Here is a 144,179-nt window from a genome sequence, read left to right on the forward strand (position 1 = left end):
ATTGCTGCTCCTTGTCAGGAAGAGTGGTGGGAGAGATCATCTGTTTGCCAGGCTTGTCCAAATATGACACAACAGAGGTAGTTAAGGTAAAACAATAGATTGTGGAATATACAGAAAGATGGGATATGGACTATAGAACCCAGTATTGGGGGAAAGAGTTCTGATGCTGGGTTGATGCTGAGGCTGGTGGAAATAAAGAAGGAAGGGCAGGCCCTGCCATCTATTGAAGAACTTGGGTAGAACACTGGCATGGTACCAGGACAGGAAGTAAATATGGAAAGACAAAAAAAAAGGCACCAGAGGTTGTGTGATTGACTACCCATCTGCCTTTAAAAACAAGTAAATGGGACAAATCCCATTATTGTTCTTGGTACAGTTGGATTTATACTGGTTCAATACTGCTCATTGAACTAGTTTGAAATAAATGTGGGTCAGTGGAAAGGTCTGGCACATGAGGATGATTCACGTGTACACAGGGTGATCTTTGTTATACAGTGATAATCTTTACTGATTGAGAAAATATTTGTCATGTTTTTATTTTATAAAATATATTTTATTGCTTATGCTATGACAGCTGTCCCAATTTTTTGCCCTTTGACCCCCTCCACCTGGTACCTCCCATTTCCTCCAGCAATCCCCCTTGCTTAATTCATGTCCATGGGTCATGCATCTAAGTTCTTTGGGCACTCCTATACTGTTTGGGCAGTTCCTATACTGTTCTTAACACCCCCTATCTATTTAGTACCTACCAATTTGTACTTCTTAATCCCTACAACCTTCCCCTCTTTCTCCAACCCCCCCCACTGATAACCCTCCAAATGATCTCCAAATCTATGATTCTGTTCCTGTTCTGCTTGTTTGCTTAGTTTATTATTTGGATTCAGTTGTTGGTAGTTGTAAATTTCTTGCCATTTTAATGTTCATAGTTTTGATCTTCTTTTTCTTAAATAAGTCCCTTTGATATTTTATATAATAATGGTTTGGTGATGATGAACTCCTTTAGCTTCACCTTGTCTGGGAAACACTTTATCTGCCCTTGCATTCTAAGTGATAGCCTTGCTGGATAGAGTAATCTAGGTTGTAGGTGTTTGCTTTTCATCACTTTGACTTCTTCTTGCCAGTCCCTTCTAGCCTGCAAAGTTTCTTTTAAAAAATCAGCTGACAGTTTTATGGGAACTCTGTTGTAGGTAACTATCTGTTTTTCTCTTGCTGATTTTAAAATTCTCTCTTTATCTTTAACCTAAGCATTTTAATTATGATGTGTCTTGGTGTGTTCCTCTTGGGTCCATCTTTTTTTGAACTTTCTGTGCTTTCTGGACTTATATATCTATTTCCTTCACCAAATTAGGGAAGTTTTCTTTCATTATTTCTTCAAATAAGTTTTCAATTTCTTGCTGTTTCCCTTTTCCTCCCAGCACCCCTATAATTCAAATGTTGGTACATTTGAAGATGTCCCAGGAAATCCTTAGTCTATCCTCTTTTCTTTAAATTATTTTTTCTTCTTGCTGTTCTGGTTGAATGTTTTTTGCTTTCTTATGTTCCAAATCATTGATTTGATTTTTGGCTTCATCCACTCCACTGTTAGTCCCTTGTACATTTTTCTTTATTTCAATTAGTGTAACCTTCATTTTTACCTGGGTCATTTTTATGCTGTTGAAGTAACTAATGAGTTCCTTAAGTATCCTAATAACCAGTGTTTTGAATTCTGCATCTGATAGATGGGTTATCTCCATTTTGTTTCCACTGCATCATTGGAAGAGTGAAAAAGTGGTTCACTCTTCCTTCGCATCACTTGAAGGATTAAAGAGATATTTAATTTATACTTTATAGTCTTACTTATTAAGATCTCCTTGAAAATTTCTAAATCTTTCTCTCTTCATCAAGACTTCCTCTAGCATTCAGGACACTCTGTTTTTCTGTCTTCTTCATTTCCTGAGAACTTCAGTGTATTTTAGGCATACAGATTGAGGACTTTTGTCTTACTTTGTTTTCCTACCCCATGGACTATTTTCCTGGGTTTTATGCAACATAGGAAAGGCAAGGAACTGACAGAGTGGGTAAGTTTACATCCACAAGTGGTCTGAAAATTTAGGATCTTTGAACCCATTTCACTAGATAAGCCATGAGGAAGGTAACACACCAGAAATATTGCCTTGATTCAGTGCTTTTTGGTAACTTTATATGTCAGAAATTTGTACAAGGGCCTTAAAAGTGGATTTTCTGGCTTTGTCTGAATCATTTGGCAAAAGTAATATGTCTTATGCTGGTGGAATAGGGAAGGGGAGCCAAATTTGGTAACTTATCCAGGTCAAGGCAAAAGGAAAGGTACTTTGCTTTATTTTATTTACTTAGTTTGAACACAAGAGCCTAATATAAAGAATTATTCATTTTTGTAGAGGATTGGAACAATGAGAGATTAGCTAATAAGATGTAAAAAGAACCTAAAGAAGACAGGCACAGCGATACAAGGAGCAGTTATCACCCTTGTTCTAAGACTGAGATAGAGTGCCTGAGAAAGAGTGCCCCTGCCCCCAAACACCTTACCTTTCTGCCCCAGGACTAAGTTCAACATCCTGGGGCTCAGTGGATGGCAGAGTGCTTGCTGAGAGGCTGTGCCATGGAGCGTGTTGGGAATCTTCCTTTGGAATGCAGGGAAAAGGGTCTAGGAAGGAACAGCAACTCAGAGGGGGTGCTGGGGAACCTGCAGGCCTGAGCACTGGAGAAGCCATGTGTGCCGCCCCTCATTTTATCTTTCCACCACAAAAGTACTCTAGGTATGAACTCAGTGGTGTGCAAGTCTCAATTTTTCCCTTGTCAAAGAATCAAGCAGCTACTTTCTGCCAGGTAACTGTGGAGAAATAGCCAAAAGCCACTGCAAACTGTCTTCATAGGTTCATAGCCATAAGAGTTTCCCTTCAGCATGAGGTTTTGTACTCTGTTAAAATGCAAATATCCTATAGAAGAAATGGCATTTTAAAGCTGTTATCAATCATTTATACCTTAGTGTACATGAAGGTACTGTGTCCTATCCACATACAGGGTTTGATGAGATAGCTGGAGATGGGAGGGAAATGAGATGATGCCAGGCAGCTAAGGACTTTGGAAATGGATGCTCCCAGCCTGACAGGCATGGAGAACAGGACCCAAGGGTCCCAGCCATGACCCAGCCTACTTCACAGTTTCTGGGAGTTCTGTCTTGCCTGAGTTCCATCAAAACATCAAATGCAAAATCCACTTTCTTTGTAGAACATTTCCCTTCTGTTTCTTCTCTTTTCTTACTTGCTTCGGGGAGGTTTATGGTTTGAAAAATTAAAGTGCGGATCTATTTTCATTACCAAAGGATTTGCAAAACTGAGCTGGGCCTGTCTGAGCTCACATTTGCATTTGCCATCCCTTAAGCTGATTTTCAATGCTGAACAGCTATTTTAAATATTTTCAAGAGCCTTCTTTTTAACTCTTTTTCTTACTTGTGTTATCTATTTCTGCAGTTAAAAAAATTCCATTGCTGATTCCTGTTGGAAAGTCTCTTTGCCACAAGCCAGGTACAATCATGTGTAAGAGTGTTTGCTCGGGGAGTGACCAGCAGTCAGAACAAATATCCAAGGGGTGGCTCACCCCCAAAAATGGGCTGGTAGGGGGCAGTGGCAGCAGACCTGGAGCCTCAGAGGATTTAGATGACTTCAAAGTTTCTTTATGGGTGGAGCACTGGCCCAGAGTTGGTACTCAAACAATATTTGTTGAATACATGAATGGGCTAAAGGAAAAAAATGCTGGGCAACTGAGGCAACAATCCATTGTTCAATAATGCTAGGTGAATGGCTTATTGGCTACCCATTTCCTACAAGATAGACTATGCAGGCCTTCAGGTGACATGATCCTTCATAATGTGGAACTTGCTTGCCTATTCAGCTGGATCCCCCTCTTTCCCATTCTTCACATTTTGAACTTTGACCTGGAATGCTGCTGAGGCTTTTTTGTGAGGCTTCTCCTGACTCTTCTAGAGCATGGCTCTTCAGCAATCCCACTGTACCTTATACAACCCCCATGAAAATAATGGCTACCTTGTTTTTGTATACTATAATGCAATTAGTTTGCTTATCTATCTTCCTACTAGGCTAAAAATTTGATGCTACCAGGTATCATGTCTTAATATTTGAGCCCTTCATTAAGAGTGAGTAAACTAGTAACTATAGACTCAAAGTAGAGTAGCAGAGGTGTTTCTAAGTAGCCAGAAGTACTCATGGTTTTTGAGTTGGCTCCTGTGGCAGTTAGTGGTGAACCCTGGTACTGGCTGCTAAACAGCCACTGAAGCAGGATGATATACCAGAAGGTCAGCCCAGTGCTGATCTCAGGACCAATCGTTAGCTCCAATCTAAGTGTTTGCAAGAAAAAGATGGTTGTGGTTGACTTTTGTATTTTATTTGTGCACTATTTTACTTGTGTAAGTTTACTTCTGTTTCAAACTTATTTTTTTTCTTTTTGGGTAGTAGCTTTTACATGAACTTGTACTTGAAAATCCAACCCTAAGAGAGAGAACGTGGAGAGTCTCTGGCAGAGAGTTGGGAACCCCCAAACCTCATCCCCCTTCAATTCTGTCGATGGTAGACCCTCAGACTCCAACGAGCACAATTTGAATACCACTGATTTGGATTAAGGAATAAAGTGAACACATGAGAATAAATATTTTCCTGATATATTAAGTAGAAACCCTTTGGCAACCAGGTAGTATATTTACCAAGCCTTTCGTATGACTTGAAACTGTAATTCCAAGTTAGTTTTTACAGCTTAAAAATTGGTATTGAAATAGTTACTTTGCTTTAATTTTAGACAACTCAGGTCAATCAATATGTATGACTTTTAAGTTTAATCCTTCCTGTGGGGATCATGGAAGCTCCTTCCGGCTCCAGCGCTCTTTGATTTTCTGATTGTGAAGGGCGAGGTGGGGAAGAAATAAACACGGTGACTTGGTTTCAAGGGCTAGCTTTCTTGGCATGAATGAGTAATTGGGAAGCCAGCATAATCAAAGTAATTTCATCCATCATGTACAGAAAGGGAAATGGAATTCAGGTTATTAAGGTTGCATGAAACTACTTTTTGAATGTATGTACATATTTCTTCCTAGGGGCCAGATAACATTTCCCATTTTTATTTCTATGCAGAGTTATGGAAAAAGACAACTGAAAATAAAACAGAAACTGTGGTCTCAGAGCAAAATTAGAATAATTCATTCAAGAAAAGAAAAGGGTTTTAGGTTTCCCTTTTAAAAGAAGAAGCTTGAAAAGCAGAAAACACATTTTCAGTCCCTGAAGGGCCCCCAGGCCATGAGTCAGCAAGTCTTTCCTGGCTCCTGCCCAGCTCAGGGCCAGCCCGAAGAGGTCAGCAAGAATCTTAGTTCTTAGCTCCTCAGACTGCCCTTCTTCCCTGGAGGAAGAAATCATATAGCTACTTTTGGGTTTCCTAATTGTGTAGGTATGTGACCTTTTGGAGTTTGGGGAAAACAAACAATGGGGGAATTGAGGAAAAGAGAACCTGTTACTCAGGTAAGAGGGATGGAAAAAGAGTCTAGGAAGGCTAGGTGCATAAAGCAGAAAAGAATTACATGGTTAACTAGATAGACAAGGAGGGGGGCTCTGAAGAGGAGCCAGCAGAAATAGGGTACATGTCTAGACTCACTGTCTGAAAGCTGAATTTTCCCTGTGGGATAGATAAAAAAAATCTAGGTTGACTTTCATTACTAGAGCCCAGGTATATTCAGCTTTGTTTACCTCATTTTTTAAAAAAGTCCTAAGATGGAGAATATTTTCCATTGACACAAACACTCCAAACTTGTAAGGAATTTATCAATTTGTTTGCAGCTGTGTCCCTAGCACCTAAAGCAGTAGTAGGTATGTAATAAAAGTTTTTAGAGTAAACGAAGGAATAAAATGACCTTTATTTCCTTATTTTCCACTCTTTTAATTTTTATTTCTTTTTAAAAAATATGTTGGAATAAGTAAAGAAAATGTACCCCTGGGAGCTATGATGCATTCTGCAGTTATTAGGGATGCATGGATAGAGAGTATGGTTGCATTTCCCCAGTATTGAATAGGTCCAGATTGCTGAGCCTTCAGTGTTCTGCCTCGTTCATCATTATTAGTAGGTACCGCTCTCTGTTACTAGCTTGTTTTAAGTACACAGCCTCCCCACTTTCCTCCTACTATTTCAAATTTGGTCCTCCCTGAAATCCAGGAAGAAATGAAGATTGTCTAAAGAATAAGAACACCAAATGTATTACATTGTCAACCTCCTTTTTTATACTTTTCTAAGTCATGGCCAAAGGCAAAAGTGCTCCTCTTTTATTAATAAAAAATAAAAGGAGAGGAAAAGGAAGCCATAAAGGTCATTTTACCAACATGAAATTCTGTGCATGGTGTTGATTCTTTTCCTTGCATATTCACCTAAGACTAGTTCTGGTAGCATCCTTCAAAGCCCCAGTGTGTGAATTCTATGAAGTCTTTCCCAATTATTCTGATTTTAATTTTCTTCCTCTGAACAGCTATGATATCAATTTATTACTTAATCATGAATTATGGCATACAATTCCCTCATTGATGTTTGTGGATTTTTTCCCAGCTATATTTTAATTTCCTTGAGGATAGAAGCCTTGCTCTTATAGTATTAAAATACCCATCTCCTGCAGCTCTTAACACAGTGATATGTGTGTAGAGGGTATATGTTAGTTCACCAACTTGTTCCTCACACCAAGCACCCAGGAAGATCTTACACTGAGCAAGGACAGTCTAGATTCTCTAGCCTACCGAAAACCAGAATGTACTCCTCCATCACCATAGCTTCCTAAATCTGTAGGTCTTTCAATTTGTTCTTGAAAAGAAAGGAGGGTAGGGGAGACTTTTTTTGAGAAAGGCAAAACCATGTGTGGACTCAGCTGATTCCAGCTTGGAAGTTAGCATTTGGTCCTAAGTCAAGCAACATTTGCCTCACTTAACTTGTTCTTGGAGTTATCCAAACAACAGTTACTTAGCATTAAAAAACCCACAAAACTCTGAGATCCAAGAAGACCTTGGATTAATGTTATTTAACCATTGTTATTAATACTCATAACTGTATCTTTGCACCTGTCCCCTGAGGGTTGAAATAAACCCTAGACATCTTAATTACATGTAATGTCACTCTCTATAACATATGACATTCCACAGGGACCCTAAACCCTATTTAATAATACTATTTCTGGCTTCAATGTCTTTCTTCTTTCATCCTCACATTATATCTGGGTTTGCAAAAGCAAAAAAACTTCAACAGCATGAAGGAATAGGGATAGAGACTTGGCATTATTTCTAAAGACTAACAAGCTTTGTTTGATATACTGGTTTTACAACAAAAGTTTCAGGTTTCCTGCGACTTGGTTATTAATACAAGGTTCATGCAAGACGCCATAAAGATGATGTAGCCAAAATATAATTGTGTTTGAATTTTTTTTAGCTTAGTTCCTCAATTTTAATCTGTAGACTTCAAAATTATGAAAAATACCATCAATTGAATTTCTCTTGTTAATGATTTTTCTCTTCATATACAAGATTAAATTTTAATATAAAAAATTTGGGGTTTTCTTTTCATTGAATTAGGACTTTATTATTTATGGGAAAATTATTTTTTACTTTATTTGATGTAAGATACAGGGGAAATGATGGAATTTTATAGTTATAAGCGGTTCTGTTTGGCTGTTAGCATCACCTGGGGAGGTTTTTAAAAATATGGATATGCCCTGACTGGTGTAGCTCAGTGGATTGAGCACCAGTCTCTGAACAAAAGAGTTGCTGGTTCGATTCCCAGTCAGGGCACATGCCTGGGTTGCAGTCCAGGTGCCCAATTCAGGGTGATGAGAGGCAACCACACATTGATGTTTCTCTCCCTCTCTTTCTCCCTACCTTTCCCTCTCTCTGAAAATAAGTAAATAAAATGTTTAGAAAATAAATAAAGTAGGCTTAAAAAATATGGATACCATTCTTCTTTCTTTTCTTCCAACAGAAGTCATCATTCCACTGTAGATAAAACAGACCTGATTTGGCCAATCGAAGAAGTGTGAATTGCTCAGGTTTCCCAAGAATCTTGATATTTTAATAAATGTTCTCTCCCAGAGCTCTCCAGAGGACACCTTGCAGGGAGTGAATCTCTCTAAATCGCTGACCTTCCTGGATAAATGAGGGTCACTCAAAGCTGACACCATCTTATTATGGCTTTGCGCCTGGCACACTGCCTGGCACCAAGCTGACCCTCAAAATGCCTTTTAAAGGCAGGATCAAGCCACAGTCTCCTCATGTTGTTATTGTATATTATGGATGTCTTTGCCTTTTTAGACTATTTCAAATAGTATAACTTCTTTTCATGATGGTATAGGCCATCACGCTGAGCACTAGTGCACTCAGGGGTCTCTTGTAGTGTATAAGATGCTTTTGTTCTTCCCTAAATGATCCTAAACTGCTGTGATTTTTATTTCTTTTTTTTGCTTTCTGTAGTTATTTTCCCATTTCCATCCTTGCTGTAAGGCCATCAGCTGTCACTCGTTATTGTTATTGATGTACCTCTTCTAGTTTTCTTCTTTTAATTTGCTGCTCTTATTGGGCCATTCATTTAGAAACTGTATCACCAAGCCTGCTGGAATCTCTGAAGAGGAAGACTAGGCCCTGAGTAAGGACTTAATAAAATCTGTTTGGTAAAGTTCATTAACGAGGGCAGTCTCTGTGGTGTGGATATTTTGGCTGCTCAGAGGTCTCTTTTGTTTGTTTCTTGGTTCTCAGCTATTTTCCAATAAGGTAAATACCAAGTAAAAAAAAGTGACACTGTGTCTTTAAAGAGAAGCGGCGCTTCCTTCTTCTGCATTCCAATTTCTTGTACTTCTTGGCAATTAGAGTCGGTCAGCCATATTTTTCTCTCCATGCTCCTCTGTTCAGAGAGGAATTAGCTTGAAGTAATGAGGAACCTGGCAAAGCAGATCAGGGCTAGTTTGGGGTCCTAACTAAGGTAGAGGTCCAGTATCCCCAGGATGAAGGAGGCAAAAAGGGTCGGCCCCTACACGTTCAAGCCTTTATGAAGCAGGGTGGAAAGGAGAGTGAGAATGTTTAACCTTGTGAGGAAAGAAGGCAAGTCTTTTACTCTCATGTATGACTCTCATTTTACAGGGAGGAAAGTAAACATTGGCTACGAACTGTGACTCAACGTTAAACTTCTGCTAACATTAGATTTCACTCATCTTAAGTTGCCTTACCTCATGGGCGTTCTCAGCCCCCCTTTTGTGTGTTGGCTTTCAAGACCGGTGAGCACGTCTCCTGGAAACTTCTCCTTTCCTGGGTTTTACAGAAAAACCTGCCTCTCCTGAGTCTCCTCCTCTCAGGCTTCTTGTTAGTCTCAAGGCGAAACCTCCTCATCCTGTCATCTGGACACGGATTTTGGAGCCTCCTCTGCAGCCTTCTCCTATTCTTTCTCCTCCATTTTCCCTTGTGATCGCGTCCTAACCTTGGACCTGCTTGATTTCATTTGTTCTTAAAAATAACAACCACAACAGCAACAACAACACAGAAAACCTACTGGAACAGTAATGTAAGCAAGTGGGGTTGCCATGAGACCTTTCCAAGGTGTAAATATGATCAAATTATTATCCAGCTCAATTCTTCAAAGATTTGCAAATAAATAAATAAATAAATAAATAAATAAAAACAAATAAAAACCTAGGGTAAAACAAATTCTTTTATGTAGCACACGAGGCTCCTTGTTATCAAACTCTCATTACTTTCAGTCTCAGTTCTTTCTTCTCCCTCCCAACAACAATACTGTGCTTGAGCAAGCGAACATGCATTTTCCTGTACACAGTACTTTTTGAATTCTTCTAAACCTTTGAATTGGCCTTTCCTCCCCTTTCTTGCTATTCCATCCTGTAACACACACAATGATGGTCTGACTAATAAAGTGCCACTCATCTTCTAAATCTTATCTTCTCAATGATGCAGTACAGGCTCCACTGCTTTTTTTTCTGGGCTCCAGCTGCACTTCTTACACATCTCCACTGGTGTGTCCCTTCTGCAGCTGAAGGAACATGTCTGTGAGACCCCAGGGAAATATGGTGGCATTGAGGATAAGAAACCTCCTTGGGGAAAAAAAGTCACACTGACCTCTCTTAATATTCAGGCAGGTCTTATGAATTCTGTACACCCAGCAGGGTGGCCTGGCTCAAGGATTTTTCAAGGATGTCAAGGAGTCTTTCAGGAGACTTGGATTTGTCTCCTGACCAAACTCACACTAGCTTCAGTCTGATAGGTCCAAATCCTATGGGAGTGTCAGGAAAGGCTGCAAATGCTTCTTCATTAAAATTCTGTAAACTTTCATTAGGACCTGCAACATGGTAAAACACATATAGGGTTGTATCCTCCTAGTCTGCAATAGACTATGGAGTGGACCAGGGAAGATTCTGGATGAGGGAAAAGTAGTGAGCGTAACAGAGGTGTGGGGGAGCCTTGTGCCTTACCACGGCCTCAGAAGCAGCTCTGGCTTCTGCGTGCTGCAGGGGAGACTCTGGTTCTCAGAACCAGAGTGGGTGTTAGCATTGTGCCTGATAGGAGAGGAATTGCCTGGAGCCTCCACAAACTAATTAAAGGAGTCTGTGCAGCCTCTGTGATGATGCACACAGATAGTCAAAGGGAAATTTTAGTTACATACCAATTCTCATTTTGAATGGTAATTGTTATCGGGTTTGCCTCTTCACTAGACAGTATACATTTTGAAGACAGACCCTGAACTCCCACTGCTTGGCATACCTAAAATTTAGTAAATACTGGAATGAGTGGGTGAATGAGTTAAGGAATGACTCTTTTCACCACATGGGACTGAGCTTTTTTCACTTTTAGGAGCAGCGTACTATGTGTTAAACTTTGAAAACAGATTGGACATGGGTATTTATGTGGTCTTAGGTAAAAAGCCTTTGGGAGGTCTACTGGGTTGTTTATTGCAAAATTTAAAAATTGTTATCCAAAAGTACGTATTCATGCATTTCTGATAGGAAATAATCATTTATGTTTGGTTCACAGATGCTTAACATCACTTGACTGGCAGCTTAGCCAATAAAGACTTCCTTTCCCCTCATTTCCTACAGAGTGCGCATGAGGCCACTGGAGGTTAGAAGAGCAGACAATGTGGACAGTAGTTTCAAAGTGGTTCTAGTCGATTTGAAAACCACTGGCACAGATAATCTCCAGGGCCCCCTTTCTGCTTCATATGTCCCTAGCAGCTGCATCAAATTGATCCTATTTGACCATGAAACTTGGAAACTCCAGCCTCTTCTATTCCTACCCAGAAGGGAAAAAACAAATAGGAGAAAAGATTCTTCTTATTGGACTCGAAGTTTGGCAAGGTTAGAGATGTGAGCAGGAGCTTGGGACTGGATGTGCAGAGACATTGTTCGGGAAAATCGTACATGATTAGATGTCTGGTTCCAGCGTAATTCCATTTGTCTCATTTTTTTTTGTAGAAACAATTAGAAAATTCAAATGCTGTATTCATAAATTGCATTTGGGACTTAATGGTGGTCTTTGCTCCCCAACTGGAATGCCTCTGTGAGTTGCCCTCTAATTCCCATTTATTTTTCCTTTAAGCTTCAGCCTAATTCACATGTGGATCAGAATAAAAGCATTTTGTGCACTCTCCTAACTGTTAAGTTTGCCATCCGTGGAGATCCTGGGGTCCTCACAGAATGTCACTCTTTTGACTGCTCATGTCAGGGAAAGGAGCTCCCAGGCACTGTGGCAAAACGGCTAACATCTGAACGTGGCTGTTCTTTAAAAATGAATGTATTTCGATGATAGTCATCTTGCTGTTGACCTATCTATTTATTTATTTTGAATGAAATCATCCAGTGGTTGTCGTGAAACAAATAATGGTATTTCTTATGCATGCTTATATTAGAACAGCATTACTTTCTAAATTACACGAATTAGATACAAAGGCACAGGGAAATTTATTTTCAAAACACGAGATGCCATTGGGGGTTTGAATGCAGAATCATGTGCCCCTTGTCCTTTTGATACAACTGCCCCTTGTACAGTTGATAAATATTCTTTTGTTAGCTGCATTATTTGAAACTCTCTGTACTTAAGAGAGGTTACTTTTACTTTATTTATTTTTGCCACATTTCTTTGTCAGAAGAATTGAGTTGCGGTAGATAATTATGAGGTACTCGAATTCATTTCAGGAATAGGTTCTTATATTTGTGTTCACCTTGAGTTGGTCCATGTGAACTTGGGTTGGCTGAATTCTTTTGATCCAAGCAGGGAAACTTGCCAGTATTTGGGTCCATCCAGGGTCAACATCATTGAATTGACTAAGAGAGAGTAGTAGGTAATGCCTACATGATTAAGACTAACACTTAGTTGTCAATTATATATCTATAAAAGAAGACAGCAGTGAATAAGTATTTATTGGGAATTCACAATATGTCAGGTACTGAGGGTTCACACACTCTCCTCCTTTAGGAATCTGAAATATGCCAAAATTTGCATTCATTTTCACATCAGTGAAAAGAATATGACCCTTGGAATTAAACAAACAGGGATTTAGCTATTTATTATGAGTTATTTTTAAGTCATTTAATCAACATGAGACTCTTTCCTTATCTGCATTATATAATGAGGACAATCGATACCTTCCTGGTTGTTGTAAAAATGAGAGATAATGTGTATAAAGCACCTTGTATAGGGTCTGACCTGTATGGAAACTGAACTGATTATACTATATAAATATGTTTAAAGTGGGATTTCACCATTTTAAACAGGTTGAGAACACGGGTCTACATCGTTTATGGTAGCTGATACCATCAAAGCTATTGTTCCAATGACACATCTTAATAAAAACTTACGGTCAATTTTCTTACAGAAAAACAGCCCCACCCCAGCTACCCAGGCAAGTCCTCCTTAGACAATCTCCATGCCTTGAAAGATGAGCAGCTGTAGCTCCTTGAGGTGCCAAACATTAATTTATGTTTTCTTTGGGAACTTGTGCTGTGTATAACCAGAAATCTCTGCGTCCCAGCCTTGCTGAGGAGAAACCTGTGTGGCTGTTCTCCGGGAGGGTGGGCCGGCCCAATCTCACTGAAGGCACATCTCTCTTGGGAAGGAGCAGAGGACGTTTTCCCAATCCTTTTTGTCAACACAGTGGGAGTTATCTGAATTTCATTTGGGCATTAACTGCTGTGTGAGTTGGGTTTCTCTCTGTTAGAGGAGCTGCTGTTATTGGATTAAAACCCACTGTCGTTGGGAAGCACTTAAGATTCTGTGGGGGATTTTCCTACCAAGAGCAGGGTCAGGGCTTTATTTTTTCTCACTGCTAGTAACCCCACTCACCAACGATTTCGGTTTTTGTTTTTAGGTAACCATACCACTTAGCTGAAGACCAAGGAGAAGCAGAATTTCTTTCTTATTTTTTCTTTTAAAGAAATTCTTGTTTATTCTATCACAGTTGTCCCACTTTTGTCCCCTTTGCCCTCCTCCGTCCTGCTTACCCCGCCCCCACAGTCGGTCCCCACAACCTTGTCTATGTCCATGGGCTATTCATACATGTTCTTTGACTAATCCCTTTCCCTTTTTTACACCAAGAATTTCTTTCTTATTACCAAGGTGCCAGACTAGTCAGCTTGGACATCATCCAAAGTTTGATTTGGCTCTCGGCTGCAGGCCTGGAACCACAGCCCGTGTGGGGATGCAGAATTCAGCTGCAGGAAGAATTTCATGAGCAACAAACTCCAGATAAAGCCACACATTCTTACATATGGTCAAAAGGCTCTCCTATGAATATTAACTCACTCTCAGATTCTCTTGTGGCTTAGAGTCACTGTAGATTTTATCTTCTTGTACAGTCCCTGGTGGCCTTGGCATGTCCCCCCAGTGATATTCTGCCTTAGGTGAAAACTAGAGGCCACTGCTGGAACCGCTGGAATGTGCAGGTTGGCGTCCATGGGCCTACTGGCTGGAAAAACCAAAAGCCTGGGTTCTAACCCTAAACCTCGTCTGCCAGCGCTCAGCCAACAAATTTACCCAGTAAAGAAAAATACATTCGGATGCCTTGAAAGTTTAGCATCTGCTTCTCGTTGGCTCATGCTGCTTTAGAAAAACATTCGGAAGTTTCCATTGGATTTGGATGAGACGGAGATGGCATATTTTCTGCGTCTCTGGAAGCCTACACCACCCCATTTGGGGAGCTTCATTTGCATGCACGTCGGATGCCGGCTGACTGCCTCGGACTGCACCTTTGAGCAGATCCGGTGGGATCCCCACATGCATGTAAATGAAGCTCCCTTAGCCGGAGCCTCGCTCCAAAGAGGCAGAGAGCAGGCTTTTCTTGAAACTTGTTACCTCGACAATCTCAAGCCAGACACCACAATAAGGAATTTCTTTTTCCTAGCTCGTGTGTGTGCCAGGAGGACGCCACGTAACTTGGTTTTCCAGGCCGAGGTAATTTATTTAGATGTGGAGTATTTGAAAAATGGGAAGGGATACAGGGCTTGATTTTAATCCCTGCTAACACAGAGAAAAGAATGCTCGTGTCACAACTCAGTGAGTGTAAAAATTAAAAAATGCTGAGACTATTGTTTGAAAACAGGCAAAATAATTAAAATTATTATGGAATAATCACATATCACACAACAACCTCCCACTCTTAGGAGCAACAATCCAAAACAGCTCCTCCAAAGCGGGCCCAAGGGCAGAGGTTCTGTATATCATTCAAAGACCATCTGTCGTGCAATTCCTGTAGCGCCTTTGCCCTATTCTGAGGGCAGGCTGAAATTTAGTCCTGGCAGTTCTCTTTCCATTTGCTAACAAACAGCAGTGATGGCAGATAAATATGGCAAACAATAGGCGTTTGTAATGAACTGGAAAGGGATGGGGAGTTTTGGAACCAGCACCAAAATTGGAAGTTGTTGGTCCTCTGCTGGGCTCCCGAGACCCCCAGGGCCAGTTCTTGCCATGTGGCAGCTCAGGCAGACATCTGCAGTTCGAGCGAGGCTTCGGCACACCCAGCCAACCCACGGAAAGCCTGATTTAACTAAAGTTCTTTTTTCTTAAAAAAAATCACAAAAACTCAAGGCTAGTACATATGTAAGTATGTATGTATGTAGTAATTACCTATTTATTTTTGCTTCAGGCAAGTCAAACATTGCAAATAGTTCCAAAAGCTGACTTTTTAGTTTTTAATCTTGTCCCTCCATAACTGCCCCCACTTGTGTGTTCTTGTATGCTATCTCATTTTATGGTTTTATGGGGCCTGTTAAAGCATAGTCTTGATGGTTAGGCTCAATGTGATGTTTATTTTCATTGCTTTAGAAGTATAAATTTGAGATCCGATTGTTTGATGTTGATTCAGGGAGGCCAAGATATAATTACATTAATAATAATAGTGTTAATTTAGTGTTAATTCACACTAAATTAATAATTTAATAATTATTACATTATAATTATTTAATTATAGTGGTAATTCACGAATTACTAATACCTGAGGATCTCTAGATTAAGGCTGTTGTTTTGAACACTCATAGCAATGTAGAATTCTGACCCAAATTTTCTTGTAAATCATTTGTTGATCACTCTTTTGTGATCTATATTTATATACATACATATATATATATATATACACAGGCTCATAGACTCACATACCAAGCTATCCCTACTTTATTTATACCTTCTTTCCTTCCTCATCTATAAGTCTCTCTCTTTTCCTCCTTCCCTCCCTCCCTCTCCCTCTCTATCCTTTCTCTTTCTCTCTCTGTCTTTACACGCACACGCACACATACACACATACACACACAGAGAATTCATTAGTCAAAAGTGTCCGTAAGGCATCATGGCAGGTTCAAGAAGGGATCACAAGAATGGATCACGAGTAGAACCGTGTTATTTTCATTAGGCACAGAACGGAATCTTTAGTAATTTTAAATTTCTGGTTGGAGTAATAAAATGGTCATTCCAGCGCATCCTGTAAAATGAGCACTTCATGCTAAGGAGGACACTGGTCTGAGTTGGTGGACCTTCAATAGCAAGGCCATCCTGCATGTTATGTGAACTCTGGGGACAGGTGGCATTGGTGTAGTTTGCAGTTCAGGCCATTAACAGGAACTGCAGTGGGGTAAGTGTAGAGAAGTTCAAGGCAAATTTCAGTCCTCCATTCCTAAAATTATTAAAAAGCAAGGAGCGGATATGGGTGCTCTTCCCGTACCACCTCCAACTCTGCTTCTCACGACACTTCTGCCGGAGGGGTGTGCTCTGCTCCAGTGTTGAAGCCCCACTGGAACCCAAGCGTGTTATGTTTCCACTAGTACTTCACAGCAAGCATAGTTTTAAAGTCAAAACAACTGAAATAATTTTTAAAAATTCCACTTAAAAGCTTAGCATTGTAGAGCTGCAAGGGGTTTTAGAGGATTATTTAATTTATAGATGAGGCCAACTGAAACTTTGGCAAGTTACGTGATTTTTCCTATATCATTCAATAGAGGAATGAGAACTGTATACATTTGGGGCTTTCCAATCCTGTGTCAGTGCTTTTTGTCACACCACACTGTCCCTTCAGGTCTCAGTAGCACAGGTCACTGAATCCTGCTGTTGGTAATTTAATGTGGTGCTCTAGCGAAGGTCGTGCTATCATGGGACTGCAAGTCTGAAACCCCCACCTTTAGACCAGTGTATGCTAACATTACAGTAGTGCAACAGACAACTGAGACTTCTCCTCGGTCTTTGAGAATGATTGCCAAGTCTCAGTATGTCTCCAGTTACTCTGACAGTTTAGTTCGTTCTGCAGGTTACTGATTTATCCACCTATTCAGCTGTTGGCAAATACTACAATTCATGTCATCTGATTTCTAGAACAGTTGCTTTCCCCCCACCACTCCAACATGTTTTTTCCCTCAAAGGGCGGGGACAATCCTCTCAGTTCATACGGGATAATTTTGCCCCATGTAATTTCTTCCCCATCTAGCAGCATGATGGTGCTGGCCTGTAGCAGCTCATTGAGAGCTAGTTATTGTTAGGAATTTTGCATGTCAGTCATTGAATTGCTGAAAGCTTTAAATTGACCACATTGGAGTATTGACACCAAACAAATTTGCAAATCTTGCAAGTCTGGGTACCCCCTCTCCAGAGACCTGTTTGTTCAAAATTTACCAGCGCATGACTGCTTCTCTCCTTACCTTCCTGTAGTTGCTGAGATCAAGAGGTGACTTAAAAGAAAGGTTATAGTTCAGTACTTTTACTGCTGGGAAATGCCCAGTGAGACTAAAATAAACAACTTATAGCAAACCAATGCTAACCAAATAATAGTCTGAGAGCACTATCTTTTTTTATTACTGTATTAGTAGTAATGATGACAAAGTTGGAGATGCATAGAAATACTTATGTTTAGATCTTTCTAAAAGTGTCTCACTACTAATATAGACAATATTTCACAATACCTGAATTGTATCTATGTATGCTACCAGAAAGGAAGTCATTCAAACTACTGAATAAATTCATCGTATATCTACAGTATGTCTGTGGGTTCTTACTCTTTCCTCTCAGATGAAGAAAGGAAGGCCCCTGGTTATGTTAGCTCTTGTGAAGAGTAGTATCTCAACCTAACATGTCATTAAAATTAAAGCAATTTAAAACATACTTAGGGAGGACCTATCCTATGGCTGGACAATAAGAGCCCAACCATGTTAACAATAGTGGGAATAGCCCCATGTCCTCTAATTCTTTTTTTTTCAAATTCAAAACCATTTCATGTGCATTTATTTCCTCTACAATGAAGGCTGAGCATGTTGGTTCTCCATTCACAAGCTCTCCGTTACATTATCTCCTTTTCTCCCTCCTTTTCAGAGTCTTTACAACAAATGAGAAAGGAAAAGTTCTACGCTCTTAGGCCAAAATTCTGAGAGGATTAAACAGCAGTGGGTGGCAGCTGGTCAGTTTATCAGACAGCTCTAATGTGGAGATGTTCCTAAAAAGAGAGTGGAGATTTTCCATTCTGCCCTGGGAGCTGGCCCATGATTCCAGGGCAAGTGCAGGCTTGGTTTCTGCCAGGCACAAGTAAAACTGGAATGCGCACTGGAAGCAGATGCTGTTAAAAATCAAACAGGGATCTGGGCTCCTCCAGAACCTCATGGGGAGTGAAGGCAGGACATTGAATAGAGGGTTTAAAACCCAACAGCTGGGTCAACTACAAAGTCACCAAACCTGGTTAGTAAATTTGCTGTTCCTTAAAAACCTATGTGTACACCAATGTGTACATTGCTGAGTCATATTTTATCTCATGGTGCTTCCTCTCCTACCCTCCTGTTTCAACTTGAGTGATGGGGAATGGGCTATCTGAGCACCACTTTTCTTAAAGATATAAAAACAGTAGAAATCCTAACCGCCGGCATTGTTTTGCCCTGGTAAGCATACGGCTAGAATAGAGGAGACTTGAATGTTTGTTCTACTTCTGTTATGGTTGGGCCAGCCCTGTGACACTCGAACAAAGACCTAATCACCTAAAGCCTCAGTCAACTCACCTTTAAATGGGATTAAAACTAGATGGCGTGCATCAATGATAGGCTGGTAATTCTTTAGTACAAACATTTGGAATCCCTCTTCTTTTCTCCCGACCACCTATATTTTCTCCACATAACTTGTTTACTTTTACTTCTCCCACATCTCTTGTAACGTTCTAAGTAAAGTGCTCTTTCTTTATAGCCATCGTTCTCAAAGAGTGCTCTCCAGGCCAGTAACACGAACATCACCCAGGAGCTCGGAAATGCAGCTGTCAGGCTTGATCCTGGATCTGCTGACTCAGAAGCTTCCCAGGTGGGGCCCAGCAGTCGGGGTTGTGATCCTGATGGACTGTTTCAGAGAGTCAGATTGAGGAGTGAACGTGAGGAGGAGAATGGTAAGTGTGAGGAGCAGTTTTTCTGAAATCCCTTTGGCTATCAAGTCCCAAGTTCTTAGTAGCTGAAGCATAATAACATGAATAGTGCTTTTTACATTTCAGTATTTTTACTTTAAGTTCTCACGTGAGACTTGGAGCTGGCAGCTAGAATAGCGATGAGGAGCGGCTGTGATACTCTGAGTAGGGACCTGGCAACAGAACACGCTGATTTCCGTTCGAGGAGAAATGTGGCCCCTGGTCCAAAGCCACCTTGTCTGGGGTGTGGTGATGGGCAGAGTCCCGCCAGCGCCACACATGGGCTCTGCTCCTCTCTGATTTGGATCAACAATCTTCTCTGAAAAACTGTTGATCCGGCAGACTAATAATCACACGTCTCAACCAATGACAGGTACCACAACAAGGGAAATGATTTTCAAATTTAAGTCACCCAAGTCCATGACCAAATAAGTTACAAGTGTAGATGGAAAAACTCTTGTTTCTGTAGCTCATGGGTAAGAGGAGCCTGCTGACTGGGAATGACTTACGCCCAAAGTCAGAAGGGGCTGCACAATAGTACGACGTATGGCCCTCGGGCCTCTCACTCCTGTGATTGGCAGGTCACACTCTCTGGTTTTTTGACTAAGGCCTGTCACAGTTGAAAAGACAGCTAGTGAAATGGTTTTCACTCCACTGAGGGCTATGCCACAGGTCACCCAGTGCTGCCACCCTAACAGTGAAATGCTGCAACGTGTCTGTGTTATGGACAGTGCTGAGAGTGGTTTTTGCTCGGCTTTGTGTTGCTGCTAGATGAAGTGGTTGCCAAATGGACTAATGGAAAGAAGAGGAACTATTATAATCTATACATATCTGCTAAAGCTGACAGGATGATATTTTATTTATTAATAGGCTTATATGGAAGCTAGAGTCACAACTTAGTAAACTAAGAAATGAGTGTATTCAGAATAGCTTGTTTTGGACAAGAATTAAGATACGAATAAGAAAAATACCTCATTAACATACTGATTAAGTAGGAAATTTATAAGGAAGGTCTAGAGGATCAAGAGTGTCTTTCGGGGCATAGATTTGATAGAATCTGAGGTACCTTTGGCAGCAAGCCTCGGCAGACTTTCTCTGGCTGGTACATAAGAGTGTGTATTCATATTAATGCAAATACATATTTAATTATCCTTGAAATGAAATGATATAGCATTTAGAAATGAACAAATGCATACAATTTGGAATTGTTTATTGTGACATCTCTCACTGTGTGTGTAAGAGAAAGAGGAGGAGAGAGAGAGGCCACTTTCATGGGTGACTGTGTTCTAGGCTTCAAGAGAAGGACATGGATTATCGTGGCAGATTATTCAACATCACTACTCGATAGAAGTTGAATGGCAGGGAGCCACGTCTCTGTGTGTTTTTCTTAAGCAACATTTCCCTTCCCCCTTTCTGATTTTTCTTTTCTTTCCTTTCTTTATTAAAAGAATTTCATCTTAAATTGGTATTAAGATTTGTTTGGGGACATGATTTGAAAAACAGAAAATGATGTCAAATCTGATAACACCGGCAAAACATACCTTTAAAGGGATTTTAAAAAATCTAAACCACATAAATATAGGTATCTCGCTTTAAAATCTTCATTTCCTCCTATTTCAGAGGGCACGTTGATTTTTGAGTGTCGTCCTTGGTGCAGCTGTAGAGATCAGGAGATACTGCAGTTTGTTGTCATAGGAAGAGAGTGTGGGGGACGGCTGAGGGGCAAACTGCACTGAGAAAGCTGTGTGTCCGGCCAAAGTAAAATAATTCTGTGAAAATGGGCATCTCTCTCTTCATCTCACTTTGTTTACTTTGTTTTTAAGTTTTCAACACTTTCTATTATTTTTATTTCTCACAATTACAACAAAAAGTAAGCTTTGACTTCAATGTTTTTAACTTTCTGGGTGATGTATAATGTACATATTTTAATTAAAGATCAAACACTGGCAAATGTCCGCCTGGTAAAAGCCAGTTGGCAAGTTACTAAAACAGAGTGCTTTTTATTCTATATAACCAAAGCTAGTTATTTCTGCTTTTATTATTTCCAATGAAAACAATTCATCCGAATTTTCACAAATAGGTTTAAATTTCATCCTTATTGTAGTTCATAGCAGATACCCAGCCTCAATTAGTATTTTTAGTATTTTCTTACAATGAGACTTTTTTTCTTCAAGTAGCAAATGATCACCCTTCATATTAAAAGTTTTAAACAAATCCGCTATTTGTGAATGGCTGTCCCCTGACATGCATGTTAGTATCTAGTGGTTGTTTGATGATGTCTACTTGTTTATAGACTTTATCACCATCTAATTTGGTCAGATAGGCAGTCTTTGTTCAGGAAGTCCTCTGCTTGCTGTCTACCCACCTGGTCTCTTAGTAGCTGTTTTCCCTGGTGTTCATTCTTAGCTACACTTTCTTAGGCATTTTGCTCTTGGCTGTGTACACGTGAAGTCAAATGACAAAAAAGTTAAAAATCCTCCCATCAAGTAAGTAAATGTTCCACCTGAGTACCTTTGTCTTCTTCAAGGGACTGAATTCTATCAGATTAGTTGTGCATGTGGGTATAGCCTGACTACATGATTTTGGAGGGAAGAGGTGTCTATATTACTAAGGGGGGAGATATCTCACCTTGGTCTTGAGCTCCATAATTATTCAAGTTGTGACTTTCTCTGTCCTTCTACCCTGAAACTATCTGTGTTCCAAAAGTGGACAGACTGGAGTGGGTGGAGAATTCCATCACCTGCCCTTTTGGTTTTCATTCAATTGGCAACAAGGCCACTTATGCCCATTTCTACTGTAGAGTTTACAGGCAAGATTAGACATTTACTTTGAAGGGTCTTAGGAAGTTGTGTACATGACACTCTAGTTCTTTCATACTCCCAGGACATATTTAGTTCTGGATTTTTAAGTAAATTGGAATAAGTTGTATAGCTTTGTCCTAGTGCATAGAGTTAGATGAAAATTATTAGCAATTCCTGGCCTATATTGATTTCAAGTACTAAAAATTCTGTGAGTTTTTAGTTTCTAGTTATACCTAACCATTTTATTTTAATTTTTACGGTGAATACTATGCTAGTCTTCCAGATTATGACCTATTTCCTAAGATAGCTAATGTCTTTTTTCCCCTTTGAAAGACCTTTTTAAAGAACAGTATACAAATATGCATCTTAAAATATTTTTCTTACTATGGAATTAAAGTTTATTGTAGAAAATGTAGATTAGCAAAAAAATACAATAAAAACCGCCTTTAACCTCACTGTCTGCAGATAAGCATGCTTAATATTTTGAGGGATTTACTTCTAGACATTTTTCCTTATGCATACAAAAAAGTACTGTTTCCTCCTTATTGGGGCTGAAGGGGTTAACAAGGAAAGAGAGGATTATTTTACTTCTTGCTTACATTTTCAGCTCCCTCAAGGTCCCCTCTTTAACAAACTGTCTCTGGAGTGATTCAGGATGCTGAAGCAGTTGATCACTGAATAAATCTTCCCTGACTCTGAAAATGTTACAGTATTATGCAGCGCACACAACGCAGGTTGCAGCTGAGCTGCTCTGTGGCCAGAGATGATCTCTGGGTAAAGAAACTGCCTGGAATTACCCAGGGGAGATTGCATTTCAGTAGCGAAATTGTGAGCGCAGAAATGGAATTGAGTGACTTGCTCAAGATTTGGGCCATATAAACACTAAGCACGGGCCCGGGAAGTGTAAGATAAAAGAAACCTCAGTATCTTTGGATGCAAGGAAGAGAAGGGCACCTTATAAACGTCACTCATTAGAGACCCCTAGAAATGGGCCATTTCAAATACATCACCAAACTGCTGGCAGGGTGGAATGTCCCGGAAACCCCATTTTTCTCGGAGCCACCGTGAATGAGAAAGCCATATAGCATGAGGTAACGTCTGCTTCAGAGTGTTGAAGACCTTCGGATGTCAGCCTGTCTTTGTGTTGATATTGGGATGTGAGAGATGGGGAAGGAATACTTCAAAATAAATTCACCTAGAGATCAATTTCCACAGCATCTGGGCAGTAAGAAATCAGTTTTTACACTTGGATTTAAAAGAATATTTTCATGCCATTCTGACCATCTGAATCATTTTGAAACATATCCCTCCAAAGTATGAGCTACTTGTCTTATTCAGTTTTGTGTTTCCAGTGCTGAAGCAAGTGCTTGGAACATATTAGGTGCCCAACAAACAGGTACTGAATGAAGAAATGAGTGGCTGTATATGTAATAGTTAACAGTGATGTAGGATTAGCTATAATTTGTGAAGCGCATGGCCGTAGGTGGCAGAAAATACTTTGTGTACCATTTCTGCTTCATGTATCAACAGAAGTGAACCCTTAAGATGCGTGCAGTATGGTGTAGTCCGCAGAGATTCCAAACTGCCAGCCTGCATTCAGTACACAGTTGTGTTTTCCAGGGGGTGAGGTAGGAGACACTACCATTCCATTCCAAGGAATGGCAGAGGCAGCTCGCAGTGTTAGGAATATTCTCAGTGTAAATGCCTTTGGATGGAATATTTATTTTCTGTACACACTTCTGTTAAAAGACATTGTCCTATACACAAATCGACTTGCCTTGCTTGTGAGGTATTTGAACTTGAGGCCCTTGGTGTGGCTCAAAGCTTCCCATATACCAAGTGTACTGAATCTGACTCTCCTGGGGAGAGGAGATTAGGAATTTATAATTTTTTGAAAAAAGTTCTTCAGGTGATTTGAGTACAGGTGGTCTGAACAGAGGCATTTGGTATGGAGAAAGGTATGTGACTTTTCCCTTTTTCTATAATTTATGTGAACCATTTAGTCTTAATGTCCAATTACTATGCAGTGTTGTAGCAATTACCACATGTATGTTGTTAAGTGTGTGCCTGATTAACTTTATTACAGGTTATATTGGAAATAGCAGTAACTGTACTTACGTGGGGTCTCAGTCTTCAGAGATTTTATGAGCAGAATATTAGAAGCATTAAAGGGAGCACAATTTAGGGCCAAACTTCAACATAATGGCTTTCATATGTGGAAAGTTAAGCTATAAATTGTCATTATTTAAAAAATCTGGTGGAATATTTTTAATCTGGTGGAATATTGTTATCTCTTTCTTGATGTTTGGATTTTCATTTCCTTTGTGATAAACGTGGGGGAAAGGAAAAAGATGATCTACAAGTGTGCAGAATGAGCACAATGCTGTTGTGTTGGCAGTCTCTTCTTTTCTAAAAGGTTGATCTAAAATCAGGGCACATTCCAGTGCCTGCCAGTCTCCCAGGTGATTATTGGGCATGGCCATGAAGGCTTGACCCAGAAGCCATATTGAATTCAAAGATTCATTCCAAGGAAAGGAAGGGCATTTTGTTTAGAATAGACTCTAGAAATGACCGATGCACCCATTGCTCTACCACACGCCTTTACTACACTAGCAATTGCTGGGCACCACTTGTTTATGGCACAGACCATGCCAAATAGGACCCTTTCTGACAGTGGTCTTGAAGTCAAATTTTAGCATTCCAGTAAGAAAAGAGAAAAAAGAGGTGAGCTGAAAGAATAGTATGGATAAAATAATTATACCACAAAACAAAATTCTGAAGAGAATTATTTTACATAACTACGGAGGATGGTGAATGGACAGAGAGGCACTGTCCTGAGTGCCAAAGGAAATACAACTATGACTGCTCTCACCTTCAGGAATTCACAATTTGTCAGCCTTTTCCTGGGTCTGGCTATCATGGGGTAACAGCAGAACACGCTCTTCCTGAATAAGTCAGCCACTCACTGACACTAAGCCTCCTGGGTTTAGTAAAGAGCTGGCACTCCAACAAAAAAAGAATGTGTCCTGCTCTAGCTTCCTTTTCACCTTGAGTGATCCTCAGGGAAGCAGTGATGCTTGTGCAAAGCTCGGACTTGGGCAGTCAAGCCCACCTGACTTCCCATTCCAGTCTTGATAACTTCCAGTGTGAACCCGAGCCTGTTATTGCAACCCTAAGGGGTTTTGCTTCTCCAGGTGATAAACAAAGATGGTGATATCTGCCTTACAATGTTTCTCTGAGGGTTGAGTTGGTGTATGTACAGTGCCTGCCCTGTGGTCAGGTATCACTATGGCTATTTCCCTTTGCTAGGGGCTGTGGAGGTGGCTCATGGTTACCCTGACCCCAGAGTGGTGGTCCAGATCCTGTGCCTCTGGGACCGGCTCAACTTTCCAGGGCAGCTGATCCTTTGCAAATCAACTCTCTCCTCCTATTTCCAAAAGTAACTGGACAATTCTCCATAACTAGAGACACTGTTTTGGATCTGGGACTACGTACATCTTACTAGAAACATACTACTAGTCTTCTCAGTTCTATGCCCCGTTAAGAGAGGCATGGTGCAAAATCCGCTGCTTTCTTGGGCAAGCAGAGGGAGAAGGAGAGTCATGAGTGCCAGGAACTGCTAGGGTTCAAGGTTAGGAGGTGATTATCAGTTCTTTTAAGTACCAGCAGTTGTTAACAGCAGGGAATTTAAAGGGAAAGTATTAGTCAAAGATATTTTACTGCAGCTTCCCTGAAGGATGTCTCATGTTGCCTTCTACCCACATCTGGTCTTGTCTTTGGCTGATGCTGACAGTTTGCCCTTCCAGTGATCTGCTGTGATTCTTTGCACTGTCTGTTACCTATTTCACATGTTACTTCTTGTTTCCTCTAAGAGACTGTAAGCTTCTGGAGGGCAGGGAAAAATTTTTCCATTTCTTAGGCCATCAGGGGCCTTTCGGATCTCATAAGGGGCCCTGTGCATGCTGGTAAGTGTGGTAATAAATACCAGCTGAAAGAACAAGTGCTCAAGTTTCTAAAAGGCTGTTTGTTGGGTGCAGTCAGTGAGCTCTTATTATAAGAAAGACTTAAAAGGACTGGAATTTATTGGGAGAACAATGCTTGCTTTATTAACTTTCCTGGTCACCTGAATTTAATGCATAGTATTCAACACAGATAAATCTTTACTTGCTAGTTTAGGAAGGGATGCCTGCAATGGTAGGGAGACAACCAGACCAGAAGTCATCCCCGGTTTTGCTTCTAAGAAGAGGTGTAATTTTTTAGACAATTCACTTCTGGACTCTCACCTTTGGCTTTCTCATCTATGAAATGGAGTTGCTACAGTACATAATGTCTAAGTCTCTGAGACTGAATTTTTATTATCTTTCAGTGTTCTGAGGTCTCTGTTATGACATAAATGCTCATTATGCAGTCCCATAGCTGTCTGGAAAGGTGTAGAAGTTGAATTATTTATCCTTTTAAAAATCACCTTTCTAGTAAATAATTTTTATTGTTGCTGCTTATTTTTAATAGAATTATAGAAATATTACCTGATAAATTTAGTATTTGGGTCAATGAAGATTTTAGCTAACTTGAGGATTCAAAAGTTACTTTTACAAAAATGCCTTTCTGGTATTTTTTATGAAGAATAATTTATAGCATTTTATAATTATGTTTTTAAATTATGCCTTTAATAAAAAAACCCTCAATGCTGTAAACTCAAGCTGTAAAAGGTAGAGAGATTAAAAAGAAATCTAATATCTAGAATAAATATATTTTTTCCTGGTAAAATTATAGACAGTATTATGAGTGTTCTGCCTGATTAACTTCCGATTACAACATTCTAATTGGAAAAGTCCTTCAGGTAAAATAGGGCAAGATGCAGAATAATAGCCTGAGAGGCATGGCTTCCTGGGCATAGTCAGGCTTCAGGTATTTCTGCTTGCTCCTGGCGCATCAACCTCTAGACTGGAAGTTCATAGGGAAACAATAAAAGTTCAGTAGATTCTGTCCTCAGAGCTCTTATATTTTTATGTGGGACTTGTAATTCCTACACAGTATAATATCTATGTATATGTTTGCCCACCTAGATCTATCTGTCAGCTGAGTAAATAAACCCACCCAAACTCTTATTTTAAAAAGCAAAACATAAAATGGTAGCCATGCAATTTTTTTCCCAAAATTTTTTTTCGAAGTTCCACTTGCTCTAAAAATTTTATATTGGCTATCTGCATTGGAAACCAGTTATGGACATTCTGATACATTTTGGCCTTCTCAGATTTTTTGTTTTGTTTTGTTTTAGCTGAAAGCAACACAGAATTTGCCTAAAGACATCTTTGAGTTATCCTATAAACACTAGTGAGTTCTTTTAAAAGCCAATCAGAAGGAAAAGAAAATGAAGAAAAGATACAAGCAAATTATCCTGATTTCTTGTAGGCCCCAGACCTCACTTTACTTTTAGGCCTAACTAAAAATCTTGCATTTATTTATGTATGGTCTGCTTTGTTCTGAAAAGGATTTAAGGTTACTCTATGTTCTCTGTTTTTAGTTCTCAAGTGGAACTAATTTGAACAAATCAGCCAGATAGTACAAAGTAGGTCCTACATTGAAAATGTGGCAAGCACCCAACTGTCACAGAAATTAGAAGGGTACCGAAAAGCATTCTGAAGCTAGAATATTTTCCCCCATTGACCTTCCCATTATCAGATTTCATTAGAATCACTTCTTAGGAATCTTCTGTAGACAGGCATTTTAACTGGGTTAAGATGTTACCTGGGAGAGGTGCCAAATAAACTAATCTGTGTTAATGCGTTATATATCTGATTAATTCCTGGTTGCAAACACAGTGCCTCGGGGGCCAGGCCAGTAGCTTTGGGGAGGGTGGCTAACTGGGGAGGGCAGGACAGGAGTGGTAGGCCTGGGGCTCTTTTCCAGGCGGCTGTGGCTCTGCCCCTGCGAGGATGTAGGATTAAGGTCCAGGCAGCTGGTTGGCCTTACTTTTAAAATAATTATTATTTGGAATATCCCAATTTCTAAATGTTGATAATTGACTCAGAATCTTTGAAAACAGTTCATGGTCTTAAAAAAATCTATCTGGCCGCCATGATTTGGTCAGGCTCATCAGCCTCCAGTTTCCCACCCCTGAATCACTGCATTCACTACTCATGTTGTATTCTAATGGCCGATCTGGGAGCAGGGGACTGTTCTGAATGTTCTGATTGAGGGCCAGGATGAGAAGAGGTCTGCAGATAACTCCCAGGAGCTGGGCTGTGGGGTATGGGGGCTCAGGGGCAGGACTTGGGTCCTACAGACCAGGAGTCATGAAAGAGGATGAGGCGCAGGGGAGGGCGGATGGGGGCCACACTATCATTTATTCAGTCTGAGCTGAGACCCTGAATGCCTTGGGGGCTTCTGTCAGCTTCAGTAAATGACACTCAGTTTCCTTTGCTCTTGTCAGTGGTTCAGAGAACTCCGTGTTCTTTGGTTCTCAAGGTGCTCCTGAGCAGAGCTGATACCGGGAGCCCTGCCCTAGCAGCAAGCAAACAACCCCCCTGTGAGAACTTCTGGCTGCCTCTCAGCCAGAGGATTTAAAGAAGCACTGGAGGACACTTTGAAGAGTGTCTTCTTGCATGGGAGTCGGCCTTTAAGAGAAATGCAATCCTTTAATTTAGGACCCAAAATATAATTTTCAAACAGTTCTTGAAGTCCATGGTGACAGTCTGGCACTTATGACAAGGAGACACCATTTAAGCTAGCTTCAGTATGAAAGATCTTCACTGTGCCACACCTTGGTGGGGGGCAGAGGTATCCTAAGAAGTGGCACTTGACACAGAGTCTGGTGGCCATGGTAGGGAATTCTGTGGGTGGCAGGTGAGAAGGTTCAAGGAGGGCAAGATTATCATGAACAAGATTAGCATCTGAGAAGTGGCTTGTTTCGTTTTTCATCTATGGCAATGTAGGACAATATGAAATTCTGGTTTTCCTTTTCTTTCCCCCTTCATGGTCTGGTCATTAGGGGGAGCTCTGTGCTTGACTAAGATTCAGAGACCGTTTGGTTCAGCCGGCATCTGAAATTTTCAGAGAACTCACAGATCTCATTTTATATTCTTTTTCATGCTCTACCTTTGTCCTGCTGAAACAAGTGATCGCTTTAGGATGCTATTTCAGAATGGAGGTGAGAAGTCACTGGGGCTGAACAAAAGAGAGGTGGTTCGAGTTGATTTTGATATTTTGGAACAAGAGGAATTTCCCTCGGAAAAGTAATTATGTGTGAATGGGTGAAAGGAAAAGAGAAAGGGAAGGGAGGAAGGAGGAAGAGGGAGAAAGAGAGGGGAAGATAAATTCTTCATTGTTAGGAGATGAATTCTGTCTACATTTGTGACTTAAGTGAGTTTTACATGTGCTGGACTACTGCATTTTCTTTTCTTAGACCCTGATTATAGTCCTGGGTTAATCATCATGTAGCAGCTGATCGGCTGACCAGAACACCCAATGGAGTTAACTTTAGAATAATTAATGATAGTGCGTTGCTCAGGAGCTGACAAGTGAGTGGTTGGAGTGACTGCATCCACAGCCAAGATTTTACATGGTCCCTTTTGGTCTGTGCTGCCGGCTTTAATGGATTGACTTATGTAATCCCCAGTCAGCGCAGAGATCTGGAAGTACAAGTAGAATCTGTAACTGCTCTGTAACTGCACACACAGAAACACCCTGCACGCTGCCTTCGTAATAAGAAGAAATGTATACTCCGACTTTCTCTCTCTGGCTCTACTCTTCTGTTTGTTTTCATTCTCACCAGTTAGGAGGGAATGGAAGAGAGCGTAGCAAATGTGGTTGACTATGTTAATTTACCAGCTGTTTTTGTTAAACAAATTAACAACAACAAAAAAATTGGGGCCAAAATAAAATATAGATTTTGTTTATGGCGTTCAGTGGTCCAGATCACCCTAGGCTTTCGCTAACATCTATATGCACATTTCCTAAATGGCAGTATCTGCAAAACTTCACAGTCATTGGGGTGGGTAATAATATTTCTTTAAAATACCTAGGAGAAGTGAAAGTCATTTCAAAGGACTTTAATTGCCGTGGAGTGATTCCACTTCCCATTTAACTTTTTCTGCCTCAAGGTCCCCTTTACACAGACTGTCTAAGGCATGATTTAGGATTTTGGAAGCAGCTGATAGTGGCATAAATCTGTCCAGACAGGGAGGGTGCTGTGGAACTGGCAGTACACTCAGCTGGCCTGTGTGCCTGAAAGTCACAGGAAGCACTATGGGATGAAGCAGCCAGGGACTGCAGGGCATGTGGACCAGTGCAGACAAGTATTCACGCAAAGGGATGTTGGTTCACATGTTTAATTTAGAGGGGTCCAATTTGAGTGTGGTTTCAGCCCCAATAGGAGCAATGTTAGAAAGGTCTTGGGTGGTGTTCCTCAAAGTGGGGCCTGAGAAATCTAGAAGGTAGTGGGATGGCAGGCGCCTCAGTCTCACCTCTGACCTACTGCATCACCTCTGACCTACTGCATCAGAGCAAGGGAATGTTTGCCTTAGAAAGTGTCCTAGATGACTCTGTAAACTGCTGCTTTGGGGACTCAGTGTCCCTATCCTGAGAGGTTAGCACAAAAAAGGGAAGGTGCAGGCCAACATTTATCCAGTGACCTTTATGTTCTCGGCACAGTTCTCTGGCCCTTTAACCTGCACTCTCATACTATCCTCAAGCGAGAGTAATGATACCAGGGAAAATATAGAAGCACAGAGAGGTTAAGCAAATCGTTCAAGGTCACAGAGCTTGTAGGAAGCTGAGCCAGCCCTTGATTCAAAAGTTAGTGCTCTTGTCACTAAAGCAGGAAATGGAAGATTTTTAATTTCCTTGTCAAGGAATGTCCCCAGCCAGACATCACTCATTACAACATGGCACAAATAGAGTTTAATTCCAGTTAAAAAATTTTGTTCAGGCTCCTTTCAGCCTTTTGGAGGGAAATCCTGGCATCTGGCAGCTGTGGAAACAATCCAAGCCTACCCCTCACACTTCGTAGCAGCCACCCTTTCCCTTGGGGCCGCTCGGGAAACCGGAGAGAGAGGAAAAATTCACGCTCTGCCTCCAGGGGGCAGTTTAGGTGCCACACTCCTTGAATTTTGTATTCGTAGCATCTCTTATGCCAATCTTTGGTTTTCAATCACTGGTTGAAATAGAAATAAAGCCTTTTCTTAGGTGCATTTTAGGTCAAACTACTCTATTTGTAGGTTTGGCAGGATTCATTATTTTTCAGAAGATTTTAATTTACAAAAGAAAAGCTCTCTTTGAAGAGGGCTTTCCCATGAGAATCTGTCGCTAGTCAAGGACCCAGCCTCTTATTTTTTGAGATACTGATTTTAGAGCACCGCACAAGTGCTTCTTAGTGAAATCTAACCTGCAGCATTTGTCTTTCAGATCAAGAGTGGAATCAGCACAATTCAGTGAAAAGATTATCGGCTCTGGGGGCTGACAGAAGCAAGCTATTGAACTGTTTGGGCACCTGTTTTCTCAACCGTTAAATAGGGATAATAAAACCAACTTTACAGGGAGGCTGGGACGATTCAATGAGATAAAGCATGTGAAGTACCATTCCAGCATCTAACGTATGGAAGGAGTCAAATGTCACTTCCTTTCTTGGTTTTGGAAGGTGGAAGAGACAGGCAATGGCTACGGGCTGGGAGCCTGCAGCACGCGGAAGCTTCATAGGGAGGGTCAAAGCAAAGGGCAGCAGCTTACAGAGACCAAAATGTTAAGCATTTCACCCTTACTAGATGAGAATTACGTTCATCTCAGCTTCTTTGGCTCCAAGCTACCCAGCCAGGTAGTGCCCTTTTTAAAGGTGCTTTGCAAGGTATAAACCTCCATGAGACCTACAGGTGACTGCTTGGTTCGTATCCCAGCTATGCCATTTATTGTTGTGTGACTTGGGGTGACTTACTGACTCAATTTCTTCCCCTGTGAAAATGGAGATTCAGTTACTGAAAAGGACCAGCTAAGAGGCTAAGAGGCTGAGCAAAGTGGTGGCTGAGAGCTGAGCAAAATGCACAGTAGTCTCTCACAGGCGTGGGAGGGGAGTTGATGTGCAGTCCCCACCAGGAAGAGGAGCTCTGGTAAATGCCCAGAGACTACATCTGGGTCCCCTAAAGCTAATCTTCTTTCTACCTGATGTTCTTGCTTTCACCATCCAAGTTGCTAGTGAATACGTATTTGTAATTGGTTAACCAAAGCCCACCGTTCCAAACAACTGATATCCAACTGAAAAAAAGCCACTGTGTTGGCGAGGAGAGGGTGCTTCCCAGGGTTTAGTACTCCCCTCCTCTGAGCCCAACTGGTGCCAACCTTTGTTAAATCACCACCTCTTCATCAAGTCATGGGATCAGATAAATAGACATGCAAGATTGTTATTCAGGTTTTGTAACTAAGTGAAAGGCCGTGGAGTTGACATCCACTTAGATATTTGTGGGCTCTTTTGTAAAGAGATGTTAAAAACATCGTTAGTTAATGAAAAGGGCAGCGGTAACTTAATTTACAATAAGTGTTTTTTCAAATTGTGTCATATGTCTTAAGCTCAGTATTTTCAGAATGCCATCTGTCGGATACTTTATTTTTTTGTTGGAATACTGGAGTAAGATGTATATGACCATAATTTGAAATTTGATCATATATGGTATAATTCAAAATTACTTTAGAATCCCAAAGTTGGAGAATATATAGCTTAGGTAGCATGCAAGTTTTGTTTTATTAATTTTATTTTATACATGAAAATTTGTCAGTATTGCACATGACTGCCATCAGTAACTTCTGTATTCATTAGAGATTGGGGAAGGTTTTGAGTCCAGGATGTACTGGATCTGGTAAAACAGATTAACTCACAGTAAGATGGGTAAAATGTGCCAGTGAATCTGTGTAATCTCCTCTGTTTTGAGCAGCTATTTAAATGAAATGACTGAGGAAGATACAGTACTGACTTGAAAACTTAAATATTTTAAAGCATATTTTTGTTTGGAAATAATTTCAAACTCACAGAAAACTTAGAAGAACTAGAATAGTACAAAGAACACCATGAGGTGTTTAGCTATATTCACCCATTGTTAACATTTTATCCCATTTGCCGTCTTATTTGTGCTCTCTCTTTTTACAGGTACATATATTTATACTCTATAATATGATATATGTAAGTGTATATATACTCAGACTATTTTGTTCTGAACCATTTAAGGATCACTTACACATACTGTAGTCCTTTATCCCTAATACTTCTCAGTGTATTCTCAGCATAGGGGTATTTTCTTATATAATCACAGCAGCGCTATCAGCTTAAGGAAATTTAACATTGATCTGATACTTTTCCTCTAAGCTAATGTCCATATTTTAATTTTCTTAATTTCACAGTAGTGACCTTAATAGCATTTTGCCCCTCAATATAGCATTTTTCTTCCTTTAATTTAGAACATTTCCATAGCCTTTCTCTTTTTTGACATTGAAAAATTTAAAAAATGTAGTCCTCTTCTCCCATTGTTTTTTAACAGAACGTACCCCATTCTGTCAGGCGTTTTTCTCATGTTTTGAGGTGGGCTGTGTGTCGGCACATCCAGAGGCAGGCAATGGACCTCTCCCTGCACTGGGGATGCTAATTTTCATCCCTCAGTCAGTGTGTTTTCTGGTGTCTCCATTCTAGAATTACTGTATCTTTCCTCGCAACTAAACGCAGTCTGCAGGTAGGCACTTTAAGACCACGGAGATATTTTGCCCTTCATGGAAATTCCTCCTGGTTCAGCACTCACTGACTCTCACCTGATAGAGTCTTTACTCTAATGGGTAATATGCAGGGTTTTTAATGGTAACTATTAGGCAGTTAAAAGGTCATTAGTTTTAGAATGTGTGTATCTAGTAGCCACTGGCTTTGAAAGTGTAATGTCTCTTTCCCCTTTCTTTTCAATCCAGGACACCAAAGAGTGTTGAGGTTAAGTCCCCATTTTCCTGGCCTGCTGGCATTATTCCGAGATTTAGATGAACTTGCCACCACTCTCACTCTGTCCTCCGTCTGTCTTCAGCTGCCTGACATGGGGCCTGGGGAGGGTGGCATGACTGTGACTCATTGTAGCACTCAGAAGTGAGTTTATTGCCCGTTTTGACTTCTCCTTCTCCCATCACAATGGATTGATCTGCACTTGGGCTTCTCAGGGTTTGCTTTACTTGTTAACTGGGTTTTCTTCCCTTGACCCTGAACTCTTGGGAAAAGAGAGGGGTTCGGGCGGGGGGGGCACTCTGGTGAGGAGAAACACTTACTTTTCAAGTATTGACAAAACAGTGTGCAGAAAGAATAAATAAATAAATAAAAGAAGGCAGGGAGCCAGCTCAGAGGAGCTTGCAGTCCCGCTCCCTGCTGGGAGTTTGCACTTTGGGGCGCACAATTCGTACATTACAGCAAGATAAGCAGGAAGAGAGTGGTGCCGTGCCTCTCTGCCTCGGGGGGGTGGGCTGCTTTCCCTGTGGCAGAAACTATCTGTGCTCCCCAGTAAGTCTAGGAACAATCTTCACTTATTATACCGGCTCAAAACGCGGGACTGTTTACAGCCTCACGCCAACGAGCTACTAACCCTCACTCATTCCTGTCGCTGTGGGGATTGATCTGCGCCGCACTCTCCTTGCATGCGGCCCACATTTTCATCCAGTAAAATCACATGTTGTTAACTCAGTGTGTACAGCGAAAACAGCATGAATAATGGAACCTTTAATCCTTATTTCTCAAAATTAGATTTCCGCTTTATCCTTCTCCCCTTTCCTCTCCTTAAAAAAAAATTCTTCTCAGTGTCAAGCAGACTAGATATTGTCCAAATCTTAGCTCTGAGTGGATTCTGTGGTATTTCCTTCCATTATTAGGTACCTTTGCAGATCCAATTTCTGGGTGGATTGATTGTATTTCTTTCCCTGGTCACTTCACACGTGACTCTGGAGAAATTAACATCATCCTTGTCACAGAGAAAGAGATGAGCCCATTGACACTGGGCACATTTCAGCAAATGGAGTGAAAACTTTTATTAAACTTGTGTCTATAATATCAGACCATGAAGGCATACTCATAGCCTGTCTTTTTTTCTTAGTCTTCCTCTCTAAACAGATTTACTGGGTTGGAATTATTTTTGGTATTAAATCAGAAACAAGTAATACTAAATCAAACTTCAAGGATAAGTTTGTCAAAATGGGCATGAGGCATTAGGACTTCTTTGTAAACAAAACTCCTTTGAGTATTACATGGTATTCAGACAGATACACCTTAGGGTTGTACAAGGATATTCTGCTTGTTAGATTTTCACGATTCCAGATATAGGTAAGTAAAACATAGGGACCAGATTTGTGCTGGCTGTTAGGATGGTCAACCTGCATAGATTGACTGTCCATTCCTTTGGAAGGTTTAAAAATGTCACTTGTATTTCTCAAGTTTCACAGCTCTGAACATCTGATTATACATACATGGTGGGGCAAAAGTAGCTTTACAATCATTTGTCTGAAAAAGAATATGATAATTAGTAAGTAATAATATAAGAATAAGCTGTCACTCATACCACCACTGTAAGCCTATTTTTGTCCCACCCTGTACACACGCACATTTGTGTGTTGTCTAAAACTTGATGCCATGAGTGAATACACTGAGTCCCAGTCCTGACTCTGTTCCTATTTGCGAGGTAACCTTGGCCAAGTTCCTCATTTTTCTATCTGTGAACTCGGGATAATTGTGAAGCCTACTGTGCGAGGCTGTAAAGTACATGTGAGGTGCTAGCGTGGTGCCTGGCACATATTCAACGCTCAATTAATGTTACTTGTTACCAGAGAGGCAGTGTAATAAAGGGCAGGTGAGCTGAACTGTGGCTTGTATGATCCTGATCTAAAACCACAGTCTTGAAAACAAAAAAAAAAGAAAAACCGAAAACAAGGTAAAGTACAGTATAGGAAATGGAGTAGCCAAAGAACTTATTATACACATGACCCATGGACATGAACAATGGGGGAGGGCTTGCCTGAGGGAGGGGGCTGGGTGGAGGGAGGGAGCAAAGGGGGTAAATCAGGACAACCGTAATTTTATTGATTAATAAAATATAATTAAAAAATTAAAACTAATAAATGCTCTAGCTATAACCATATTGATCTACATCAATCATCCAGGTGACCAAGAAAATAGATTGGTTAGCCTATGATCTATTAACTTTATAAATTTAAATTTGTCTTAAGCGTTTCTTTTGAAATATCTGTAAAATGTATCTCTTCTGTCACTCCCTCTATTAAAGAGATAGACGCAATTTTTCCTCTTTTAGATGCCTCCCCATTTGGATGGCTTATTTTTTTAAAGATTTTATTTATTTATTTTTTAGAGGGATGGGAAGGGAAGGAGAAAGAGAAGGAGAAAAACATCAATGTGTGGTTGCCTCTCATGTGCCCCTACTGGGGACCTGGCCTGCAACCCAGGCATGTGCTCTGACTAAGAATTGAACTGGCGATCCTTTGGTTTGCAGGCCTATGCTCAATCCACTGAGCTACACCAGCCAGGGCTGGATAGCTTATTTTAAACAAATCAAAGCCTTAAGTAACTTTGGAAAGATGTATAGCCTTCCTTAATGAAAAGTACCTGGTGGGAAATAAGTGGAGTTTGCTATCATGTGTCTTTCTGTTCTCCAGGCCATGAGAGGCCTGAGGGTAAGGCCAACCACACAGTATGGTGGCCCTGTTTCCACGGCTACCAGCACTTGCTCCCAGCACACCCGACCATGTGTGCCTCCTCCTCGTTTTAGTGGTAAAACTACCTGTGTAGAAGGGGGAAGTGTGCGTGAGTTGTGTGGTGTTCAGGCCCAAACAGAACACTGGAGGGCAGCATCAGGTTCTGCGGTATCCAGCAGCCGGCCATGTCCAGGATTGTCTGCTCCTGCTCTGCACTGTCAGGCCAGTAAGACCTGTCACTTTGCACAGTTGAGGCACTTTTCAGGCATTAGCAGAATACCTTTTTCAGGAAAGTAGATGTTTCTGCCTGTACTTCGTACAGAAGTGTGTAAAGGTGGAAGACAGGAAAAGATTCTCCCCTCCCCACCAGATCTACCTGTGCTGGCACTGGCAGAGGAGCCAGTGTCTGAATGCAGGAGAGCTTCATTCCTGCCTTTTCCCCATCTGGTTGCTTAAGTTTTCCTCAGTAGGTTTATTAACTGTTAGGGAACTTATAACAAAGTGACAAAATGGCCACATCCAAAAAATATCTTCACAGGCATGTGGAGACTTGTGAATTGCGGTTGCAAGCTCTGTTAGATGAACAGGATCACTGAGGCATTCAAGGCGCACGCAGGTGTGCCAATCTGCCACAGGCGTGTGCAGGCAGCCCTGAGGTTAGAGAGCGGGGTGCACTGGTGGCAGTCCGAGCAAGAGGAGAGCCGACAGGGACCGTGACAAGTTGGAGACAGCCATCCTTTGGGAATTTCCTGAAGTTTAATGGTGTTGTAACGCGGTCACTCACCTGTTGTGACTTCTCTTCTGTTCTTTCCCTGATGACCGTAAAGGTAGCGCTGGTCTCCTCTGTTTGCCCTGTGATTATAATCTGTGTTCCCCCTACCACGACACGAGCACCGGGCCCTGAGAGGAGGTAAATGGCCTGTATCCCAGCACAGTCCAGGGTTCTGCTGCCCTGTGCGATCAGGTTTAGTCATGGCTGGCGGGTGTGCTCATTAGCAGACGGACAGCTTTACAGTGCAGCATCACTGCACTTCCAGTCCATCTAGTTGTGACCCCGTGGCCGATTTAATGACTGGACATGTGATTACTTTAGCAATGTGTCATTTTCTCAGAAATGATATTTGGTTTAAATGAGGCTAAGGTTTTAGTAGTTGTGGTCCAGGATCTTGCCAAAGCATAATTAACATGAAGTCAAGGAAAATGAATGAAATGGGAGATTCACTCAATTTTTATTAATTACTGATAGGTTCTCTCTAACAGGAGCTAGGCTGCTCCCCTTTCTCTGAGTGTGACCTGTCCCTTGCTCTAGTCAGTGCCGTCTGGCCTAAATCTTCGAGATGACGGGCAGAGCCCATTTAAGTGCAGCTGAACAGCATGTGACATGTCAGTGCTGCTTACCTGGTGCTGCTTACCTGCTATTCGATTATTCTGATGAGGTCCTCGCTTTGGCTTCTCTGTGGTGAGAAGGGAAAAAGATTCATTCTTTCAAATGTAAGTGAGTTTATATTTAATTCCATATGTTACTTCGTTTTGACAGTGGAAAAAAATAGATGTAGAAAATGCCATAATTCTGAAAAGTAGAATAAATGAAAGTTAAATAGTTTAAAAAGTTAAATCCAAAGCTTATTTCTGAATTTGTAATGGATTTAGTGCATATCAGGACTCCAGATCAGAGGTATGTTGAAATTCTTTTTTTTTTAACTCTAGATTTTAGGAAACACCTTCATAGCAAAGATTTGTCCTTTTATTATGCCTTAAGAGCAAAGCATTTGTACTGATGCTGCAAATAGGAGCGAATGACAAAAAGTCCCAATAACTGCATTCATAGCATGGTTTGGTGACTGAAGGATGTTATGATAGGTGGTTAGGCAACTGATGTGCATGTGTTGAATTGATTTTTGTGCATATGGGTGTGTGTGTGAGCTGCATTAATTTAAACTCCTCTACAGTTTACCCAGCTTTGATTTTTTCATAAAACATGTTCTATTCCTTTAGAAAACCAGTAGAACCTGTAATGAGTGGTAAGCCTACTACAAAATGGTGCAGAAACAAATCCAAGTTTACCCTTCGTAGGGTCACTTCTGCAGTGTTGTGCTGCATGAAGATCTGGATGAAGTAACAGGATATGACCAAAGCAAGTGCCTTATAATTTTTTCAAAACTGTTCAGTCTTCTGAACTGTGAGTAAAATAAAATAGAACACTCATGTAGAAAATAGGAAATGGGAGGTTGGTGGTCCTTTCTCAAGTACCTAATTTTTTCTTCATTCTCTGTCCAGCAGGGGGTAGTCTGACACTAGAATTGTTTATGAAAGGCAGGAAAACTCAGTCTGTGGTCACTAGCTTTCTTCAGCGGAGGAAGAATCATCCCAACTAGAATCTTGCTGTCTTGGTGAATCAGACATGCCACTCAAACACAATGTTAAATGATATTAGCATAGAGGGAGCCACTCAGCTATTCTAAACTGTGTCATAACTGCAGGTAAAAGAAAGAAGAGTTTGCGTTAGTCCCTTGCATGAGCATCTCCTGTTTCTATTCTTTCAGAAGTGTGTGTGTTGCTTTGTTTCCCCTCTTTGGAGCCTGTCCTTTAAGGTTGGGATGTTGGCCCCAGAGCCTCTATTGCTAAATCGTTGCTCTGATTGGGTGTCATCATAACAGTGGACAGTTTTTCCCCTCCTGCTCCCTTCTTAGTAGGCTGAGCTCCAGATCTGATCCCTTCTCTAGTAAAAGTGGAGATGACTTCCAGTGCACAAAATTGTTCTTAAGTGTTAGAAACTTGAACAAGTGCAGCATCTACTGATTCCTAGAAAACAAAAATGGTATGTATGTATGTTCATAAATATATTTGATTATCTAGATTTGTATTGTCCATGGTAGCCACTAAACACATATGCATTTTAAACTCATTAACATGAGATAAAATTAAACTCCCAGTTCCTCAGTCATACTAGACACATTTCAATGCTCAATAGCTACATGCGGTGAGTGGCTACTGTATTGGACTCTGTAGAAATAGAACATTTTCCCATCATCTGAGAAAGTGCTCTTGAACAGAACTGGTCTAGAAGCAGTATGTAGGTTCTCATTCTGGATCCTAAATAACACTTTCCAAAAGATTTTCTCTCCATGCTCCTACTTTCTATAGTCACCCAACCAAGGTGAATGGTAGAAGGACACGCCTCCTCTGTAGACGCATCCAGTCCTACTATCTTTCAGGACATGAACTTTTGAGAGCATGGTGATAAATGTCTGTGTCTACAGGGAAGTTCCGAAATGCTGCCTTCTTTTGTGACAGCTTTCACCAGATCAGCTCAACATGGGCAGCAGAGAACAATGCTTTTTGTTTTTGTTCTTTTAATAGTTGGAAAGAAGAGAGAAACTAGATTATAAATGAGTCCCGTACAATTTATCCACTGGCAGCATTTCTTCCACCTGAAGTGCTAGAAAAGAAGGCTGATCTTAGGAAAGAAAAAGGCTATAATCCTGGTTCACATTTTTGTAATAACAGAAAGGCTTCTTCATGCTCATTTTTTTTTACTTCCCTCCCAGTTTCTTCACCAAAAGATGAGGTTTTTATGACATTTGGAGGGTACTTAAACAAGAATACCTATTTAAAGATGGTAAAACTTGGATTTCTAGCCTAGGTGCAAAGAAATGGGAAAGGTACAATTAGTGTAATTATTAATGGTACCTTCTTTCTCTCTCAAAAATATCCCAGTTTGGGTGATACATTATATTGTCACCGTATATGTTGTGTAATAAATGTTTACAAATTGACCAAATTTAGGAATGCCCTCCTAAGAAGACCTCCTATTTTAGGTTGAATTTCCCTCTGAACTGCCATGAAGCTGACTTTCAACATCTCCAGGTCCCCTCTCTGTTCTGATCAAAACTTTATCGCCCTTTTAGGGCTCATCCCTATTCCATTCTCTTTTTTCTGGGGCATTGTTCTAAACTCTGAGATAGGATTCTGTGATTCTATTTGGCTTTACAGACTCCTGAAAGAACATCAGTCTTGTCATCACAGAACTACTCTTTTGTTTTGATACAGATTTGAGAACTGCCTCATAGTAACGGGATGGGAGAAATGTGTGTTTTTTTAAAGGGCTTTGAAGTTTCTAGATGAAGGATAATTCTATCTCATTCAAAGCATTAGTTAAGAATGATACTGAATTATTTTATATATGTATATCAATTAATATCTTTAGAACACAGCCATTCTGAAAAAAAAACTTGCCACTCCTGCCTTATGATGAATTGCCACACCAAAGACTTGGGAAAATATCAGTGGATACTCATGGCCTCATGAAGAGCTAGACATACTGTGTATGGGGTCTTCCCCTTCCCCCCAAATATGTGTAAGTAGAGAAAAAGGGCACATTTGTAGGGTACAGTAAGTCAGCAGCCTCTGACAGAAAGACAGCCGCCAAAAGCCCTGTCTGGGGTGTGCATGATTTCATTTGCATTTTGATTTCTGTGATTTAACTGAAGGCACAGGTTGTCTCTGCCAAATTCCCTGGCCTACCAAGGAATGCCAGGTAGAGCTGCCCAGAGCAGGCTGACTCATGGGGACCCTACAGCCACACAACCAGTGCATCTCTAAACATCCAGTAATAAAAAGTCTGTTGTTCTTTGGTCGCCAGGATTTAACAAGCCTAATCCCTAGGAGAGGCGATAAAAATTCATTAATCTAATTAAATACTTCTTATTGCCAAAGTGACTTTGTAGAGTAGCTTTGCTGAAGGATAAGTGCAAAGTAAAATGGGGTCCCAGCAGAGAAACAAACGTTAGACTTGAGCAAGCTGGTGCACGCTTCATTAAACTCATAATTATCCTTTGGTTCTAAGTAGCTGATAATATTTAATGAGTATCCAAGATAATTTAAAGAAAATGTTTACTAATGAGGTACAAACAGTGCCACGGAACACGGATACCGCGGGTGCCATAACCGTGTATCTGCCTGCTGAATCTTGTTTGTTGGATATTGGGAGGGAGTCCACAGGCCTCCTGACAAGCTTTTGAACTGAGTAAAGTGGATTTGATGGTAAAAACACATCGCTAGAAGCCAAAAAGTTCTAAGAGGCAGAGAGAATGCTAAGGGGATTCAGTACTGGAATAGAGAGTTGGAAAAACAAAAATTTTGAGGAAAGTTCCAAATTCCACGTTACATGAGAAATAGTTGAAAGGCTTGGGTGTTTCTGATCTTTGAGAAGCTGTCGCGTGGAAAAGAACTAAATTTATCCTCATGCTCAACATCACTAATCATCAAGAAAATGCAAATTAAAAGCACAATGAGGTATCACCTCACACCTGTCAGAATGGCTATCATCAATGAATCAACAAATGAGTGTTGGTGAGGATGTGGAGAAAAAGGAACCCTTGTACACTATTTGATGGGATTATAAATTGGTGCAGCCACTGTGGAAAGCAGTATGGAGTTACCTCAAAAATTAAAAATGGATCTGTCTTATGACCTAGCAATTTCACTTTTGGAGGTTTATCCTTCTTTTATTCAAAACTAATTTGAAAAGATATATGCACTCATGCACTCCTATGTTCATTGCTGCATTATTTATAATAGGCAAGGAACAAAAGCAACCTAAGTGTGCATCAGTACACCAAGGGATAAAGAAGATGTGATACAGGTACATAAGGGAATACTAGTCAACCATAAAAAGAAAGAAATCTTGTCATTTGCGATGACATGGATGGGCCTAGAAGGTCTTATGCTAAGTGAAATAAGTCAGAGAAAGACAAATTTTATATGATTTTATTGATATGTGGAATCTAAAAAAACAAAATAAATGAACGAACGAAACAGAAATTAATTCACAGAGACAGACAGAGCATTTTGATGATTGTTAGATGGGAGAAGGTATTCGGGAATGGGTGAAAAAGATTAAGAAGTACAAATTGTCAGTTATAAAAATAGTCACAGGGATGAAAAGTATGGGATACAGAATACAGTCAATAATAATGTAATAACTATGGATAGTATCAGATGGGTACTAAACTTACCTGAAAAATCACTTCATAAGGTATATTAATATCTAATAATGTTGTATACCTGAAACTAATATAACATTGTATGTCAACTATAATTAGAAAATAAATTAAATTGTTTTTAAAAAGCATAAAATGGGACCAATGGTTGGGAGCTCCAAGGAGACAGATGTGTAACCAACCTAAGGGAGAATTTTCTGATCCTTAGAACTAACTGGAAATAGAGTGGGCTTCTCTGAGAGGTGCTGAAGTTCTAAGTGTTGGTTGGATGGCCATTTTGGGGAAACACTAAGGACTAAAGTCTTTAGAACTTTAGTAAATATTCTCTTCTCTCTCTGCAAGAGAATTATATATCTCTGGACTGTTGAACTAAAAAGTGATCATATGACTTGCTCTGGCCAAGGAAGTTGAGAGTGGAAGTGACATCTGCCTCTTCCAGGCAGAAGTTTTAAGAGAAAAGGCATGGCTTGCTACGTCTTTTTTTCTGTTTGCCACAACAACTGGCCATGTGCAGTCAGCCTCGGTCCCAACTGAACATGGTGCAGAGCAGAATCACAGCTAATCCACAGCTAACCCACAATACATATGTAGCTTGAACAGAGACAAACCTTTGATGTTTTTAAACCACTGGGATTGGGAGGTTGTATATAGCCTATCCTGACTGATACAGACTATATTCTGGACAAAATGACCCCAACTACTTCTATAGCTGTGGTATTATTATAAATATCATCCCCCAAACACTTAAATATGTGCTATACTGTCTATGATATTGCTTACTTCTAATTATTTAATTTCTTAAACTTAGTCAGAAGTGAGTTGTAATTATCAGAGGTTATAAAGTCAGTGTAAAATCATGAATTGTCAAAATTACCCTTGAAAATAATTAAAAACATCCATGAACAGCAATAAATACAAAACTATATATATAATTCTGTAAGTGTTGTATATGCATTTATAATGAAGTAGTTGGATTGTTTTTAAGGATCATGTTGCATGACAATACATATCTTTCAATTCTTGAATTATGAACAGTGTACCAAGATACTTATGTTTTGAAAGCTCTCAGGAAACTGAGGAAATAGAAATCTGTGTCTCCCATTTCCTGCTAGCTGAGGCATGCACTCACTGAGTGGAATGGCAGGTGGAAACTCCCCCTGGTTTAAATGTTCTCTCTTCCTGTCCTCAGTCCGGTGTATTACGTTGAATTCACCTAGGTTGCACGTGCTCCTGATGCGGTGCTGCTGTCCTGCCCCTCCTCTCTTCTTTATGATGGTGGGAGTGTTGGAAAGCAAGGCTGGATCCTGAATTCAAATTTCAGGTGGTCACAGGTTTGGGGAGACTATATTTGGACTGGGTTCTTTTGTGTTTATTTCTTGCCAAGGATATTTTGGGTGGGGGTAGGTGTGGCCTTACATCTATCTACCAGAATATCTACCAATCCTCACCTTGGGCAGGAGTGGGCAGAACAATGGGATCAAAAGATAGAGCAGCCACATTTTCTTAGCCTGTTTCATCAGAATAAAGTAGAAAGGAGAACATGACACAAAAGGAAAGTTTTGGGAAGCCAGCTGAATTGAGAATGAAGCTAAGTCACTGTATCATCAAGATTCTATGAACTCTGCTTCATTTTCTTGCCTGCTCACTTTGGGAGGAGACAAGTAAAACACAGTGGTAAAGCATTTTACTGAGGTTCTCTTTCTTCTTAGTTAACAGCAGCAGTGTTGCTGTGCTGGGCCGAGGTAAGGTGATAGGAGAGACCATGAAGGTGAGTGTCAGGATTAAAGGGCAAGGCCAGCCTTATGCAAGTCTTCTAGCACTGATGCACTAACAAAGCCCAAATGTTTTAGCACAGATGAGAGGAAAATGTTGAAATAAACCAACAGCCTCATGTCAATCAGCAATTGTACCAATTCTCAAAAACTGTGGTTACTCAAGGATTATGATTTTGGACATTGTTATTAAATCCTAATCCCTAGAATTTGTGAATGTTACTTTATTTGGAAAAGGGGGTCTTTGCAGATAGACATCATTGTTAACAACCTTGAGTAGAAGGGATTATCCCGAATTACCTGAGTGAGTCCTACAATGGCACCATGAATGCTGTTAAAAGAGAGAGACAAAGGGAAGTAAAATGAACAGAAGAATCACTGTGATTGTGGAAGGAGAGTTTGGAAAGATATGGCAGCAAGTGAAGGAATGCTGATAGCCACCAGGAGCTGGAAGAGACAAAGGAAGATTCTCTCCTAGAGCCTTGATTTATGACTTCTGGCCCCAGAACTGTGAGAGATAAGCTCCCCAGTTTGTGGCAGTTTGTTCCAGCAGCCCCAGGAAACCAAAACAGATTTCTAATGAAAAATGTGAGAGAATTCCAGATCCACCACTGCATGAATGCTGCTGTCTGTGCATCAGCCTGCTAGGAAACAGGCAGAGATTTCCATGAAGGCTTCTGTTGGATTCTTGCTTTCAAACAAGCGCCCTGATTTTATAACAAAGAGCTTCGTGCTCTGAAAGTTCTTTTCTGGTGAAATGCGAGGTGTCCAGTTTCTCTAGGGTAAGGTTTAGCACAATCCAGGCCGACTCTGATGATTGTGGTGGGCTGCTGGGTTGTGAATGGGCTAGGGAGACTGAAGGGCTTTGTACAAGAAGAGCAAATGGAATTGGAATAGGAAACTTTTGATTTCACCACCTTGAGATGTCCCCTTCTACTGAAATGCATGCTTCTGGTTAAGCTCTATCTGCATGCAAATTTCAGCCTTTTCCAACCCAGTGGGAGACTGGTTGCCTAATAGGTAAGAATTAGGGGGTCTATAAGCTGTAATGGTTTGGTTTCTGTTGCTTCACAAGAGGTGGAATTCTTGCTAATAATAGAAGACTGGCAACACGCCTTGATATTTTCAGAGGACTACTTATATATATATAAATATATATAAAAAACTCATCAACAGGGATCAGGCAAGATGACTTTTCTACAGAACTCGCAAAGCTCACCACTGGGGGATGGTTTTAATGCAGGAAGAGTGTAATTTTAACAGCTGCCTTTTCTGCTTCTGAGTGTGGTTTTGCAGATGTGTTACCTATTGTGCGGCACAAAAGGTGCCAGAATAGTAAGCAGTCATCAATACAGAGTCAGGAGCTGTCTGTTCACATCCCGGAAATATAAGCACATGATAATGGCCTGAATGCTTCATCTTGTAGACACAGTGAGATTCATAAAACTGTCTTTTAGCCATTTTAGAGTTGAATCTTTCTCACCCTCCAAAGCACTCCTTCAAAAACTAGCAGGCATTTTACAACTGAGCGGAGAGGCTGATACTTTAAAAACTGCTTTAAGGGGCACAGTAAATGGAAATAGCTGTTTTAACTTCAGACCGGCTGGGAATGCAATCTCTATTATATGTAAAATGGAATACCTGGTTAGCTTTATTTTTTTTAATACTCACCTTTATTATTTTTTCTTGAATTTTATGGATGCTATAGAAATATTCTGCTTATAAAATCACACTCCCAATGTTAAGTTATGCAGGATGATTGTTTAAAGCTGTTATAAACTTTCCCGTCTCAATTCATTCCTGATTCATTTGTCCCCCACCCCCGACCTCATCAGTAAATGGCTTCGCCCATATCTATACTTGTAGCATGAAATGAAAATTTCAGGCAATTTCCTGGGTAATTGAAAGTGTAAAACCTTATTTTACTCGGCAAATACTTTGGGCTAATTGTACAAATACTAGTTATTTCAATTTTCACTTTTCTGGGTAAGACCATTTGAACTCTGTATTCTTAAATTTTCTTTCTACCTGCCTTCCAACCTACAGATTAAAAAAAATCTGTTCTATATCTCATTCTCTTCAGACCTTACTTTCCACATCCCAAGGTAACACCTAGGTTTTTTGCTAGAAGAGATGCTAGATTTTGTACTCAGTTTCCTGTGTTTGTTTAGAAAGAGAAATGTACCTCTGAGCTTTTATTTTAAAACATACCCTCTATTTGAAGAAATCATGTTATACATATATCCTGATAGGTAGAAAAAAGCATGGGTGATGTCCTCCCTATTTGTTTTGGATTACAAAAAAAAAGTTTAAGAAGCTGAGTTTGAGCTTCCCCATTCTTTACAGATAATATATTTCGTAAAAAAATAACTCTTTGCTTGAAACATGTACATGAAAAAATGTTTCACCCCCACCCTAAGCAAATTCCTTCCTTGGAAGCTGTATGTTGCTGAGGGATGGGGGAGACGATTGCACGCATTTCCTTGACCTTGAGTGAGATAGCACAGGGATCCAAGCTGAAAAGGAAGATGAGGTTACATTCCGCAATATACTGGTAGGTACATTGGTTACCGAGACAAACTCACACCACTTGGAATCAGAAAAGAGTTCAGTGTGCCTGTAATATAAAAAGAGCCCAACTATATTTACTCAAAAGGTACTGCCAGTTATAAGTGTGGATCTACTGGTTTTTGTGTTTTTGACAATCAGTTGTCGAATTTTTACATTAGCATGCCCTTGTTTTCCTGTCCTTGGAAAGTCATTTGATTTCCAGCAGATCCTATAGCAACTCCACTCTGTACCTTCAGTATGACCCGGAATACAGGCCTCATATATGCTTTACTGTATTTTTAGCTGTTGACTTTCTTGATGTGAGTCTTGATATGATTTTTTACTTTTATGATCCTACATTTTGTATAGTATATGGACCACATTGCAGAGTTTGGTATTATGTAGAGAATTCTTATGTATAGATTAAATCTCATTTTAGGAAGGTAATTTTTTTTATAAAAGATTTTTATATTATTATTATTTATTTATCTTTAGAGGGGAAGGGAAAGAGAGAGGGAGAGAAATGTCAGTGTCTGGTTGCCTCTCATGTGTCCCCTGCTGGGAACTTGCCTGCAACCCAGGCATGTGCCCTGACTGGGAATAGAACCACGATCCTTTGGTTCGCAGGCTCACACTCAATCCACTGAGCTACACCAGCCAGGGCAGGAAGGTCATTTTTAAAATATGACTTAGATTTACAATTTCTTGTACCTCCAGAGCAGTTTTTAGTGAAGAGTTTCAGTTAACATCCTAAGCTTATGGTGGTCAAAGACTACTAAATTAGAGAATTTTCAGAAAAGTTATATGGAAAGCTATCCACCCCAGTTCCTTTCAGGCTACTTTAAGCCAGGTCACATCAAACAAAGAGAAAAACCAGGCACTGCTAGATTTCACTACATTTAGGCCAGAACTTTTTTTGGTTGCTAACTTTTTTGAGAAGCTAAATAAAGCTATAGGTTTTTTCTCTCTGTTGGTATAGTTTATACATATTAAACAACACTTTGTGTATTAACCCTATAAAGCTTATCTTTTAACTTTCATTAATTCAGATGTGATTGTATTAAAATAACAATATTGAAATAAAATATAGTATTGAAAAATGCAAAATGAAATGAACAATCTGTACCATATATCCAATGGCTCAAGAAACTATGACCAGAGAATGATAATTGTGTATGAGTTCTGGTTGCCTTTTGCTTCACACATTGTGGGGTGGGAGGGATGGGCCAAAGCATTCCCAACACTCTTTGTTTCAATCACTCACAGCAAAAGAAATGGATATGACACATTTAGTGGATATACTATCAAATATGATGTTCTAGCCAAATAATTAGACTTTTGATGAATAATTTTACATTCTTCTTGTTTTAAGAATAATATTGATGACAATCTTCATTTCCATTGCTATGACTGATATCTAGTACTGGCTATCATGGACATTTGTGCCATAGAATATTGAGGTTCAGAAGAACAACCTGGAACAATGTAAATAGACATTTACAATGTATTACTTCAATTATTTATTAATTCAACAAGTATTTAATAAGGGCCCCTATGTGCCAGGCTCAAATTTTTGCTGGGGATATAGTAATGAGCAAGACAGATGTGATTTGGAATAAACTTATGTCTTTAAATAAATGGAATGATTTCTCCATGGCTAATAAAAGTTGATTGTAAGGAGCAAATGCATACTTTATATATTTTTCTCTTTAAAAATGTCAGCAACTGATTTCTGAATTATCTGAAATGTGCTCTACTTCTTTTTAAAGGTGAGACTGGAAATAGGAGGCCAATGTGATCGGTTTTAATTGCAAAAGTTGTAATGACTGATGGCAGGAATGGCAAGCCCTCAGTGCAGGGAATAGTTAAGAGAAATTCACATTTAAATAGTGAGAGAAGGGATGCTTTCACCAACTCTAGAAAATTACCCTACCTCTTGACTGTGAGACAAGCTTACAATCATAATAAGTTATAAGGTAAGAATATTTCTGAAAGACCTGAGAAAAGTCTAGTGAATCAATTATCCCCGCAACCATAAAAGAGCTTCCTCCTTTGTAGACAAAGATGAGAACAGCAATAAAAGCCTGCAAGGAGCCGACATACCAGCTTCTATTAATATGCCTGCCCGCCTTATGGAAAAGGCTGACTGCAGGTGATAAAGCTGTCAAGGTGTAAAGGACACTTGCCAGGATGGCAAAGGGGACACACGTTGTGCCAGGACCTCTGGCCTTTTTTCCTTTGAAAAGAGGAAAGTAAAGCAAAGAACGATTTTCAAACTTATCATAATGGCAAAATGCCATCAGCTGTTTTTCTCTATATAATAAAAGTATGACAGGAAAGCTCTTGTTTCTCATGTTGGTTGTTATTAAGAGAAGTTATTTTTTTCATGATTTCTTTCACCCTTTAGTTTATGGAGAAGCTAATTTTAGAGGAGGGATGAAAATGAAGTGATACATTACAAGTAAAAAATAAGTGATAAAATTAGGTTTTAGGCCATACATTTATTATGTATTTCTACAGCTTCTCACAGTTTAGGTTGGAATCCTGGGAAGTTTGAAAATAATAAGTTATGTCAAAGTAAAGTATTTCTCCTCACTTTATGAGTTAAACATTTACATCACCTATAAATTAGCATACTGAGCAGTTTGGTACCATGAGAGAGGTGCCAGTTTCACAGGGGAGGAAATCCAGGGTGAGAGCTGTAGTGAGCTTCTCTCAGCCATGGCTGCCCAGAAGTTTTTGTGCGCCATTTCCAAACTTTGATGGTTTTCCATATTGCGAGTATTGTTTTCTCAGGACAGAATCTAAACCTATATTTCCCAGCTATTACCTTCATCTGGGGAGCAGATCTGTGACTTAACACTGCCAGGCATTCTGATGCACAAGAGTAAGACTCGAACACAGAACTGAGCCACACGAGGCCATGGCCAGGGGAGGCTATCCGCTGGCCTGCACAGTAGTGGAGGTGTGCTGCTCTCTAGAACTCTGTGATGGAGCCCCTGGATCTTTAGATATTGTGTTGATTCTGCTGTGTACTTTATGAGTTTGAGCTTCATAGTAGCCAGAGTGGATACTGCTGTTTGTACCCAAGACCACTGCCCAGTGTAAGAGGCTAAACAATTGCCTTGCAATTACCTGGTAAACTGGAGAAAGAGCCAGAATTAGAAGTAAGCTTTCTATTTTCCAAATTTCAGCTCCTGGGCAGAATTAACGTAACATGGAAATTGCATGTTTGTGTTCTTACTCTTTTCACTTACTTAAGTTTCAGCCTGAAGTCCTTCTCCATTCATTGCTCTAGGCTAGAAGTCTGGAGTCAGCAGACCAAATCTGGCCCACTGTGTGTATCTGTAAATAAAATTTTATCAGCATAGCCACACCCATATCACATAGCCACACCCATTTGTTGATATATTACCTGAGTTTGCTTTCATACTATAACAGCAGAATTGTATAATTGCCATAGGGACTGCATGGCATGTAAAGCCTAAAATATCTACCTTCTTGCCCTTTACAGATAAAGTTTACTGACCCCTGATTGGTCAGCAGTCACTACCAACAGCAGGATCTGGCAGGTAAAATCAAGCTTGTTTGGCATCCATGTCCTGTTAGTCATCCATTACTGCTTTCCTTAGCAATATTAGCATTCCACATACTCTCCGACCAGAAGGCTGGTGGACGTGGGGACTGCACAGACAAAAATAAAAGAATATATCCAGACATATGTTGGAGGATACGTACACTATTTATTCTCTTGCCTCTAAATGACTTTTTATTAAAATGAGTAGTTAGAAAGCTGTGCTTTTTTACTAAGGAGACATTATTATCTCTGTAAATGATTAGATTGATTGATTCCAACTAAACAAAAAAAGAAAAAGAAAGAAACCTGATCAAGATTGTTTCCTTTCTACTCTGGCATTTAGTAAATGTCTTCAATCAAACTGGATATTGGCCACCCTTAAAATGATTGATTCAAGTCCATAGGTCATAGGTTCAGATCAGAGGGTCAATATTGACTTGATGCCAGTACCTAGACTTTGGACACAGAGTGATCTAGATAAAAGAAATTTAGCTTCTTAAAATCTTAGGCAGAAGTTACTGAGTTGAACATATCTCCAGCAGATAACTTGTTTTGTTGCCCCAGCTATGGAGAGTGACTGGCAGTTTCCTGAATCTGCTGATCTGTCTGATGTAAGGTTTTGCACATACTGCTTGCGCCCTCTCTGTGGCATATGCATATCTCATTGCCTAACTAGCTTCTCCTAGTCCTCCGAGATTTAAGCCTAGTGCCATCCCCTCCAGAAAGATTTTCCTGATCCTCATCCTCTGGGCTTACCTCTGTCCTGGGCTCTTCGTAGCATGTGGTGTTCAATTTACTTCTCTTCCTTCCATAGTTGACTGTGCAGGTGCCGGAGCATTTATCTCTGTTTCCAGCACATCACAGAGTGCTCAGCACCCAGATGGTGTTCAAATATGTTTATTAAAAGAAGGACCACCATTTTGTGGTCCAGAGGTAAGGCCTTAGATCCAGAGGGATCTAAGCTTTCTTTGTGGCTTTTTTTTTTCCAGCAGAGGATTACAATGCAGTAGGGCTTTTCATTTGATTCCAAACTAATTTATTTACTTTGTAGTGAATGAAGAGAGAAAAAAGAAGAAGATGAATCAAAATGCAATTACATGCAATTTGAGGTGGTAGGATTTTGAGCGATTATTTTATTTTGTTTTTATGCTTTTCTGTGTTTTCTAAACTTTCTATATGGGTATGTATTTTTACTTTTATAAATAGAAAAATAGACATCAATAACAGTTAAAAACAAAAAAACTGAAATAAGATATCAAATAGATTTGCTACTATTTATTATAAAAATTAAAACTTTGTAACAAACATGTTAGTTTTAAAATTCTGAATAAAATATGAGTTAGCAGGAGACAAAAATTACCTCATTCTAATTATACAAAAAGTATAGGATAGTGCTGAAGCATTAAGATGGTTAGAATGAGTATTTGCTATTACGAGCCTCAGTTTGGCCCTGGGTGAACTTGAGAGTGGGGTCCTATGTTCAGCGTGCTCTTTTTCTCATTCATCCCACTGAGCACAGATGGGTAGTTTTTGATAACTATCTTCATCAACAGGTCATCTGTATCCTATAGAAGAAATGCAAATGAAGAGGTTTCCAGGAGCAGAAAAGGAGAAATTCATTGCCCACCAGACTCAGGGAAAACACACTCACTACACACTCAGGCAAGGGTTGTGGATCGGAGCATTTGTAGGCTTAGCCACCAGCCGCAGGGCTGGGAATGAAAGCAACCCAGTGCCACAGGCAAGGAACTGGTGAGCAAAGTACCACAGTTACCTGCAGACAAACTTGAAACAAAAGACCTGAATACATAACCCTGCTGTTATGAGCATAAATGTAGCACAATGAGGAAAATCCTAAAAGGAAAAGTGCTGGTGATTCTGATCAAGGCCAAGGGAACTGGTAGAGGCAAGACTGCAGGCCCTCCATGAGATGGCTTGGAGGTGCTCACCAGGGGGGTCCAGCTTATGCGTCCAGTGCTGAATTCACTCATAAAACCCCCACATCAGAGCACTCAGACATCAGCCAGATTGTTAATAATTTATGTTTATCCCAGAATATCTTTCAAACTGTCACTTGCAAGTTTATAATACTGTCCTACAGTGATTTGGGTATATATCTAGGCCTCAGTTCCCAAACAATTAAAGTTCCAGGTTGAGATTTTTGAAATTTTATTTATTATGTATGTTAATTCATGAAGAAGCACAGATTAAAAATATACCCACATCAATAATTCTTCTAGGTGCATGTAAGTATGTGAAAACAAAAATTTGGGGAAAAAGTTATTGTTCCATTTTCCATTATTCAAATTTAAGAACTAAATTTTAAATGTGTTGTAAAATTCATTGATTTACTAATAATATTTCCTCTAATTACAAATAATTCAGTTTATAATTCTATGATAAAATCAAATATTCCTTTTGTGCTGGAGCAAAACTACATTGTAGAGTTCATGTGCCTTTTGCAGTAAGTCATCACCATGTCATTCTGAACCTTGGAGTATTTGTCACTGTGGCACAGAAATTATTATTATTATTAAGGTTGGAGTTTGAGAGAGTATTTCAGATGGTATCCTTCAAAAGCAGTATGTAGCAATCAGTTTTTAAGTAAACTGGATGGTCGGAAATCCCTGCCTTTTTTTCTTTCTTTTTTTTTTATTATATTTATTGATAACGCTATTATAGTTGTCCAAATTTTCCCCCCTTTGTTCCCTCCACCCAGCACCCCCCACTCCCTCAGGCAATCCCCACACCATTGTTCATGTCTATGGGTCAAGCATATAAATTCTTTGTCTACTTCATTTCCTACACTGTAATTTACATCCCCATTGTTATTCTGTAACAACCTATTTCTACTTCCTAATCCCCTCACCTCTTCACCCACACCCTTATTCCATCTGGCAACCATCAAAATGCTCTCCATATCCATGATTCTGTTTCTGTTTTTCTTACTTGCTTAGTTTGGTTTTTTGTATTTAATTATTCATAGATATGTATTTATTGCCATTTTATTGTTCATAGTTTTGATCTTCTTTTTCTTCAGTAAGTCCCTTTAACATTTCATATAATAATGGTTTGGTGATGAACTCATTTAATTTTTTCTTGTCTGGGAAGCTCTTTATCTGCCCTTTGATTCTAAATCAGAGTTTTGCTGGGTAGAGCAATCTGGGCTATAAGTCCCTGCTTTTCATGACTTGGAATATGTCTTGTCAATCCCTTCTAGCCCACACAGTTTCTTTGGAGAAATCAGCTGACAGTCTTATGGGAACTCTCCTGTAGGTAACTAACTGCTTTTCTTTTGATGCTTTTAGATTCTTTCTTTATCTTTAACCTTTAGCATTTGATTCATGATGTGTCTTAGAGTGGGCCTCTTTACATCAGTCTTTTTTGGGACTCTCTGTGCTTCCTGGACATACATGTTTATTTCCTTCATCAAATTAGGAAATTTCTTTCATTATTTTTTCAACTAGATTTCCAATTTCTTGATCTTTCTCTTCTTCTGGTACCCCTATAATGTGAATGTTGGAACCCTTGAAGTTGTTCCAGAAGTTCCTTACACTATCCTCCTTTTTTTGGATTCTTTTTTCTTCCTGTTGTTCTAATTAGTTGTTTTTTGCTCCCTTATGTTCCAAATCATTGATTAATTCTGGCTTCATCCAATGTACTGTTGTTTCCCTGTAAATTGTTCTTTTTTAATTAATGTATCCTTCATTTCTGACTAGATTTTTTATGCTGCTGAGTTCCTCACTAAGCTCCTTGAGCATCCTTATAGCAAGTGTTTTGAACTGTGCATTTGAAGCAAAATGGAGATTGCTTATCTCCATTTTGTTTAGTTGTTTTTCTGAAGTTTTGTTCTGTTCTTCCATTTGGGCCATGTTCCTTTGCCTCCTCATGTTGACAGCCTCCCTGTGTTTGTTTCTGTGTATTAGATAGAGCTGCTATGACTTGATAGTGGCCTAATGTAGCAGGTGTCCCATGTAGTCCAGTGACGTAGCCTCCCTTACCACCAAGCTGGGTACTTGAGGTGCACCCTTTGTGTGGGCTGAGTACCCCCTCCTCTTGTAGTTAAGGCTTGATTGCTGTTGGAAGGTCTATGGGAATGATTTAGCATATCAGTCTGCAAGGACTGGCTATATCCATGGACAACCAAACTCTGCCCTCTGTGGAAGATCAGTTGTGCAGGAGCAGGATGGTGATGCTCTGACATGGTCTGTAGCTGTCCACTAGGTGTGAAGACTCTGGTGTTTCCTTGGTAGTACAGGCCAAGGTCAGTCCCCCACTTGTGGACTGCTCATGGCCATCCTGCAAGAGTTACAAAGCAATCTGAGATGGCTGCTACTTGTGCTGGACTTGGAGATTCCCAGTCGAAGCCAAGCTGTGAATCTAGGTTGGTTGCTATTAGCAGGGGGCCTGGGGCCACTTAGCAAGAGGTATGGGGGCTGGAGACTCACTGAGGCCAGCTGTTGCTTGTTTGAGAGGATTTAGGAAGTTGTGAAACATGTGCTAAGACCAGCCATTCATATAGAAAAGTCACTGTTAACAGCTTGGATAGGTCTATACACTGGGTGGGGAGTCTCAGGGGATTGCCAGGGTAGGGCAAATGGTGTTTGCCAGTTTGATGGAGTCTCAGGTATGGCTGACAGCTCTGTGCCTCTGTGTGGGGAGGGTTCAGACAAGGGGCAATGGCCTCTACCCACCTTTCTGTCTGGGAGAAAGCTGTCCCCCAGTACTCACCTTGATCCCAGACATTTCACTTATTCCCTGTATGCCACTGGTGCCTTTCAAGTTGCTACCCCAGTGCTAGAGCTCAGAGGAAGTGAGTCTGAATAAGTCTGTGTGTGGGTTCTTTAAAAGGAGCTGCTTGGGACTCCAGAAGTTTCTTCCACTGACTTAATCCCTGCTGGTTTTTGCAGCCAGAAGTTATGGGGACTTTCCTTCCTTGCACTGGAACCCTGGGCTGAGCAGTCTGGTGTGGGGCTGGGACTCCTCAATCCCATGATATCCCTCCTGAATTTTTATCCATCACATGTGGATGTGGGACCAACCTGTTCTGGGTCTCTGCCCCTCCTACCAATCTGGATGAATGTAGTTTCTTTAATTCTGTAGTTGTCAGACTTCCATTCAACTCCATTTCTGATGGTTCTGAAGACAGTTATTCTATAATTTAATTGTAATTTTGATGTGGTTGTGCAAGGAGGTCAGCTATGTCTGCTTATGCCACCATCTTGACTAGAAGTCTTGTCTGCTTTTCTTTATCTCTCATCTCAGAGCTCTGTGATGACTTATTCTGCAGATGTAGTGAAGTGCCATTGTAGTGAAGTGCATCCTGTAGTGTAGTGAAGGGCTGGGTGAAGTGCCATTAACTCTGCTTAGTTGACACTATCCCTAGTTCTATTACTCAGTGTTGCTGAGGTATCATAACTTTAATATTTTCTTCTGTAAAATCTTGACAAAGGGTAGAATACTTTTATGTTAAAGTGTGATTAAGTTTCTTCTCCTTAGGAAAAATCTTACCTTTTAAAACCTAAATGCTTGTCCAGTTCCAGCTACTATATGGGAGGTCCTCTTCTGAATACTGGAGCCTTCTATTCTCTAAGCTGGGAGGGTACCTTGGTGGAACTGGATGGATAATTGCATTTGTCTTTTGGAAGTTTTTTTGTGTTATCACTTGTGCTCCTCAGGGCCACCAAACTACCTTGTTAGTTAATGTTCCAGGCTCTATTCATCTGCCAAGAGCTCACCTTTCCTGGGACCTGGGAGAGGCAACTTCATTTTACCATTTTCCAGATGAGAAAAATAAAACTCAAAGGGGTTAAGTAACTTCCTCAGATTTAGACATTGTCTGTCCATGCAATGTGAAGTAGAGGAAGGATGGAGCTATAACTGTGTTCAGAAAAGACCATAAACATGATTAATTCAAGTCATTGCCCTGTTCATTCCTCTTCCCTCCCCTCCTCTCTTCAATAAGTCTTTTCCATACACTCCCCAGTTAAATGACTCAACCATCCCCTCACCAACATTTATTTTACTTGTGTGAATGGAGCCTTAGAGAGATGGGGATGCTGAAATTTTGCTGGACTGTGTGTAGTTTATCATTCATGGTCAGAGCATCTTGAGGAGAAGCTGAACACTTTTACTTCTCAGCACTGGACTTATGCTGGGTATCCATCAAGGAGGTCCTTCAGCTATGCTATTTTTTATTTGCTCAGGGCTTTTTGAATCTAGGAGAATGAGGTTGGTAAGATACCACTGGGACAACTATCCCCAGTTGGGGATTACTGTGCCCACTTCTCTGTAGACACTATTAATTAATTAATTCATTTCCTCACTCAACATATCTTAATGTGCCAGAAACTACCACAATAATATAATGGCCAACAAGAATAAGAGCTACTTTGCTCATGGAGCTTGTTCTAGAGGGAGAGAGAAATAATGACCCAGGACACAAACGAGATAATCACCTTGTAACATATAATGCAGGAAATAAATGGGGAATTTATCAGAGAATATCCTAAGAGGATGATTCTGTAATTAGAGTTGTCTAGAAGACCACTTTGAGGGGCTGTCTTCTGTACTGACATCTGATAGACAAGGGTTAGGCAATAAAGAACCTGGAGAAAGATCACTTCAGGCAGTGGGAACAGGAGAATGCTCAGAGGTGAGGATGAATCTGACTTAGTTGAAGGGTTGAAAATGGGCCAGTGTAGCTGGAGAATAGTGAGGGAGGAGGTGTAGTAAGAAATGGGATAGGGCCCAACCCCGGTGGGCTTTGTCAGCAGCGGTGATTTTTAGCTATAACACAACAGCACAGTCACACTGGCTGTTTCCAGTAAGTATTCATTTGACTGGCTTATGCTTTGTGTTAGATATTTAGATTCCCATCCCTGTCATAAGCCATGGCAAGGATGATTGTACCATAAAAGCATGTATTTTACTGCTTTCTGTTAATCTTCCCAGACTGTCAACATTAGGTGAGCTGTCAAGAACTGAGGAGCTTGGTCCCCAGAGAGGTGACCATTCCTCCTCCTGAGAACATGAGCTGGAGTGGAGCACAGGTTGCTCCTGTTCCTGTTCTGACCTTCCTGTTTATCCAAATCATTCTGAGACACTTGCATTTCCTTTGGCAGCCCACACAGCACTTAACCTTCACCATGCAAATTAGTATTAATCTATCAAGGATTCTAGGCCAGCCTGTTTTTGTCCCCATTAACCTCTGGCTAGCCCTACACTTTTCCAATAAAGAGAACTCCATTTCCTAATCAATGGTCACTTCCAGATGGAAATCATAATTATGGCTATGCAGCATTCAGTTAGCATACACAGCTTTTATAAGTGTGATTGATAGAAATGAGGCAATGGGACTGAGTGGGTCTCATGGCCACTTGCTTTGTTCGCCTTATTTTGCATGTTATGTAGTGTGGCCATATATTTTATTGTTCTAATAGATACACTTTTGGGAATGAAGGGAACTCTATTAATAATTACACCACAAAAACAGACATAAACCAGGATGGACGGTCACCCTAGGTTTCTAGTGTTTGGATACCACACTGTATGTTTTCTAGGCTTTCCCATATAACAACTAGTGATGATCACCCTTTCTTGCTCCTTCTATTTCAGTCAAGTACATTAAGTCTGTCCATTTTATGAGTCTAGAGAGAAAGCCACAAAATCACTTTTTACACAGACTGTGGTTTATTGGTGGCTTATGCCAAGCTTAAGAAGGAAATAGATAAGCCCTTTGTGACTGTAGGACTGTTCTGAGGGTCTAGATGGTTAGGAAGGTGGCAGAGGGGTCTCAGAGGGGTTTGCTTCCCTCCCTCCACAGTCACCTCCCTGCATGACGAAAGCACCTGGAGGAGGGAGGTGGAGGTGGCAGATTATTTGCCTGATGATCTCTGGTTAGACCACCTGCTGGTGACAGGAAAGGTGGAAAAGGAGTTATTTTCAAGTCAGCAAATAATTTTCCACAGTGAGAACCTGTTGTGTGTGCTAATAAGAAATGGACTGTCTTGACAGAAAGGGATAAATGGGGTGAAACCAATTTATTACTCTTGGCATTACAGGAAAGAGAAATATGTAACTCTGAATATCCTCAATTGGCAATAGTAATTTTTATTATTCTTTAATTTATTAGAAAATCTTTAAAAAGAATTCAGGCTGAATGCTTGTTTTCTTTTTTGCTCAAAGAGCACACAACTGTTGGATAAATTAACATATATCCTGTCTTCTGTCCCCAAACCATATCTTACCTAAGGTCTATCAGTCAAGTTAAAGATGTTCTTCAGATGTCACTTCCAATGAATCTGTCAATAACAGATTCTTTCAATTGGGGTGAGGTTCTTGAAGATGCAAATTATTCCTAAACAGAACCTAATGGTTCATTTTTCCTGAGGGCCACTTTTCTTCTTTAATCTGAGAATTGGCTGAGGTTTCCTGTAAGAGAACATGTAGTTAGGTGAATTAGACTAACAAAATATCTGATGCCACAAGTGTCCACTAAGACGACACCCTAAGACATTGTTGACATTTATAGGGAAGGTCACCTACTCCTCTAATGGCCCATTCCCTCCTTTTTTTGGCCCACTATTGTTTTCTATGCTTTTTCATTGTTATTTTTTACAATTGCAAAAAAAAAAAAAAAATGAGCCTTCTCCCATATTAGAACAGCTGCCTCCCCAGTTTAGTGCAGCTCAGCCTGAAATAAATGTTTTTAGGAAACAACTGGAATATAACTATATAACTAACAAATAAAACAAGGTTGGGGTTGTGGTTTGATTCTATGGAAAAATAATAAATTACCTAGTGCAAATCACATAAATGCAAGATTAAAGATGCTCAGCACAAAAAGTATTTTGCCATATAGACCAGTGCCCCCCCAAAAAGTAGGATGGGAGCCACATATGTAATGTAAAATTTCCTGATAGCTACACACACACACACACAACAGGAGAAATTAATTTTAATCATTTATGTTATTTAACCCAATATATGCAAAATGTTATCATCTCAACACATGATCAATATGAAATGTATTAATGAGATATTTTACATTTTTTCATGCTAAGCCTTTGAAATCTGGAGCACGTTTCAATCCACACTAGCCACATATCCCATGTTCAACAGCCACCTGTGGCTAGTGGCTGCTGTGTTGGAGAGAGAGGACAGCCTCAGGGGCAGCAAACTCATTTTCACCAGGCACCACATTAGCCTTGTTGTTGCCTTCGAAGGGCCGAATGTAGTTTTAGGACTGTATAAATGTAACTACTTCTTAACTATGGGCAAGGAGCTCGGTGCTTCCGCTGGGTAGGGACAAGGTGCTGAGATGGATAAAACAAGGTGGAGGGCCAGATGCAGCTCATGACCTGTGGCCTAGGTGTAGACTTTTGCTACTCAATATGTAGTCTATGGACAGATGCCATTCTGTGACCTCTTTGGTAAAGGTCCACAATAAAATAAGCTTAGAAACTGAAAGAAAATGTTTAAAAACTCATAGCAATTTGATATTGCCATGATATCTAAACACGTGATCATTTAAAAAATAATTGTTTCTTAATGTACTATGCAGAATATTAGTCTGCATTTGGTTGGGGGTAGGAGTGGGGCAACAACCTGAATCTTCCTTGCAGATGGCTTGAAAAGCCCTGCTTTGGACCTGCCACCCTCCCAGCTTCTCAACCTCAGGTTTGTCTGACACTCTGTAGAAAAGGATCTCTGAAAACTCACTAGTACAATGCATCGTGGAAGTGTGGTTTCACTCTGCTTTTCATTGTCTTCAATGTTTTATGATACTTAATTGTTGATCACTTTTTTTCTTAAAACTTTCTCTCCCTAAAACTTTTTCTTAACTGATTTTGTTATTATTCTTCTGCCTTCTAAATCCAGGGGCACCAGGGGATAGCACGGTTGGAAGTGAGCTAATTTAGGAAGAGTAATTTGTCCATTGAGCATAATATGATGAGAGCGAGAAGAAGGGAAGTGGGTCTCCAGGGCGAGGAAGAGAGTGTGTATTAGTCACGACTCTCAAGACAAGTAGAACCAACTCTTTCTTTCTTTCTTTCTTTCTTTCTTTCTTTCTTTCTTTCTTTCTTTCTTTCTTTCTTTCTTTCTTTCTTTCTTTCTTTCTTTCTTTCTTTCTTTCTTTCTTTCTTTCTTTCTTTCTTTCTTTCTTTCTCTTTCTTTCTTTCTTTCTTTCTTTCTTTCTTTCTTTCTTTCTTTCTTTCTTTCTCTCTTTCTTCTCTTTCTTTCTTTCTTGCTTTCTTTCCTTCCTTTCTTTCTTCTTTCTTTCTCTTTCTTTCTTTTTCTATCTATATATCTATCTGAAGGGGAAAGGAGGGCAGGGAGAGAGAGACAGAGACAGAGAGAGAAATTATAAGGAACTGGATTATGCAACTATGGAGGCTAAGAAGTTCTAAGACATGCAGTGGGTAAGCTGGACACTTGGGAGATCCAGTGTGTAGTTTCAGTCAGAATCTAAAGAACCAAGAACTAGAAGAACCAATGGTGTAAGTTCCAGTCCTAACACCTGCAGTGCTGACACCCAGGAAGAGCCAAAGTTCAACCTGAGTTTGAAAACCAGAAAAGACTAATGTCCCAGCTCAGAGCAATCTGGCAGGGCGAGTTCCCACTTATTCTCTGGAGAATCAACTTTTTTGTTCTGTTCAGACCTTCAACAGATTGGATAAGGCCCACCCAGACTGGAGAGAGCAATTTGCTTTACTCAATCTACTGATTCAAATGATAATGTAATCCAAAAAACCATCCCCACAGACATACCCAGAATAATGTTTAATTAAATATCATGCCATCCTACGGTCCAGTCAACCTGACACATAAGTTACCCATCATAGTGCAAATGGAATTCAGATGAGAGGTGATAGAACTTGTATATTGGCAGTAGTTAGGTGTGAAAAGGAGAGGAAAGGCCTAAGTTGAGAGACTGTTGGGCAGGACATGGGTTGTGAGAGAGAGGGAGCATATGAGGCTGATTCCTACGCTTGTGCAGCATGATTTCAGGGCGGGGCAAATACACTTGGCTGTTTCCCTAGCACTTGAAATTTAAAGTCAAAGTATCAAAAATGAACCCCTTTCCTCCTCTTCTCTCAGTCCATTCCTCTCACCCCTAGCTTTTTCTTCTGCTTGCCATTCTGTGAGTGACATCACCATTCTTTCCAACCTGTAGGGTCAAAATCTGGGGTCATTTTTGCTTTCTTTCTTCTCTTATATCCCATCTCTTCTGGAGTCCTACAGCATCTATATCTACAGACTCTCTCTCTCTCTCTCTCAGCTTCTCTTTTCCATTTATATTCCTTAGCAACAGCTAGACCAGATTCATTACCTTTAGACAGACTCTTGAAATATTTTATTAATGCATTTTATTGCTAGCCTCTCTGTGCTCCAGACTACCTTGTATATCACTGATAATTGTCTTAAGAAGCAGCTTCAAGCAGCCCAAGTGTCCATCAGTAGATAAGTGGATAGAAGAGCAATGGGACATTTACATAATGGAATACTACTTGGCCATAAAAAAGAAGAAAATTTTACCCTTTGTGACAGTATGGATGGACCTGGAAAATTAAGCTAAGTGAAATAAATAAGTCAGAGAAAGACAAATACCACATGATTTCACTCATATATAGAATCCAACGAACAAACTGAACTAACAGGAAAAATGGGGACAGACTCATAGATAGAGAGCAGGATGACAGCTACTGCAGGGGGGAGGTAAGGGGGTGGAGGGATTGAGTAAAAAGGAAAAAGACACACAGGGACATGGACAACAGTGTGGAGATTGCTGGGGGAAGGAGGTATAGAGGGGCTAAATAGTAATGGAAAAAATACAAGAAAGATTATATTTTTAAAAAAGCAGCAGCTTCGGGGAGACTGGAGGCCCTGGCTGGTGTAGCTCAGTGGGTTGAGCTCGGGCCTGCGAACCAGACAATCCAGGTTCGATTCCCAGTCAGGGCACATGCCTGGGTTGCAGGCCGGTTCCCTGCAGGCCAATTCCCAGCAGGGGATGCGCAAAGGGCAACCATATATTGATGTTTCTCTCCCTTTCTCCTTCCCTTCCCCTCTAAAGATAAATAAATACATTTTTTTTAAAAAGCAGCAGCTTCAAGCCAGTTCTCCATCCCTCTTAACCCCAATGTCTGCTCTTTGCCTACTAACGATGTTTAGTCTCCTTCCTTGGGAATTCAAGATCCTCCCTGACCTGCCTCTCACAAATGGTTTAAGGCTCATCTCTACTTTATGTTATTGAGGTCCCTGTGTGTGGGGTGCTGTGACAGATCCCGAGGGTGCAGCCCTAGTAGCATTCGAGGTCCTGGAGGAGAAAGGCCCTGGGCGTTCACTGGGAGCTTATCGTAAAAGGCTTTAACCTGAGTCAGGGTTGTCATTAAGGTGATCCTTAAAGAATTTTTAGGAATTAGCCAGGAACAAAAAACCATAAATACTTTAGCCTAGACATTAGAAAGAATGTGGTTCATTCCAGGGCCCAGGTGAAAAGCACATGGCTTAATCCACAGAGGAAAAGGACAAGCTCAGAATGGTGCCAGAAGGGCATAAGGCAACTATCTTAAGAACATGGGACTTAATCGTAAGAGCTGTGGGAAACCATGGGAGGATTTTAAGTAGGGATGTGAAATGATCAGAGTTTGCTTTTAAAAAGTTCACTCTAACTGCTGTAGATCTTGACTATTGTTAACTTCTTTCCTAAACTTTAACATTTTTAACCCTGTGTTCATTGTTATCTCCATATAAGTTGGAAATTCCAAAACTTATTTATCAAAGAAACTATTTCATAACATCTCTTTGCATGCCTTTTGTGCTTTGGAACACAGTTTGAGAAATTCCAACTAAATAATGTCCTCTGCCTGAGATGCCTCCTTGCCCTGTGAACCCAGCGCACCTCACCAGAGGCACGTCCAGCCAGCACATATATCCAGTGCTAGCACAATGTCTGGAGCCTCTCCCAGGCACTACTGTCAGCTCTAAAGTCAGCTTTCTTCATCCCTGAAGCCAAGGCTCTTTGCAGATCTTAAAAGGCTACAATTCTAGACCTCTGTCCAGAGACCTCTGTACCAGAGACCTCTGTCTTTTCTGAATTCCTGTAGTGCATCATTGCTATTTCTCTTGGGCACTCATCAATTGACCTTGTGTAAGAAGGTAGGGGTTGGCGGTTATTAGTGTCGGCATCTCTCTCACACTTCTGTTCTGTCTAGAGGAGGAACTTGTTTGCTACTTATTAATCTCACCCCTTCAGCAGCCACCCTTCCACATCTTGGGCAGAACTACAATCCTCACAACCTCGTGTGGCTGTCTGTCAGCCCATATGCCTGCAGGCATGCCAGAGGGCAGAGCTCTTCCTGTGCTCAGTTTGTTGGGATCCTCAAAGCCTTGGCAAATTCCTACCACCCACCCTATATTTTTAGCCTGCTCTGGAATATTTATTTTATTTTTTTATCCTTACCCAAGGACACCTTTTCATTGCTTCTAGAGAGAGAAAAGAAGGGAGAGAGGGAAAGAAAAGGAGAGAGGGAGGGAGAGAGAAACACTGATCTGCTCTCTCCTACATACGCCCCATCCAGGGATTGAACCCTCAACCCAGGTATGTGCCTGACCAGGAATCATATCTGTCACCCTCTGTGCCTGGGGCAATGCTCCAAATAATTGAGCCACACTGGCCAGGGAAGGAATGCTGTTTAGAGATCCTCCAGAACATCTGGGATGCACAGACTAAGACAAGCATGTGAAGGGCACATTTATTTCTTCACTCCATGCTTCTCAGGTTCCCAGTCAGTCAACCCAAGGAACAGAAGGCTTGTTCCCTATTGTGCCTTTGGGTGTTTCTCAGCCTGCACCTAAGAAGAGGCTTCCTTTGGTCCAAAGGGTGTCACAGCTGCATTTCTCCTTTTGTGATAGTGTATGTGTGGTTAAGGCAAGTGGGGCGTAATGGCTCTGGTCACGGAGTGCGTCCCCCACCCCCCACATCAGTGTCGGCTCCCCTTGCCAGGGCTTGTTCCTCTCACTCCTTGTGGGAAGGACTGTCAAAGATGTCAGGATAAATTCTCCGCTCCTACTTGCGCCTTTTCTTTCTCTCCCTCTCCCTCCCTCTTCCCTTTTGATTCTGTCTTGATGTCATCCCTTCAAAGTATACTACCTGTAAAATATTGATTCACAGCAGGCTGCATCTGCCAAGATCAGCTTTCTTTTCTGCTGGCGGCAAGTAATAAACCACCGCAGACACCACAGACCCAGGTGCCAGCTTCCACGTCGCCTTGCACACATCTGTCTGTCTTGCGTTGCCTGATTCTACATAATGAAACAGCAGTCAGAGACATTTCAGAAGTAGAGAAACCAAGTAACAACCAGTGGGGACATAAAAGAGCCACTGGAGACTGCAAACAGAGTGTAACAGGTATTACCTCCAGCAGCAGAGGCATCAGAAGCTCCCTGGGTCCCTGATAGCAACTGGAAAAGTGTCGGAGGAAAGCAAAGCCCCCCAGTTAACTGCCCGCCGGAGCATAATTGCAATGGTTCTCCACCTCCTGTCTTCCTTCCTTTTGCCCAGTTGTCGTGGGCTGGCTTGTGGCACTGACAACTTATGAACCTGCTGGGAATATCAAATGCAGAGGGCAATCTTATGAAGTAGGCAGGTGAATTTTGTTTGCATTTAAAAAAAAAAAAGAGTATTATTGGCCAGAGAGCAGGGCAGGATAGTAAAGAGCTTGGGCTCTGGACCCAGAACCTGGGTTTGGTACCTGGCTTTACTGCTTACCATCCATGTTATTTGGAGCAACTTACTAAACTTACATCTCCATTTCTTTGTCAGTGTTATGGGATTATTGTTACAATTAAGTGAATTAATTGTAAGACATTATGAATAGTGTTTGTTGGTGGGAATGCAGACTGGTGCAGCCACTGTGGAAAACAGTATGGAATTTCCTCAGAAAACTAAAAATGGAACTACCTTTTGACCCAGCCATTTCACTGCTGGGATTATATCCTAAGAACCCTGAAACATGAATCCAAAAGAACCTATGTACCCCAGTGTTCATAGCAGCACAATTTACAATAGCCAAGTACTGGAAGCAGCCTAAGAAGTGCCCATCAGTAAATGAGTGGATCAAAAAACTATGGTACATTTACACAATGGTATTCTACACAACAGAGAGAAAGAAGGAGTTTATACCCTTTGCAACAGAACAGCATGGATGGAACTAGAGAGCATTATGCTAAGTGAAGTAAGCCAGGTGGTGAGGGACAAATACCATATTATCTTACCTTTAACTGGAGCATAATCAACAAAAGAAAAAAAGCAAATAAAATATGACCAGAGACATTGAAATTAAGAACAATCTAACAATAGCCAGAGGGGAGGGGGAGGGGATAGTAAGGAGAAGGGTTTTCAGGAACAACTACAAAGGGTATGTGTAAAAAACCAAGGGGGAGGGTGGAAGCAAGGGAGGGAGGTGGGTTTGGCTGGGGTGGTGGGGAAAATGCAGACAACTGTAATTGAACAACAATAAAATAATAAAATAAAGAATAGTGCTTGGCACATAGCGCTATTAAAATATTTATTAAATACATACATACAATTTCCCTGATGGGAAGTCAAAAGTCCCAGTTAACGGGAGGAGGGTGGGCATTCCTCTTCCTTCCTGGGGCTATAACTCATCCTCCTGGAAGGCTCCAGAGCAGATAGGCCCTGGGGAACCAGTGAACACTGATGAGGGTGGGGCTGAACATTCTGCTCTTGCTTTTTTTGCAAATGTATACTTGTTCTGAGGTGTCCCATTCTCTGAGAAGGTGACTTTTTATTCAGAAGCATAGAAGTTGGTAGGAAGAGTTTTCTGAACCTTAGTGACGTGTCTGTGTCACTCGCATCCTGGCTGAGGCTACAAAATATTAAAAACAGAAGCCGCCATCCAAAGTCAGTTAATCCATCATCAGAGATGACAGCTGTGGGTTTGCAGCCTTGTTTTACTGTGACTTTGAGCAAGCTGGTGAAGGTGGCCATGGCATCCAGCTCTGGCCTGTGAAGAGTGATGATTTTTTTTACTCTATGAAGCTACTGAGGGGACCTTACCACTCAGTAGCCTCCAGGGAACCTTCCCTTTTGCAGTACAGGGAAATTTACCCCTTGTGACTGACTGTTAAGCTTCCTTTGAAGCCTGTTTTAATTCAGATTTTGTTCATCTCACGATAGCTTTAGAGTCAGTGGGGAGAACGTTTACAATATGACAAACTAGCAACCTGTACTTTTTAATGTTCTGTTAGAGAAATCACGGGTCTTTTTTACTCAATGGTCTTTTGTTTTTTGTTGGAAGAGATGTCCTTGGAGACCCCTCAGTTTCTCACTTTATATCCTTTCTCCTCTTCAAGCCTCTCTGCACAGTGGTAGGCTTCCCTTTGAAGAGGCAGACTGGAGAGAGTTTCATCTGGGGCCTGCCATCATCAGTGGTGTGTGGTCAAAAGGGAGACTGCCAAGTCAAATAGAGCATCCATCCCACCACTGGGGCAGGGAGGGGAAGTAGCTCCTCCTAAATGAGGGGGCTCATTTCCATTTCCCAAAGGCCTTGAAGGGCACTACAATCTCGTGGGCTTTTTGTGGGTTCAGTGGGCCCACCCTGTCATCCTCTGTGTGGCATGCACCACAGAACTGTCTTGTTTTTCTTTAAGCTGGGATCCTAAGTTATCATTTGTGTTCCTTTTCACATATACAGCAGGAGATTAACACTATTCAAAGCATCTTGGGAGAGCCAATGGTGAAACTATGGGACATGGAATATCTGGGCATAAAGAATGATAAGTGAGGTGCCAGCAGGAAGACACAGGCTAAATCCTGACCCTGAGCCAGGTTTTGTCAAAAACATGATGTGGAGAGTGAAAGTCTTCTATTAAAAAAGGGAGATGAAGGGGGCTCATTTGGCAGTGACACGTAGGGGTCCAGTGGAGTAATCAACTGCCTGGGCCTGCAGATCAGTTCCGTAGTTGCAAGGCCTTGGGGAAAATGACTTTGCCTCTCTGTCTTTAGCTCCTTACCTTTAAAATGGGTTATTATGGGATTGAATTTGACAATTCATGTAAAGTACTTAGTAAGGTTCAGATTAACATTAACATGTTAGTATAAAGAAGTATTGAGAGTAAGGAGTTCCTCAGGATTTATAACCCCTTAGGAATGCAATGGGAAAACCTTGGAAAAGAAGTCTTTTAAAGGCCAGTTAATAAGAATTTAAAGTTCACTCTTGTTTTTCATCCACTAGCAAAATTATTCATACTCTTCCTCCTATTTTACCTGCTTACCTCCCTGGTAATAGTAGACACTGAATAAATATTTATTTGACAAGTAAACAAACATATTCAGTCTCATATTTATGTCCATGAGCTTAGTAATTATCAGTAGCCTAAAAAATGTTACGATTGGCTCCACTGATCGATTTTAAATTTTATTGTTTTTTAATTTTAAAAATTGTCCTATTTTTTATTTGGTTATTTTTCAGGTCTCAGACTTAGGAGTCTGTGTTAATTTGCATGACTGGGCCAACCTAAATCATATTAAGTATTATCTACATATTGATTTAACCAATATTTATTGATAATCTTCCATATTTCACGAGGTGCTGTGGTTTAGTTTCTACTTTCAAGTAGAAAGTAGAAAGATCTGAAAGAGAATAAAATAGACAAAAACAATATACCTCAAGAAGTATGGAGACAGATGTAAATAGTGGCTGCTGTGTAGATACAAAGGAAGAGAATTTTACCCACCTCATGAGAGTGTGGGCATGTGGGGATAGAGCGGCTCAGGGAAGTTTCCTAGAGAGGATGATATCTAATATTTGCATGGTGGCATGTCACATTTCACTGAATAAGTAGATACTATGGTGAGAAAATGTTTTTAGACCAACTAAACACTTAGTAAAATATAGTCTGGTACAAAAGGATGAAAATCTGTGGAAGTTGACACCCAACATGAAGCCTTCAAAATATAAAACAAAAATATCTGGCTGAACTTTCCTAGTGTAGCCTCTTTAATCTTCCCTTCCCTTCCCTTCCCTTCCCTTCCCTTCCCTTCCCTTCCCTTCCCTTCCCTTCCCTTCCCTTCCCTTCCCTTCCCTTCCCTTCCCTTCCCTTCCCTTCCCTTCCCTTCCCTTCCCTTCCCTTCCCTTCCCTTCCCTTCCCTTCCATCTCCTTTCCTTCTTTCCTTTCTCTCCCTTACTCCCTACCTCCATCCCCCCTGTTCCCTCTCTCCCTCCCTTCCCTCTATTTTATTACCTCCTTTACTGAGATATACTTGCCATCTTTAACTTTGTGGAGTGGAGGTAGGAGAGGGTAAAGGAGGGACAAGTGGTGATAAAAAAAGACTTGACCTGGGCTGGTGAACACACAATACAATGTACATACTTTAAAAAATTTTTTTTTAAAAAAAGCAATTTGGTTCTGTGACTATCCTACTAGAATAGGTCAATGAGAATTTGGAGAACAGGCAGATGAGTCTTTCATGACTAACTAAACTGCAATTTTAGCTTTAAGCTCTGGTGGCAGGAATTAACCAAAAAAGCAAAGGTATTGTGTAGGGCATCTCTCTCATAGTTTTTGTTCCTGAAGAGAGACAATGAGTGAGCTTTATTTTGTGTTGACTAATATCTGTTAAGAAAGAACAATGCCAAAAGTTAGGTAGAAATATCAGTAAATCGCTTTTATTAAAACATTGGGATAGGACACACAGTGCCTGCCATATTACTTAGGAAATTGTTTGGATAACAAAAGTCCTTTTACTTCATGAGCAAACACAAGCAAGGGTATAGAAGTCACAGGGAAGCTAGTTCAGGAAATGGCTGGCATCTGCAATGATAAGAAGAAATGGTCAAGGTTTGGAAAGCCAAAGAAAACTCATTTGAAGAGGGAGAATCAATAATGTTAGCATGTTTGCTCGTGTATAAAATGAGTTTGCGGGCTAGATCAATCCCAAGGTTCTTGCCATTTTTGACACATTATGAACCTATAGATCCAATAAGGAGCTGAGAGGCGACAGAGGGAACTGACAGGCTTATTTATAAGAACTTATTACATTGTTTTCCTTAAGAATACAAGGTTCTGCAAATAATGTTTAAATCCAGGGCATTTTTAAAGACAAAAATGAAAAAAGAACAAAATTCAGGAACAAATAACAGAACATACACACACACAAAGAAGTGTCACACTATCAGACTGATGCTTCAATGCACATGCCATTTTCTCTGGAAGTGAGATATTTGGAAAGTTGATCAAATCTTTGGAACATTGAATAGTATTTAATATACAGTTAATTTGTTGTACTCAAGAGTTTATCCAAAGCCCCCATAATGTGAATTTTAGGAAACTTCAGTAATTTACAGTCATGTGTAGCTTTGGTTTTAAGAGAATTTGCTTCAAAATAGAAAATTAGACTAGTGCAAGGCATTTCTATGTTCATTGGAACATTTTGGAAGAGAGAGAAATGTGTGCTCCCCAATCATGAGTTGTCACTGCAAAGTGGTTGCCCAATTATGAACACCTTTGTCAAAAACCCCTGCCTTTTGATAGGATCATATGACTATTCTCGTCAGTGGTCTGTTAGAGGAGGTACTGTACATCCTTTCTTGGCCCAAGATGTTCAGAATTTAGTAGGCCTTCATCATAGTCTCTGTTTGCCCTTAAGGTGGGATGTAGAAGACTCCACAGTCCTAGGGGATGGCAGAACCTGTAGCAGAAGAAGCTCAGCTCCCTGATGCACCACATAGAGAAATCTTCCCATCTAACAGAAACCCTGTTAAGTGAATAAAAAGTAAACTTCTATTGAACCTTTGGGCTTTATTCTATAGCAATTTTCTTATTGATAAAGATACCAAATCCCTTGGTCTTGCACAGGATGGTAAATTAGTTCATTGGAGAGAAACACACACACTCTGATTTGTGAGTGTGGAGCTTATTGAGAATTCTGATATGTCCTATGATCTAAAGCTATAAGGAAAGAGAAATTAGTAATCCTGTTTTAGTGGTGTTAAGCTCTTACTAGAATGCTCCAGTTTTCTTCTTGTTTATGTCAAGGTGGGACATTTTGCTGCAGCCATTCAGAGTATCAAAGAGTTGCTTCTTGATAATTTACAACTTGATTTCAGGGAGAAGCACAAGTTTCTTACTTTTTTTCAGCTATACATGAGGAGAAGGTATAAGTGTGATTGGTGCACCATTGTAAAAATCGATAGAAAATGATCATAACCAAAACCTAGACAAGGGAAAATTATACTACACATGATAACAAATGTTATGTAGTAAAACAATTTCATTAGTATGATGACAAAGTGAAGGAGAAAAGGGCAATTACAGTCAGGATTGTTATAGACATGTTAGTATATTACATACACCAACTAGATTGTGCAATATGAACACAGACCTCCCTCCTAGATCAAAGATTAATGTTTGCAGATACTTTCATGTTTTGAATACCTCAAAGAATCCTGCTGTCTCTCTGGGATGACTTTGTGTGTGTGTGTGTGTGTGTGTGTGTGTGTGTGTGTGTGTGTGTGTGTAATTCACAGTCAATGCCTACTTTACTCAGCTCTGTTTGTGTGAAGATCAAATATTAAATCATTATTCTTTGGCAGTCTCCTAAGCAACTCAGAATGCATTTTAGTAGACTATTAGATTTTTATTTTTATCTTCTTTTTAATGATTGAGGATTACTTAGAAGTAAGAAGTTCCTCCAAGGCAAGGACCAAGGTAAAGAATTGCGGTACCTATATTGTAGAATTTAAGGAGGCACTATTCTCACCCTACATCTGCACGATCCTGAGAGTAAGTTCCTCCTCTAGGCCTCACCCTAGTCCTATCATTGAATGACACAGATTAAGTAGTTTGAAAGGTGTACACCTGAGGTGTGCAGAGCAAACTGGGACTGCTTAAACATAGTGTCAGAGTTGGGGTGTCTGGTAGTAACTTCTGAACGAAAAATTTAAGGAAATCAGCTTCAATGTCAAGGTGAGTACCTATTGAGCAAATGACACCAGGAAAGAAAAGCTCCTTTTTTGGTCTTTGCTTGAATAATAATAATAAAAAGGACCTATAATTGGATTTCCTTAAAGACTTCGAGAACTTGTGGTCTTTATAACTTTTCAGATTGAAAGGTAGTCTTTTTGAATTCTATTAACTTTGCAGCCTACATTTTTTAGAAAGTAAGATTATGTAGCTTCTGAAGAAAATCAGGAACAATGAAGTGAGCAATATTTGCATTTGCAAGTTATTCTGTGTTGGAAGATTGTCATCTTTTACAGAAATATCATAATTTTTCAAAAAGACCACTTTGAAGATCAAGAATAATCTTTAATCATTGCTTAAATACAAAAGTCATTTTGAATGCTCACTTTGACAATCAAAGATCCCATCACCCTTTGGCACGGTGCAGCCCACTTCAGGTAACCATATTGCAATCAAGAGCACCATTCCCCTCTCATCTTCAACTCTGCCAGGATAATAGCCCACATTCATCCCCTTGTCCCTTAAGTTTCTAAAGGTTCCTGTTAGCAGAGGAACAAGAACCCCGTTATGTAGAAAATTTTAGTAGCCCGACTTCTAAAGAAATAGCAGCTAATAGCCGCAGTAGAATACAGTAGCTAGCAAATTTCATGGCGAGTCAGAAAACTGTATTTTTATATTCCTATCCTAGTTTAAAATCTTAAGCCTCTGTGAGAAAGAGTTGTCTACACCAAAGTCACTGATAAGGAAACAAGATCTCTAAACAAGACTCCTCCTCCTTTTACTTACAGAAGTTTCAAGGGATCAAGGTTGATAGATTGAGTCATCTCTCTTACAAAGTGGTAAATTTTCACATTGTGAAAAATGGTGGCAGTTTTTATGCATACTGACTAGACATTGGTATCACAGTCAGGGCTCAGAAGATGATCATAAATGTAAATGCTATGTTGAATGCATGACTTCTTGGATATGACAAAATGTTGGTCTGGATTTTCTTCTACTGCTTCTTTGAAATTGAGGTTATGGGGAGACTCTTTCTCTGTCCTTGGGTGGAAGATCCCATGACTGTTACACTAATTACTTTTAATATTTTGAAAAGAGTTTATTTATATATTTTTCGAGAGAAAGGGAGGAAGAAAGAGAGGAACAGGAACACTGATGTAAGAGAGAAACACCAATCAGTTGCCTCTTGCGTGCCCCCAGCCAGGGGCCTGGCGCACAACCCAGGCACTTGCCCTGACCAGGAATCCAAGTGGCGATCCCGTTTTTCACTAGATAACGCCCAGCCCACTGAGCCACACCACTCAGGGCTACACTAATTCCTAAGAAAAATACTGGTATATGATTCCTTTAAGCTAAAAACAAAGTCTCAGTTTAGCAATTAGTTTTTCTGGCCCAAATGCTATTGCTTTCATTCTTCCTTAAGGATAAGAGTTCTGCACTGAATCCTCACCCCCATGCAAAGAACTGACTTATTTAGTTTTCTGTTTGCTAGCTGCTTTTCATCTGCACAAGAGCCAAAACTAGCAGAGGGAGGAGAAGTGAAGGTATAGGGTCCCTTCTCTAGGGTGCTTTCCTGGCTCTTCAGAGTCCCTAACTTGTGGGTCCCTTAGTATTAGTGAGACTATATGTGACCTCTTCCTGGACTCCTGGGTAGTGGTGGGTCATCTCCAGACTCCTATTGGAGCCTGAGATCCAGGACAATCTCACTTCCTTGTGGCATCCTTCTGGTGCAGGGGAAACACTGTTGCCATAGGCACAGACTCAGGGAGCTGGTTGCTCTGCCACCATGGTTTTTGCATGTGTTGGGGGTGGCCCTCAGTGGCTCCATTGCAGAGAATGCTCTCACTAGGCTTGAAGTGAAGGAGTTGTAACCCCAGTGAGGATCCTCACACTACTAGTATGTAACAATAAGAGCTTCCTCCAAATAAATATCACTGTGAAGTCACTTCCCCCTTCCTTCCAGTCCTGGCCCTTTTATGTCCTTGCTGATGGTGACTCTCTTGATCAAGTTAGTGCCTGTTACTTTGGTGCCACAGTCAAAATGGAGGCCAGAGGGGCCTGTTTTAACACTGTGGTATATAACTAAAACAGAATAATCAAAATATTTTCTATAAAAAACATTATTTAATAAAACATCCAATTATTTAATCTTTTTTGTCTGCAATCAGTTTGATAAAACGCAATCAGTTTGATAAAAATCCTTTGCTGAAGACTGCTTCATTCCAGCTCTGGTATAGCTCACACTCCACTAGATTGTGTGCTGTGTACCCATCCTCACTAATGTACTTTTATGCAAACACTGACCCAGCTGACTTCTCAAGTGCGGAAACACATGCTCCCTATGCACCTGGGCCTGGGCAGGACATGGGTGTTCCCCCCTGTCATTCATTCCTTGACTGATTTTTAGAGAACTATGTCTGGTCCTTTAGAAGATGGAGATACTATCTATTGGGTTGGCCAACAAGTTTGTTTGTTTTTCTGTAAAATAAAAGACACATTTTTCTTTTTCACCAATAACTTTATTGATTTGGATATTTTCAGTATGTCAGCTATCTCTTGTGTGGTATAATGTTGATTGTTTTCAATTAATGTCTTGATTTGATTGCTATCAACCTCAACTCATCTACCCAACCGTGGAGAATTGTTCAGCAAGAAATCTCCAGCACTAAGTTTTGCAAACCACTTTTGACACATTTGATCAGTCATGGCACCTTCTCCACACACTGCACAAATCTTTTTTCTGCATCTCAGTTGTGCTTTTACCTTTCTTGAAATAATAAAGCATAATATGCTGAAAATGTCATGTATTTTCTTTCACCTTCAATATTAAAATGGCGACACAAAAATTCACCAGTTTGGTAAGTTGTTTTTTAAATGAATGCTAATATGACAGCTGTCACAATACAATCTAACAAAATTGTGTTTGAATGAAGTTAAAGACAACTAAGTGCTACTGGAGCCATCTTACAGAAATAAAACTGAACTAACTTTTTGGCCAACCCATAAATGTCTATTATTTTTAAAGAGCAATTAGTATTTTTCCTTGTTATACACTGTGTTAAATCTATATAACTCACAAAGAATAACTTCATAAACCATTGGCCCAACACCCTTTACAGATAATTTAACCTCCTCAGGAAGGGATCTTGTCCAGCATCTGGGACATAGAGACAATAACTAGGTCACAAAAGCTGCCATACATGTTTAGAAAAATAAACTTGATTCCAGCCTGGTGATTCCAGCCTGGTGGGCTGGATGGAGCTGAAGGCTCCACTCCCTTATGGTGGTCTGAGGCATACTGATATCTGAGAACACATAACTTCTAGAAGGACCTCAGGTATGTAGCATAGAAGGATTATAATCTAGGAAATCTGGAGAGGCTATGTTAGCAGCCAACACCTAAAGAACCTTTCCCTTTATACTTTGCTCCCTTTTTTTCCTCTTAGTTTTGGAGCAGTACATCGCAGGGACTTGGAAAGTGTGTTGTGGCTGAGATAAGAAGCTGGAAGCTGACTCTTTCAAGAGGGCCCCAGGCTGGAGGCGTTTAGGAGGCAATAGGTGTTTCTTACTGTGATGTTCTGCTCAGCTCACTGGGGAGAGAAGTTGACAGGTACTGCAGACACACGAGGAGAGAAGGGAGCCTAGCAGAGAATAAAATTATAAGAAAAATCAAAATTCATTACAATAATATTCAAACCACATTTTCTGCTGATGAATGCTTTAACGCAGGCAAAAATATTACTTAAGCAAAATATTTGCCTGAAAGAAAAGTATGAACAGCCCAAATGATGTAATTCCCTATAATTTTCTATTTTTTACTAATAGACAATTCAAGTTAACACATTTTGCTAAATATTCTTCCATGATTGCAATGAAGACATACATTTAAATAGGATGCAGGCCCTGCCTTCTAGGAGCTTACAGTAAGAGGGATATTAACTAGTATTTGGTAGTTAACCACCTATTGTTTTAAACTAAAATTCTGTTTTAGAGCAGTGATGAAATTACCAGTTTTCTACTATGTGATGGACATTACAAAACAAGATGTGTCTAATGTTAATAATTTCTCCTACCTAAAAAATTCAGAGATGTTATCAGCACAAGGCATCCAAAACCAAAAGCCAAATGCTCTCTTCTTTTATTCATGAGAGAAGACTTAAAATTTACCTGAGAATATACATGTGCCTTCTTGCCAGGAATTCTTTTTACTATTATCTTCTAAATCCAACTGCATACTTCCTATCTCTGTGATTCAAGCAAAAAGTTATTTGTTAAATCTCATCCTCAGGGCTTATTCTTTCATTTACTCAGTGAACCTGGTTTTGTGGCCTATCATGTACCATTATCCACTCTGTAACTTAGCATATCATTTTACTCTCAAGCTTATAAATCTTATATGTTTGCTGTAGACTATTTTTTTCTCCTGCATAATTTTTTGGGAATGAACTATCACCTTTTGTTCCAGTTAAGTGAGATTCTCTCCTATAATATTGCCAAATGCTTTCCTATCTTCATGTTTTTGTCTCTCTTCCCTCTTCTGTCTCTATCCACTTAACTATTTCTCACTTTTTATGTAGAATGCAAATGGAACCTTTCTTCATTACCTCTAGTAAGTTTCCCTTGCTCTCCCAACCCAAAGCAGAATTTTTTTTTAGATTTTTTATTTGTTTATCTTTAGAGGGGAAGGGAAGGAGAGAGGGAGAGAAACATCAATGTATGGTTGTCTTTCATGAGTCCCCTGCTGGAAACTGGCCTGTAGGGAACCTGCCTGCAACCCCAGTATATGTCCTGACTGGGAATCGAACCGCAATTGTCTGGTTCGCAGACCTGTGCTCAATCCACTGAGCTACACCAGCCAGGGTCCAAAGCAGAATTTTTTTGTAAGCATTATATTAGTCATCAATGCTGCTCACTGTATTTGGTTCTCTCTCTCTCATTTGAGGCATGTGGTAAGATTGTTCCTTCCTGGTTCTGAGCTCAAGCATGGTCATAACACATTCTGAGTCAACACAATGTGAATAGAAGTGACATATGTCACCTTCATGTGGAAACTTCAGGAGTCACTATGTGCTTTGTTGTCTTCTTCTTTCCCTCTGCCATGGCAGCTAGTGATATTCTAGGTAGTGATTGATCTACCAGCCTGAATGATAGAATGAGAATGCATGATGATGATATGAAATTGAGCTTCTAGTCAATCTGCAATAGACATGTAATATGAGCAAGAAATAAACCTTTATTGTTTAACCCATTGAGATTTTGAGGTTGTTCGTTATTGCAGCAGAACCTAATTTATTCTGACTGATGATGTGGATACACAGTGCTGATGTTTCTTTTTATCCTATTCACTTCACAAATGTCTGTTGATATTCAGTCCAGTTGAACCTTCAGCCTGTATCTGACTGATACCATCAGAGGGAGTCCAAGGAAGAACTAACAAAGAAAGCAAAGTTTTGGGTCACCTATTTTTTCAGTGGCCGTGGAAATTCTTTCCCAAGGAGTTATTTTGGGACATAAGGAGTGTGTGCAAGTTAGAAGTAAAAAATAAAACAAAACAAAAAAACACTTATTTTTTGATTGACTCCATAAAGACTGGTGTTCTTTATATAGATACTTTTATTAATTCTCACAGTAACCTCAGAGGCAGGTACTATCACTATTGCCATTTTACAAAAGAAGTAACTGAGGCACAAAGTTAATATCCAAAGTTACACAGTTAGTAAGTAGTAGAGTCAAGCAATTCACCTTCAAAGGTGGTGGTCTTCACCATTATTTTTTTATCCTCTCTATTTTCAGAACTCCCAGCCTTCTCTCCTTTAGTCTGATCACACTTGGAGGGCTTAATAAAACAGTATTTGATGCTGAACCTCATTTTTCAATTGCTAATAAATGACCATCTTTCCCTGACTGAGGAAATAAATCAATTATATTCTAGGTCTATGGAAGCATTTTCTGAAGTAGGGTCTGTGAGGGTCAGCCAAGAACATATTAAGTGGTATAACAATATCATTACCAATGCTTTCACCACTCTGATTCTGTATTGCTAGATATTTGCAACAATAATCGCTTTATAAATCTATATATGAAATTTGCATTTCTTAAAAAAGAAGAGAAAGAACCTCAAAAAATAAATTCTATAAAGGTCTGTATGTGTAGTGCAAAGTTACATTTCAAGGTGACTTACCCAAATAATAGACGTATCATTCACAGAAAAGATCAAAAGTGCAACTACAGACGGAAACAATCTAAAAAGTTCATTATTAAATATAGTATAATTAAATACATTTATATTGTTTTATGAAATTTGTGATATATAATTTAATAAACTAAAGTACCTTAATGATTAAAATGTATGTTTTTTGGGGGGGTGGAAACAGAGAAGTGAATTTTGAAAATGATTATAACTATCAATACTTTACATACACATGGTGCCTTTGCCACAGGGACCTTCATACACTTCAGAAATGACTTATCAAACATTCATTAATCCTCCCAATATCCTCAGAGAATATGTGAGAAATAAACATTGTTTATCAATAAGTTTCATTCTCTTGCAAAAAGAAACCCAATCTTGGCAACCAAAAGGTGATAGAAGTTGCTATGACGATCTCTGTAAGCTCATTGACTGCGAATGAAGCTACAACATCTGGACTGAACCTGCCAGTTTCAGATAGACATTTGAATGAAATGAGGTGGGGAGGCTGGTCCCTTCTCGCCCTCCCTCCCTCCCTCCCTCCCTCCCTCCCTCCCTTCCTCCCTTCCTTCCCAACCTGCCTCTATTCCTCCTTCCCTCTTTTCCTCTGGATATTTTCTGAAATGGCTCGAATTCTGATTAGGCAGTAAAAGGAAATCTAGTTCTTGCTTTCCCCCTTTTTTCTTCTTTTATGCTTAATATGAAAACATAATTTCATCATAGTAGTTTCTGATTTACATTTCTGCTCCATTGGTGGATTTCTCCCTCGGTGTTCAGCAACATTTCACTCCTAATGACTATTTATAGCCTCCCAGGGTTTCTGTGGCCCTAAGTACCACTGTTGAATATATCAGAGTTCTTGCCTATCCTGATTGCCTAGGTGCACCTGCTGTGGGATTTATAGCCTTAAAAATAAGTACCAAACACCTAGTGGCTTCTAAACTTTTTAAAAAATGCCTTTTGAGATAGGCTGTTTCTCATCCTTCCTCCTTAGGAGGTCCAAAGTAGCTGTTTCTATACGATGTTGAATCATCCAGATGAAAAGTGAAAATTCTGTCAATTTCTTGTTCTCAGCTGTAGTTTAAGATAAGAGGCATTTGTGTGGCTGTTGTGATGAAAACAAGCTTGGGAGGAGGGGAAGAAGCTAGATCTCTGCCTCCCAGGCTCTCATATGTCTCATCCTGAATTACTAGGCCTTTTTATCCCACCACTGTCATCTCGAGACTAAAACAGATGCTGTCTGCTTTTGAGATCAAATTCTGGGTACCAGTATCTTCTGTCCCCCAGTCTGCTCTTCTTGCCCCATGCACTTGGTCCTGCCCATACCCTATTCTTTAGTCCTTTGCACAAGGACTGAACATTTGTTACATGGATTTATTTCCTTTCCAGTCACAAGTAGTGGCAATCATCTCAGTTAAAGGCCATATGACGTATGTGTTCTGCTGCATCTGTCAGTTCAGAGCAGGGCAAACATGAAGGATGAGAGATTGCTGATGAGAGATGATGAATAAATTGTTACATCTGGATCATGTGCTCCATTTCTGATGTGAAGAAGTGGGGGACTGAAAGCATAAAACCCCCAAATGAAGCCAGTGAGTGGACTAATGTGGCACCTTGATGGTTTCAGTCAATCAAGAGACAGCAGTGAGATCAACTCTGCTTTTCCACACAGCTCTCAGGGCTAATAACTCTGGGCATGGTTAGGTGGCGTGGCTAGAATGGTTTGAGAGTTTGCTTTCTCATACATCACCTGTGTTCCCTTTCAGAGCACCCACAACACACCTGGATTCACATTCCTAGGATTGAGGGTAAGGTTCTATGATTTTTCCTACTGAGCTGATGCATGGAACTTCTTCATTATAAGCTGAGGTGTTGATGTGCTTGACTTGATAGCATCCTGCCTTTGGGAGCAGGACAGGTCAGAGGCCTTCTCTAGGCTCATCACTTTGGCTTTGAGTCACTGCCTCACCCACTAATGGTCCAGCTTGGTTTCTGGCATCTGGGAAAAAAGAAAGTGTGTCTGTGCCATGGCTCAACAGTGGCACATCTGGTATTTCTTTGTCTCTAGTAGTGAGGGACAATCCCTCACTGTCTACTCTTTGTTTTCCTCACTATCTACCCTTTTCCTGGGCCAGTATGGGTCCTGCAATCTTCTTTAATGCTTCTTACGAGTTCTGCTTTGCTTTCTCTATTGCGCCTATTGTAGCTTTTTTAAAAAATAACAATATCATTGTAACCTCTGCCCGACTCTTGTTACCCAAGCACTAATTTCTTCCATCTTCCCCAAGCTCTTACCTATCACTTTGCTCTGGCTGAGCAGTTCCTGGCTCATTGCATCGATCCCATGTTATTTGTATTAACTTTTTGTCCTGTCTTGGGACTCCACACACTTTAATGCTGGTGTACTCTGCCCACATCCAGCAACTGCCTTAGTATCTGTATCATTTGTTCATCATCATCAACAAAGGCATGTACCTGCGCATGGAAACATACATAATTGTGTATGGAAAACTATAGTTTCTTTACAAGTCTTGTAAAATAAGTTAGTACCAACAGTGGCCTAAGCAACTACTGATGACCATCAGACCAGTGGGAGACATCTGGCACATGGATGTTTTTATTTTTGGTATATTAACTGCAAATTTGTTGCTGTGAAGTCATAGACACAGTAAACAAGAGCCCATTCAAAGCCGCCTGCCTGGTATACTTTTGCCTTATGGGCCAGACAATGACAGCCAAATGATACCACACAGAAGAAAATGCTATGCTTCGGACTCATTAAAAAGTCATTTACAGTGGGCAGTGATTTCATTTCCTATTTTTGTTCTTTTTTAAAGTATATTTTATTGATAATGCTATTACAATTTTCTCAATTTTTCTCCCTTTATCCCCCCTCCACCCTACACCCCCAATCCTCCAGCATTCCCCCTCTTAGTTCATGTCCATGGGTTATACATATAAGTTCTTTGAATTCTGTTTCCTATACCATTCTTAACCTCTCCCCATCTATTTTGTGCCTAACAATTATGCTTCTTATTTCCTGTACCTTCCCCCCTTATTCCTCCCCTCTCCTTCCCCACTGAAAACCCTCTATGTAACATCCATTTCTCTGATTCTGTTCCTGTTCTAGTTGTTTGCTTAGGTTTTGTTTTCATTGGGTTTTTTTTTAGGCTCCGTTGTTGACAGTTTTGAGTTTGTTGTCATTTTACTGTTCATAGTTTTTGATCTTCTTCAACTTCTTTATTTTGAAGAAATAAGTCCCTTTAACATTTCATAAAATAAGGGCTTGGAGATGATGAACTGCTTTAACTTGACCTTATCTGGGAAGCACTTCATCTGCCCATCCACTTTAAATGAAAGCTTTGCTGGATAGAATAATCTTGGATGTAGGTCCTTGCCTTTCATGACTTGGAATACTTCTTTCCAGTCCCTTCTTGCCTGCAAGGTATGTTTTGAGAAATCATCTGGTAGTCTTATGGGCACTCCTTTGTACTTAACTCTCTCCTTTCTGCTTGCTGCTTTTAAGAGTCTGTCTTTATCTTTAATCTTGGGAAACTTAATGATGATGTGCCATGGTGTGTTCCTCTTTGGGTCCAGCTTCTTTGGGACTCTTTGGGCTTCCTGGACTTCCTGGAAGTCTATTTCCTTCACCAGATTGAGAATGTTTTCCTTCATTATTTGTTCAAATAAGTTTTTAATTTCTTGCTCTTGTTTTTCCCCTTCTGGTACCCCTATGGTTCAGATATTGGAATATTTAAAGCTGCCCCAGAGGTTACTAAGCCTCTCCTCATTTTTTGGTGGGGGGGAATTCTTGTTTTTTCATTCTGTTCTGGTTGAATGTTTATTTCTTTCTTTTGTTCCAAATCATTGATTTGAGACCTGGTTTCCTTCCTAGAACTGTTGGTTCCCTGAATATTTTGCTTTATTTCACTTTGGTAGCCTTCATTTGTTCCTTCATTTTGCAATGGAGTGCAATCAGTTCTGTGAGCATCCTGATTACCAGTGTTTTGAACTCTGTATCAGATCAATTGGCTATCTCCTCATCAGCTAGATCTTTTTTTTTTTTTTTGGAGTTTTGCTCTGTTCTTTCATTTGGGCTGTATTTCTTCATCTTGGCATGCCTGTTAAGTTGTAAGGGGGCGGGGCCTTAGGTATCACCAGGGCAGGGCAACCCTCTTTGCTGTGCTGCATCATTGCCTGTGGGGGAGGTGCCAGAGAGGGAACAATGAGGCTCGCTTGCTTGGCTCTAGCCCCACTTTGGACTCTCGTGTGAGACTGGGAGTTTTTCCCTCTGTGGCAACCCCTGCAATAGTCCACAATCAGCTCTGAGTCTCAGTTTCCCATTCAGCCAGCTCTGCCCTCTGGGTCTGCTGTCTTGCTGCCTTGCTGTGGGTCTCCTTTGTTTGCCTGGCTGCTTGTCTCTTTCCTACTAGTCTGGTTGAATGTTTATTGCCTTCATTGTTGGAGTTCCATGCAGTTTGATTTTCTGGCACTTCTGGTTGCTTATTGTTTTAAATTGGCTGTTAATCCTGCTTTTGGTTGTGAGAGGAAGCAAAAGGTTTCTACCTATACCTCCATCTTGGCCAGAACCTCATTTTTGTTCTAATTACAGTAATATTTCTGAAATGATTGATCCCTGTGGTTTATTTTCATAGATTGCAACCCCCTCCAGTCTGGCTTTGTCCCTGTATCTTCCATACTTTTCCTCAAATATCGAGACTCAGGAGCAAGCAGTCATCAGAAGCCTCCCTCTCACCTGAAACTAGTTTCCGAGAGCTGGCATGGAGGGGTGTCTGCATTCTAGTTGAGCTCTTCACCTTTTCCCTTGCCATTTCAGCCAGAGTAGAAGGCTGGTGGATGTCCCAACACTCATGAGAGTGCCAACATGTGGTCATGGAGTTGGGCTCTTCATGGAGTTGGGCTCTCCAGGTAATGAGAGCTGCAAGAGAGGTCACACTCTTCCCGATGGTCCCTGATATTCTCTGAGCTCTCTCCTCTTCTCTTCTGCTGATTTCTTTCCCCTTCAGGGCCACATTTTCCAAACCATTGGTATGGTTGTCTGACCTATACCTAAATCAAGTAAAATACATATACTTGAGGAGGGAAGAAAAGTTGGGGATGTTGTAAAAAATATTAAAAATTAACTAGGTAGTCCAAATTAATATGTGCACACGACTCTGTTCCCTCTACCTAGAGTGAGCTTCCCTCTCCTTGTTACCCTCCAGCTCTCTGCTCAATGTCACTTTCTCGAGGAAACTCCCTCATCCAGACCAAATCCACAGATTTCAGGCTTCCATGGTACCACACACAAATCCTTAGGGTCACTAGTCACAGATACAGTTTTACATTCGTTTGTGTTTATTTGTGTAATGCTTATTTTCTCCCCAGTAGACTGTAAGTTTTATAAGGCCAGGGATAGAGTCTGTGGTCCAAACTACTATGGCATGTCCAGCCCCTAGCACAGTGCCTGGCACATGGTAATATTCAACATATATTTGTTGACAAATTTAATGCATTTGGTTGGATGCATCTCACTCAGAGAAACTGGACTAGAAACTCTTCTGCTGAGCCTTTATTGTAAATGTTAGCAATAAGCAAAATGTGCAGACTATATGGTGGGTTCTTGCTTCAGGCAGGACCTACAGACCTTGGATTTGGAAATCTCTCTGTGGAGCTACTCAGTCCATGTGAGTCTAAATTGACTAGTTCACAAAACTGCTAACATGGGTGATTTGATTGGTTATTGGGTGAGTTGTCCAAATGACCATATTGGATTCAGATAACCATAATAAACCTTAACCACTTTCACGTACCATCTAATACACTGTCCAACATTTAAACTTCCCACACTCCAGTTTTTCAGCAAAGTAGTAGAACTTCTTGACACATGAAGAATGCTTTGGGCCTCCTGGGGTATTTCAAAAGAATGAATAGACTACTTGGAATTAATCTCCTGTCCTTCACCCCTATTTTATTTTATAAAGTCAGGCAGGTAGAAATGTTGGGGAATTTTTTGATCTGTGTTGAAGACGGGTAACATGACACTTTGAACTTTTTGCTCTTCCCAGCAGTTCATTCTTTCTGCTGTTTCTCCCTTTCTCTAAACCTTTCTGCCAAACACGTCATACCTCCCTTTTGCAATGCCCGATTCTTGCTCTGTCCTTGAAAGCATTCTTTGATCTTCCTTCCTTTTGTCAGCGTTTCATTTTGGTAGAGTTGCTCAATGAAGTACTGCATAAATGCTCTTATCAGAGTCTAAAATTATATCCCTGGAGATCTTTGTAGTTTCTTGTTTCAATGAATATTCAAGTACTTGTCCAAGACGTCTCTTTCAGACTGCTGAGTACTTCACATTTTTGCCTTATATAAATCAATTCCAATTATGCACACACAATTGTAATTATTAATGAGAAGGACACTGTTCAGATGTTAACTATGGAGTTCATTCACTGACAAGGTGTTAATTCATATATTCATATTCCAGCATAGTGGATGAACTACTTCAAAAGGTGATTATAGCATTATATTCATTAAGTAGATATTTATTGAGCATTCCTTATGTAACAGGCACTCATTAGTCACTGGAGGTAAAATGTTGATCAGACATAATAAATGCCCACACTAAGCTTATGGTACAATAAGAGATAATTTAACCCAATAATTACACTAATAAAACATAAAACTATATCAATGATATGAGTCAGAAACTAGAGGTGGGTGTGATGCCCTGAAAGCCTATAAGAGAGAGTTTGACCCAGCCAGGGATATAAAAGAAGGCTTCTCTATAGAAACAATGGTTGAGGTAATACCTGAAAGAAGAGTGGTTACTAAATAGGTAGGGGATATACTGTAAGAGGGGATATATTGTAAAGGTGGGGATATATTGTAAGATGTGCAAAGGCCCAGAGAACCATTGAGGAAGCCAAGTTTTGTAGGACCAAGTTACAGGAGAAACTATACTCAGATGAGCCTCCTTCTTGCATCTATTTTTACCTTCAGACATTTGCCAATCCAAGAAGTGGAGAAAGAAGTGAGGCAGAAAGTGGTGGCCTGAAGCTTTCTGCAGTTTCACTGAACTGAAAAGATAAAAGTTGGCATTTAGAGTTACCCGGGTAGTCAAGACTTAAGAAGCTAGGAGAAAAGGCAACCACTTGGAAATGATCCAGAAATTCTGTATGCAGTTTCTCTTTTAGAATTGTAATTAGTGAAGATGTAAGGAGAGATGCCAAGACACCCGACAAAATGCAACACCTGGGAAGACAGCAAGCTGAACAGAGGTATAAGCAGTCTACTGGATCTGCTGAAGTAAGGGTGGGGTTCAGAGCCCACCAAAATAAAGGCAAACTGGTAAAAACCTAAGTTTTCATTGGAAACCCTAGCAGGGCTTTACCTTAAGACTAAATATACCCCAAGAGCAAGACTAATCCAGAAACCTATCAGTTCTTACTAAGCTTGGAACTTCACTTTAACTGAATCTAGGTGGCCTGTTCATAGTCTGCCTACCAGGAGAAAATGAAAGCTTTTCTGGAAAAAAAAATCAAATAGAACTTCTATGAGTTAAAAAACATATTGTCCATAATTCAATTAAAATGTTACCAGGCATGTCAAGAAACTAGATCAAGTGTTCAAATTCAAAGAGAAAAAAAAAAAAACACAATAAAAAGGAATCTATAGTTGACCCAGATACTAGAATTATCTGATGGCAAGTTAAAAATAGCTGTGGTTAATATGTCCAAGAACACATACCTAAATTCACAAAAGAACTGGAATATATTTTTTAAAAATCAGATGGAAATTTACAACTAATAATAAAAAAATCAAAAGCTTAATAGATGGGTGTGTTAGTTTAAGTTCTCCTAGAAGATGTCACCAAGACAGGAATAGATGTGCAAAAGATTTATTGGGAGGAATGCTTGTGCAGGATGGCGAGGGGATGGGTGAAGGCGGGGAGAGGCTTTGGCTCATAATTCTGCTCTGATTCCTATGAAAGGAGAGAAGACGACTGATACAGATAGAATCTCAGACTTCAAACTGTTCCAAGAAAGATTCCGAAGTCAAAGTTGATCTTTTGTAGAGCCCTGTGTTTTGCTGGAATAAGCCTGCTTTAGTGCTCTCTGTGCTCAGTCATTGGCTGGGACTTGCCCACGGAAGTGTTGCCTCTGCCTGAACGTCATGGTGGATCCACAGGGGCAGCAGGTGGGGTGCTCACTCAGTCTCAGTCCCCGCAACAGGAGACATGACTGGTGTCGATTCAGTGCCACGGAATTCCAGCCGTGTGCCACACAGCTTTTCCTTCTCTGTGCAGGTTCAGAGCACACCTCTTCCACGGTCCCATGGACCTTTTATTCTGATGGGAAAATTAGAGATGGGGATTTGTAGGGTAAACCACACACCTTGCTCTGCAGTTGACCTTGGGGTGTAACTGGTTCTTACCCTGACTTTCCCACACTATTTATTCTAAATTACCCTTGCCTTCAGCAATCGCCTTGGCAAGTCCTTGTGACTATGTTGCCTCCTTCTCAGTCACTGAGACCATTTCATTTGTATAGCCACCTTGCCAGTTTTGGGTGGCTAATGATGAAGACTGACTAGGGTCATTTTTCTACTGGGTTCTTCACTACCTCTTTTTGTGGTGGATACATTCTAGTCGGCATTATTTGTGTGATACAGAAATTCTCACCCTTCATGCCCACACCTCTATAGTTACTCATACCCCTCTACCCCAGACTGTTTTATCTGTACACTTCCAGTCATTTTCTCTGAGGCTCCTGATTAGGCACTCAGGCCTCTAGTCACTGGCCAGAAATCTCTATACATTCTCACCCGGGGCCATTTCTCCATAGTAGAGTATATTATATACTGAATAGTTGCTAAGAATGTCGATGTTAAGTGTTCTCACAACAGACAAAAGACTGTAATTATGTGAGGTGATGGATGTGTTAACTAACCTTATCATGGCAATCATTTCGCAATATATATTATACATGTATCAATCAAATCATTGTGTTGGACATCTTAAATTTACAGTGTCCTTTAGAAAAAGAATAGAAGGTTTTAATTTAAATCAGAAGAAAGCTGGTATAGCTTTACTAATATCAAAAGTGGAATTTGACCTATCTTGTGCTGAATTCGACACTCTGAAAACTATGTTTTCTAACACCAAACTGACAAAATTAGTAAATGTATGTTTCAAAATTATCTGGAAAATTATTTTGACAGATTGTCTAAATAAAAGGTCATGATTTGAAGCATATTATCTATTTGATATGCATTTCGAGTAGATACTAATAATGTTGAATAGAATGCTTTCAAGTCTGGAAGATTCATGCAAATGTAACAATTTATTATCCAAGTGTGCAAATAAAGGTAAAATTTTAAAGTATGCTACGTAATTGTTTCCTAAAATACTTTTTAAATTTAAATTTTAATTAAAATTTTAAATTTAATTAAAATTAAAATTTAAAATCTTTAAATTTAATTTAAAATTTCCTAAAATACTCTTTAAATTTTAATTTTAATGCTGTATATAGTGAACTTTGCATTAATTTGGAAAGTGGCAAAAAACCTTTAGAAACCTCTGGATGAACTAGATTTAGAAAGCTCTGAACTAGATTATCTGATACTTTAGTAAGGCACAATAGTCCATTTAATTGGTGAAATAGCAATTGCTTCAAATTACTGTGTGCTTTAACAAACCATTATCAAACTAACAAGGTGTAAATTTACCTTATGTGATGATTAAACAATCAGAGCTAACATTTCAGAATTAGTTTCAAAAGTGGAAGAAGGTTAATGAATATCACAAAGGTGGTCAGGTCAGTGTTAGCCTGAAATAGCCATCATTTTTAAAGTGTTTTGCTAGGCACAAGGATATTGACATATTTTACACATTTATTAATCTTGTGTGAGGCTATTTTTTGTCATAAAATAGTCTTTGTTTGATTAAAATGGGAAAGAGGCACAAATGCTATGTTAGGTCTTTGCGAAGAGAAACACAACAATGTCAGAAATGGAGTTTTGTCGCCAATGTTTTAGAATGTTAACCACACAAGACCACATGTACTATAAAGTGGCTTGTACAGGCTCTGGCAACAGACTACTTGGCTTCAAATCCACGTTCTACTTGCTGGGTGGCCTTGGGCAAATTACTTAACACCTTCCTTTCTTTACTGAGAAACAAAGATGATAAGAGTAACTGATAAGATCTTCCCTGGTGAAGTTTTAGAATGAGATTTTTAAAGCACACTTGGGGAGGGGGTAGAATTTAGTAAATGTTCAATAGTATTATTTCATTGTTATTATAAATACCTGGCACATAATAGACTATTAAATATAGATCTCTACACAATGCACATTTGTGTATATACATATTGATTAATATATTAATCAATATATTAAGATTAAAGGTTAGTATATTATATATTAATTATACATAATATATTATATCAGTATATCAAGTAATTTTATTTTATAAATAGGTAATGTAGTTGACATTTTATATGTATTAGATTAAATTATATATCTGGATGCCTTTAACTCACAGTAAAAATATGAAGAGTCAAAGGATATCCACATCTGACAGCCTCCTACATCCAAGCTTTGCATGCCCAGTTGGAGGAAAGATTTATTCTAATAGTTTCTTAGAGTATTTAATTTACCTCAAATTCCTGGGAATCTCTTCTAAGGAAAACTTGGTTTTCCTAAAAAACTCAAGAATCTAGATGTGTAAATATTCCCTTTCATTGTAAAGCTTCCAGTTAAAACTTTTCTATTTTGGGAAAAGAAAACTAAGCAAACTCTGCTCCTATCAAAGTGTGAGCCACAGGCTTTGTTTAGCCTCACCAAAATTTCTGAATAGTTCAAGGAGAAAAAAATAGGTGGTTTCAAGTGCATATAACAAGAATTACATAGGTAACTGCTTCAATATGTCTATCAAATGTTTACCCAAGGCACTTTGCAAAACCTTCCATTATTCCTTAATAGATAGCCGTTTGAATAATGCTTTTGCTATAGAGATTCTCCCACAATGAAGTTTATAACTGGAATATGGCCACACTCCCCAGTTAATAGGACAATAGCACATTTTATTAAGCTATTCTTCGGATGTTCCCTTGGAGAATCTTCTCATTCAGTTCGATCTCCCATTCTTGGTGATGCAGTAGTGCAAAGAAAAAAGGTTACCCAATTCTATGGGTAATTGAGATTTTATTTTAAAATTTAAATAAAGCAATAAGTAATGCATCTTTTGTGGTTTACACATGTGGAAAGAGGGGATTTCCCTGATGTAAAATGAAACTGGCTTAACAGAGAGAGACATAGATCCGTATAGCTCCGGTTAGTACTTCACAAAGGCCTGGTTCACGGTAAGCACTCAAATGAGTCTCAGCTACCTTATTAGAATCTTCAAAAACATCCTTCTCATCGTACTTCTTAATTCTCTCTCTTTAGGGTCCAGTTCAGAGCCTGACTAATTTATATGAGGAACCAGGTCAAACAAATATGCAAATAACTGACAATTCATTTTTTTCTTCCTGAAAGGATATTTGTAGTATTGCAGGCTTTTAGTAATGATGTGGGGGTAGGATAGGATTGTGCTAAAAATCCCAAGCTCTGTAAACTTTTACCATAGCTGTAAACTTGAGTAAGTCACTTGGTCTCAGGTCCTCAACTGTAAAATGGGATAGTAATGCATATTACCCCCAAATGAGATAACCCATGCAGAGCACTTAGGTACATTATTGTGACCAGTGGAAAATGTGTGAATTGTGGAGATTCATAAATACAAACATTTAGAGATATTTTGAGCAATGAAACATTTTTAAACTCTATAAATTATGAGGAAGAACCTCCCAAAACCAGAATTATCTTCTGAAGGGTGGGTCCCTTGTAGGAGAGGCTTCTCCGGATAGGTGAGCGTTCTAGAAAACCATCTGTATCAGTGTGCCAGCTGGTATTGTTGTGAGAGGCTGTGTTTAGCTTCAGTGAATTTTTTCCCAAGACTCTTTAAATGCACTTGCCCTTTTCATGATGGGCGATTTATGAGCGGACCTGCGCACACCACACTGAAATTTCAGCAGTTTTTGACTAAAAATAGCATGACCCCCATGCCCCACCCTCGCTATTCACCTAATCTTGCCCGAGGAACTTCTGCTTCCCCAGCCAAAAGAAGTCCTCAAAGGGGAATGTTTTGCTGATGCGGAAACAGTGAAACAAAAAATGGCAGGAGCACTGAAAGGCATCAAAATCAATGAGTTCAAAATGGTTTTGAGCAGTGGGGAAAATGTCTTAATAGGTGTATTGCATCAAATGGAGAATACCTACTTTGAAGGTACTGAAGTTTAAACATGTAAGAATAAAGACACAACTTTTTATAAATAAATTCTGTTTTTTTGCCCCCCCCACCCTTGTATATCTCTTAAGACATTATCTGGGCAATCTACAGTTAATGCTGGCCTCAAAAATACTGTAGGACCCAGTGATCTCACTTCTGGGAAGATATCCAAAGAAACCAAAAACACTAATTTGAAAGAATATATGCACCTTATGTTCACTGCAGTGTTATTTACAATAGCCAAAATATGGAAGCAACCTTTGTCCATAAGTAGATGAGTGAACAAAAAAGTTGTGGTACATTTACACAATATCATTCAGTCATTAAAAAGAATGAAATCTTACTATTTGCAACAGTATGGATTGACCTGAGAGCATTATACTGAGTGAAATAAGCTAGACAGAGAAAGACAAACACCATATGCTTTAACTCATATGTGGAATCTAATGAACAAACTGAACTGACAAGAAAAAGAGGGACAGACTCATGGATGGAGAGCAGGATGACAGCTTGTCGAGGTGGGGGTGGCCGGTGGGGAGGAGGGGCGGGGCCGGATGGGGAGAGTAGAGGAATTGAGCAAAAAAGAAAAAAGGAGGAAAAACTCATGGGCATGGACAACATGTGGTGACTGCCGGTGCAGGGGTATATAAGGTAGAAAAGGAAATGGAGGAGTAGACAGACTTGACTTGGGGAGGTGAACACACAATATGGTGTACAGATGATGTGTTATAGAATTGTGCACCTGAAGTCTGTATAATTTACTTAATCAGTGTCACCTCAATAAATTCAATAAAAAGGGAAAAAATAATGTAGTGTATGGCTTCCCATCTAATTCCCTATCGTGACTACACTGAAGATATTGGGTAGGCCAAAAAGTTTGTTTAGCTTTTCCATAGGATGGCTCCAGTAGTGCTTAATTGTTTTTAAGTTCATTCATAACAATTTTGTAAAATTGTATTGTGACAGCTGTCATATCAGAGTGCATTAAAAAATTATCAAAATTGGTGGATTTTTGTACAGCCATTTTAATATTGAAGATGGAAGAAAATATATAACATTTTAAGCATATGATGCTTTATTATTTCAAGAAAGGTAAAAACGTAACTGAAACACAAAAAGGGATTTGTTCAGTGTTCGGAGAAGTTGCTGTGACTGATTGAATGTGTCAAAAGTGGTTTGCAAAGTTTCTTGGTACTATTGATATGTTGGCCAAATAATTCACTGCTGTAGGCCTGTCTTGTGCATTGGAAGATGTTTAGTAGCCATGTCCCATGCCTGCACCCCCCAGCCTCTACCCACTAGAAGAAGATAGCTGAAATACTCAAAATATCCAGATCAATAAAATTATTGGTGAAAATGCAAAAGTGTCTTTTTATTTTATGTAAAAAACTAAACAGATTTTTTGGCCAACCATCCCCCACCAAAGTCTGATATTCATACACCAATATTTATTTAGCAATTACTATGTGTTAAGCATTTGTAAAGTACTAACCCAAAATGTCAAAATGAATAAGACAAGAAGCAGATCATTTGCAATTCAATGTGATTAATGCTTTGGGACCCTATTTCCTCCCTTCCTGCTTAACCAGTTTTATTCACTGGGAGAGTTGCCTAGAACAATTAACTTGGTTTCAAGTAGACATTTTTTCCTGTACTTCCTTAAGAGCTGACTTTACCTTTTTGAAAAATTCTAGATGCATTTCTTTCCATTTTTCCAAACTGGCAGAGCTTTTTCTCATCTACTGCCAGGTCTCTGTCAGGATATGACCTCCTACTGCCCAGCAGAGACCCCTAATGAGGACTGAATTGGCCATGTCTCATTCCGATGAATAATAGGCCTCGTCACCCCTCAGTGCCCTCCAGATTTACTCACAGGTCCCTGGGGATGTTGCCAGCAAATAAATCCCCTGACCTGCTGCAGGATCCTTTACTCCCACTGAGGCCCTTCTTGAGGTTCCTTGTTGCCTCCTTAGCCAGGCTGTCTCAGCTTCAACCAATCTGGATTTCAAATCCTAAATGCCCTCAGCCCCCCTATTGCATGTTCGTATTGGTGAGATTTCTCTCTGTTTTGGTCTATTGAAGGTAGAGCCACCACCCTGTGAGTCTACCCTTTCAATATCAGTGTGTCTTCAATCTGCGCGATGTATTTGTTAACCTGCAAGAACAAGTTCAGTCCTCACACGGGCCCTCTATTCATTTTAACTTAGGCCCAGAGGAGTCCGCTATGTCTCTGTGTGATGGGCCGAGCCCCCTCGGCCCCTCTGAAGTCATAGCCGGTCGGGTTTGACCTGGAGCTGCTGCACTGCTTCCAGACACAGTCTTGGGGTGATGCGAAATGGGAGGGAAATGAAATCAATAATGACAGCAGGGCTGATAAATTGTATTCTCCTTGCTTCTGGTTGTCTCCATGGGTCTGTGAAGATCTGTTGGTGCCAAACACTGTCACTGCTATAGGGTCAGGCTCTTCACAATGATGTATTTTGTCCTATGACTTTGGAAGAATACTTTTGCAATCAGAGCAGAAATCTACTGAATAAACCAGAGGTACCCAGAAGAAATTCTATCAGCTTGCTTGTTAGGGTCGTTAGTTGTTCTGTGGCTTAGCATCCCCCACTCCCGCTTACAGATGATCTGAGAGCAATTTTTGGCTTTCAGTGTAGTAACATCAAAGTAACGCCCATCAAATGTTACCTCCAGTCACTTTATACGGTTCAAGCTTCTGCAATGCCCCAGTGTTTCAAGTTAACATTTACTGTCGTGTGCCTTGTGTAAATAAATGGATTTGAAATTTAAGTCTTTTATAATGTGGGGCTAACAATGTGGCAAAGGGGGAGGAAGATTTTGGCCAAAATTTCAGGTGGCCAAATGCCAGCTCTATGTTTTGTACTCATTTCCCAGGGTAACCTCGGGGCATCGGCCTCCATTCCTTTCCTACTGCTCTAAGCCCGGAGCCGATGTTAGCGGTGACTACAGCCTGGATATTATCTAAACTCTCACTGAATCACAGCTGACAGTGCTGCTATTTCCAAGCCACAGAATCACTCTTTGAACAAAATGCAAGTGCTGTGTCTTTTCAACCTGTTCTTCAACAGCGGAAGCAGCAGGATTCCAGCACTGTATAATAACTGTCAGAAACAATTTCTGCTCTGTAAGTGAGGTGAAGCAAAATGTCAAAATATTTGAATACATTTCATTGAGGATATCTTCTTTTAAATTAGTGAAGGCTAGAGAAGAAGAATCCCATTCTCTCACATAATAAATATGCATAGAACCCAGGAGCCACGTGCATTCTAATAAAGCTGAGTCCTGGCTTATTAATGCGTTATAGGTCCACAACAATAAAACACAATAATTACTAGTTAAAGAGATGCCAGTGTTGGCTTTTTACTAACATCCCTGAACATATAATTCACAATACATTTAGTAAGGCTGAAGTCAGCCAGTTAACAAACCTGTTTTCGGCAAATGCTGGGATGGAGGAAGCATCGAGTACTTCCGTGAGGCACCTTCCCGAGTGTGCATAACTCACTGTCCGTTGGACTCTGCAGTCTGGACACATGAATCCTTGCTTGTGTTGATACAGGTGAGAGAGTTTGGGGAGCAGTGGTAAAGAAATATCTTACTGTAAAACTACCACAGTTAAAAAAGGAAATCGCAGGACAGTGTACACACTGATTGGTAGTGTGAGGGAGTTGTTTTTTTTTTTTTTTTTAAGCTAAAGGTTTAGGCAAGAAAAGAGCTGAGTAGAGGGGCTAACAATCCTATGGCACTGAATCAGGATGGTGGACTGAGCACATATTTTTTTCTCTCTCTTCCTCAAATCTTGCTTAAATGACAGAAAAGATATAAACATGTCACAGTGCTGGTAAACAGGAAAGTATATGGTTTTCTGCCAAATTGGGAAATTCTCGACTATAGAACATAGAAGGGGTAGAGCTGGCCCGACAGAGGGTGTCACAGTCCAACACAAATGAAAGAGAAAACCACCCTGGGTTGCTGTTTTCCTGGGTCTGCCATTACCAACCAGGAAATTAATATGGGGAGGAGAAAGAGGTCCTGGAAGTTACCAGGATTTCTTCTTCCTTTTTAAAAGCCTGCTTTAGAACATTTAGGTTCACTCTCTTGCATCAAACAACAGGTGGCAGAGGTGCTTGCTACAAACCTTAAAGCTAAAAACCACACTAAGGAAAATCAAGATGCCACACAAGGAGTGCAGGGAGCTGGGCGTAGGACCTGAAGGAACACTAAATCTCCACGACAGATTTGGGCGGGGAGGCAAAGAGATTACTGTCCTCGAATGAGTAATGCACTTATTTACCAGGAGAGGAGGGGTTTAGATTACGAGGGCACTGAGCAGGCAGGCTGCTGGAGACCCCTGTCTCCCAGGAGAGGAGAGGCATGATGGAGACACAGGAAACCTTCTCCAATTTTATACATTAATCAACCTCGCTCATTATTCATAAAATGCATGGGCACCCAAGGATCACCCGTCATTGGATAAAAACTCACAGTACAAGAGAGAGAAACCAAGTGAACTAACAGAATGGTTGGTAACAGAGGTAATTAAGAGAACTGAAGAGAATATTAAATCAGTTCTAATTAGTATCTTCAATGACAATCAAAAGACTATTGATCCATAAAAGTAGAACACAGTGCATAAGAAAGGAGCAATCAGAAAATGAAGAATGCTTGGAAATTAATATTTTGATCACTGGATTTTAAAAATTAACAGAAGGCTTGAGTAATAGAACATAGAAAAATTATTTTTAATTTGAAAAATAAAGTTGAGAAAACCTCTTAGAACATGAGTGGATAAAGAGATAAAAATATTATAAGAACTGAGTTTAGGCACAAGGAAGATCAATACTTAAAGTCCAACATCTAATTTTTTTTCTGTGAAAAAGAGTCTGACAGAAGTGAAGATATAATAGAAATCATAGAAAATAATTCCCCAGTGGGAGGCACAGACTTCAGTCTATTGAATGGTAAGGAAAATGAACAACAAAAAAGAACCATTGATCAAATTCAAATAAAATACCTGAGCAAGGATATTTCAGTATTTGTTAATGAAATTTACTACTTTAATAGCTTAAAATCTAACAGCTTTATTAATTGTCACAATAATATGTTTGTATATACTCACCATTACTATTTATATTATGTTGGTTTGTTAAGACAAGAAAAGTGATTACTAGGTATAAATATTGGTCAATAAACTTAAAGATTCAACCTTACTGTCAATAGCAAAAAGCAAATTAAAATAACAATTCAGTGTTAACATGCTCTTCTGACAAACACTGAAACATTTGAAAACGAGGAAGTAGGCAGCCTCAAACACTGTTGCTGAAAGTGTAAAACGGAAAAGCTCTTACTAGCAGGGGTGGCTTGGTATACTCGTCCAACCTTAAAATCCAGAGATTGCTAGAGATGAAGCATCCTGTACGTGTCTGCTGCAGAAAAATGCTTGCAGGTGTGCATGAAACTTTATGTGGAGGACGTTCATTGTCATGCTACTATTTCTAAAAAGAAGAAACAGGTGTGGCCCAAATGTGGAAAATAGAGAATTGGGTAAGTGAAATGATGATATACAACTACTAAAACACAGGATGTAGTTGTAAAAAAAATCTAAATGCTCTTCTTTAAAATCCTCAGAAGAAAAGCCATGTGCTGTTTGGAACGGAGACAGAGCAACACCGGGGTGGTGGGGTTTCGGGCTTGCCCTGTCTCCTGGACTGGTCTACAGCCCGGCGCTGGCCTTCAGAGCCCCGGCGCGATGTCTAGCCAGGGCCATGCTTTACCCCCCTTGGCCTGCTTGTTTCTCTAAAGTGTGAGTGTACACAGAGGCCTCAGAACATTTGTTAAGAACATTTTTTTCCTGATGCAATATTTTTTTACATGTATTCTCTTTCTAATCCAAACTATGCAGGAAGAGGCACTTTCTTCCCCATAATTTGTTTCTCAGAGAAAGTAAAACTAATAGAATTGAGATTTGGTAAAGTCATCTGTAGACGATCTGCATTTTAAGGATTTATATTATAAGTCAATCCAGCACCTTAATGTCTTCCATGTGGGTCACTATGCTGGGATCGATGAGGTATGATTTGGTATGATTTGGGCAGCTGTGGAAAAATAAAATTCTCCTCGTCTTATTAACAGATCCTAACAGAACCTAAACTGTTATCTGCTTCCTTTCCTACTTGGTTTCAGAAAAGTTAATCCTGTCATAGTGGACATTTCTGTATTAAAATTCAGTATCTTTTGGATAGTTAGCCTTGTTCAAAAAAGTCTTTCTGTTCTAGTACAAGTATTATTTCAGTATTATTTCAGTCCCTGTCAAATTCAGAGCTGAGATCTCTCTCCATGAGAGATTCAGTGGGTCCAGACCCCAATCTCAGTGTGAAGTGGGCAGAAATGTGCCAAGGCAGCATACTTTCTTGATTCTGCGCAGTTGAAGCTGCCTAAGGGTGGCAAATTGTGGCCAGGACTGTGGCTGATATTGGCTCACGGGTAGCACAAGGGATGTTCTTCAAGGCATCCTGCCCAGCTCCCGAGTGTAGGTAACCTCAGGAAGGCACAACTACTTCTTTCAGCCTCCTCTGCAAGGTCCACTCATAACCTCTGCCGATAGGTCCTCCACATTCTCACTGGACGGTTTTTGGCGGGGACTCTGGCAGACTGTCTGTGCTTCGGGCTAATTTCTGTGCCATACTCCAGCATGACAGAGTTGTGGGACAAGTCATGAGCAATCTTTGCTCAGGACCTCCAACGTAGGCCATCCCACATCCCTGTTCTCTTTCTCCTACTCTGGCAACAGGAGACTTATTGCAGGTTCTGCCAGAGAGCAGACACTAGATGAGATGAAGAATCCATTTTCTTTATTCAGAATCACCCCAACTTCAGAATTTCTGGAAAAATTCTCTTGGATACTTTCCCCCTTCTCTCATCACCCCTCTCCCCACTACAGAGCTCCCTCAAAGAAGGGAAAACGCAACTTGTTCCTACATTCCTCCTCAAATCGTTTCCCATGCATTCTCCTGCTCCCCTCTAGCTCTCACACCACTGTGACATCCTGCATGTTACACTTGAGAAGGTGCTTCCTTGAGCTTAGGATCCAAGGAATTAAAAGCTTTCATTACTTTTCTTTCCAACTGTGAACTTTCCCCAGGGTAATCTATGTTCTTTCTGTTTAAAAACCAGGTGGAGGAAGGCCCTGTTGGCAGTCTAGAAAAGGACGAGGCAACGTGAGCTAATTATTTATACCATCTCTGCAAAGAAACAGTACTAAAAGTGATTCATTGAGTGAGAAATTAAAAAAGAATTTGAGAAATACAATGAGCCACTTACTTTGTTAAACTGTTGCTGCTTCATAAAAATCTATAGGAATCTGTATTTCTGCAAGTTCCCTAGGAGATGCATTGGTCAGGCGGGTTCAGGATGACCCTTCTGTCTACAGGGTTGTCCTTGCCAGCAGAGTAATAAGAGATCACTATTGATTCCAGAGCATTTGTGAATACCTGGCATTTGGGTGGCTACTTGTTCAAAGTAAGGCAAGTGGAAAGAAAGATGCGTAGGGAAAGCTCAGGTAGAGATGACGAATCCAGCTGTTGTCTAAACTACTCTGTAGTTCTTTGGAAGCCTAGCTGAACTTACTGTGATTGGGCTGTGGGAGGTTCTCTAAGATCTGTATGATGTGTCCACTTGCCTTGTTTTGCTTTAGTTGAATGGGTACCTGAGCCTTAATCTCCCCAGAGGTGAAAGGTGAGCTTTTGAAGGGGAGCAAAAGGAGTCTTAGACATAGTATGGTTTGTGGTCCTCCAAAGGTCAACTCTACTGAGCCAAATTTTATTCCTTAATATTTAATTCCTCTCATTAGGGAAAATTTTAATTTAATCTACATTTGAATTAATTAGTTAATTAAAGTGATTTAATTTAAATCCATTCATTACAATAATATTTTCTCTTTCTGGGAAAGGTAGAGAAAAAAAGGTAAGAAACATCCAACATGACTGAGGCATATATACTTTTCCCCAAATTATTTCTGAAAAAGAAAACTGAAACCAAAACAAAAAAAGCAAGAAGCAAAGCACTTCTTTCACTCAAAGTTTTCAAGATTTTCTCATAATACCTGCTAAAGTGAATGTTAAATTCTATGAACCTTGTCTACTCTTACAGCGGCAAGAAGTAGCCCCTGTTCTTATCATCCTGTCAGAGGAAGAGAACTTAGAATTGTTTTATGTCGAATAATCTATAAACTGTCTTGCGCAGATGCTATCCAAACATTGATCTCCACTTCTCCTTTCACACCTAAACTATTGGAAGATCAGCAAGCTTATATGACAAGAAATAAAATTTGGCTATAAAAATAATAAGCCAATCACATAACTTTTATAGCTTTTTATTGTTATTAGGAAAATAATATTCTTACTTTCAATACTGATAAAGCTTTAGAGAAAGGACTTTATTTCTCCCTGTATTACCATCATTTACCATGTCACTGTCCTCTGAACTCCGAAAAATTACCTGCAAACGTTTGGAGGTTTTGTTAATGTGTTGTGTTGCCTTAAGCTCATAAAGCCTTTTATAAAACCAAACCAAATATATGCTACCTATGGAAGAAGGCAGAAGAAAATTCATACAGTTGGAAAACTCTCTTCTGCACACTACAATACTAATTACAAGAATCATTTCCATTGGAAATAAAACAGATAACAAAAGGCATTCATCTGCTTCATTATAGCATCCACTACTTGAAGGTATATTGGTCCTACCTGCTGCTACATAATCTTAATCATTTGATTGTTGTACCATTAAAACTGCAAGCTTCTTGCTCATTTCAATAGCTGCAGAGCCTCTTCGATGATAGAAAATGAGACTCTGCTTGGATCCTCACACACGTCTGGGTGATTTTAATTTTGAAGCATAGTGTGGCCTCTTGGCTAATTGGTTAAGAAGCTCACTTCCACTCACCATTTAAAAAATTATCTTGAGTTTTGAAAGCAATACAAATGATCTTTCAGGTTGCTTTGTTCAAGTCTCTTGAAATAAACTATAAATACTTATCGAAAAGAATAAATCTGGAAAATAGGATATTTTAAATTTTGTAGGAGACATAGTAGGAGCTCTGAGAGTGGGTAGCTTTCTCGATTCATTGGCTTGCCCCATTTATCAGAAATAAAAATATCTGACTTTTATTTAAGAATTTCAGTTCATTATAAGGTAAAGTCTGAGGCCTATGTGTACTCATCTGTACTAGGTAACACAAATGTCACAGATATTTATTTATAAATCAATAGGAAATGTTGCTAGCTTAAGACAAAAAAAGCTGTTATTAAAGCATATTTAATAACAGAAGAGATAAGAATACTGAACACTTAGGGTCTTTCACTGACATTACAGATGAGGATTGGCAATTATTATTGACCATCTATGGCATAGGTAGGCATTGCTGTTGTTCTTAATAAGATTCCTTTCTCAGTAATAAGGTAGGATAGAGGCAGAGATCACAGCTCATACCCCATCCGACTGGGGGTTTCTTTCACATGTAGGTAACAGAAAACTCCCAAGTGTGAGGAGGATTTATTGGCTCCTATAAAGCCAGGAGTAGAGCTGGCTTTCAGGCACAATGTATACAAGGAAGGCATCTCTCTGTCTCAGCAGGGCTCCACTGTTCTCTGTGAGTCAGCCTCTTTTTCAGGCTCTATTCTGTGGCAAGAAGCCAGGGGAAAAGATTCTGAGCCATGCCTGCCTGGACCTATAGTAGTCATTTCATGTTCCTCCTTGACCTGTCTTGACCTCTAGCAACACTGTGCCTGTTCAGTTTCCTGGGACATTCTAGTCCAGCTTAACTGGGATCCTCGACTATTTATTTTTTACTAACTCATTGCATTGCTTTGCAGACACTGATATGATGTCCTAAGAGCACCAAACACATGGCTGTTTTATTTAAAAGCTCTCCAGTCATTCTAATGTATAGCCTTAGTCTATGGCCTGCTGGTAAATGTTTAACAACCAGTTCCCTGGAGTGGAGGGGTGGGGACAAGGAAACTCTAATTGTAGCACTTGCTGATTTTCATGGTGCAAATACACCCATCATGGCCAACTTGAGTTATAAACATGATATCACTGAATATGGAGATGGGAAGACATGCGTACACACGGCCCTGGTAAGCTGGTGTGACCTCTCTCTAGCACACGCTACACACTGGTAGAATCATAGGTTTGGATGATTGGTCGCTAAATCTCTGCTGAATTTAACACTGTTGACTAATGCTTCTTTCCCAAAAATCTGTCTTCCTTTGATTTCTGTGGTGTAGCATTTTCCCATTTCTCTTCCTGTTCCTTGAATGCTCTCTCTCCAATCTGCTTTTCAGACCTATCTTCTTTTAATCAAACTCAGTATGTGGGAGCGCCCAATACTTGATCCTACGCTCTATTCTCCTTACACAAAGTTCTCTCTTACCCTTAAGGTTTCATCCCTGCCGTTGCCCCAATTACTATCCATGTAATTAATGACTGAATATTATACCTTGAGCAGTCACCTTCCTCTTGGGCAGACTCCAGTATCCACCTGCCTACTCCTCATCTCCATATGTATGTTTCATCTATGCCCCAAATTTAACGTTGTAAAAATAGTACTTATGATTTTTTCTTTATCCCTCTAAACCTAATTGCCCTCAAGTCTTTAATAGCTTAGTGAATGGTACCACTATTCACACTGTTGGACAAGCCAGAACCCAGGGAGTCACTGTTCACACCTGCTCACCTTTGTATCAAACAATTACCACATCCTGTGGATCTTTACTCCCTTAAATTGCTCTTCAAACCATCCACTTCTCCCCATGATTCATGCTGAAATAAACCCTAAAGGAAAGAGACGCATTTGAACTGACACTTGAAGGGTGAGTAGAAAATTGCTGAAGAAGGGGAAGAAGGTGTTCTGGGCAGAGAAAACAGCAGACTTTGAACTGCAGCAGACTCCTGGATGCCATGTTACATCTCTACCTGCCTGTCTACTAAGCATATTAAGTTTAACACAGGTAAAACAGAAACTTGATTCTGTTCACATCTGTCTATTTTTTGTTCTTCAGCCTCATTTCAGGAAATGGCCCAACTATTTGTTCACCAGTTGTTAAATGCAGACACCCAGGAATCATCATTCCTTTTATCCCCACATCCAGTTCCTCAGCAAGTTTTATCTGCTCTGTCTCTGTCTGTCTACTTCTTCCCTTCTTTTTCTCTGTCTACTTCTTCCACTACTACTACCCTTGGCCAAGCTCACTGTGTATCCTGCTTGAGTCAAAGCAATGCCCTGCTAAACAGACTCCCGAAATTCCTTTCTCAACATAGTAGTCAGAATGACTTCTACAAAAATGACCAGATCATATATCTCCCTTGCTTAAAGTCTTCCAGTTTGCTTCCCATCACACTTATGATAAATTCCATCTCCTAGCCCTGCCCTGTAAGTTTCAACATGACCTGCTCCCTGTCCACCTTTTCTACTATGTGCTACCAGCCTCACTCCAATCTCAATCAAGCATTGTTTTTCTTTCTGCTTTAAAAACACAATAAGCTTCCTTCCCCTTCAACCTATTCCTTCTCCCAAGTCTTAGGAACCTTCATACTTGCTGTTCCTCTCTTGGAATGATCTGACCCTAAACCATTATTTTTCTAGGAAGGTCGCCCTACCCATGTAGAAATGGAGACCTACCCCTTTTAGCTGACCATCACATCACTTTGTTACATTGTCTTTATAGCACTTTTCATTATCTAAAACTTTATTCATTAATCTGTTTACTTCCCACCCTTCTACTACAATATATTGCCTTCTCTCACCTATAATAAAAATCTCCATGCTTGCATGGATCTTGCCTGTCTGGTTCATCACTATTTTCCTAGCATCTAGAATTGTGCCTGGAATGTAGCTAGTGCTTAGTAAATACTTACTGCTGATAAATATTTAATGTTGAAAATGTTTTCAGTGACTAGAAAAAAAGAAAGCAACTGTTTATATAGTTTTTGTTCAATGACTTATGTGACCTTTGGCAATTGATTGTATCCCTTCTTTATTTTGTTCCTTACTCTGTAAAATACAAACAATAATATTTCTTATATATTTGCCAATGTGAAGAGTTTAAGATGTCTAAGAATATGAAACATTTTTGTAGCATAAATATACAGTAAATAAACATATAGCAGGAGTGCCAACTATTAAAGCATAATTATCTACATCCCCTCCCCAGCTTCTTCTAAAGAGCCCACATGTTGGCCTGACCACAAATTATGGTAAGGAGTGAGGAGGAAATTAAAGGGGAATGGAGGTTAATGGGATTTACATTGCAGATGGAGAGCAGTACTCATTGAAAAGAAGAAGAAAAGCCCAAGGGAGTGAAAAGAAAACTATGAGCTGGGAAGATTGTTCTGGCCCAACTGGGGAGTGGGTTTTGGGGTCTGGGAGCAAGGAAAGAGCCTTGGAGTCAGCTCTGGCACCAAGTAGCTGTGCATGGGAAGGCAAGGGCAGGGGTGTAGATAGGGAAAGAGGATTTGAAAAAGATTTGCTATGGTTTATGAGTCATTTTTGGCATTTCCAGGAGATGACAGTAAAGTCTTAATTTGTTTTTCGATTAATTTTTTGGCGGCAGTTTGTTTTTTCTTACTGTAAACCCACAGCCTCTTCCTGAGGCTGGCCATGGGGAGACAGCAAGCAGGCCTGGCTTTGGGAGAACTGCAAGGGAAAATGTGTCATCAGCATGCCCTTGACCTTCTTTCACGTTACACTTCCTGTGGACTTAAATGAGAAATTGTGTCTCAAATGCAGCAACCCACTGGAAGAATGTGAAGACAGACGCATAGAACTCAAATCAATGAAGTTCTCCACACAGAAGGCACTGGGCTGGGAGCTTGGGGAAAGTTTGTTAACTTGCCCGAAGTTGTACAGACAAGCAGAATTTTTCTGGGCTCTCTCTGATTCCAGAAAAGTCTTATGACACAATGCCTCCCAGACACTGATGAAGTTAAAAAAATGTTGGCCTTGGCACTGGAAAGCTGGGAGACAGATCTGGCTTTGGCTTTTACCAGCCATGCAACTTGGGAACAATTTGGAACCATATCCTCACTTCTCAAATGAAACATTGCACCAGGTTGGTGGCTTCCAGACACCAGTCTGAGAGCCAGCGTTAGGCTGTGAGGAAGTTTTCATTGGTCAGTGAGTGGCAAGTTTAAAAAAAAGATAATGTTCCATCTACATCATTATATATTTGTTACTGGAATATTGTAAGTGGCTTTTCTTGGAAATGGCTGTTCTATTTTTTTTTCCTTGTAAAAATGACTTTTATTTTATGATATCATGGTGATATAGATAGTAATTACTTTTGAAGAAAAAAATGTTCTTGGCTTATCAATATAAAAGTTCACAACCCTTTGTTGGCCCACCAACATCAGTGAATTCATTGAATTAGGTTATTTTTAATGTCCTTTCCAGCTTTGAAAATTTCAACTAGGGAGGGGAATTGCAAACTCAAATGCTTGAAGGGTCTAGTCAGGTAGTTAAATAAGGATAGCAGGCGCTGTCCTGTAACATTTACTAGCTTCACTGCCTTTTAAAAAACAGTGCCCATCTCCAATAAATAACAGCCAAATAAAAGTACCTGTGGCTGGCATGTGACTTCTGCACACCTTGCTCGCACACCCTGCTCAGTTCATCTCTCACAGTTTTCTTGCAGGTCTAATAGTGTGAGTTTCTGTTTGGAATCCTTCATCAAAATAATTAAGCACATAATCATTTTTACAATTTCATTCATTAGTTAGCATAGCAATACAATTATATTATGATGGGGCCGGTAGGTGCTCCATTCACATCATCATGGAGATTGTTTGGTAGGAGCAGGCCTTTGCTACTTTATGCAGGCGTTTTGCTTGGATAGAAAATGTGGAGTCAGGGACTGTTCAGAGTGTTTGAAAAAACATGTGCTGAGCTTATGTATTATTGATTATGTCACAGCATATGATTGAACAGCAGAACTGCTAAGTTTCATTCTTTACATTTTTGTTTTATTGTTTCTTCATGAATATGGTAATAGCATTCCCACAAAATTATTGAAATAAGCAGTTAGGCTATCATCTGCATTATAGAATCTCAAATATAAGAATTGAAGCTGCTGTAATGATTTTCTAATTTCAGGAACAGCAATACAGACCTTCTAACATTTCCCTAAAGTTCTAGTTTTGTGGATTTTCAACTTTATGAACTATTGGAAAGTATCCGTTTCCGTAATGTAACTTTAATCCATCTTCCTTTCTCAGGAGGAAAGAAAAGAACCAGGTACAAAAGAAATTATCTCCTGGAGGTATGTAGAATGAGAAGACATGGCATCAATCCTCCTAAATCTCTGTTTTGATGTACAATTGCAGATGAAGTTACAAAGGGGAGCTTCCAGACATGAGAAGCATCCAGCCCTGATGGCGTTGGTTTCTATGGAAGTCCAATAAGGAAAAAAATGCATGATGGGTTTGAGTATAAGTTAGAGTTAATGTTAAGAATCAAGAACAGAGAGCTCTGAGAGATAAATGACCATAAGCCTTTTGTTCAGAGGTGAGGCCCTTCTCAGACTGGAGACCATCAGAGATCCTGCAGCGCTAGATGCAGAGCAAATATGAGAGTACATCACACCCTGTTAGCACTCTGCTCTTCCTACTACTCCAGATGGATCACAAAACAATTGTTGTCCGTCACCATTTTTGCAAGTCACTGCCACTTCTGATCTTTAGTCTCCGTAGTTAATAATATCCTTAAAATTTTATCCTTGGGCATATTCCCTCTGATCCGTGTTTTAACTGTGAGCTTCTCGAAGGGCCCTCTGCAACCACGCCAGTCTCCCCTTCCCTGTCTTTGTATTGCTTCAACTGGGTGGCATCTGTTGGTTTGTGTATATTGTACTTTGGGATTCTTGGGTCTGCACCAACTTTCCTTTTGAAGTTTCGAGGCATGGGGATCCTTCCTGATTTTTCTCTGGTCTGTCAGAAGCCAAGTGCGTTGATACTTAAGGCTGCATTCCCAAAGTGAGGGCCACACAAAAATGAAGTTCCATGGGGTAAGTCCACAAACTTCTGTTGTGGGGGATGAGTAGAAAAAGGACTCCATGATGAAATACATCTAAGAAACAAGGATTTGAATAATTTCAGGTCTTTTCTCTCGAATAACTTCTCAGAACATGAATTTCCAAAAGGGCGATATAGCAGGGCTTCTGTGGAATCTTTTTTTTTTTAAAGAACTTACTCAGGAAAATTTTAGTTGTCTGACAATAACCAAATACTAGTGCACAGAGAATAACCTGGGATGTTTAACAATCAGATTTGTACACCTCTTCTTCCCCTTGACTGATTCCACAGGCCTTCTAGGAAACTCAGGAATCTGCAGTTTAAAAAGCATCCAGAGTTGTGCTTCTCAAATTTTTTTTGAATAAACGTTACCTGGGATTTTGTTGAAATGCAGATTCTGATTCCATAGGCCTGTGGTGGGGCTGTTGATTCTGCATTTCTAATAATTCCCAGCTGAGCTACTTGTCTGAAGCCCACACATGGTTAGTGTAGTAAGGTTTCAGTGATTCTGACCATCCAGTGTACTCCACTTCTGTGATTATCACAAATGTCACTATCTTCGAAGGTATTTGTCACTTTCAATTCACAAACAAGTGTTGCCTTTTTGGTCATAATTAAGTTCAGAGTCATAATTTCCTTCATTGCTTATTCTACCATCTGAGAGGTGGGGTGGTTAGCAAATACGTCAAGACTTCTCAAATGTGCTCATTGTAACCTAACATGGTGCCCGGATAGTCACAGTCTTCATAACCCACTAGGCTATCACTCATCTGTGCCAGTCCATCTGATCTGAGGTCCATACACTGCCATCCAGGCCTCCGGTCTTACTGAACGTATTTGCTACTTCCCTTTTTGCTAGTGTCATACATTTGACTTTCTACATATTATAAAACCCATAAACATTATTAATGTGTTTTGAATGTAACAGTAAATTATTTTTTAAAGAAATTAAGAAAAAGTAATCTTTTATGTGCGTTCATATTGTACAATTTCTGTCGCTCTGTTATTTTTTTGTTTAGATTCACATTTCAATGGGAATAGCGTTTCCTTTCACTCCGAAGAACTTTCTTTTTTAATTTCTTATAGTCCGGGTCTGCTGCTGCAAAATTCTCTCGGCTTATATATGTATCTAAAATGTCTTTATTTCACCTTCATTTCTTCTCTTTTTCTTTTTTTAGTAGTAACAGAGTTACAGGAAATTCTAAAAACATATACAAGGCAAGTCCTGGGTATTCTCCATCAATTCATTGTCATTTTTTAGTATAATATACGTGGATACATCTCAGGCTCCAAGTTCATGGATGTTAGTCCTGTTTTATATCCTAGAAGTGACTGGTGCTCTGTTTATTTTTCTTTAAGTCTTTTTCTCTTTCTCACTCAGTTTGAATAATTTCTCTTGATCCTTTTCAAAGTTATGGATTTTTTTCTCTGTAGTGCTCAGTCTGCGGTTAATCCTATCCAATTTATTTTTAATTTCAGATATTGCTTTTTTTTCAGTTCTAGAGTTTTCCTTTGGTGTTAAAAATAGTTTTCTTGTTGTCCTGCAATAACTCTATTTCTTCATTATATCTATATTTTTGTAAGTGCCATAGTTATTTTAAATTTTTCTGCTAATTCCAATACCTTTTTTATTGAATGTTTTCTTTTAGTATAGTTTACTTTTTTCTATTTACTCTCAAGTCTCCTAAGTTTGTACTATGCTCTAAACATTGTGTATAATAAACACTGGGAACTGAGGAAAAGTTCTTTTGCTTCATTTTACTTATTTACCAAAACATTCAAACCTTTTCCTCCATCTAGCTGTGAGGTGGAGGCATGCTCATTCAGATTTCTCCTGGAGTGGAGTTGAGCTGGAGCTAGGCTGCAGCTTTAGTTAGGTTGAAATCATCTGTGATTAGTCCAACCTTCCCCAAACTCTCATGCCACCCTGTGGTTTAGATCTTGCACTATTTAAGCAGGGAGAGAGTTGGGCTGCAGTTTCAGGTGTATTTTTCAGTGACCTTTGGGTTTATCTCTGATAGGACTCAAGAATCCAAGAGCAAGCCTATGTGATTTCTCCCTGATTTGCAGCCCTTCTTCATTGAATTTCTTTGCATCGTTCTGGGTAGGGTTGGGTAGAGATAAGAAGAGAAAAATTGTCAGGCAGTTTGCATTTGGGTTTCTTCCAGATTACAAGTCATTCTGCCAGTGCAGGCTGTGGGACTGTCCCTGAAGTCTCTGCATCTACGGTCTCTGGCAATTTCTGTAATGTCTCCTCCGTAGATCAGGAATCTACTTTTGGAGAGAGAAGCTTCTATCATTATCTTCTAACCTATAAAGTGTTTGTTTCTCTTTGGAATTCAGTTGATCAAGGCTCTCTTGCATTTTCTGTTCTTTGCTAGCACCATTAACAAATGTAATTTAAAATTTTTTCAGGCTTTGTTGTTACAATGGGAACAGAGATCTTTTGTTTTTTTCTTCATTCTAATCATTTTAAATAATCACAAAACAAGCAAATACCTTTTCCTCTTTTTATTTGAAATAGGTAGACCTAGAGTACATTTAATTGTTAAGGAAATATTTCTTACTAGCATAGATGATGTCTACCACCCAATTTCCCTTCATCTAGTTAAAAATAAGAAATCCTTCTTGAGGCATATAAAGTTCTCTCCGACTATTGGGTTCTAGGGGCATTGCTGATTTTGTGTGTGCTGCATGGGTACTCCAGCTAGTATAACGTGTTAATACCCTCTTACCAGCTTTCCAAGGAAACAATTCACTCAAGTATTTCCCCCTATTATTATTCATTTTCTTTTTCTATATAACTGAAATAAAAAAATATTATATCTAAGACAGAATCTCACCCTAACTCTGCCACTGATGACTACTGGAAGCCTTTGATTTCTTTTTGACTGTTGGAAAAAAAGATAAATGTCTCTTTTCCTGTAAGTTTTCCAGGTGGAAATGACTAGTATTAATGTCATTTAAATTCATTTATAATTGCTGTCATGGCAGGTCTTTAGCAGTAATCGAGGTAGCCTCAAATTCAAAACTTCCATTATTGTTTTCTGAAAGAATATGTAATTCTTTTAAAAGTATACATTGATTAAAATTTAAACTTATTTTTAAAAAGTTAATTTAAAATGATTATGACATTGCTGTTTGAATTACACTCATCATTGTTATCATACATTTAAATTGACTATTTATGTTAATATTACTCAGTTTCTGCATAATTGGATAAGGGATTTAAAATGAAAATCAAACCCAGAGACATATATTGATGACAGTTGCTACAAACAGCAAACTCCATGAGTTCTCTATGACCATAAGAAAATTAGTGTTCCTCTTTCTTTCCCTTCTATTTTGAATCCTCTTCTGATTGTTAACAGTGCTTACAGTCATTGCCCCGTATGTTTTTCTGCAGCCTATGTCTCATTGTGAGCTGAGAAAGAGGCAAAAAAGAGGACCAAGACAAAGGGGGAAAAAGAGTCTATCTCTTTAATTTCTCAATCCAAATCTTTCTTTTTAAAAAAATATGTTTTATTGATTATGCTACTTCAATTGTCCTAATATTTCCCCTTTGCCCTCCTCCACCCCTAAGCCCTTTCCCTCCAACAATACTCCCCTACCTTAGTTCATGTCCACGGGTCATACATATAAGTTATTTGGCTTCTCCATTTTTATACTATTCTTAACGCCCCCTTATCTATTTTGTAACTACCAATTATGCTTATTAATCCCTTCACCTTTTCCCCCATCCTCCCCCTTCACCCCACAGCTGACAACCTTCCAAATGATCTCCACACCTATGATTATATACCTGTTCTAGTTATCTGCTTAGTTTGTTATTCTTTTTTAGAGTCAGCTGTCTATAGCTGTGAGTTTGTTGTCATCTTAATGCTCATAGCTTTGGTCTTCTTCTTTTCCTTAAATAAGTCCCTTTAACATTCATGTAATAATGGCTTGGTGATGATGAACTCCTTTAGCTTTACCTTGTCTGGGAAGCACTTTACCACCGCTTACTTTCTAAATGATTGCTTTGCTAGACAGAGTAATCTTGGATGTAGGTCCTTGCTTTTCAACACTTTGAATTTTTCTTGCCAGTCCCTTCTTGCCTGCAAAGTTTCTTTTGAGAAATCAGCTGACAGTCTTGTGAGAACTCCTTTGTAGGTAACTCTCTGCTTTTTTCTTGCTGCTTTTAAGATTCTCTCTTTATCTTTAATATTTGACATTTTAACTGTTATGTGTTTTGTGTGGTCCTCTTTGGGTATAACTTGTTTGGGAATCTCTGTGCTTCCTGGACTTTTGTGTCTATTTCCTTTGCCAAATTAGCAGAGTTTTTGTTATTTTTTCAAATATGTTTTTAATTTTTTGGTTTTCCTCTTCTTTTGGAACCCCTATGATTTAAATGTTGGTACATTTAAAGTTGTCCCAGATTACTAAGAAGAGGTTCCTAAGATTATCCTCTTTTTTTACAAAAAATTTTTTTCTTCCTGCTGTTCTGTTTAAATGTTTTTTTTTTTCTTCCTTGTGTTCTAAATCACTGATTTGATTCTTGGCCTCATCTTCTGCACTGTTTGTTCCCTGGAGATTTTTCTTTATTTCACTTACTGTAAATTTCACTTCTTCCCTTATGTTTTTACTGTCCTCACTGAGTTCTTAGAGCATCTTGATCAGCAGTGTTTTGAACTTCACATCTGATTGGTTGGCCTTTTCCATTTCATTTAGTTCTTTTTCTGGGATTTTGTTCTGTTCTTTCATTTGGGCCATATTTCTTTGCCTCCTCAATTTGGCAACCTCCCTTTGTCTGTTTCTGTGTATTTCCTAGAGCTGCTTTGAATCCCTGTCTTAGAAAAGGTACCTGTAAATTGTGTTGGAGGTGGGGAGCCTTAGGTAATCAACAGGGTGAGGCAACCTGCTTCACCGCTTTGTGGCTCTATGTTGGGGGGGAGGGCTCAGAGAGAGGGCAATGCTGCTGCCTGGCTTCTGGAAATTTACCCAGCACTCGCCCAATTTTCAGTTACTTCACCCACTTCCCAAATGTGACTGTCACCCTTCCAGCTATTTCCCTGGTGGTGAACCCCAAAGTGAATGGGTTTGTGTACATTCTAAGTCCATGAGACATCTTTAAACAGACTCTCCTGAAAATCTGTCAGTTTTTCCGTAGCCCCAACCCCTGCTGGTTTTTATAGCTGGAAGTTATAGAGATCTATCTGACTGGCACTGGAACCCTTGGCTGTGTGGTCTGGCCTGGGGCTGGGATCACTCACTTCCGAGGTATCCCTCCCTGTTTTAATCCACCACACAGGAGCATGGGACCACCCATTCTGCTGCCACCACCCTGCCTCTCTGCACCATGTGGCACCTCCACACCTCTCTACCCATGTCCGTGACTCCATCCCTTTTACCCATCTGCATGAATATGGCTTCTTTAAATCATGGTTGTCATTTCCATACAGCTCCATTTTCTGACTGTTCTGGTTGTTACTTGTTTTGAGATATAGTCGTAATTCTCTCTGTGGTTGCAAGAGCAGGCAAAATCTGTCTGCATACTGACCAGAAGTCCTTCAAAACTTTTTTCCCATGTATTTTTCATACTAATTACCTTCTATGAAACACTCATGTATTTAATTTAAAAAGCAGTAATATTGTCAGCATCCGTTTCCTTCTTCTCTCAGATTATGTTTTTGCCATTCACATTAACTTTTGTCTTTTGTGCAACAAAACCATCTTGTTTCTGACAATTCTAGAGAGTATTAAAAGGAACTTGAGCTACTAAAAGTGTAGCCCCAATTCTCAATTTCTAGGTAGACTGTCAGATGTGTGATAAAATCTGTGAATATTTAGTATGTATTAGGCTAGGGTATTAGTTGAATACAACATTATAAGCAGTATCACACAGATCAAGAAATGTCTCTCTAAAATACTTGATTATATATACTTTGACTTTATGTACTTTATATAGCTTTCTTTGTTGACAGGGTTATTCTTTTTGTCTACTATGAGTCTGTCATATACTAAGGCAAAATCCTGGTAGGGCAGGAATAATTAATAATTATTTTCTGTTAGTACTAGTGAGTATGACCCCTTTATCTGTTAGGAATTGTACTAAGCAATTGATAGCTGGCAAAAGAATAAAACTGTTAAAATAAGCCAGAAATAACAGTGTCTTAAATAAATCAGAAATTTACTTCTTTCATACCTAAAAGAAGTTTGAAAGTTACATAGCTAAGACCTTGTACAGAAAGTTTATGTTATTAGCCCCCAGAGCTCCTCTTGCTTTTCAGTTTTGCTCTTCTAAAGACTGAACGAACTACCAGGGAATGCCCAGAGAAGAGTCAATGGGTATTTTTTTGAGTATTAGTAGTTTTTAACTATTATCAAGTACAGAAAAACTATAGCTTAAAAGGGGGAATTAGATATTATCAGAATTAGGAGCAGCTTTTACTTGAATTGGATCTGTTAAACAACAAAAACTCCTGTCTCATGGTATACAAAATTTCCTATCACTATAAAAATGCAAAAGGAATCTGAACTTCTAGAAACTTTTTAAAGAAATAATTTGAGAAGTTTGCAAAGATATATAATCATAATTCCAATGCTTAAAATATAAGGAAATATGAAATAACATATTTATCCAACCAATAACAGAGGATTGATTAAGTTATGGTAGATCCACACACTATACAGACTTTAAATTGACTACATGAATTATTATTTATAAAAGAGGCTTGTGATATATGGTAAATTAAATAAACAAGTTTTAGAACTAATTTTATAGGATGATTTTATATGGAAGCTTTGCATCAAAGATTAATCAAGATGGTGAGATTGTGGGGACATTTTTTCCTTTTTGAGGATATTATATCTATATATAATTGTCTATAGATAGATAGATACATAGATAATTGTCTAAATATTTGATAATGAATATGGATAGTAAGGCTAATGTATTTAAGGTAGAAGGTTAGGCTGTCTGACCTTTATTGTTTCTGCCAACTTCAAGATTAGATGATGCAAAAAATCCATGTTTATGATTCAAGTGCATTGGATGATCGCCAGAATGAGTAATCCACACACCCACAGAAAATCAAGGAGAGATCTGGGGGCTTTTGCTGGTGGAGCTCAGAAGGTCTCTCAGTTCCTGATCTCTGAGCCCATTGTCTCCATGATCTTGGTAATGTGCCTTTCTACATTTTTTATTTTCACTTGAAATTCTTCAAGAGGGTTAGACAACAGACAGCTGTTGTTTTCTAAGAAAACCATCTACCTAAACCTGTTTTATCTGTTATTTCCTCCTTCCCAAAATTACAACCTTGCATATAGAAACATAATAGCTAGAAATTGACATCTTAAGGTAGCACTCTTACCCACAGCTGAAGGGAGTCTTGGCAAGAGAGATAACTGTCTAAAACCCTGTTACTTAAGAAGTGGCAAAACAATACCAACAAAACAAAAACCTGAAAAACTCTTACACGATGGACAAAAAGGATGATGATTTTGGAAAATGTAATACTTTCTTTAGAAAATTTAGACAAAGAATATACTACCTATTTCCTCCTTAAAATTTTGAATGAGGGGGACTGGATGAAAGCAGGTGAAGGGATTAGCCAAAGAGGACATATGCGTAACACATAGACACAGACAACAGTGTGGGTTCAGTTGGGCCTGGGAGCTGGGGCTGGGAGGAGGGGGGCAAAAGAGGTGAAAATGAGGACATCCGTAATAGTGCAAACAATAAAAAAAATGGGAATGAGTAAATGTGCCCATCCTTATGCACCCTGAGGTTCTTTCCCAGGAATGCTGATAGGTTTCCAAAGATCAGTTCACCCATACGTTCTGACCTAGTTCTATTCTTTATGCATGAGCAAAATGGCTAGTTGGGCTCACACACACACATACATATGGACATATAGTTAACGTATAAGATTTCACACTAGTTTCATCTTGGTATTTCACCAGCAATCCTGGCTAACACAATAAAATAGATTTTGATAGCAAATAAAATTGTGTTTTGAATGAGCATGAAACACACACACAAGTTAAAATTGGCTAACATCTAAGAATATGTAGGAAAAAGCTAAAGAGAATATATTAGCAAGGATTATTTTAAATTAAACTTACTAGAGTAAGTAGCTCTAAAGTCAAAACATGGATATTACATAGGACTATTTTGAGATGGGGACAGTTGTTATATTATTGAAGAATTATAATGAATAGTGAGCCCATTTGTTATTTATTTTCTTCAAAATGTTAATAAATAACTCAAGTTATCATTGTTGATTTTCTATATTTATGGAAAACTGGTATTTCATAAATATCAAATTGTGATATCATCTACTTGTATGCTGGGTTTCTATGAATATATAAATTTGGTAATTACCTTAGAACTGTGAGTTAATTTTTTGTGTGTGTGGCTAAATGAAGAAGAAGAATGACAAATCTGTATAAATGGTAGAATCTTAAACATCGTTTTCCTTGTTCTTTTAAGAACATATCTAAAATGATGTATGGAGTGGCACAGAAACATCTAGGATATGAGCTTTCCCACTGAAGCCACTGAGGCGTTCATCGGAACTCAGTCAAAATGCAGGCATTTGACAGGGACAGCGCACAGAGCTTTTGCAAAAAAAAAAAAAAAAAAAAAAAAAGGTTAGGAAGACTTTCTAGGTTCCAAGTAATCAATGTTTAAAAGAAAACAATTGCACAGAGGTTATGTTAATTCAAACTAGTAGAGGATTTCTTCTTAAAATGAAGTTTTAGCTTATTTTAATTCCAGGGAAAAGAAATTCTCCCTTGATATGTTTGCTGTTATAATGCATTCTCTTGAATCGTGTTGGCAGAAACTCCCCATTAATATTTATCTTTAGAACTTTGTTCCATTTCATGGCTCAGTAGAGAATTAATATTTAGCAAATGTATGATCAGCCTTTTTGTCCTATGGCTCAAATTCACCCAAGTCCTTCATATGCAGGATTTATTTTTGTTATGAGTTTTATAATAAGTATGTATTTTACTCCACATTTTGGTAAAATTTTTTATTATGAGAGGCAACCTTTCTTTCAAAGTTAAGTCACATCAAAATGGAATGCTTTAGTAGCTAAGGAGAAAAGATGAGTCTTTGACTAGAAGAAACTTGATCTCCTATTTATAGGTTTAATGTACCAAAATACATAGACTGGCTAATATTGAAATAATAATCCCAAATCATGATAACACCTTTTCAAAGGTGTTAAGGAAACACCTTAAAATAAAACAGACCCTAATTTGAGTATTTCAAACTTTCTGCGGGAGGTAGGCCGTGTGACTTACCAGATCATAGTTTTCAAATGGTCTTTAAATCCTACTGGACTTGGACAACAGTGATATAAAGGATAGATTTGATGGTGGCAAAGGGCTGCCTACAGTGAATAAATGCTGTCTGTTAACAGAGACACCACAATTCTGACAAAAACCATACAATTGTAAACCTAGAAAGCAACTCAAGATCAAACTCTTCCTTTATGACAGAAATGTATCCTTGCTGAAAACGGTTCATGAACCACCTGGATGAGAGCTGTTTACAATCCAGGTAATACTGTCAACGTTACCTTCCATAGGTATCTTGATCAGCAGGTTGGAGCATGAATGTGTTCAACAACCACCTTAGGGGGACTCAGAGCCCCACCTAAATATCTGGCCAGAACAGGAGTCTAGCATGAGATAACCTAATCACAATCAGGCAATGTCATGCTTTTTCTTATTAGGGGATTAAAAATAATCATTTGTGTATTTAAATAAAATCATATATGATACAGTGAATTTGGAATGCTACAAAAAACGTGGTTTGGGGGTCCAGTTTTCTAAGGCTAGAAACTGATCAAAACTTTGGCTATGGCTTTGGTCTTCAGAGTTTTTAAGACAAACTAATTAAGTGGTTTCCTGAGGTGCATACGAACATAAGGTGAACATCAACTGTGCCTCTGAGGACCCCTGAGCTGTGTTCCACCATCTCTGTGTTTTCCGTAGCAATCCAGTTCAAGTTCTAGAATGTGTATTGAACACAACTGAGGCAAATCTTTGACTCTCCAAGTGTGTTTGTTCTCAGGACAAGGACAAAATTTTCCTTAAATGTTTTCCTGAATCCTACCCCATGTGCTGCTACAGGAGGAATTTCTTCCTTTTTCCAGGGTTTTCATTTGCTGAAAATCTTTCAAGTTTCAATTGGTTTTTTAAAATTTCCTTTTGTTTTAAAACTTCTGACCGTTATTTTCTCCTACTCATTTTCTTTGATTTTGTTTAGAGGATTTTTCTGAGCTTCAGAGTTACACAAAATGATTATTGACAAAGTTGTTCATTATGGACACAGAAGGCTTCTTCACCCGAAATCTCCACAAGAAGTCTAAACTCCTAAAAATTCATAGAAACTATTCATTATAATTTCATCCTAGGAACTCTTCCTATAAGGAAAAATCATAGCAAGTACATTTTTGATATTATGTAAAATGGTCCAATAGTTATTTTAATCATCTTACTTTTGTGGGTGGCTCCATGATTCCATACAAGTGGGCTTGGTTTGGTACAATAATCTCAGCCTCTAATAAACATCATCTTTGTTGGCCATTGTCTCCATGCCAATAAATAACTGGTCAGATAACTGCCTCACCTACCTCTCAGGGCACTCCTTAGAGGCCACTTTTTCAGGCTTCACCATTACTAAAATATTGATTCCCTAGTTGGTATTCTGATGTGAATCCACAAAACTTCTTGAAGGTAATGATGCTGGGTTTTAATCCTGAAAATTCATGGGGTTGCACATAAGTGAGACATCAACTTTTGAACCTATATTCATTTATATATGGATTTTTAGCTCAGCTTGCCATTAAAACTGTGTATTACTAGATAACCTAGAGTATTGACTGCATCTAAATGACAAGTGTTCAAGAAGAGGTGCAAGGCTCATTTCTCTTCATTGACTGTGAATCAATGTGGGGACCATGAGTATGCAGTGTCTTGAATAACAGTAACAATAATAATAGCTACTAACACTTACAAGGACTCATTAGATTAGCTTCTAATTCTCAAACATCTCATTTTAGATGTGAGCAATAATTACTTCTGGAAGTAAAGAAACTTGTTTAAGTCTAAACAACTAGTCAGGGAAGACCTGGCACTTCAACCCAGGCAGTTGAATCTTGAACCTGGGCTCTTAACTACTCTTTTTTTTAAAAGCTGCCCCTTTCTGTGAAATGGGTTCTGTCTTGTATCGAGTTCCTCAAACAGCAACTCACCCACGGGAAATACAGGAGTATTTAGTTTGTGTCTATTCTGCTAGTTTAGGGGTTTAAACTGAGTTTTACTATAGGTAGCGGGGTCAGCGGACCTTTCTCTTGGGGTCAGGGGGAGGAGTGAGAATTACTGAGTTCCACTTTCAAAAACAAAAGCAGCCCAGGATACTAGTGGGGTTTCCAGCTGCCACCTCAGCTTGGTTGGAATGTTTGGAGTTACAGTGTGGGGTTATATTTTCTAAACCTTCTAAGATTTCTGAAGTTCTATAATTTGCCGTAATTTTTTGTATTTCCTGTTTTTCCATGTGATTGGTAGTAAGATCCTTAAAATTAAGAGGGCCCAAGTATTGTTATTTGGAGATATCAGGAAATGAGGGCTCTGGAGAGGCAGGGTTCTGTCCCTCAGTGGGTCCTTCAGAGAGAATAATCCAATATGACAGTTTGGGCAATGGCAGCTTTAAAAAAGAAAGAAGATATATATGAAATGATTAAAAACATAGTATTGATTGGAAAAGAGCAAGATGCAGAATGATACATATAGAACCATTCCATTTATTCAAATATAAATCTATAAAATAACAGTATAGACTTTTGTGTATTCATTTATGTATGAAAGGAACAAAAAATGGAGCAAAAGAAAGGAGCAAAAGACTCACAACAGTGTTGCTTCCAGGGAGGTACTTATAGTTGCAGTATTTAATTTTTTATAACAGAAGGAAATATGATGTTATTTTGGATGGTGGAATATGATATATTTTTTGAATTTTTTCATACTTTAAAAATTCTCAAAATAAGCCAACTTTAACAAAGAAAACAAGAAACAGAGAAGAAAAAGAAGACAAAGTCACCAGGAACATTGAGAGAAAAGATAGACAGATGGCATTTGTCCGGGTTTAACGATTGGTCCTGCTGCTCTTTAGAGCTGACTCTAATCTACACTTAAATAGTTATGAAAATTCCTAGACATCTTTCACACTGCTTTAGAGGTTAGAAAGTATAGGACCCCTGTTTGTGTGTGTGTGGAGGGGTAGTTGTGGATGGGAAGGAATTATTTTTTGGAGGCAGGGCTAGGTCACAGGCACACACAGCATTACTAACAATCCAAGTCTTTGATCTGGAAATAGAAAAGTCAAAAACAGTAGTTTGACCAAAGTTTGATTTTGATATATGACCATTCTCGATTTCTTTGATGCTAGACACCCCTCTGTTCTTCCACAAATGATAAACAGTGCACTTCCCAGGGGTTTGCTCTGCGGCCCAGGATAGTAAGTTCCCTGAGAGCAAATGGATTCAACTAAGGCCATCAATTGCCTTGAGTTTCTTTTGCTTCACTGGATTTATACAATTCCTACACTGTTTCTATATTCATGCAAAATGCTTTGCCCTTTCATTTAAATCCCAGTGAAAGAGCCAGCGGAATCTTAGGAAAGGTCAGGCTGGAAACATTAGATATGGCATCAGAGAACAACAGTGGGATCAAACAAACCATACAGAACACCACATTTTCATACCAGCTTTTAGTTTAGAAGCATGTGATAGAAAGTTAAAGGTTTTTGCATTTATCATTTTTTCAGTATCTCCTACAAATATACAACACCCCACCCCCAAACCAAGCAAACAAATAAAAATAAGGAATTCCCGAGGTCTAATTTACAACATGTTACGGATACAGGGGCCTGCCCAGAAAGAAGGTGCCATCTCAGGGTTTAACCTATGCTTTTATTTGGAATACAACAATCCAAGTGAGATGGCTTTAAAGACTCCCAGAGCATTGCAAGAAACCAGCAGACATTGTATTCTAGCTTTTCAATGTCAGTGACACCGACAATGACACGACAGTGACATTCTCTTTGTGATAAGGCGGAGAACCCTTAAGGGGAGGTAGTAATCCTGACTGTCAAAGAATACAGGGGAACTTTGTAATGAGCTCCTTCCCTTCCTGACAAACTGGTCATTTCCAGATCAACATTGATCCAGCATTCTCACCAGGGCCAAACTAGGCCAAAACGTTTCCATCCAGAACCAGCAGCGACCTTCACTGATCTTCCCTTTGCAGGGTCAGCAAAATCTATCTTGCAGGCCAAGTCCTGCCCACCACCTATTTTTGGTTTTGTTTTGGTTTGTTTTTTTGCATCCACCATTGAACTAAGAATGGTTTTCACATTTTTAAATGGCTAAAAAAAAATCAAATTATTTTTTGTGATATGTAAACGTTATATAAAATCTAAAGTTTAGTAACCACCACAGTTTTACTGGAACACAGCAGTGTGCATTCAGATTACATTTGATCTCTGACTGCTTTCACACTACAGTGAAAGAGCGGAATAGGCGTGGCAAAATTTTATGTGGCTTGCAAAGCCAAAAATATTTACTATACGGTTTTCTTTCTTTTTTTTTTTTTTACAGAAAATAATCTTGCAGATCTGTGCCTCAGAACACTATTTACCACTATTTGGAATGGCTTTGAAATAATTGCTACCAATTAGACTGACCATTTTGGGAAACATCCGGTTTGCTCTGGTACTATAGGTCCAATTCCAGCTGGAGTGTTCCAGGAACTCTCAGGCAGCATTTTGCAAATAAAAAGTCTACAGCCCCTGGCTGGTGTGTTCAGTTGGTTGGAGCATCGTCCCATAACCGAAAGGTTGCTGGTTCTATTCCTGGTCAGGCCACATACCTTGGTTACAGGTTCTACTCCCCCCCCACACACACATCTGGGTATGTCTTATCCCCAGTCCAGGCACATGTGAGGCAACTGATTGATGCTTCTCTCTCTCATCAATGTTTCTCTCCCTTCCTCTGTCTCAAAAGGTATGATAAAATGCACTCGGGTGAAGATTTAAAAAGTATGCAGACTTATGTAAGGGATGCTGGATGCTCATACCTTACTAAAGCTATTTTCTTTCTTTTTATTGTTGACACTATTACAGATTTCCCCATATCCTGCCCATTTGCCTGCCTATGCCCAGGCCTCACCCCACCTCCCCTTCCCTCTGGCCATCACCGCACTGTTGTCTATATCTACTGATTATGCATATATGTTCTATGGCTAATCCCTTTAGCATCTGTTATCCAGTCCACTATCCCCACCTCCCCACTTGCAGGGCTGCTGTGGAAGGCCGTGACAGTATGCACTGCCCAACTCCAGAGTATACCACTAATACAGAGGGTGATATGAATGCCCTCCCCCCCTGCCTTGCATTGTGCACTGCAATAACCTTCCTCCTAAAATTTGTGAGAAGAAACACTCCTAAATTAGGAGTGGGGCAGTGAGTCTGTATATTAGTTTGGGTGTTTGGAGAAGCAGATACCAAGGCAGACTTAGATGCACAAGAGACTTATTGGGGAAGCAGCTGGTGAAGGATAAGGTTGGCAGGGAGCAGGAATTGGCGGGAGACCTTCAGGTCGAGATGCAGGTCTGACACTTGAGAAAGGGTAGGAGACAGGATTGGGAGAAAAGAGCCTTAGACTGCAGTGCAGCTGAGAAGTCTTGACCAGGCTGATGGGGAGCCCGGAGCACAGTTCCTGCCGGGGGAGTTTGTAATTTTGAAGTTTCTGAACTTATTTACCCTGAGGTGCTCTACCGTCACCTGGGAGTAGCCCCAGGAGCATGTGAAGAACTACAGTGGGTCCAAAGGTATTGAAAATGAATCTGAGATGTCGAAGCTGGAGGCCGTGTATACTCCTGAGGACTGGTTCTTCCCTGAAGGGAGATCTAGCTGCACAATCCTGTGGCCTCCACAGTAACTGTGAGCAGGATGTGTGTGTGTGGGGGGAGGGGGTGTTGTGAACTGCAGAGTGGAGAGTTGATTGTAGGAAGGAGATGTAAGTGCACAGTTTGGAGCTGCCCTGGTTCCTTTAGTCTTGCAAGTTATTTATGTCATTTCTGATTACTACACAGTGCCTTCCTGCACCAATAGCCACAGTCCTTTCTAATCAAGGATACTGATAAGGTCATTCACACTTCTCTTAAAGTCTCTAATTATACCAGTATTGTTCACAAGTTTCCAACTGTAATCTTTAATTTCCCAGGTAGACTCCCTTTCCCACAACTCCCAAGGTCCCTTCAAGGTGATCAAGATGTACCTCCCTTGGTTGGGTCAAGGAGAACCCTGCTGCTCTCTCAAAGCACAGGCACTTTTATGATATGATTGTATCCTTATACAATCTTGAGAGAAAAATGACAGATATTATTTTATATATTGTACAAATGAGAAGTCTAAAGCTCCAAGATTAAATATTTTTTCCGGAGTCATGACTCAGATGCATGGCTCCTGACCCTTTATTCCTTCCCTGGGACCAAGCAGCCACCTGTTGAAATAAAGCCTCTTTCCAGGGGAGAAGGATAACATGGCAGGGTTTTTGCTGAACCCGTGTTCTCTAACTCGGAGGATATCCCAAAGGAATGCTCTCTGCCTCTCTGAGGAAATCTCATTATATTGATCTGCAAAATGACCCCGAACTGCAGCCATATGGGCATTAGTTAAAAGTCACAAAAATAAGATTCCTACAAAAGAATGTCATACTAGCAAAGAGCAAATATGGTACGAAAGTATGCCCCCACTCCCAGAACTTTGTCCTTTAAAGGAGATAATAAAAATTATAATAAAATGGGATGCCTAAATAACCATTTAAGGAAAAAAGTTAAGTTAACTCCTTAAGCAGAATGTATTTTAAAGGGAGCAAAGATTCCCATGTGAAAAATGAAGCCATGAAATACTAGATTAAAATATAAAAGAATAATTTTACTGCGGTACACAGAGGAACTTCTTTCTGTGCATGATAAGTAGCCCAGATGCAAATACTGGTGGAGTGAGATTCTCCATCAGATCAGGTTTTCTCTGATTCCCTCATCACCAAATAATCCAATCATGAGTCATCTTTCTACATAGTAGTAGCAGTAAGCGGTCTTTCAGCATTTACTTATCATCGTGATAAACATTTTACATGAATTTCTCCCTTTAATCTTCACTATAGCCCAGCCATTTTCAACTGGTGTGCTGAAAGAATTTTTAAAACATGTAATACCTTACTATTTCGTCAGGGGCACCTACCTCTTTTCCTTAGATTGCCAAATACAAAAATTACAACAGCCAACACGACAGTAGCTATCTAGTGTGAATGAGTCAAAATTACACCTATTTTTGTCATATCAGCAAAAAATATATTTTATGTTGTACCACAGAATTTCAGTAATTGGTTATGCATGCCATGAGAAGAAAAAGGTTCAAAATCACCGGTATAACCTCATGAAAAACACTCTGTTACTGTGCCAACTTCACCTTTTTGGAAACTGTAGCACAGGGAGTTTAATTGACCAGGATCAGGCAGCCGGTGGGCAGAGATAAGAGGTAAATGCCAGGTGTATCTTCGGCTTTTCTCCACCAGGTAGATTTTCCTACAGGAGAAGGTGCTAAAGAGCTGTGCGGAATTCCTGACTCACTGCAGTATTAGGCTTCCCATGGCAAATTAATAACTGGCATTTTCTCTATCATCTTCTCCAGTTCAATCAACATGAGCTCAACTCCTGAGCTCCATCATCACCGGGTGCACAGACCGAACAAAAGTCCTGAGGCACGGGGATTGGGATGGAAAGACCTGAAGAAAGAGATTGTTTGGCTCAGAGTGGCCATTGTGCCACTTCTGCTGACAACTTTATATCATCTTTTCTGTGATTTAACTGCAAATGACTGGTTCTCAAAAGCAAAGGCAAGCACATAGCAGATAAAACATAATGTAGACAGCAGTGGATGAGATTGCTACTCTGCTACGTAACAGGCGTCTTAATGGAATAAATTTCTGGCTTCTGAGGGGGCATAATATCAGCCAAATGGCTCCCAAACTTATTTTGATGTAGCATTACACAGAGAACACACATATGATTTGTTATTTATGTAGAATAAAATTAATGTGAAATCAAGTTTGGAGTTAGATGAGCCTCCAAAGAAGCAACTAAAAGGCAGATTTAGTGCACCCCCAAACCACTGTATTTTGGTGATTCCACAGTGTTGACCTACGTCAGGGGAAAGTTTTATGTGATACACTACGTTCTGACAATTTACTCCACACAGTATCATGGCTGTTTGTCACAGCTTTCTGAAATCAATAAACAGCACTGGCAAATTTTCCTGGCAGGGGAATTGTTTTTCAGTAAATTCTAGAAGGGCAGCTGCTGAGTGGCAAGGAGGAAGCCAGACTGCATTTGACCTTAGAAAAGGGTCGATTTTCAAGCCTTGATCCTGACCACAAAGAATAATTGATGCACAAACAGTGGATTGATTAATTTGGTGGGAGAAAGGTTGATTTTGAAATATATAGCTAGGAAATTTCTAAGATGTTTTGAAAGCAAATAAGTGATTTATTATTTTAGCAAATATGCAACAATTGGACTCCCTGGTTAGTGGGTATATCATGAACATGGTTTGTTTCTCTGAAGTTTTTCTAGAATGTATGAATTTCTGAAAGAGAAGTCTTTATGCTTTCTCTTCTTTAGTAGCTATTCACTTCCTAACTGTAAAATCTGGCTTCACCCCACTGTCCTAGACACAGTATTCTTTTGAGTTACCTTGCATCTGGCGTATTGCACATCTTTTCTTACTGTTGACCTCTCAGCTAAATTTGATAATGCTTAGCCCTCTTTTTTTAAGTGTCTCTTGCCTCAGGATTCATGGTTTGATACCCTCTGATTTCGGTTTCTTAGCTACATCTCAGTGTCTCTCATTAATTTCTTTTACATTTCAGATCTCCTAAATGTGATTATCCACCCAGAGAATCTATATTTGGTTCTTTTCTCTCTACACATTCTGCCTCTTCAGTCTCATTGTCTCCTGTGGCTATAACGACACACTGGTGAGTGTGTCTTGCTGGCCGGTGTCTCCGGCGGCCTGAATTTGGGCTGCCCTCTCCAGTGCTGACAATCGGCCAGATGCCTGCACCTGGACAGTCCACTCTGTTCTGCTCTTGGTTTTCTACCTTAGCTTAACTTCCTACCTCCCATATGAAATAGCCTATCAGTTTATCTGTACTTCAGCAATTCTCCATCATTTTTCTCCCCAGCCACTTGACCTGGGTATTTTACTAATGGTACTGCTTAAGCAGCTTGTTAAAAAAATTCAGAGTTAAAAAAGCCTTGTTTGCCTTTTAAAATATGTGAGCAGATGAAATAGCCAAATAAACATGGAAGCAGCTGTATAAAGGGCTGCAAGTTTGCAATGTCTGATTTAGAGAGTTAAGGGAGGAATTTTTTCTTTATTTTACTTTCATATTTTTATGTTATGTTAGTTATGTTATGTTATGTTATGTTATGTTATGTTATGTTATGTTATGTTATGTTATGTTATGTTATTATTTTGCAGGCACTTGGTCAACCGTAATCTAATCTTTGGGCATAATACTATCCTCTACACAGTCTTTCCAACACCAAGGAATATACCAGCAGTTATGACTGATATGCAAGTTCCCAGGGCTTGGATGTTTTAAATCATATTCCTTATTTAAGTACTCCTTCACCAGGTCTTCCCATATACAGCTTCCCTGTCAGTCTTTTTAGTTCTTAACATTATTTGCTTTATTTACAGTTACCGAATGCCTCTGGAAAGATTCACACAAATGCTGAGAAGAAGGGAGCTTGGGCTGGTTGGTTACCAGTGGTAGACAACATGGTAAGAACTGCTCATCTGTAGCATAAAGTGAGACAAGGTTGGGATGGAGCAGGGTGTGTCACTGGCCAGAACCCCTGGTGAGGAGCAGAGTATAGACCGTAGAGAAAAGATCTGTGTGCTGGGGAAGGCAGGGGCTGGTCAGCTGAGGACACGGCTGTGCTTCGAGGGAGTTCTGCTTCAGGCCTTTGATATATCTCAGAATGGCGCTGGGCATATTCGTAAGAGAGGAAGTCTGAGGATACACGGGGGTTTACATTGGGCAAAGCATGATGGAAATGCCATATTTCCTTGAAACTAAGAAAGAAGAAATGCTGTTAACTAAATTATGATATCTCATAAATTTTAAGACACATTTTAGAAATGTTAAATTGTTCAAAAAAAGTTAAGTCTAAGAATTGATGAAATATAGTAACAGCATTTCATCATGCAAAAAAAGAAAAAAGATTATGCTAAAGAGAATTTTTTTTAACACCCTGCCACTTCAAGTGGGCAGCTAAGATGAAACAGTACTGTAGGAAATCTATAATTCATGAAAGGAGACGTTCTTTGGTTGACACTGAGTTAATGGAATTCTTTCTTTACCTGTAATCTTTAGGCAATTTGTAATTTTAAAATATAAGATAAATTATTTTTTCCTAGAGAAAACAAATAAAAGTGTATCAGAATATAACTTTGTTCTTCCAGTTTAAAGAACTTAGGTTTCTTAACAAATTAAGAGACACCTTTTCAAAAATACGCTTTGCATCCTATCAGTTAGCAGCATGCTTCTCTCACCCGCTGTGACTCAGTGAGAACCTGCTCTATCAGTGGGTGCAGCCTGCAAAGGGCGCTCACTCCGCACCTCTTGACAAACTTGGATTCATACCATGTGGTGATTTCTCTGGTTTTGACTGATTTCGAGCCAAGGTGATAGTGATTTCCCACTGGGCCAGATTAGAGTGCTATTGCCACAGATCGGGTGAATATACAAGCAGTCAACAGGCAAAGTCTGCTTCCAAATTAGGAACAGCAAAATACACCAGAGTTTTCAGAGCTGTTTTCCTGACTGGTGTGTCTGCACCTGATTTCCATCATCCCTGATTGCAGCAGCTCTCCAGAAAATCCTTCCAAATGCTGCCAGAGGTAAGGTGCTAACTGTCTGCCTGACTCTTGGTGTTGGTGGCCTGAGCAGAGAATGAATGCTAAGGAGATCAGAGGCTCAGTTTAGCCAAGTCACTGTCTGGCCCAGCACGCCCAGGACTCTCCATTTTGAACCATTCCTAGAGTAATCACTAGATTCTTTAAAAGAGAAGAGTAGGGAGCTTTCTACCCAGAGAATGATGAAGAGATTTGTTGTAATTCATATCTTTTCTTCTGGCTGCCAGTAAAGTTTGGAGGACCATCCTTGGGTGGAGACGAATCTTCTCCTATCAAATCTCCTACCTCACCAAGAAAAAGACAAGTAGGGCCATGATTTGTTTTGACAACATCAGAGTAAGTGAAGAAAATGTTTCTCTTTTTTCTCCAAGTGGCATATATCCTAAATTCTTGTACCTCTTCTTGTTTTGGTACTATACATCCAAGAAAGATGCTTTTATTGAAATTGTAATTCCTGAATACCTGATACCAGATTGAGATATTTTGTTTTATGTCATTTTGCTGAACTAAGGCTTCTAGAGTCACTTAAGTATATTTTTCCTTCAAATTCTACCGGATTTAAAAAAAGAGGTTTACAATGCAACATTTAATACGTTTTTATACAAGTGTCTTTAATGTCCCTGATATGAACCATCACCATCTTTATGTTTGGGGGCTGAAAATATAAATGAAACTGAATTCTTAAGAAGGTGCTTTGATCAAATTTTCATACTCTAAACCAGTAGTGATAAAGCTATACAGAAATTGTAAGACTATTTCAACCTTCTCCTGGTTACTAATAAAAGCAGCATTTTTATGCAATCAGGCTTTTGTGTTCTGAGGTGAACATAATATAATGATTGCATTTGCATTTTCAAGTATTGATCATGGTAGCATCTTTTGCAGCACACCTGTGAAATTTATACTTTGGAGAAATTGCTTTGCGACGTGAGGAGACTCCATCCCAGTTTTGTTGTGTGAGGTGGTGTAGTAGGGTAATGGTTTAGAATAACACAGTGGGCTTTTGGGTCAGTCAGAACTGGGCCTGAGACCATTTTGTCATACCAACTGTGTGACCCTGAACGCATAAATGAACCTTTCTTAACCCAGTTGTCCCATCTGTGGAATGGGTAATACCCACTTACAGGACAAATTGTAATGCATATACGGTGCTTAGCACAGAAACATGTACTCAGTAATACTAACTGCTGTTGGTTTGTCATATTGGTGCTGCTGATGGGATTGTCATAACCCGACTAGTAAAAAAGTCAGACTAATAGTCTGTGACTTGTGGATGGAATGTTATGACATCCAAACCCATGCAGGGAAAAGGTCTACAGTTCAGGAGAGAAAAGAGAGCTGGGGAGGAGATATTTTGCATGTATAGACTTGTGTTTATTTGTTCTGCTCATCAGAACAAAAGGTTTTTTGCTTTTTTTTTGTAAAGGAAGGGAGGTAGAAGAAAAAAGACTGTCTACAGGTGCTGCACTGCGAATAAGACCCAGAGCTACAGGGTTTTCAGTTTTCCCTGCATGTGGAAGTTACTGGGGTTCGTTTAGACTATATCCATCTGTGCCAATACCTTTTTTTCCCCAATAGGCATTTTTTTCTTGTTTTCAAAAACTACCTAAATTGTTATCCCTTTAACAAACTTGGCCTCATGGGGGAAGAATGAGGTCACTAGTGGTTTTGATTGACACTCTATTTCTTTTTTAAAAATTATTTTTTTAACATTTTATTGATTATGCTATTATGGCTGTCCTGATTTTTACCCCTTTGCCCCCCCTCCACCCAGCATCCCCCATTCCCTCAGGTAATCCCCCCCACTGTTGCTCATGTCAGTGGGTCATGTGTATAAGTTCTTTGGCTACTACATTTCCTACACTGTATTTTATATCCCCATGGCTATTTTGTAACTACCTATTTGTACATCTTAACCCCCTCACCTCTTCACCATTCTCCCCTCCCATCTGTCAGCCTTCCAGTAACTAACTTCCTTTCTCTTGCTTTTAAGAGTCTCTCTTTATTTTTAACCCTTGGCTTTTTAATAATGATTTGTCTTGAAGTGGGCCTCTTTGCATCCATCATAATTTAGATTCTCTGTACTTCATGGACTTGCATATCTATTTCCTTTACCAAATTATGGAAGTTTTCTTTCACTACTTTTTCAGATAGAGTTTCAATTTCTTGCTCTTCATCTTCTTCTGTCACCCCTATGAAGCGAATGCTGGGCCTCTTAATGTTGTCCCAGAGGCTGTTTATACTATTCTCATTTTTCTGGACTCTTTTCTCTTCTAGTTGTTCTGTGTGGTTGTTTTTTTGGTCTCTTATGTTCCAAATAATTGATTTGATAGTTGGCTCCATCCATTCTACTCTTGTTTCCCTATACATTGTTCTTTATTTCAGTTAGTGTACCATTTATTTCTGACTGGACCTTTTTTATGCTGTTGAGTTCCCTGCATCTGATAGATTATTTCTCTCCATTTTGTTTAGCTCTTTTTCTGGAGTTTTGCTCTGTTCTTTCATTTGGGCCATGTTTCTTTGTCTCCTCATTTTGGCAGCCTCCCTGTGTTTGTTTCTATGTATTAGGTAGAGCTGCTTTGACTCTGTGTCTTGGTAGTGTGGCCTAACATAGCAGATGTTCTATAGGGTCCAGTGGCACTGACTCCCCATCACCCAAGCTGAATATTCGATATGTGCCCTTCATGTGGGCTGAATACACCCTCCCCTTGTAGTTGAGCCTTGGCTGTCATTGGGAGGGATTAACAACAGGCCAGTCAGCTGCAAGGACTGGCTGCGACCACTCACCACCAACCCCCATCCTTTGTGGAGGATCAGCTGTGCAGGGGCAGCGTGGTGGCGCTCCGATGTGGTGTGTAGCTGTCCTCGGGGTGTAATGGCCCTGAGGTTTCCCCTGTGGTGCAGGCCAAGGTCAGCCCCCACCTGTGTTTTACCTGGGGCACCCTGCCTAAGCTGTCAAGCAATATAAGATGGCTTCTACTTGTGTTGGTCTTGGAGATTCCCATGTGAAGCCAATCTGTGAATCTAATCTGACTGCGACTAGGGCTCAATGAAGCCAATTGTTGCTTGTTTGATAGGATTTAGGAGCCAAGACCAGCCATTCTTATGGAAAAGCAGCTTGCATGGGATGGTAAGTTGGGTGGGGTAGAGCCTCTTCAATGTGGTCACACTGTGTTAACCAGGTTGATGTAATCTCACACATAGCACTACCCTACCAGTTCTATTAAGGGAGGGCTAAGCAAAGGGACAATGGCCTCTGCTTGCCCTGATGCTAGACACTTCAGTCTCTCCCTGTATACCACTGGTGCCCTTCAAGCTGCCACCCAGGTGCTGGAGCTCAGAGGCAGCAAGTCTGAGTAAGTGAGTCCATGGGTTCCCCAAGAGGAACTGCTTAGGGCTCTAGCAGCATCCTCAACTGACTTCATCCCCACTGGTTTTCACAGCCAAAGGTGTGGGGAGTTATGTTACTGCCACTGGAACACTGGGCTGGGGGGTCTTGTGTGGGTCTGGGACTTCTTGCTCTTGAGACATCCCTCCAGAATTTTTATCCATGTGGGTCTGGGCTCAGCCTGCTTTGCATCTGTGCCCCTCCTACCATTCTGGATAGATGTGGTTTCTTCAATTCCATAGTTGTCAAACTTCCATTCAACTAAATTTCTGATATTCCTGAGTGATGGTTGTTCTATATTTTAGTTGTAATTTTGATGTTGTTGTGCAAAGAGGCAAGCTGTGTCTGCCTACATTGCCATTTTGATCAGAAGCCCCAACACTCTATTTCTTTAAGTGTAAAAATAAGAGGAGTCAGTCATGTAAACTCTTTATTTCAGGAGTTCTTAATCTTGGGAGTGTCATAGACAACTTTGAAAATTTGATGAAGTTGAAGTGTCCTTTCCTCAGAAAAAGGCAAATGTACAACCATAAATATAATTTTGTATTAATTATGGGAATTCCAAATCCTTCTAAAGCCCACCAGCATGATTTCAGGTTAAGAGTTCCTAGATATGGTTGTTTTATAACTTCAGGTATCAAGAAAGAAATGGTCCTTACAATCCATGACTTTGTCTCTATTGGCTTTTGGGAACCATTGTAGCCTTCAAATTAGAGTAGGCATCTTGTTTCAAGGTAACACAATAAAGCTGTGATTTTTAAAAATTTTAATAGTCATTTAAGTACAGTTTTCTGCCCTTACCCCCATCCCAGCCCACCCTGCCAGGCAGAGCTGTGACTCTTGACTCTAGAATTAGAATGAGACTGAAGGAGACTTCCAGCCAAGACAGAGGCATAGATAGACTCACCGTGCCTTCTTGCACAACCAAAAAAGGGACAACGACAATTTAAAAACAAAAAAACAAGAACTAAAAGAAAATCGAACTGTATGGATGTCCTGTAGGAAGGGCAGAGTTAGGCAGCTGGGCAGAGAGAGCTCATGGCAAAGCGTCAGCTGGCAGACCCAGTGAGGCATCAGATTGTGGAACAAGGTAAGGTGCACAAGGAGGATGGGGGACTAGTGAGTCCCACATTCATGTGCAGATAAACCAGTCAAAACTGGGGAGTGAGACAGACCACGCAACCCAGGGTACCAGCACAGGGAAATAAAACCTCAGAACACCGAATGAAAACACCTGTGGGGGTTGAGGTGCCAGGAGAAACTCCCAGCCCCACAGGAGAGTTTGTTGGAGAGACCCGCAGGGTCCTAGAACATACACAAGCCCACCCACATGGGAACCAGCACTAGAAGGGTCCGTTTTGCTTGTGGGAAGTGGGGAGAAGTGACTGAAATCCAGCAGAGAGTGGAGTGAGCACCAGTGTTCACTCTCTGACCCCTCCCCCACAAACAGTGTCACAACCTAGTGATGTGGGTTGCCCCACCCTGGTGAATACCTAAGGCTCCACCCCTCACTATGTAACAGGAGTGTCAAGAAAAAAAATTACCCAAATGAAACAACAAATCAAAGCTCCAGCAAAAATACAACTAAGTGACAAAGAGGTAGCCAATCTATCAGATGCACAGTTCAAAACAACTGGTGATCAGAATGCTCACAAAATCGGTTGAATTTGGTCACAAACTAGATGAAAAAATGAAGGCCATGTTAAGTGAAATAATGGAAAATGTACAGGGAATCCACAGTGATGAGAAGGAAACTGGGACTCAAATCAGTGGTGTGGACCAGAAGGAAGAAATAAACATCCAATCAGAAAAGAATAAAAAAACCAGAATTCAAAAAAATAAGGAGAGGCTTAGGAACCTCCGGGACATCTTTAAACATTCCAACATCTGAATTATAGGGGTGCCAGAAGGAGAAGAGGAAGTGCAACAAGTGAAAAACTTATTCGAACAAATAATAAAGGAGAACTTCCCCAATCTGGCAAAGGAAATAGACTTTTAGGGAGTCTAGGAAGCTCAGAGAGTCCCAAAGAAGGTGGACCCAATGAGGAGCACACCAAAGCACATCATAATTACATTACCGAAGGTTAAAATGAATCCTAGAGAGAATCCTAGAAGCAGCAAGAGATAAGGGAACAGTCACCTACAAAGGAGTTCATACTGTCAGCTGATTTCTCAAAAGAGATCTTAGAGTCAAGAAGGGGCTGGAAAGAAGTATTTGAAGTCATAAAAGGCAAGGACCTACATCCAAGATTACTCTATCCAGCAAAATTTTAATTTAGAATGGAAAGTCAGATAAAGTGCTTCTCAGATAAAGTCAAGTTAAAGGAGTTCATCATCACCAAGCCCTTATTATATGAAATGTTAAAGAGAGTTATCTAAAAAAAAGAAGATAAAAAACATGTACAATAAAATGACAGCAAACTCACAATTATTAACAACCACACCTAAAACAAAAACAGACTAAGCGAACAACTAGAACAGGAAGAGAACCACAAAAATGGAGATCACATGGAGGATTAGCAACAGGGGAGGGGGTAAGGGGGAAAAGGTACAGAGAATAAGTAACATAGATGGTAGGTAGAAAATAGATGGGAGGGTAAGAATAGTATGGGAAATGTAGAAGCCAAAGAACTCATATGTATGACACATGGACATGAATAAAGGGGGGAATGTGGGTGGGAGAGGGTGTGCAGGGTGGAGGGGAGTGAAGGGGGAAAGTAGGACAACTGTAATAGCATAATCAGTAAAATATATTTAAAAAAATAAATGAGACTGAAGGGGAGTCAGGCAGCAAAGGATAGACAACTGTGATTGAAAGAGCCTGGAAGAAAGTAAGGAGGGTAAGGTAGAGTGATTGATCCATGGACACAGACTACAAATAAGAAGAGAGACTATACCTTCTTCAAAGGGTTAATGGCTGATGCCTGAATTCAAAATTGGGTTCAATGTTGTGTCTCAGTTGAGGGGGTAATTCCATTTTAAAGTAGACTGCCCTGACAAAACAGTGGTTGTTTTGCTTAGATATCTTATAGGTTAATTAATACCACAAGACTTTGTGAAAGAGATTGAAATTCTTCATAGGGAATCTTGCAAAATGAGCCCTGAGGGTGATTAAGCTGTATGTCTGAGGCTACAGAATGTAAGAGACAGATCAAAACAACATAAGAGTATTTTTATATATTCTTCTGAATGTGTGCTCCTTTAGGAAAGAGGCAGTTCTAGTAATTTGCTAAGCTGGGTTCTCAAGATAGGTCTTCATTTCTTGAGAAAGGAAGAAAATTGTTCAAATGACGGCTCTGTGAGAAACCCTGAAAGTAAGTTTCTGGAGTTTGCTAAGAGGGCTTCCCTTTCTCTATCAAATTAGAGATACTAGCTCCCAATTTATATTTTAACATTTTAAAATTATTATTTCTCCCATTTTATAAAATATCTCCTAATTATTTCTCTTAGTGTACCATGCCAAGTATTATCACTTCATATCCTCAGGGTTGGGGTGGGAGAGAATGTGTTATCATTGTGAATACATTTTTTTCTGCTTAAAATTGGTCTAGCTTTGCCTTAGGGGATATGCTTGTGGAATTTTGCCAGAGAAGGTGCTGCAGTTTCAGGGCCTGGGGAGAACCTGGCTCTCTACCTTAGTCAGTCTAGGGAGGGTCTGAGAGCACCACACAAGAGGTTCGTACCCTCAGGACTGGCCTCAGCCACTTATCACTCAGCCCAGTGAACCCAGTGGCCAGCTCGGGCCTTCCCAATGGGCACTCAAGTTCAGATAAATGTGGATGGTCCACCAATAGATATTTGTGGAATTTGTATATGCCTCTAAATCCATCTACTTCTCCAAAAAGTCTTCTCCCAAAAAAAGACTTCTCCAAAAGTCTCTTTTTCCCAAAATCTACATCTAAATTCCACCTATGTCCTTCCATAGCCCTTTCAGAGAGGGAAAAGCAGCCACTTGCAAGGCCCCAGTGTTTTTAGGATACTGCTAAAGTTCAAGAACAATATCTCATAGAATTTCTACTGAAAACCTCCAGGTAGCACTTCAGAACACCCTTGGGTTCCCTATTTTAATTTTATCACAATAGAATTTTCAAACATTTATTTTATGTTTAGACAAAAGAGAGATATTCTGTGTTGTTTCTGGCTCATGCTGATGTAGCAGTTTTGAAAGCTTGGAAATCCACATGCTGTGGGAGATCTGGGCTCCACTTCTCCCCTTGGGAAGAGCTCCATCATGGCTCTTGCCCAGGTATGTCATAACTAAAGGTATATTGCCTCCTTGTGTATAGCCTGAAAGGGGGCTGGTGAAAGGGAAGGTGGGCTAGAGAAAGGGAGATGGAGAGACTACAATGCCAATAAAGAGACATTATCTCAGACACGCAGAGATTTGTTTTCTGTTGCTACCTCCAGTAGAAAGCCATATTATCTATGGGGAGTTACCAAACAGGGTGACTGCGCATGGATTTAAAAACATTTTCATTTTTAAGAATTGTAGAAGGTTTAAAGAAATCTGGATATCAATTAAGTTTTAAAAAAAACCAGCCTGTGGATAGGAGCCCTAGTTACCAAATTGGAAAGGCTTTTTGGCCCTTTTATCTTCCTTTGGACAGTGGGCTTAACAGTAGCCTAACTTCAACGTGTAAAATCAAGCACTGTGTTGGGCTCCTTACTTTTCACTTCTATTTTCTTGGCCTTACTGGTCTCTTAGTCTGGTCCCTGCAATGATCTCTTCCTATACCTACTGGTTCACATGCTAGGTCTGTGCTACAGACCTTCTGCTTCTAAGCAGGCCTGTACCGGGGCCCCATAAAAACCCACTCAGCATATGTGCATATATAACCTGGGAGTGCCCTGTGGGTGAACCATTAATTAGGCCAAAGCCTAAGTTGCTGCTGTCTTGTTTCTCTGCAGAGCTGCTTCTGAGACATTGTGTATGGCTCTTTAGACAGCAGCCAGGTGGCCAGAGCAGGAGGCAGATCAAAAACATTTGTTCTCCTTCCTTTCCTGTTTTTCCTTGGACCACACTCTCCAATAAATAGGGTAACCCTAAGTTCTAGTTGCCCATGGTGGTGGCTATTTAAAGTGTTGTCATGGCAATTATATAACTTCTTCTTTTACTCTCAAAATTGTCCCCATTAGATGATCAGTTATGATCATCTAATTATGTACATGATGATATAATTATTTGTTCTGTATTTGAACTTCATAAAACTTTAGGCAAGTAAAATTTACCCAAGTAAAATAGATTCAGATTGTGACTGATTACCAAGATGTGCAATGAAGAGAGAGAATTGAGTGCCCACCACGAGCCAGGTGGGCACTATGATAAGCACTTAGGGTGAGGCAATGAATACAAGAAAGATGCCCAGATATTTATATGAGTGAGAAGAAACATGCAACATTAAATTTAATAAATAATTACATTATGTACAATAGAATATTTTAAAAGTATTATGGGGTGGGGTAGCAGGGGGAAGGAAAACAAATCTAGAATAATGAAGAGTTGGTGGCAATTTCAAATAGAATGATCAAAGTAGGTCTCACTGAGAGGGGATAGTCTTAAGGGAGATGAGGGGTCAGCATCAGATATGTGGGGAGAATCACTGCAGGTAGAGGGGACAGCTCAGACAAAGACCTTCAGAGCATGTTCAAGAAACAAAGAGGAGGCCAGTGAGGCTGGATATGAATGAGCAAGGCTAATATAATAGACAAGAGGTTGCAGAGATTATATGGAAGAGTCAGTCCTGAACAAATCATTAAGGCTTTGTACTGATTGGCCCAAGCCTGGATTTCTGAACCAGTTACAGGCAAGAGAGATCAGAAAAATCCCATAAACCTGCCCTTGCTGATAAAGCTAAGCCCCAAACTACAGTGCTGTTATGCAGCTGGGGAAAAAGGATGGATTCTGGGACCCAATCACAATTTCCTCTACTTTCTTACGGAATTATTCCCTGAAACGTCTTTAACGTTTGAGTCCTATTCTTGCCACATAGCTTCTCTGTGTTCAGCTATTATACTATAGAGGGCAACAAATTTTTTATCACAGAAACTGGAAGAAAAGGAAAAAGGCATAGATGAAGTGGGTGGATGAGGACATATATGAGGAAGAACTTACTGGAGGTAGGTAGCCATTTCTGAGAAGGGTGTCGATGCCCCATCTCTGGAATTCTGCAGAGAGAGGTGCTCTGCCTGTGTGGCTTAGGTGAAACTGTGGGGTGGGGGGGTTGCCTCTGAGAGTAGCTCCATGAGCTCTCCCCATTCTTCCCAGCTTTTGTCCTTTTGTGACCCAGAACTGAGGGGTGGTAGTTTAGAGAAATGTGGAAGCCAGCTTCATTCTTGCTGGTCTCCTGTTGGCTCCACATTCACAACTTCCCATTAGGTGTCAGCTTGAATGAATATACTCACAAAATGTGAGAGTCTGGAGATGGTCTGATGCTAATCCAATGCGCTTGGATTTCAAATGTGAAAATTGAGCTCAGAGGAGGGCAGTGACTTGCCCAAATGTACCCTCTTAAGGGTTCATTTTCTAACCTCTTAAACCAGTACTGTGTCTACAATAACACTAAACTAGCTGTTATTCAATTTCTTAAAAGTTGTCTGTTGGTACAGATTTGCTGAATCTTGATTATAAATGTCAAAAATAATCTCAAAGTTATTTAGATGATGTGAGAGGACTCCTGTAGCCAGAAGGGATTTGTAAGCTTAAGTCATCATAGGTTGGTTAGGGGGTTATTACCTACTTTTAAAAGCCAGACAGAGGATATGAGAAAGTGTGTAGGATATACACCATTATTAACATTTACCTCCAGGAATAAAAATCAATGAAAGTGAAATTTTACCTTAAGTGACATCATAATAGCAATACACACTAGAGTTTGAAATGGAAAACTTGAGTTTTAGGTGTCAGATCTACCATATCTGCATGACCTTGAGCCAGGGTACTTCAACTCTCTGAACTGCAATGTACTCTTCTATAAATGGGGACAATGGGATAAGCTTGCAGTTTTTGTGAAAAATAAGTTAGAAATAGATATGGAAATACTTTATAACCTTAAAATCTTATCACAAATAGAAGACACTTTCCAAGTGTAGACTGACAGTACATTGCTCTGGTGGGGGTTAAAAGGTGATATCGTCCTCATTAACTTATGTGGAAGACAAAAATGAATTATTATAAATTATTTATTATTGCAACTTCTGAGTCCGATGACCTGATAGTTTACAAAATAATCCATGTATTTCAGTGGCATTGGGGAGATCCACTTCTTCACAGGGTTTGTACTTCCCTCCCTGACGGGTATTATGATATGGTCCCATCTGTCTTACTCTAAGAGCCATTGGTGAGAACTGGATATTTATGGTGATCAAGGCTGGGTGGTAACAAAGCAGCAGGACCTCAACCCATGAGAGAGAACATATGCTGAGTGGGGGTAGGTTGAAGGGTCTGGCCAACAGCAAAGTTTCATTTGGTTGGGGAAGAGGAACTACTGTCTCAAAACTACAAGGCTTGGCTGCCATTTTTATAGGATCCTACAAGCTGGTGCCACAGAAAACATTCTTTAGTCTTGTAGGCAGTGTGCATAATCGCTCTGAGTGCATGTTCTAGTATAAAATTGCTTAGATTCTTATCCTGGTTCTATTAAGCTTCAGTTGTGCAACCTTGTGTAAGTTGTTAAATACCTCTGAGATTTTGTTTTCTCATTTATTAAATAAAGACAATAATACTAATATTTGTAAAGATTAACTTCAATAATTTATTAAAAGGGCTTAGGCTAGTAACTACCATCTAGCAAGTGAACTGTCAATGTGCCAATTAAACACATTCGAGTAGGTTTTGTCTAGATATAACAGAAGATATGAATACTACATGTTTAAAACCCTTAGTATTATTCTTTCTAGCTCTATTTTTTAAATCCTCACCTGAGGATATGTTTATTGATGAGAGAGAGAGAGATCAATTGGTTGCCTCCCATACATGCCCCAACAGGGATAGAACTGGCAACCTGGGTTTGTGCCCTGACAGCGAATCAAACCCCCAATGTTTTGGTGTACAGGATGATGCTCCAACCAACTTTGCCACCTGACCAGGGCAATATTATTCTTTCTTGCATTTGAATACTTAGTGTTTTAAAAAATTTGACCCTAAATCTCTCTTTAAGAGAAAAAAAATAAGAAGGCTATTTTTAAAAATACAGTATTAGCTCATAGCTTTTTGCAAGACTGACAGTGATCATGTAATGATAACAATCTGTTGCTTCTGTTTTTCCTTTCTTGGCCTCGGTTGTGGAGTCCCATTTTGGAGAACGTAGGCTTTGTTTTCTGAGAATTTTGGCTATGCCACATCATCTCTCCTTCAGAGCCTCCTGAGGGCCAGGCAGAGAGAAAGCCCGAGTCTGAGCCTTTCCAGAAGAGAGACACTGCCATTCAAGAAAACACCAAGCACAGCCTTGATTAGGGGAGTTTATAGCAAGGGGCCACCTTTGCTATAAGAAAAATGTGGGCTGGGGACACTGTGTCCTGGGATATCAGTCTCCTATTCTACCCAGGACTAGGATTTCTGGAGCTGAAGACTCAAAATCTCTCCCTTTCACCCCAGCAGTGTTCTCAGCCTGTGAACCACTTGTGTAAATAATCTACACAGCTTCCCCACAGGATGCTTTTCCTGCACCCAGGGTTTCTATGTGAAGACAATCAGCCAGAAATGCCCGGTGTGTCTTCATGCCCATTAGCATCTTGGTGACTAGGACACTGAATTGGGGAGTTATACTCATTAGCCAAAGATGTTTGGAGCCTCATTTCTAAGAATCCTACCTACATTGTACAATCAGCTAATGTGAATAGAAGGACACATGAAAGATAGCTGCTGTCTCTAAATTGGCTAACTGAAATTGGTTTTTAATGTCACTGGAAAAGAGAATGGAAAATGAAAATAAGTTGAAGTTTACATGAAAAGAAAAAAAAGGGAGGAGGTGGACCTTTAGGAATCCTGGGAGATAGAGGTTCAAAGGAAAGCATTTAGACCCTGCAAGGAAACCCCCGTGAGAACTGAAGGATAGCACATCATCTACCCCAGCACACTCCCAGAGGGCCACCCTGTCACCTTTCCCTGAACCATAATAAGCTTTACTCTGGGGAGTAATTCACACTGTGGCCCTTCCTTATGGAATTAGTGACTCAAACATGTTGCTTGCAGTGAAGAATGACAAAGTATGACTTTGCTCAGATTCTGGGTGAGCAGAAACTAGTGAGTTAAGTAACACCAGCAGCCTCTTCCTAGGTAGAACCAGGTCTGCAGCCGTCTTCACTGCCTCACTTATGGGCCCCCAGTGGGAAGTCAAAGAAGTCGCTCTGCATACATTCTAACATTTTTTTTTGCCAAGCTTTTCTGTAATATGCAATGCTCTTAAGTACTTAAGGTTTCTATCATAAAGCTAAAACAGTCATCTCCTCTTCAGTTTTGTAAATCCTTTAAACTAATGTCACAGAGAAGCTTCTAATGAGTTCATGATTATGAGCTTTTTCTTCCTGAAGGATAAAGTTGGATTAATCTGGTGCCAATTCTCTTTGAATTAATCATCTTGAAATGCAGTGGGTCTCCCAGCTTCTATCTTTCTCTTTAATATTTACTGCCCACCCACAGAACACTGGAGATACAGGAAGTCCCTGAGAAGCAGATTCCAGGACACAGGAATAATGGGAGGAATGAGGAATGAATGGGGTTTCTCAGCTTCTAGTCTGACCAGCAGCTACATAAGCCTGTATTTCATCTTCCAACCAAAGGAATTTTTTTTGCAGCAGATAGGGTTATAATCGAATCCAGGGCTGGCCATGCCATGGATCATTGGCATTGCTCAGAGTTCTTGATTGTTCTTTTCAAATTGGGTTTGCAGAAACTCTAACTTTATTATCCCTGCCCAAATGACATGTTCTGAGTTACAGTTTCTAAGGAGAGCATGCACCAACCACGAGGACAGGAAAGAAACAGCTATTTGTTGAGCACATTATTGCTAGTATTATTATAGCTCATAATATAGAAAATTAATAGCTAACATTTGGAGGGAAGCTTATTTTCCCCTAGGCACTGGGCTACGTGCTTTTGTTGCATGCTTAAACTATGTAATGCTTGATAAAAGTTTTGATGAAACCCTCTAAGAAAGGCAGATGTCTTATTATCCTTATTTTTATAGACAAAATGATTTTTCAGGTATTGAAGAAACTCACACAAGGTTTCCAGTAGTATGTGGTGGGTCCAATTCAACACATACTTTCTGTGCCCAAGACTGTACTCATTCTGTCAATCTCGGTCCCTTCAGAAGAGCAGAAACCATTTTAGGTCATCTGAGCAGGAAGCAATTTACCACAGGGAATTAGAGGCAAATAAAATTATCCGCAGGACTTGGAGAGGAAAGCTCAGGAAGGCCACTCCTGAGTTTCAGGAAATCTAGATGGGCTGGAATTGCAGGAGGTTCCCTGCTGATGGTTTCAACCTCCTGCAGCACAAAATGGGTGATTCTCAAGAGGATGCTTGGAAGCTGCCAGCCAAACACGTAGAGATGCATTCTGCCTGCTCAGACTGGTGCACTAGCCACCGCCGAGAGTCATGTCTCTCCTTCACTTTCTCTTTCTAAACCTCATTGCAGGGCCTCTCACTGACAGGACTTAATCTGGAACCCTGCAAGCAAAGAGTTCTGGAAAACATAGTTCCCAGCCTTCTCCGCTTTGATGGAGGGAAGAGAAGGAACTGGGGATGGTGTTATGGGCACTGCTTTCTCCTGCCTCCAAGTAACAGAAACTTTTCCCTGATAATGAACAGGCCACTCCTCTGGCAAATAGTTACTGAACATCTCCATGTGATAGACACAGGGATGGGAGGGTTTTTAAATCCAATATTCCTGGCTATAAGTGCTTATCACAACATCCACTAATCCTATTCAAATGACTGAAAAAAATGTCTACTGCATCACTCTTTACAATAGAACTTACTTTATTTAGTAAAATGCATCAATTCACATCAATTCACAGGTTGGTAAGAATTGTAATCATTACGATCACTGTTTATACTCCCCCCTCAGGTTTATTTATTACTTGTTTATCTTTTTCATACTACATTTTGAAAATGTAAGCATAGTTGGTATACAATATTATATTAGTTATGTTAGTTTCAGCTGTACAATATAGTGATTTGACATTTTTACAGTATGATCACCCCACTAATCCTAGTAATCATCTGTCACCATGCAAACTAATCACAATATTATTCCCCTTCACCTTTTTTCCCATTCTCTCTCCTTCTCCCCCTCTGGTAATCGTTCCTTTGGTCTCTGTTTCTGTGTACTACTTGTTTATCTTGAATGGTCTTCTTAAGTGGGAGAGGAGTAAAAATAAGATTGTCTTGTATTAGGGCTTTTCATGTTGGTTCCTGAGAGTTTTTGTGGTTTATTATTTTTCATTAAATTAGTGGCTGTGACTTCTACATTAGACCCACTCATCTGTCATGATGCATTATTCCCATAGGGCCTTCAGGGTCTCAAATTCTGGAAGAAGACCAAAGAGTTAAGCCACATCTCAGGTATCACTGGGAGACCTAGGTGTGAGTAAGGAACACTGAGGAAAAGAATAGGGAATAAGGTTAAGTGAGAAGTAGAAGGGAAAGGAGAATGGAGAAGGTAAGAACCGTGTGTTACAGGAAATACGTGCAGTAAATACCACCAGCTGGCTTGAAGTTTACCAGAGAAACTGAAGCAATAGACTCTGTTCCTTTAATATGTTCCTTCCTCTTCCTCCACTACCAGTATCATCACCTTCCCGGATTATTGCAGCAGCCTTCTTATTTGTTTGCAGGTCTTCACCTTCATCCCCCCAGTGCAGTCTCCTTGGGACAACCTTACAGGAAAGAAAATTAATCATTTTGAACCACCCCCCCATAATCTGTTTATGTATACAATAATTTTTAATGTGGAAATCTTATAAAATGAAGTTTAAAATGTGGCTGTAAAACTACTTTTATAGTAAAATCACAAGTAGGTAAAAAAAGTAATGTGTTGAAAAATGTGTAGGAAGAATCTGCCAAAATGTTAATTGTATGTATTTCTGTTGTAAGTTTGGATGGATGACATTTTTTTTTGCCTTTCCAGTTTTTCTACAATGGGCATGAATTACTTTCATAGTCAGTAAAGAGTGAAGCATTTCTTTAAATGACACAAAAATAAACCAAGGTACCATGTTACGATAAAACTCAGCCATTGTCTTTTTGTTGCTATGTTGTAAATACAGACAATCAGTTTTACTGGCTAATTTATCTTGGGAAAAAAGAAGAAAACATTAGAAAAAATAAACTTATCCTTTTGTGTTATTTGTTATCAACCTTTTAATGAAATTAGCATCCAAGGTGAGGAGTAAAAATACCATATATCATATATGAATACATATATGTGTATGTTTGTTTAAGTTTGTATGGTAGACTTGTTAAAGTCATTGTAAATTTCTGTCTCTATACAGAGTATTAATTCCTGCAAGAAAAAATGAAGGCTCAGAGAAGTTCTGTAATCTTGTGAGGTTTCCCAGTGGGTACAGCCTCATGAACCTGATGCAGTACTGCTGATACCAGCCTTCTGTTAGTCACTGATCCTTGCTACCTGTCAGGTGAAAGAGTGGCAGAGTACTCTAATTCTCTGAGTCACATCGATTGGATTAAAATTTATGGGAAGTATTTATTGTTCTGGACAGTCTTTAAAATCCAGGAGATAAAAAAATAATCTGATGCAATTAAAAGAATGGTTTCTCTCTACTGTGAGAAATTAGCATCTTTTTGTTGTTGTTGTTGTTGTTCTAATTTTCCAGGAAGTTTTGCAGTGGAGTCCAGCCCTGGGCTAGTTTATGACTCTCTTGGTACTTAATTGATTTAACTGGCAGATAGGACATGTTCAGAAATTCTTCCTCTCTAGGTAAAAAGTTAATAAGAATCCATCCTTTCTATCTTGATTTTAATGCAACTTATTCTATAAGTAGTAAAATTTAAAAGACACAGAAAAAATAACACAATATTCTATATCTCTTAATCCCCAAATATTCCTAAATCTAATCTATTCTTGTATAAACTTGCTACCTACTTAATATTTTCACTCTAAATTTTTTCCTCTATATTTGATGTAGAATTATCCAATGTGGAAAATAATTTTTAAGGTAAATTTTTAAGGCAAGCTTTTACCCACCTCACTGCTCATGTTATTTACTGTCTGTAGTTCAATGTGAATGAATTATTTTAAATGAAGTTCCAAATTATCACAATGTGTATTACCATCAGATGACTTGTTTTTACACAGAACAATCCTAAACTAGTGCCTCTTTCATCTCAGCACTGTTGGGTACATCTTTCTCCCTTCAGAAATGATTGTTAATACTGCTATCTATTCTAATAAAGTTATCAGTCATTTCATCAGATGCTTTGGAAGAAAGATAAAATTAAGGTTGAGTTTATCTGCCCAGCAGTAGAAGGGGTTCCGGAAGTGCATTTGACTGTAATTTTTCAATCATTGCACCATAGGGGCCCTTAAAATAAGAAAATTGTTGCTGAATTAATCTATACTATCAACACAACTTGTATTTTGAGGTCTTAACAATTTGTGTTGCTATATGAAGGACTTCTAAATTATCTGCTTGATATGAAGACTAATAAAGGAATAGCCCTAGAACCCTGACTAAACATAGTCCTGAAGATTGGTTTTCTGGTACAATAGTAAAAGAAAAATAAATGTCCATGTTCTGAAGAAGTGTTTGGAATTTTTCAATGTGCCTATTAGCATTATTATTTTGGATTTAAATGTATAATTCATTCACTTCTACTATTTTTACTTTCACAGTTTCATTATATATTGGGTAAAATGACATTGGATTAAGAAAGAAAAGACATGAAGAGAATGGTGGACAGGAAAAGGGCAGTAAAGTTGATGAATTGGGGGTCCAATTGAAATATTATTGAAATCAGGATATTACAGGGAATAAGCAAGAAACATAGCTGAATGGGAGACTGGTAATTGGGATTATGGAGGAGCTGCAGATATTGGTAATGACAGGAACTAGAATATGTATGACCACAGGAATGAATGTCTGAGACAGAGTAGAGGACAAGGCCATTGGATATCAGGAGTATCATTCCCATGGATATACAAATCATCAAGAATTAATATTAAAGTGTGTAAAGAGGTAACACCAAGCCTGGTACTAAGACCCTTGAATGATGAATATTATGACTGAGGGTTGGCAGATGAGTGTAGCAGGTAGGAATTCTGGTTGGTGAGGCCAGCACCTGAGGGTTTAAAGGCAGGAGAGGGCGTCAGTGATCTTGAGTGAAGTGAAGATTAAGGATGCTACTACATCTTTAATCTAGGTTCATTTGTAGGTACAGTGTAAGAACAACAGCTTCCACTTGTTAAGCTTCCAGGGGAGGCAGCACCTTCAGGATATTGCCAATTATCAGTTAGAAAAAGAAAGTGGAAGGAACTCTGGGAAGACAAGTTAAAGAAAAAGCAGGTATGGGAAAGTTCAGAGAGCCAGAAGAGGTAGGGGGTGTATAGAGGCCAAGGGGATGAAGATGGGATGCCTTCTTATAGAGTGGCATAGGGATAGGCTCATCCACATTAGCAGAATAGCAGTGCTGGGTCGATACTCAATTCAGAGCTGCAGGTCCCTAGAGTGACTTATCTTTTGTGTGCTCAGAATCTTTGTGTAGCCCTGATCTAGGATGTTTGGGTCAGTTTGGAGCTGGGAGAGCTGAAGAAGTCAGAACACAAAAGGGGGTAGACCCCTTGCACTCATGTTCCATCCCACTCATTTATTCGCTCAGTAAACCTTTTGAACCCTTGTCATACCCCATGTACTATGCAAGTGTTGGAATTATGCCAGACCCCTGCCCTCAGGGTACTCATGCTGAGACATGCAAATACTGAGTGCAATCTAATGTGATAGGGGAAAGATAAAGAGATAAGTTTAATTTAAGAATTTAGGGGTTTTTTGCATGTGTTTTATGTACTAATGGAACATAGAGAAAGAATTATTTAAAAAGCAATTGACATATGGAGCTGGAGCTGGAGCTTGGTAGGGAGCAAGCAATTAAAATTTAAGTTTGTAAGTTTAGAGGGTTTGAAGTGGTCCAATAAATAACAAATAATATCCTTCTCCTTCACCTGAGTTCTGAATCAAGCAAGAAATAAAACAAAAGAAAATGGGAGAAAGAAGACCAAACTGATTCAACTCACAGTGGAGATCATGTGCAGACAAGTAGGTTTTGTAACACTGAGCACTAGAATTAGACAGCATTCCCTACCCAGTGACAGCGAATTGCCAGAGACCATGCCTACTGGGTCAGGGCCTTCACCACGGAGCTTCTCACAAGCTTGTGAGCAATGACATGTGGTGCTAAGACACTTAGTGAAGTGCTGAGCCACACGTACCCAGTTCATCCTTTCTAACCTTTCCAGTTTAGTAACTGACTTGACTTACTATGGGGCCGAATAAGTAAGAGGGGAAGGGACCAGGAGCATTTCACTTGTGGGGATGTTTCCACAAGAAAGGACATATCAGGAATGGAGAAGAAGCATCCTCCTCACCACTCACTCCTTAATCAAATCAGGCAAGTTGAGGGCACAGAGAGAAGACAAGAACCTGGAGCAGGAACTCTGGGGCACTAGGAGCCAGGAGAGGGCGAGTTGGGAGTGGATTAGGCAGAATGAAGAGAAGAAAGATCTCAAGAATAAGATTCTCCTACGTAAGTGAATAAACCTGACTAACTATCAC

Source organism: Artibeus jamaicensis, unplaced genomic scaffold (assembly GCF_021234435.1).
Source record: "Artibeus jamaicensis isolate MK-2021 breed Jamaican fruit bat unplaced genomic scaffold, CSHL_Jam_final contig_387, whole genome shotgun sequence".
In the NCBI taxonomy this organism is placed as follows: Eukaryota; Metazoa; Chordata; class Mammalia; order Chiroptera; family Phyllostomidae; genus Artibeus; species Artibeus jamaicensis.